This window comes from Leptosomus discolor, chromosome 2, assembly GCF_034619465.1.
Source record: "Leptosomus discolor isolate bLepDis1 chromosome 2, bLepDis1.hap2, whole genome shotgun sequence".
In the NCBI taxonomy this organism is placed as follows: Eukaryota; Metazoa; Chordata; class Aves; order Leptosomiformes; family Leptosomidae; genus Leptosomus; species Leptosomus discolor.
Genome location: NC_141392.1, coordinates 26,239,640 through 26,383,818, shown reverse-complemented (window position 1 = coordinate 26,383,818; position 144,179 = coordinate 26,239,640). Strand labels below are relative to the sequence as shown.

Sequence of the window (144,179 nt, the reverse complement as noted above, 5' to 3'; positions counted from 1 at the left end):
AGTACAGGACTGTGTTACACTTCAAACAATCCTACCCTTCCATTGGAAATAGGAGTGGTATTGTCATTTACCTAAAATTATCTCCTCAACTAGAATAGGAGAGAGAAGAGAGATAAAAGTAATGAAAGAAAAAATATTTTACAGATAAGGTATATTGCCATATAAAGATATATATAATTCATTGTTACTAATGCTACTTTCTCTATAGTCTATAAGCCTTGTCTAATAATAAAGCCCTAAGAATTGAACCTAAATAGAAAATGCTACATTAGGATGTTTAAACAGGAGTACTGATAAAACCAAAATAATTTCCATCCGAATGAGAGATGATAGGGCATCAGCTGGAGCGAGACTGCGTCCAGATCTCAGCTCAGCCCTTCAAGATGGGTCTGGACTAACTGGAGGGAGTCTGGAACTTGACCTCTGAGGTCAACAGGGGAAGAAACTGGGATTGCTTAGTAACAAAAGAAGATGGGCAGGGACTGTCAGGGACACAGTAACGTTCTTCAGATACATGAAAAGACAGACAGGAGTGAATAGACTCCTCTTTACGGACAATTCAGATAGGACAAGTGTTAATGGAATTCAATACTGGCAAGGGAGATTTAGGTCAATGGGTTGCCCAGGAAGACTGCAAAATTTTGTTGCAGGTGGTTTTTAAGAATGGCAATAATGTCACCAATTCATCATTAATGGCATAGCTATCCTGCCTTTGATAAAGGAAGATGGCATTTCAAGATCCTTTCCTGTCTTTTTTCTACAGAGCTTTATGCTCTAGAACCAACCACAAGCCCACAACTGTAGACTTAGTTTTATGCCTAAAAAGCCGATGAAACCCACTGAAATTTTAAACAAAGAACTCAAAAATATGCTGCATAATATGAATCTTTGATACAGTCTAAATAAAAATAGCATGCATATTTCAAGATCATATTTCATTTTAGTTCCCCTGAACAACAATGTACAATAATACTATCTGTGCAAAAATAACCTTAAAGAAAACTTCACACTGATGAGTCATCAGCTGTGCATAAATAATGCTTTTATTATATGCAACATTAGTACAGCCCATTATTTGTGAGGGCCCTGACTGAACCAACAGGCTCTGCAATCTCTTCTGCCCCCTACCCAGGGGTCTGGCTGGCCATACTCAAAGCCAGCTCTGACAAGGGGCCAGACTGCACCGGATTGTTCTAAACTGTGAGAGAGAGAGACTGAAGAAGACACGTTCTTACCTGCCTATATGCATCAGTAACATATATGTTATTTTCAACTTTAAAAAGGTCACAATGTTTATTTTTGAAAGGGAGAAAAAACTGTTTCATCAAAACCTACCATTCATTTAGAAAAAGAAAAAAAAAAAAAAGCTGACAAGAAAATGTATAGGAGATAGGAACTACAGCCTAAACGAGTGACAAGTGTAGGCCCTGTTAAAATGAGAAACAGCACTCCACATCTGCAACCCAGAAGCTTTGAAATCTCCAGCCATGAAGAGGATTTTCACCCTCTGTGATGAGTTCCACTGATGATCACGGATTTCTGTAATAATAACCCTGCCTTTCTAAAGGAAATCTTCATTCTCTGGGCCATAGTACTTCACCACCTGTGTGAAGCAAATAAGTTTTAGGACTTGTAGGAAGAGTTGTATGCTACTCCCTGCAGGCTTGGAACCAAACGATGGGATTTTCTTCCCAGAACCCGAGAATCTGCTATACTCCTTGCTCTTTTGAGCTGTTTATTCTGGAGCTCAGCCTGCATTTGCAAGGTCATGCCGGATATTATTCGTCACACTATGTTGCTTATGCGTGAAATCCTCATTTTGTGCAAAGCTCACAAATATATATTCATGTCATAGTATCTTAATGTCCAGGGATAGTTTGAGCATGCCAAAGTGAGGGTGGCTGCCACACATGCTCTGCATTGCTGTGGCAAAATAAGGCACAGCAGAAAGTTGTCAGTTTGAGATTGGAAATCTTATGGGAAGGTTAACATAGCTGCACTTCTGGAACTAGGTGGCTGGTAAAATAAGATCTTGCCTTCTGTGTCTGCAATTAGTTACATGTGAAGTAGACATGCCAAAATTGGAAGCTGTGTCCATTTTGTAACAGCAATTATTATTGTGAAGCCATTTTCAAGGTGGGATTATGGGCACTAAACCGCTGGGACTGCCTGTGCTGCCCATGCGTTAAATCCTCATTTTGTGCAGACTTAATGAAAAAGATAGTTTCTTGTAATATGTTCTGTTTTGTCAGTGGCTCCTACGCAGCAATATAGGGATGCTTTCTTTGTGCTTAATACATGCAGTGATAATTTTTCCACATGCTCTTTCTGTAAATGTTCCACCACAAAACATTCTGTTAAACTGGAATTAAGGTTGTAAATATGCATTAATAAGTTTGAGTAAATTCTGTGCTAATTGACTGCCCATACAACCTCACTGACATCGATGGAGAAAAAGCTACTTAACATTACAAGCTGGATTCTTATCCCAGAAATGCTACTTTATCTCCACATACAGGGTATGACAGAGAATCAAACCCTGTGCTGAAGTTTATAAGAAACACATGCTGGAGTATCAGGAATGCAAGATTCAACTCACACTTTACAAACATAAAGGCCAGGACTGGAAAAGCATTCGGCAGTGGCCTAAATCTGCTCTCATTGGAGTAAAAGGGGGTTTTACCACTGACATTAATGCCAGTAGAACTAAGCCAGTAATCAGCAGTTTTGGAAATCCTAACTGTTGTTATTCGAACTAAACAAAATAATTTGGGTTTCTTTTGTCGCCTCGGCTAACCTCTTTGTAAAGTCTTATCAGCCTTTCACCTACAGTTCCATCATAGAATGAACCACACATCACAGTGATCCCAAATTTACTTTCTGTTCCAGCCATATAAAACACACCCCACTGGCAAAATCTCTGCTAACTGCTTGAGGAATCAAAGTCAGTATTATTTTTCCTCTTAGCCTTAACAGATCTGTCAATTCTTGTAGCTGAACTTAAAATATTTCTTTTCTTTCAGTTATATAAGTTTTATTGTTAATGTATTAGGAGAGAGAACAGTATCAGAGAGTAATCAAATCAGACAATAGCTTACAGAAAATTAAGTAATAGTAATTAATAAAGATACCTTCCAACTAGTCTCTGAGTGATAGTACAAAAATTCACAATGGCGTTATGAAGCTTGCTTTACTCCTACCTGTAATTTACTCTGAGGTGTTACCGCAAAAGGTGCTTAGAAGTGAAAAATATCATTATTGGCATAAAAATGAGGTATCTTCTATTTATTTTGTGTATTAATTTAGGAGATTATATTATTACACAACTTTATACTGCAAGCACAAGGTCACACAGGATATGACTTGTCACACTGTGTTGCCTATGCATGAAATCCTCATTTTGTGCAGAGCTCCAAAATATATATTCATGTCAGAATATCTTACTGTCCAGCGACAGCCTGAGAGTTTCATTCTATTACATACTGGGGAAACAGATTCAGCATCATTTGAGAGGTCTCTTCTTCTTTCAATACCTGAATGAACTCTCATTAATCAAAAAACTACAAACACTCACTAAAAGGGAACTGGCCCCATTAATGCTCTCTTCAGTCTGAGATGAAATTATATCCATTCTGCCAGCATTTTTTTATCATTTCTGTGTGACTAGCCCAGTCAAACAGACAAAATAAGGCATTGATTTTCTAAAGTTCCTTACCAGAAAACACAACCTAACTTTACTAAATACAGTAAATGAAAGAAATTGTTCCTCGGGATGGAATTTCACTGGCACCTCTAGTGTTGCATTAACCGCACAGATCTCCAGACAACTCTGGAGATAACATGACCTTCTCCAAACTTCCAATCAGCCTGGTAAGCATACATTAAAAAGTCAAGCCTTGCTTACACTGAACATACCAATGCTTGTAGTTTGATAAGCACAAGCTCCTACCTAACTCTGTTAACAGCCTACCCATCAACTCCTCATTGTTTTGCCCAGCTTTAAATGTTTTTCTCCTCTAAACACATCCAATTGAAGAACCGGAAACAAAAACATCCTTTGAATATTAAGTCTCAGGGAAGCCTTTTTTTTTTTACCAGACACAAAATTGAGATTATTGTATAAGCAGTTTCAAGAGGGACAGCTTGCTCAACAAAATCCCTAAATCTAAGGAAATGTCAGTTTGCATTAAGAAAAGAAATATTACCTTGGTCTTCAAAAACACAGCAGAATGCAATAGCAGTTTAGAGATCAGAGCAGATAACCACTGTAGCCTCCAGACCAGAACAGCAGGTTTGACATGATACTCAAGTAAATAGCCAGAACAGAACAGCAATTAACAGTTAACAGGCCACTTAAATTAAGAGCTTTCCTTGAGAAAACACCCTCAGACCTTCAGAGACTCTAGGAACTGACAGTTCAAGCAGGAAGTAAAGTGGCAAAAAATCGAAGTGTATGGGGAATTTCCTCAACAGGCCTTTTATCCAGACTGTACAAACCCCGAAATGCCTGGCCTAGATGTAGATGTAGGGGAATGTAACTGCAGAGAGGAGGGAATAAAGAGAGGAAAGGAAACAAGAGATTTTGAGCACTGACCTTCTGAGCAACAAAAACATAATTTTCTGCACTGATGTCTTCAGAGCCAAGACTTTGCACGGTTTAACACTTATAGCTAACCTATGCTCTGTGCCTTTGTCATGCAACTTGCTGCCACAACACCTGGTAACTCAACAGCCACCAAGGGTCTGTAGACAAGACATGGATCTTGTGCATCAGCTATGGCTTACAGGCCACTCTGACACTCCCTCAGTGCACTGTGGGCTCCCACTGGCCCAGCCAAGAGACAATCACACTGGAGAATCAAACCTGCAGCCCTTGTACAAGCACACCCAGCACTGGCACTGATATGCATCTCCTCGTTTCTATTTTCGCCATTGTCGCAGAGCACCACCACCATGTTGGCAGAAACACGGGCTTCTCAACATCACAACAGTAAACAATTGTAAAACCCGCTGCCTTGGGAAGGGATAGGGATGATCATGAAAAGTAGATGTCTCCAACTCCCAGAGTCCCAACATCCTTTTTTGTTTTCAGTGCCTCATAACCCTACAATATCAAGCATTTTTCTTTCATTCATGAGTTTGACCTCCAGAAACTTTTTAAGTCAAGCAGTTCAAAATTGAAATAAAGATGTATCTTTTCTACCTCTCTTAATCTCACATAGCTCAATGCACTCTGAATTTGGGACATGTGATAACACAGTCCCAGAAATACATATAGGTTCAGCACTGTGTCAGAAAAAGCATGGAACCAGCCAACTGTCTTCCCCAGCCCCTATGTCCTACTACCACAGTAGTCATTTTGCCAGTCCTTCTGCTTCCAGCCTCTACCCTGACAAAATAGCCTGCAAAACCTTGGAAGCAATACGTGCATGTTGCCAGCTCCCCGACACTCTGATATGGGGATAAGTGCAGTGCAGCAGAACATGCAGTCCATGGGTTAGTACCACAAAAGCAGGGGGAAGCCGCTGCCTGTAAGCTAGATCCAGGAGGGCAGAGGTGCCAAATTAGTTTTACAGCTTTCTAGCACTGAGATGTGACTGGGACCAAGGGACTTTTTGATGGACGCATGGGAGCAACACTTGCAGTCTGCTTGAAAGGGTCATTTCCACATTTCACAGCAGTGGCCTATGGAGGGCCCAGTGTCAGGTCAGCAGTCTAGGGGCTGCTTGTTGGCAGAGGGAGGAACACAGGCGCCTTTCCGGATGTCTCCTAGAGCCCACGGTGGGGTGGGGGGGTGGGGGGAGCATCTGCAGTTCTGAGGAACAACAAGAGCAGCTAAACCCCTTACTTGGTTGAGGGAGCTTGGGGGTGAGAGGGTTTGGGGGGAAAAGAGTTTAGGAGTGAGGGTGTTTTGGTGCAAGGAAGATTAGGGGTGATGCTGTTTGGGGGTGCAGCTGTTTGGAAGCAAGGGCATTTGGGAGTGAGGGAGACTGGAACAAAAGCATTGGAGGCAAGGATGTTTGGGAGCAAGGGATTTTGGAGGCAAGCACCCTTGAAAGTGAGGGAGTTTGAGGCTGAGGGCACTTGGCAAAAGCATTCAGGGGTAAGAGCATTTGTAGGGCAAAAGCATTTGGGGAAGAGGGCATTTGGCGACAAGCGCATTTGGAAGCTAGAGCATTTGGGTGTGAGGGTGTTTTGGAAACAGGGTCTCAGTGCTGTTGCCAGCACCCGACCATCTCCTGTGGTCCCCATGCTCGCTCTGCGATGCGGCTCTCGGACACCGGGAGTAGGAGTCGCAACCAGTATCCCCCCCGCGCTTCCCCCCCCCCGCCCATTTCAGGGCCTCTCGCTCCCCAGGAGCGGAGCTACGCAAAGGGGCAGGGGCACCGGCAGACCCCCACGTCGCCAGGCCGGGCAGCTGCCGGCGCCCGGCGGGGCACCGCGGCAGCGGGCGGGCGGGGGGTGCGGCGGGGCCGGCCGCGGGGGCGGAGCCGCCAGTCAGCGCCAGGCGCCGTGACCCTGGGGCGGGGAGGCGGCACCGCGGCCGCGGGGACGGCGACAGGCTGCCCCTGCCCGGCGCGGAGAGGGGGGCGCGGCGAGCCCAGGGCACCGCGGCGGCGTGCACACCCGTTGTCTCGTTCCCCCGTCCCCGTCCCCCTCCCAAGCCCCGCGACACAGACAGAGACAGACACACACACACACACTGCACGGCACCGGGCGGGGGGAGTCGGCTCGGCCCCCGCCCCACCGCCCGCCCGGGGAGGGCTGGGGCGCGGGTCCGGCCGCCGCAAGCTCCGCACTTACCCGGGCTGCGGCGAGGTGTCGGCGGACGGGCTCCGGCAAGCCGCAACTGCGGGGGGCCGGAGGGGGCCGGTTGGGTTTGGGGGGGGGTTCCGTAATCCAACAGTCTTTGGGCTGCCAAATGTAAACACTCCGCCATGATTTCTTTGTTTAGATAATTGAACCTGCCTCCCTCTCCGTCGCCGACTCTCGCTCGCTTTTATTTATTTATTTCCCCCCCTCCCGTCATCATCATCATCATCATTATGGCTTGTGTGGGGTGTTGTTTTTTTTTTCTTTAAGGGTTGTTATTTAGTAGCTGCATTTAAAGACTGCTGGTTTTACAAATATTTATGTATCTATACATTTATGTTTAAATATACACGTGGAGGGGTGGCGATGGGAGGCATTAAGGAGAGGCAGTTGTTGCCGCTGGTTTGGGGGTTGCGCTTGTCCGCCTTGCTGCAACCGCGGCTGCCGCTGCCACTGCCGGGGGCCGGGGCTGCCGGGGGCCGGGGCTGCCGGGGCCGGGGGCGGCGCGGCCGGGGCAGCGCTGGCCGGCGGCAGGCAGGGCGGCCCGCCTCCCCACAGCACCGCGCTCGCCCGTGCTCTCCTGCAAAAGGCAGGGTTTTCCAAACCCATCACTTGCTCCAGAGGGAAGGTAGCAGCGTGCTGCGGGGGAGACAGATGGAAACTTCCAGATTTAAGTTTCTTGCTGCATTTCCTGAAAATTCAATCTCGACATGAAAGCAAGCTTGTTGTTGTTGTAGTTGTTGTTGTTGTTATTGTTGTTATTATTGTTATTATTATGCGGGAATTCCCCGTCAGAAAATAGTTAACAGTTTTGTTACAGGAAATTTACAGGAGGTGATAGCACGACTAGAAAATGTTTCATTTGCATTCCTACCTTGAAAGCAAGTTTCTCCATTTGGAAATATTAGAATATTTCCCATGTCAGTATGACCTGAAAAAGACTTCAGCGCATTTCATCAGTGTCTGTAAATCCCTTTTGATAGACCTGATCCCATCAGGTCACAACTTCCCAGGACTGTCATGGAAGTGCCCTGGGAGGATGCAGGAGGCTGAATTGTAGTGCCAAGCACGTCAGCCACCTGGCAAGGACATGGTGCCCCACATCTCCCACGGGGCATTCAAGGAGTTTTAGGGACCGCGTCACTCAGGAATTGTGTCAAAGAGTCTAGAAATCCCCCCGGCATGTATTTTGTTACTTTTTTATTAAGGAGGAGCACTGCCTCCCTCTCTCTCCTGACTACCATCATTTATTTCTAGGAGGTCTTCAAATGCTACAAAACGTAAAGCATCTCAAGAGTTATCTTTGCTGCTGTGTGGAAGAGCAATACCACAAAGACAATTTAAAAAAATCGTTATATAGAAAAATAAGGTGATTTACTTACACTGTTACACAGTGAAGATAAAATGCTTAGTGACAGCATGCCAATCATCAAACAGGTTCCCAATACATTTTCCCCTGAGGCTGTTAGTACAATAATGATTGCCATTCCTATAGCCAACTGCCTCTGCTTTGAAAACACACTGACGACTTGTGCATTGTACCTTAACTATTGTGTCTGCCTTCGGCAGAGGTCCTCATTCTGCAAAGGGATCACCAGTTTGGACCCCCAAACCTCCACTAAGTCCCACTAATCCCTTGTAAAGCCATTGTTAGTTTGTGGGATAAGGATCTCTGTGTACAGTGAGCATAGAGAAAAATAACGAAAAAGGAGTATACGTATATATTACACTGTCACAGACTCGTTCAGTCAATAAGAATACAGGGTTGTGTTACAAGTTACCATTTCAGAACTGTACAGTTATTTGTAAACTATTTTACAATAAAATACTGGGAAGTTGATTGGGTCATGGCCATTAGTCAATCAGGGCAGATGAATTGCCATGCAGGCCTTGGGAGTTGCTCTGAATAGCTTGGCAGCTCTCAGGCCACCCCTTACAGTTTGACATCACTCCTGTGTTTCATGCACCAAAACAAACACCATCACTTAGGTTTTCACAGTGACCCCAGCCCTGCTGTCCAAATTTTTTCGTATTCTTTTAAACAGAAGTTTGAGAATATTTCCTAGTTTCTGCTTTCTCCTCTTCCCTCTTACAGGTCATGCTATTTGCTTATGATTCTTTTTACTTCTTTGCCAGGACTTCATTGCAATCACCCCTTTGTGGAATTTATACTTGTGGCCATTTAAATTCATTTCAGGGTAGAATTTGGCATAAAAGTTTGCAACTTCTCAGTCAGATTTGAATTCTATATTTAATCTATACACAGCTCTTAGCCTTTTTTTTTTTTTTTTAAATGACAGTGAAGCTAGAAATAATTTTGTTGTGGTTCCAAATGGTGGCATAATGTTGTACTGATTTCAGATCTTGTCTTCATTCCACTAGCTTTTCAAAGGGACATGCCAGAGCATCAGAGACATGACTTCAGAAAGGTGTTGCTTTACAGTCCTTCAAAAATGAATTTTTTCAGCATAAAAATTTGTGAAAATTAGGTGTTGTGGATGCACAAGGATATTTTTACTGCATTCTTGGATATGGCTCACTGAAGAGTGAAATCAATTGTCATGTGGTCTTAAAGAGGGTAAAAGTCTTTGTCATGCTTTGAAAAATAAGTTTTGTACAAATTTGTTTATTTTGTGTTACTAATTTTTGTGAATATTCGGGTAGTGCTGTGTTGCCCTCCACAGCTAGAAAGAAGAGAGAATGACAAGCAGATTTTTATTAAACTAGATTACATCAGATAGCTTGAATTTCCTTTCTCTATTCATCAATTTAAAAAACAAATGCAGTACTTCATCTAACTTGAATTCCTTTGTATAAGTCCAGCTGAGTAATTGCTCAAGAAATGTTTCTACCAAGTCAAACTTTTGTTTGCTTCAGGATTTTTATTATTCAAATTTTTTACTACAGTGCCCAGCACAGTAGAATATGGCAGAGATACCGGTACTATTAAATAAATGTAACTAAGGTAATATTTTTTATCACAGCATATGCATATGTGGGAAAGTGGATCCTATGATAGATCCTATAGTCTTTCAGTAACTGCTGGTTACAGACAGTGTGTCACCAGTCAGATTTGCCATCATTTTCAACCTCTTGCTTCTCAGACATTAATTCACAGCTGTGGAAGTTACGGAAAATCATACCAGACCAGCATGATAGCATTTCCTCTCGGTTTACAGAGCCGTTAATGATTTATTTTATAATTAGCTATTGTATCACATTACCATGTAATGAGCAGAAGCACAGAGGACCCCGTAGTACTGTTGAAAAATGGAATAGATGGCAGTCCCTGTCTTGAGAGGAAAGAGCCCAAAATGCAGCAGATTCATGACTGAGCAAATACTGAGTGCGCCTCTTAGCTGTGCAGTCAGCAGTATGCATATTGCATGCTTTAGAAAAGGCTGGTAGATCTTAAGGAGGGGACTACTTACTGGCCCGAATGGGAATGTAAGTAAAGGGATGGGTTGTGACGTAAGGATCATAGCAGAAAGTGTGCAAAGACCTGTAATAATAAGATAATACTTGAGTATCTTTATGATCTACTGTATGTAGTATCTCATTCTGGAAATAAGCACAGTTAAAAGGCTATTTTGCAGACAAAGTTTGAAAGAATGTTGTAGCTTTTAAAACTACAGAGAGAAGTTCAAATAAAGGGAATATATACATTTTCCTCCATTCGTCTCATTTGAGGGTTAAATATGCTAAAGTAACTAGTTCCTCTGCAAAGCCATTTTCTATATTAGTTTACCTTCTCTGAGATTGCACTTGAAATATGTGTGTAGAAAAGCACAGTGATGTGTAGACTGGGAGTATTTTAATCAATGCAATATGACAATGTATCCCCCAGTCATAAAATGGTTGCAATGTAAGAGCTATGTAATAAGCTCTTGTACAAGGGAGCAGAAAAAAGAACTTAAAAGTGTGTTGCCTAAAAAGATAACATCCAGATCCTAAAATAAGGTTGAGATTAAATCTGTCAGTCTAAGAGCATGCATCTACTGGACCAAAATGAAAAGATCCAGGTGCTGAGTTTCTTTTTTTTGCAAGCAGATCTTTCCATTGTAAATGAGGGTAAAAGCAATTATGGAAGAAAATATGAAAAATAAAGTTTTCTTTGAGTGCTTTGCACTGACATAACAAATTGCTATTGCACAACAGTAATACAGCATTAATTATGTCACTATTTTTCTTTCGTGATAGATTATTGTTAGTAATTCATCACTGTAACATATTAATAGTGGTATTAGTTTTTAAACAGAACAATCATATTAGTAGTATACTTGTCATATCAGTGAAAATTAACAAAATGATGAAAAATTGCTCCAAAGGCTTTGGGGCTCTAACACTGCAAGGAAATCACTTTTTCCCAATCCAGCAGTTTTTCAATGACCATATATTTTCTTGCAAAGATAAAGAGACTGTTTTACAATGTTCTCTGTACAAAACCCAGGAGCCATTTCGAAATATTTATGCCATCCTTTTAATGCCAAACGTGTGTATTCTTTTATGATTCTAATATGTATGTTCTGCCTTTTAAAAGTCTGAGTGCTGTCATTCACAACCCCTGGCATGACGCTGTTTGAGGCCATTAACTCTTTTTGTTGAGGATTGTGAGCCTGTACTGTCCAGCATACTTCTAGAGTACAATACAACTGCCCTTCTAAAGGATTAAGCTACATCTTCAGAGGCACTCATCTGTGAACTTGTCTTACATGCCTTCAACCAGTCACTTGCATGAAGATTTTGTTGGGGGTTTTTTGTTTGTTTGGGAAGCAGATAGCTTCAGGCCTCTGTAAGCATGCTCCTCCCCACTTCTTCATCCTGTCCTCTTATATTTCCAGCATCTTTTTCTCTGGGATGGTATCTCTCGCTAATACAGAAAGATGATGTATGGATTTCCCTAAGATCTCTAACAACCTGAATCAGGTAACAGGGTTATAGAGTGGGATTTCCTGCTCACTCCCTCATGAACATCTGGTGCCTCAGAATCAAGAAAAGATAAAACATTGCCCAAACCCTGTGACTGCTGTTTGGAATTGGAGTCACTGGTTTTGCCTACTGCTTTGTGAAACTGGAAGGCAAATCTCCAACCTCTCATCTGTTTAAAAGCCAACGAAACACATTTTCCCCATTTATGCAACTATTTTGGGTTGTCTGTTTTATAATTTACAAATCTGTTTCTTTGGCTTAAATCTGCTAATTTAATGGAAGACATGAATAGCTTTAATTTGATTAACAACAGAATGTCACACTGGAAAAATAAGTATTTATTGCCAAGCAGTAGGCCACAATGAAATCAAGGGTCAAATTGGACATACTTTTTATTCAATAATCAGTTAAACCCAGTCAGTCAAATGCAAATGAAATGGTAAATTTATTGAGTTTTCAGAATGACCAAAAAGTAGGCTTTATATTCAAGGGTTGTCTCTGGGCAAGATTGCTTCCTTTGAATATGAGATTCACCAATGAAAGTACTTTGGGGGTTTAGAAGCACAATCAGAAGCAGAATTCCCAATATCTGTGTAACAATCCTCATTACTACCATAAGCTGAAACCATCCTAGGGAGTCAGACAGCTGAATGAGACAGCACCAACCACAAATGTGACCCACACATACAGTCGGGTTAATAACAATGACCTTACTGCAAGGATTAATTAATGCTTATAAAAAGCTTTTACTCTCTAAACTGCTATTGTGTGAGCCAGGCCACAGTGTCTCTGTGAGCAAAAGTATGTGCAGCTGTGACACCTAGACTGTGCTTTGCTGAAAAAAGTTCCTCAGGAAACATCCATACTGTTGTTGGGACCAGCTTTGTAATGACCCTGAAGTCCATATCCACTGACCATCTGCCCTGAAAGCCTCTTAGCTTCTCCCTCGGCAACAAGTCTGTCTAGAATTGGAAGTGCTGCTTGAGCTCCCAGATCTCAACTGGGCCTGCCCCTCTCCCCACCTTTCCCATTCATGTGTGTAGGTATGGCACAACTCACACACGGGGCCACAATGTCAGCCAGTGCCAGTCCCAGGACCCCATGCTCTGGAGTTTCTGTCTTTGGTACTCAGCTGCTTCTCTATATTTTTCTCAACATCAAACAAACCATGGGGAGAAGCTGGTGGCTTAGATGACCTCACCCTAGTATGTAAGCAACAACAGAGAAGTAAAGATGGTATTTTACTGTCCCTTTTCTGAAATTTAATGTTTCAAATAATTCTAAGTTTTTAAGGTGTTGTGAAAAAGACATCTGCAAGCAGCTGTAGCACTGCAAAATTAGAATCTCCCCAACAATGTTTATAAAGTTGTGCATGTATTGTGGCACTGATTTTAATACAAAACATTAGACTGACATCTGATCTACACATAACGTGCATTTGACTGACACAGGCGTTTATTATACATTGATGTGACATATGCCAAACATAACAACAGCTCTGACTGACAACACAGCGCAAAAGGACTTGTGTTATCCATGTTCGATCCAGAACGTTTCCATCCTTCCCTATTTACTGGTAATAATTGTGCTGTTCATATGAGAAGATATTTTTGGAGTAATACAGTGCTGCAAATTGGCCCAAGTGGCACTTAGGTCCGCAGCAGAAAGAGCAAGAGGTCTTTTTAGTCTCTAAGCATTTAGAAAAGATAACATAACTAGGGCTCCAGTGAATTGGAGTTGTCAAAATTCACACCTAAGAGAAAGGGGGTGTTGGGCCTGTTGCCAGGAAACAGCATCTGGTATCACATTTCTAAAAGGATGCATGCATATGAATGCAAGTGGGAGCTGCAGCATGATAAATCTATCACAGAAATTGCACCTCCTCATGTCTATGTTGTAGCACCCACCCATATGAACTTCCTTGCCCTAATTCTATGATTCCTTAACAATACTTTACTCAACAGCCAGAGATATGTAGGCAGTCATTTGCAGGACCAGCTACAGATTCATCTTCACGGTGTGGCCAGTGCTACAGACTATGTCCAGGGCCAGAAAGTAATCTTGACTGCTCTCCATAATATTAACAGCTTGCACAATATTTAACTTGCTCCCTGGCTCAGTTCCGAGGCCACGCTTCAACATGGTTTGAGGGATAGCCCATGGAAGGAGCCACTCCCACAAGGTTGTGTGGACATGACTGCACCAAGCTTGCCTCCCAGCATTCTTCACAGCCCTCCAGCACTGTCCCAGCAGCCTTTTAACCTCTACTATTTTCTATGCCCTGTTGGCATACTCCATGGTATTGCAACAAACCCTCACAGTGTTTTGTTTACTGTGATCAGACACATACACACAAGAATCCTGCTGTTGTATGGGCATGGCGACATCACACAAAGCTCAGAGGAGACCCAGGGTCAGGTGCTATGCACTGTGGTCATGGCCAGCTAATCCACCTTGCCCTTAGGGACAGAAAACCTATCTGTCCCTGCTTTATTCAGAGTGGATAGATACAGACCTAGAAGATGGAAGAGAATAGAAGGGAGTAACACCCACGATCCAGGGCATTGAAATATGTTGGTAGTGGAGATGAAAAATAGTTACTCGTAACTTTTCCAAGACTGAGTTTCTGGGTAGGACAGAAATCTCCAGAACATATTCTGGTAGAGCCAGACAAAATCTTTACTGGAAATTCCAGTTCCTGGGCAGGCATTCCACTCCTAGGGATGGTGTGAGCAGCCAACCAAGGACTGTGGGAACATCTGGTGTCCTGACAAAGTTCCCAGGACTGTTTTATGATGTGATGCTGTAATTGTAATAATTAATATTGAATGGACACTATATTACTGAGTTTTCATAACTATACATAACACACAAATAACTTGTCAACTTCACCAAATTATGAAACACACTTATTCAAGAAGTAAGAACTAAATAAATAACAGAATATTTTTCTGGGCACCCTTTCTACCAATGACATCAGCATGGTTTTCACAGACTTTATATGCATCCAGTACAGGCCCAGCTTCAGAGCTCTTTTTTAGACAGTATTTCTGTTCACTCTCGGTATGGGACATAATGCAGAAAATTGATACACGTACATATTTTTTGGTAACTCCCTGCAGAATTTTTCCTTGTTCTAAAGTTTAAGTGATTTTCCCAACCAGATTATACTTCTTTTAGCTATGCAAATTTGTAAAACTTAAACTACCTGACATCATCTAAACTGAGTCAGAAAAGGAGATTTAGGAACTGACAATGTAAAAGCCCTTTCCCGAAGAAAATAATTTATTTTTTTAAACACATTGTCTCCCTCACTTCCCCACTTGGGAGAATAGCTGTTGTATGGCAAAAGCAAGTCATGAAAAGTTTTAATTGTCCAGGTAGGTGTTAGTCCAGGGCAAAAGAGAGGAAAAGCTGGCTGAGGGTGATATACAATAAGTTAAAGTTCCCACAAATTATTTCTTGCTTTTTATTTTAAAGGCCTTTTATTTCAGATGACCTTTGGCATTATAACTCTTCTGTGGATAAGTAGTGAATTCATTTTATAGAATGTCATTCCTGTGTCTCTACATGACTGTTATATTCATTTTTAAGTAAGGCCTTGGCATACCATTTTGTTTTATTTATGGTCGTATTACTACTTTTAATTATATTAACCTTGTATATTTGTAATCTTTTAAACTATGTTTTGTAATAAAGCACCTGAGTACTCTTGGGCAGCAAGTTGTGTACAGGCACATTTTCTGAATAGAGAATTCATCATATATTATGAGTATTTACATCACATTTGAAGTTTATCAGATTATTAGGCTTTTTTATGGTCTTATTTATGCTAGTATTAACAGCAATAGTTCTTTCAAACTAAAGGATTTTTGAGTGGACAATCGTTGCTTTATGTTAGAATCTGTCAACAGCTGAATAGGACAGTATTGCACTCCAAGCTGGAAGGCATTGCTTTCTGTAGAGTCATCACTGCTAATATATAAATTTCATTATAGTTATTACCAGGCCAATGCTGGTCTTTTCTAGTTTTCTGCAATTAAAACAATCTCTGCCTTATGAATTGCAGTAGTATTGCCGTTGAAAGTGACAGAAAACTGCTGTAACTTAACAATTTCTTGAATATGGTGAACTGCATGCCATTCCTGTCACTTACATGACTGTTACAGAACAGTTGAGCAAGCAAAAAATAATTTGGGGCCACAAAGTCTAACAATAAATATGACTTAAATTTCTGCAGAGAAAAGCAAAATAACTTATGTAAATATTTTTGAAAAGAGAAGTTTTAGCTGAAAGTAAAAAGACAGCAAAAACATTTTTATGGTAAGATTTCAGTTCTTCCCTGCAGCAGTCTGCTAATCTCTTGACCAAGAAAAATCTAGTCTAGTCTAAATCTAAAGCATTCAAAGGGGCTACAGACTCTAATCAATTTTGGTTTAATTTTATAGTGTTCTCAAGCTAACTTTGCTATAAAGAAAAGGCAATATACATTAAGAGCATCCCTGTGGCTGTGTTCCTGGGGGCTTATTCTGTTCCACTGAAGTCACTTAAGAGCTTTTTGCCTGATTTCTGGACATACAAGTTTAAAATGGATTATACAGAATACTGCTAAATAATTTTTGCACTTTTAAACTACAAAAACAAAGTAATTTGTTTGCTTGGTACTGCTGTTTTAGGATTCAGTCCTGTAAGGACTGATTTATTTGAATGCTATTTTCTGTGTTGCTCATTACTTTCTAGGATCAACTGTCTTACTAGAAGATTCCTAACACTGATTTGAGCATGCACTTAATATAAAAACCTGAAAGTAAATTTTATCGTAGAATTTACCTCTTCAGTACAATGCATGGAGCTGTTGTCACATGCCAGTTAATTGTAATTCTTAAATGTTCTCTCTTTATTCTGCGTATTTACCCACAAGAAACTCCTGAAGATATAGATATCAAAGAACTCTTACCAGCTGAAGTTTTCAATTTTAAATATGCATTGCAAAATTATAGGTGTATTGCAATTATGAGAAATGTCCAATGTTTAGTTTACATAATACATTTAATAAAATATTTGGAAGTAATTAGTAAATGATACTTTTTTAATGTACTGCTTTCCTGCTAATTGTCAGCAATGATCCCTATCGCTTACTACTGAGAAGTAGGTCAACTAATTTTTAGTGCATATGAAAATTGCCATTAGAACTGGGAGCATATCAAGCAGTTATATGTTGTTATGGTGAGAAAATACATTTCCTTGTAGGTCTGCTAACTGTAAGCAATAGTGGAGTGTAGTTTACATATCTTATTCCACACATATGTTTTTATAGCCTGCTGTGATTTTTTTTTTGAATTGTACTTACACCAATATCAAGATCCTTTTAGTTAATTAGAATAATTCAAATTAATTATGAACATATTTTCTGTATGCCAGCCTTTCTTTTGCCTTACATGTCTATTGCTTTAAATTTTCTGAGATTCAATGTGGACAAGCCGTATTTCCAGGTCTTTCCTCTGTTGTGTGTTATTTGGACTGGTTTTGTCTGGCATGGTTATGGATGTCAGAAGCAATATGTACTCAGTCTGTTAGTCTGGCAGCTGCACAGAAGGCCACCATTTGAGAGCTGGTCTGTGCCAAGGTCAGTGGAGTTCAGGTGTGCTGCAGAGACAATGTATTCCCGTAGAATGGGGAGATAAGATTTATGATGACCTGTTCCATGGCCTGGTGAAGGTAACAGAAAGCTCCTACTGCAAATACCTGCACTCTGTAGGCTGATGTGTACAGTGAGAGTAGTGCCATCCTCAAAAGAGACTACTGTTTACCTGCTCTTCACCTAAAGCATTTCCAGCATCTAGATGTTTCAGAGAAATGGGGCAAAAGGTGTTTCTTGGAGAAGGTAAAAGCATTAGCATCCAGAGGGTACAGAAGACCTTCAAAGTCCAGGGGGAATTAGATGCTAGGAAGCAAGAATATCCCAAAGTGCATAAAGCTGTGTGCTAAATCTCACTGTCTCCCTCAGATCTTGTATCAGCACAACTAAAAGTATATAGGCATGCTAAGATTTTGTATCAATGTGGTGGTCATGAAAATGAGAGATTAACAACAGTGCAACATAGAATCATAAAATCATTCAGATTGGAAAAGACCTTTGAGATCATTGAGTCCAACCATCAACCCTACTCTCCCAAGTACACCCCTAAACCATATCTCCAAGTACCACATCTAAATGACCTTTAAACACGTTAAGGGATGGTGATCAACCAGCTCCCTGGGCAGCCTATTCCAAACGCCGACAACCCTTTCAGTGAAAAAATTTTCCCTTATGTCTAGCCTAAACCTACCCTGGTGCAGCTTGAGTCTGTTCTCTCTTGTTCTATCATTAATTACCTGTGAGAAGAGACCCGCACCTACCTCTCTACAATGTCCTCTCAGGTAGTTGTAGAGAGCAATAAGGTCTCCCCTCAGCCTCCTTTTCTTAAGACTAAATAGCCCCCCTTCCCTCAGCCACTTTTTGTAAGACTTATTCTCTACACCTTTCACCAGCTTTGTTGTCCTCAAATCAACATCATGTTCGAAGAGCTATTATTGTGCCATGTGTGGCTTCTCTAAAAATGTTAATAAGCTAGAGATGTGTGAAAACACTACAAAATAGAAAAACCTGATGGTGAGTGGATTGCAAGAGGCCACAAATAAACAGAAGCTTTACTATTGCAGTTACGTTGATTTGCTCTGGAAAAACAGTACATGTACAAGAAAATCAGCTCTCCAAAGAAACTTTCACATGTCAAAGAAAACTGCCTTTCAGATAATGTTTTGGGTACTCTGCTTGAACTGTCAGTACAAGTTTGCAATTGAAAACTTAAGCCTCTGGTTTACTTGTATAAACTTCTTCTTTTTTAAAGTTTGTCCAATGCTTAATGTAAGTTCAGGTCACTCTGAAAAATCAATGTGCTCTTATTTATTCAGATTAATTAATACTGAAAAAATGTGTATATAAAGACAAATTTTTTGAGGCTGTGTTGCACAAGAGAAATTTTAAGATCTTAAGACCTAGCGTCTTTCTCCTGCTAACCTGCAGGTTGTGGCTGCTTTGATTAAGCATCAGAGAGGGGGCATATATTAAGGAGTGCAAAATACTCTCTCAAGGTAAGAGAAAGCCTACAGCTTTGGCTTTTGCAGTCTGAAATGCAGAATATTATCTAAAGTCTCACACACAACTCCACAGCAAACTTCTGTCCCTTTGTAATGCTCAAAAGACCCCATTATATGGCTATGCTGCACAAAAAAATTGCATATTATGTGGAAATTCACTGTGGTTGTGATGCGTGTCCAAAGGGGGACTCATTAGGCAACCAGAGTTAATTTAATGTATAACTTCAGGTAGGGTTTAGCTTTTATGTTTTGTTCTTGGAAATTCTAGTTACTCTAACCCTTACGTCTTAGTCAGATACTTAATCAAACATAGTCTTATATCCAGTCACAGACTACATGTAGCATGCCAGAAGCACTGTCCTTTGGTTCGTACCGTCAAATAAATTCAGTCATTTGGAAAAGAGCATTCAGGAGGGTGGTAAACTTTCCGGATAGCGTAGAATCATTTAGGTTAGTCAGCAGTACAGAACACTGCAAAGATGTTCAATGAGACCTAATAAGCCTGCACAATGGCAGCCAAATTCAGCATTTTGACAAATATGAAAATACGTATTGGAAGGAACAGATTGAATTGCTCATGCATATTGCTGGGTTCTAAATTAACAGTAACAACATGGGAAAAAGACCTGGGGGTCACTGTGGGCAGCTCAATTAAACATCTGATCAATGAGCAGTGGAGGTTAAAAAAGCAAACAAAATGTGAAAATGTATAAAGAATGGGATGGAAAACATTGACAATACTGTAATTGTGCAATTATGCACATTGTTGGCACACTTTCCCTGAATACATTATTCATTTCTGGTCATGCCATCTTAAAATACATAGTGGAAATAGAAGAAGCTCGAAGTTAGGCAACAGAAGGGAAGAGAGACAAGGAGAAACTTCCACACTAAGAGAGATTTAAAAGATAAGAACTGTTCACTTGGAAGAGGAAATTAATAAGTGGGGACATGATAGAGAGATACAAAATAATTAATGGTATGGAGAAGGTCAATTGAGTGCTCCTATTTACTCTTCCCCATAATGTAAGAACAAAGTGACATCCATTAAATTGAAAAGAAACAAATTTAAAACTGATAAAAAGAAATACTTTTTTACACAATGCATAATTAGCCTGTTGAACTCACTGCAACAAGCTATCATTATGCCCAAGAGCTTAGTAGGATTCAAAAAGGATTATACACTTATTTGGATAATGAGAGCGCCCAGGGATACCTTAGATAGGATAAAAATGGTTGGGGGTGGAGATGTATGAACCCTCATGCTTCAGGGCATAAACCAATCATTTACTGTCTGGGATTAGGAAGAAACTTCCCCTACAAGCAAATTATTCAATAATTGTCCATTATGGGTTTTCTTGCAAATTCCACTGAAGCATCTGGTCCTGGCCACTTACTGTAGAGACAGGGCATTGGACCGCTGATGTGATCCACTATTTACATTTCCCAGATTGTCATGTGCATTTGCTGTGAGCCTAGGAAAGCCACCTCTGTACCAAAAGGGATAGTTCTGTCTGTTCTGTGACCTCCTTGCTGCACAGCAATTACTGAATATTTATTTATGTATTTATTTGTGAGACAGACAGAACAGGACAAAGTTTCATCTTTCAGAGAGGACAGATTTTTCCTTTTAAATGCGTGTATGGGTTGCACTGAACTGTCTAATGCTAATATGTGATAGTGTTTTATCTTTCAAAGTTTTCTAAAGCCTTTTGTGAGATTCACTGATAGTCAAAAGAGCATGTGATTCTACTAAAATACTATTAAATCTATTTTTTTTTATTTTGCTCCTTGTGATAGTCCACTTGACAGAATTTTCTCCTTTTTCCACTTTGTCCACAAGTGGGAAATACATCCTGACCCTGATACAAAGTCTTAAGGAAACAGTATTCCGCTCTTCTATTGTATTAGTCCTATAGAAATCTAGGTTAGATTCTCCAATAAAAGTACATCAATTTACCTCTCTGTCCTAGGTTACAGTGTAAAATGTGCCAAAAGGAAAAAAGTATTCTATTACCATCTTCAGGAGCTGTTGAGACCAGGTGGGGCGGTGCTCCCTGCCTCCGTCCTCTGAACTATCTTCTGTTACTGGGCACAACAATGCCTTATCGCCTGACCCATCGATAACTCGCTCCTGGACTATCTCCTGTTAATGGCCCATCAAGGAACTGCCTCACGACGCCCCATCCCATTGTGAGATGCTCCGCCCGGGGGGAAGGAGCCAAGCAGTCCATGCTAAATAAAAAAAATGAGATCTCGAACACCTTAGCAGCCTTCTTCCACTGGATTCCCAGAGGAGTTTTTCCCCCCACTGGAGTTCCAGAGGACAAGAGCTACCTACCTACCACTGGACCTTCGGAGGAAGACCAGACCCTTTTACCTGATCGCTGCTTCAACAGAACTACATCCATCGCTTCAGGAGGACTGCAGCCAGCATCTTATCGGACTGCTACTGCCACCCTAACAGGGTGTCAGGTTGTATTCCTGACTCTGTCAGTGTAAACCAGTGGGTTGTTTGTTTTTTTTTTTTTCCCCTGCCTTGTGTTATATATATATATATATATTAATAAATAACTGTTATTCCTATTCTCCATATCATTGCCTGAAGGCCCGTTAATTTCAAAATTATAATAATTTGGAGGGAAGGGGGTTGCATTTTCCATTTCAAGGGAGGCTCCCGCCTTCCTCAGCAGACACCTGTCTTTATAACCAAGACACTGTTCTGGAAAATCAGTGAGATATTCTAAGTTACTTGCTGGGGGTGCTATGACCATAGCAAAGTCAAGTAAAACCTGCCAATTTTTCCTACTGTGTAATATATTAAAAATTAGATGCCATTGAGATGCTTTTGCATTTATTTTCATTTTATTGTTTGTTCTCTGCCATCCATTCACCCTGTTTTTAATTCATCTACTGCATCTTATGATCAAGTTTTACTATTACTATCTAGTTTTACTATTTTACTATTACTATCTAGGGTTTTTTGCTATTACTTTTTTTTCTACTACTTCTATCTACTATTTTACTATTACTACATAGTTTTACTGTTATTTACTCTCAAGTTTTACTATACCATTTTACTAGATGAAATTCTGCAACAAAGAGAGTGTCAGATGAAAATATAATTTCTGCTTTAAATCAGGCAGAAGAGCATGCATATACATAATGCAGAACGGGTACAATTATTCTGGAATATCACTTTCATGCATTTGTGATCTACCAATCAATGTCTTCGCCTGGAACTCTCTTCTACACAGTTGTTTACCTATGGCTAGTGCTGGTAAGATCCAGTAGGGTCAAATAATCATCAAATGCAACCTGAAGTGCCTTTGTTTAGTATATTTAATTGTCAGGACACATGACTTCATGATTAGTTCTTACAGTACTGCGACCTGACAATGTTGAAAGCAAAAGATTAACAATGCTTAGAAGACAAACTGTTTGTGGAGAAAGGAGTCAACAGTGCAGAAAATAAAACAAGGTAGATTAACCTGAGGGAGTAAATTCTTAAACTCAATGTAAAAACAACTTTAAAACATGTAATTGTTTCAGTAAGCTATGTAAAAATCATCCTTAAACCACACAATTATAATACTGTTTTCCCGCACAAGACTATGCAAATGTATTTAAATCCAGTTTATGGAAAACAGACAGAATGACCACTTGTAATGGTGGAATAGCTTTTATGTTTCAAACCCAACAGAATGTTTAAAAGTTTGGTAAGCTTGCTTAGAGTTTTGAAAATTTGGAATAAGGTCTTCATACAAAAAAAATTGTTTTCCTCATACGTAGCTTCTTAGCCTGCAGTATGTATGTGTGTATTTTAATGATACATTTTCCTTAAATAATAATAGCAACCAATCCCATTTTGAAACTTTAGGAGCCCTTAGGAGATATATCCAGTGTTTATCAATCTACAAGTAGCAGATGCGATTTCAGATGTAATATAATGGAGAAAATGAATGATGAAGTTAAATGCAAGGATCAGCATTTGCAGAAAGCCTCATGAATAATGGCAACCAAGTTGGAAGTATAGTTTTAGAAAACTATATTTGGGGAGAACAGCTGGCCTGAGTTAAGAAGTTTGTAAGATTAATACTAGAAAGTGTAAGTCTTTAGTTTGAATTCAGCCCAAGTTAGAGGTGACCAAAAGGAATTACTATATAACAACTCTGTTAGTGGCCTAGATGAAGTGAGTTTTTTGGCTTTGGTCCAATTCCTATCACCCAAGTGTTCACACCACAGAAGTTACCATTCTGAGTGATACTGGTTAGCATCCTTGTTGGCCAGTCCCAAATAGCTACAGACTGACTGGGCACAGAGAATGAACAATGCTGTCAGCCCCATCTGGGGTTCCTCTGGGTCATGTTGGAAGCTCCATGGAAGGGAACGTAGCTGCCGCCTACACTCTGTCAATTTACAGATAAATGGAGGTCATCAGCCTCTAGGGATGCCAGTCAGCACCTTTTCTGAGTGTAGATGTCACATTTACAGCTGTGTTTCCTGGCTCCTAAAAGCTCTAAACTCTTGGAGGACTTCAAGTATTCATATGAGCGAAATATTGCAGAGATTAATACAGCCAATATGAAATAAGTAAATATTTCCTATATTTTTCTTTGAAAAAAGGCTTCATAACCACTGTTGAATGTCCTTTGTTGAAATTGCTGAAGCATTAGCCAATACAGTCCTCAAAGGGGTTTCTGTTGTAAAAGTCTTAGGTCTCTGCCTGTTATGGGGCACAAATGATGCTGGTATTGAGACGACTTTTACAGCAAGGATGCACTAAGTGAATGTCATTTCAGTGTAGTTTCAGAACTACAGTGTTTTTAACACTTCCACTTGGGAATTCATCCTTCAGATGAGTCCTCACATATGTTCAGGCCCTTCTTTAATGCGTACTTGCCACAGCCTAAGCTACTGATTTTGTTGGCGTTGGCATTGGCTAAGATTTTTCTTGAAAGACACTCTGCCCCCTATCACCACTCATGCAGCCCTGAGAGCTCTCTTGAGATAGCTGAGAATCAGGGTCATTGTCTGGTGGTGTTTCTTTGATTCTTTCCCAACAGCTTTCATATAAAATGAAAACGTACAATTAAATGTTTTAGAACAGATGTAGAAAGAGAATCACATATAAGGAACCTGAAAATGCACTGTACAAGACTATATTAAAAAAGTAGTCACATAAAGACTCATTGCTACAGCATATTTTCTTCATTATTTCTGCCTCATTGTATGTGAAACTATATTAGTATAATGAAGTGAGAACTAGTAGGGTATTGGAAATTATATTTCCTGCCTAGCAGTTGTAGAGAATTTAGCTCAAGGCAAGAGAAAATGCAGACTTTCTGCCCTGAAGAATAAACAAAAACCTGTTACAGAAATAAAAGTGTCAGTAAGAAATCAGGTGGTCTCTCCACATGCATCAGTGCATTTTCTAACATAGCTTTATATAGAACTGCTTAGGGTTTAGTTTGGTTTAGTTTGTCTTAGAAACACTCATGCTTCTTACATCAGGATATGTACTTACGTGTATTCTTCCTCTTCACAAAGAATGGTGACATCTGGGATGCTGAATAATCAAGCTGCCATTTATCAAGCTTGAACGTCAGAGGAATGGGGCACTGCAAAGCTCCCTGCTTCAAGACTTCAGGTCCCCTAGATCCCAATTAAGAAAAATATGGGGTTTTTTTCCTCTCTTTTCATCCCCCGTGCTTTATTTTCCTTATTCTATATGTAAGATATCCAATGTTTCAAAAATTGCTGTTTCTCTTCCTCTTCTCTCTTCTATATGTTCTCTTTGGTGTGCCTTTAGTCAGTCTTCAAAGAAGGAATTCTTCCTCCATGCAAACAGTAAATTCATCACAGTCTTGTCTGTTAGCTATTTTGCTTGCTTAAGTAGACGAAGAAAGCTTAGGCTATCAGGAAGAGGAGAATCCCAAAGCTACAGTTACCAACATTTGCATTTAGCAGAAGAAAGATATAAGTATCCAACCTTAAAGTTACCATCTTATGGTAACGGAACTAGATGTCAGTTATAGAGGTTTCTGGGTTTCCTGATGATTAAAGTATTCTAGTTTTACACAACACAATAGCCGATTTATTTTAAAGGACTTTATGATTGTTAGAAAGTAGAAATTCAAGCATTTTGGGATTTACATGGAGCTGCTGATTTGTGATTTAGTAATAAGGCAAAGTTTTTACATGAAGTAAATGGAACTCTTCAGAAAGATAGAGTATACAGTATAACAGAATATATGTGTGTACACATATTACACTTACATGGCACAAAACACAGCACCACAAACACCATAGCAGCCATTCACCTATATCATAACCAAGAGGAACCAAATTGCTAAATTACTGATAATTGCACAATTCTAGAAAATTACATACTAAGAAAAATGGAAGTTACAAAATAGCAGAGAAGCCAGTGTTGCTGGGATGAATCTTAGTGGACAGAAGTCCTGCTTCTACCAAAGACATCTCACGTTCTTTTTACATAAACTATTTTAAATGTATAGCATTGGTGTAAACTATGTACAGCAGACTTATTCACTTACTAGCTTTAGGTCAGAGAGTTATTGTATTTCAGCAGCTGGTGTTCAGAGATTTTGTAATTTATGAAGCTTATTAATTTACCAGGTATTTGTTTAACGTGTCATTTTTCCCTTTACCAGGCCTTAGTAATAAAACAAAAATGTCTTCTCAAAACAGTGGACCTTCACAGAACTTTCCACATTATTGTGCAAAAGTCCATAAAATTAGACAAAATCTATAAAAATAAAATTATTTTCAAAGGAAAAATAATGCTATTGCCCTGGGGAAAAACAAAAGAAGAAAAAAAAAAAGAAAAAAAAAGAGAAACATGAGTGGAAGACTGGTGAAAAAAAAAAAAAGAGCAGAAATTGTAAAAGATTGGATGACCTAATATGTTGTGTAAAACAGCAAGTAGTAACAATTAAGTACCTAGGCAGCATCTCATGAGAGTGAAGCACAGTATAAAGTTGCATTGCAATCTGCCTACTCGATCTTTTGGAATGAGTTGCTCCTGGTCTTATGCAAAAGGAATTGTAAAGGGCTGGTATTGAAATAGCCTTTGAGGGCAGTATACCTTAAAGGAGGCAGGAAGAGGTAATAGTTTCAGCAAGGAATCTGCATCTCATGCATTGGCCTTAGAGACAAGGCTGCTGCCCTCCTTAAAAAGGTGTGACTCCCTTTAGCTTAGCAAGCACAGTGCTTTTCAGTACAAGGGTACTGCTTACCACTTTCACCCCTCAAGGCAAAGCAGTTCTGCACCATTCCAGAGGACAGGGCTGCACCTCCCAGGAAGGATCTAACACTTCTGTTGTAGCCTGGTAAAGACGCATGATGCTGATCAGAACCTGAATGCTCTCTTTTAGCCTTCCTTCAGGTGAGAGCATTCTAATATTCTTAAACAAGCATTGCTTCCAAAAGCTGATTGTGAGCTTTGTCAAATGCGCTTACTTCCTACTAGATCTTGGGCTTGGGTAAGTCAAGGCAGTGTACTTATAAAGGCACAGAGACAGAAGTCCAGCCCTTTAATTTGAACGCACACAGTTATAAGTTAAGTATACAGTATTCAGAAGTCGGTAAGGCAAGTAGCCTATGTCAGAGGCTGTAGTGAGGTGACTTTATTCCGCTTCCAGGTGAAGTTATTATACTCCCAGTATAACCTGCAAAGAGATGTCCCTCCAGCAGCAGCGTTGAAGAGCTGCTCTATGAGATCAAGTGCAATCCTTTTGCTACAACCACATATACAAAAAAAAAACCCAAACCCAAGCAGAATAGGTGACATTGCTCAGACAGTAGAGGGATAAATACTGTAATTCAGTGCTGCTCTGAACTAACAGAGCCTCTTTGCCCCACCGTTCCTAGCAGCCCTACTTTACCCAAATGGAAGGGAACAGAAAATGCTTGCAGCTTAGAGATAGCTTCATTCTTTTTTTATCTCTGGCCCATGATGTCCACCCAAGCTGCTTTGTGAACCTAGACTCCTTCAAAATTGCCTGCTGATCTCTGGAAGTTCCCCCTTCTTTCCCAGCCCTCTCTGCTCTTTGAAAAGGGAGATCCAACAGTTGCTGGAACTGTATCTCCCCCTACTTGATTTTCTTACTGACAGTTATTTGCCCCCCCTTATTCCAACTCAGACTGCTACGGTAAGACAGGAAGGCTGACAAGAGCTCGCATTGCATGGAATTGAGAACTGCAATCACTGGAATGACTGTGGGCAACTCGAGATCAAAAAGGGGCTGTTCTTACAGCTGGTAACCACAAAGAATTAGGAGTGCTCCTGTATTGTTGCTTTTCCCCTGCCATTCCTTCTACTGAAGTAACACCAAGATACCCTCATCCAAAGACTTCCCGCTTATTGCTCCTTGAGGACATGCTTGTGCTATTAGAGAAAAGGAAAATGACCCTAATGAAGGCCAGGGTCCAGCCCTGTATGTCTAACTTCATTAATTCACATTAAAACAGTTGCATATCTTTCTTACCAACTATAATTTCTTTTCATTTCACCCTGTTACAAAGTTTCCTCTGTATTACAGCAAAACTCATAGTTACTTCACTGTTTGAATCTGTCACTTGCAGTTCCTTGGCAAATTTACAATATATGTTGTACCAAAATCACTTTGTTTTACCTTATAGCCCAAACTAAGTCACTTTTAGCAAAACTTCCCAGTACAAATACCAGCCTGCTCTATTTTTTAATTCTGTCCAAAGGAGAATACTACTTCAGCAGTTGTCACCAAACTCCATGCTTTGCATATATCTCAGAAAGCAAACTTATCCTAGGTGTCAGGTGATCAGTTTTGCTGGAAAAAGCAATTTAGCCTTCAGCTAACGGTTTCTTTTCTCTGAAGAGCTCTACTGTGAACTGTGTTTTCTTTCTGATAACTTTTCAAGTTGTTTTATATGACATTTCTATATTTTCTTCCTAAGACAATAATTCTATCTTTGTTTCAGGGATAAGGGCTGTAATATATTCTCATGTTTGCCACAGAGCAAGCACAGATTCATCTAAGATATGACAAGCATGCTTTCTTATCTACAAAAAGGGTCATCTGTTGTGCTTAAGAATGTAGTGCAAATGATTCTACCAGTATATTGCTAATGCTTAAATCTACATTTCTATGTAAAATTAATTTTCTCTTTTGTCTGTAGTTGCAACTTGGAATGCTTTCCTTATATGCACTATAAAATGTTAATAGCAAAATTTAGTGTGACTTTATGGCTGTGGTGTCATTTTTCTCAGCTTGATCAGCTCTTTCAAATGGCATCATTATGATCAAAGTTGTTTACAGTAATAAAGCAAGAATAGTTCCAATAAAATAGTAGGTGCCTTTACAGTTAAAGAGTAGCTGGCATTTAAGAACACAGCAGCTACTCATTCTGTGGGTACAGAATCATAGAAGTCCACAATATAATAGACTTAATGCATGTAATTACAAGATTGCCCCCCTCAGAATTTGAGGGCATTGTAAGAGACCACAGGAAATACATTATGAATCCAAAAGGGGGAAAAGTAGCAAAATTGCATTTATTGATGATACAAGGAGAAACAGCTATGCATTGAAGCTTTGAAGTCTTGAAAAGTGTGGATTATTCTAATGCAGCATCATTCTTCACCAGAAATTTGTCACCGGTTATTGACTTCTAAGAATAAAATAGCGACACTTTAAATTAAGGTACATTTATAAATATTTTACTAATGTTACATGATTAATAGAAATTACTTTAAAACTCAATTATTGTAGGTATGCTTTAACATGTGGGAACACATATGGATGATGTTTCAAAAGATGTTTAATAAATGATGTTCTAACTACCAGCTATAAACATTAATACTCTGGGACATATGAAATAATTTATAAACCATGGGTCTCTATAAAATCTTTAAAGAATCTTTGTAGAAGTAAGAAAATAACCAGGATAGTGATGTACACCTACTTTACCCCACATAAAGTGTAACGCTGAAGCCTGGGAAAGCAGGACTTGAGGAATGTGATGTGAATGAGGTCTCACAGGATCAATTGCTAATTGGGAATATCATGGCTACAGTAATATGTTAGTGAAATTCCAGGTCAGCAGTTGCAGTAAGATAATGAAGAAAATAGCAAAAATTTGTTCCATGGAAGGCTGAAAAAAGATCAATGGTTCTTTAGTGAAGCACTGCCCAGTACTTCAGAAAACATGGGATTAATGCTCACCTCTGCCACATACCACTGCTGTGACCTCAGGTGAATTACCTATACCTTGATTGTAGAATCCATGTGATACCTTCCCTATTCACAGCAGTTTTGAGCACTGACTTCAAGCAGATATAAGCACAAGCTTAAAAGATTGGCTAGAGCTATTTTTCTAAATCAAGACCTTCAACCCTAGGAATCAGTGTCCAGTCTGTAAAATGAGATTAATAATACTTTATCTTCTGCCTCTTTTATTTGTACAGTATGTCAAGGCCCTGTGTGTACCAACAGTTTCTGCAACCCTGTATCCAAAGTCAGCTTTGATATGGTGCAGCTGTGTAACCTTGCATCCAGCTGCTGGGAAAGCAGCTAAATTGTGAAAAAAAGCTGCAAGAAACCTCATAGAGGGCCTCTGCCCCTTGGCTTGTAAGCTGCATTTAAGCTTTGACCATCTTGCTTGGCCCTCCTCCAATTTGAAAGCTGCATTAGCACAATAATAATAAGTGATATTTGCTCAGTTAACAGGGATAACCAGCAAAGTTTGGATCAAGGTTAATAAGTGAAAACTCACTTCGAAGGTTCATACCCATCGGTAATAATTTATTAGCAAAGGTTTTACCTGGGACACTAACAAGTAAATCCCAGACTGATCATTGCTCTCCTACAATGAAATCTAGTAACAGTACTGATTCCATTTGAAGGCTGTACTTTAAGATTGCAGGTCCCTGACAGAGAACTGAGGATGTGATTGATTTACAAGACACCATTTTAACTGAGAACACTGTAAAATAATTCAAAACCAGTTTGGCATCTTGGAAGACAACCCTCCATTAAGAAACGTCAAGATTGTAGAGCACAGAAAGAGAAGCCCATGATATATTTTTTCAATGAATACCAGAAGTGGTGAGGATGCATACCTATAAAATTCCCGAACAATGTGTTGCAGCACATTGTATCCTTGGAAAGGCCAATCAAGTAGCACATTATACGGTACTTGTGAAATGTTGCAAGTCTTGGAATGAGGAACAGAAATTTGAAACAGGCATATAAATCTGAGTCATGCTGTTAGGGTTGAAGAATTTTCTTTTATCTGGATTGTCCTGCTGCTCTTATTTGATGTTGAAAGGTGTTTATAACTGTTAAACTGAGAATGAAAAATAGAAGCCAAGATAATGTGGTGCCACATTCACTCAGAAAGAAGGCTCATTGAGGGAATCAAAGTTATCTTTGACTCATGGGATAAGAATAGGAGACTTGTGCCTGGATAGGGCAGGTTCCTGTGTTTTCACAAGAAGAACAGACTTTCAAAAATGGTTGGCTCATGTTTTCTGTTGGTAAACTACATCCTTATTACATAATTGATTTTTTTAAATGTACAGGGCCACATTCTCCTCTTTTAATCTTGCAGAAGTTTAATGACTTTCCGTGCCTTTTAAAGCAATTTTAATCACTAGAGACTCATGTCTACAGGGTACGTAACACAGCGGTTGTAACACACAATGCCTAGACAAACATAGCATTATTTCTGCTTCATCCTTCCTATGCAAAGAGAGAATGAATTCAGTTCTGATTCTTTTAGATGCTTATTATCAGACAGATTTATACAAACGATCGTCTGTACACATGGTTGGCAGTCCCACTGAAATAAAGGGTGTCGCAATGCAGGAAGTTAAATATATGCATAAAGCTTTGTAAGATTCGGGTCATAATAACAAATGGACTCAGTCTCTGTGAATTCACTGCAGTGTTTTCTCATTTGCCCTCATCTCAAAATGACAGTGCATTTAGAGAGCTGCTTTTTAGAAACTCTTTCCAGTGTAATTTATTATACTTTAAATTGTTAAGACTGCAAACTATTTTAATTATCACTATTTTTTGTCTCTCCTCCATTTTTTTCCCAGTTCAACCTATCCAAAGCGTGAACATTGAGTAGTGTCCACTTTACAATCCACTAAGAGAAATTTTTTTGGCCCTAGGATACCCTAGGGCCTCTGAAATGGCATAAGATGAGTATGTTTGGATACTTAGTCTCAAGGTTGTAGACAGTTAATGTCCCAACTATGCATCATCTTATGGAGGAGATGTCTTATTCCTATCCAAAGCCTTACTGAAGTCAGTGAGGAAACTCACATTTAATTATTTTTTTTTTTAATTAGAAGAATTTTCTCCAGAGAAGAAAACATCCATTTCATCCAGTCTTTGCCTGAGAACATGTTTACATCTCTCTCCTCTCATTCAGCATTATTTGGAATAGTATTAGGGGAACATTAGTGCTGCAGGTGAATTAAATCCCTTTGACTTTCCCTCTAAAAAATCAGGTAAGCATTCTCCTTCTACACATTGTGCTGATGCCCTTCTGCATCAGTCTGAAATGTCAGCTTTCTGTCTCATTGCTAGCATCTGGCAGCCAAGTGCTTTCTCCCTTGTCACAGAACGTGCAGGATGAGTTGAAACATTATCCACCAACAGAGACAGTAAGTGCACAGAAGGGAACGTGTTGCTTACAGCAGCCCTTTACCTGTTTGTTGTTGTCACGCTCTGTGGCTATATTCTTTTTACCTTTGGTCCAGTGGACTTCCCAGTTGGGATGTGATGTAGTTACACAAAGCAATGAGAAACATACAGATCCAAGAGACAGTTTTCCTTCCCCTTTGCCCTACTGTGTTCTCTTCTTTTTTTTTAAACTTTTTTGGCTTGCACAAGGGTGGAGCAAAGGGGCATATCTGATTAATCCTTTTCAGACTGGAAGGCTTTGCAATTTTATTACAGGACGAAATTATTATGAACAGCTCAAGCTAGAAATACTCTTTGATACGGAGAAATGTATTTAAAAGTTTGCCTGCAATGCCTGGTAAGACCAGAGCTACAATATTTGAATAAGCCCTTTGAAGCTTGCAGTTGCCTGAGTTCATTGTCATCCAAAGCTATAGTCCAAGATGACTGGAGCTGCTCCAGGCTTTGCGAACTTATTACAAGCATAGGTGAGTTGCTATCATCAAATTGGAGTGTCCATTAAAACTTCAAAGGAGAAGCTTGATCTAAGTTTTCCTTGTCATAATGTGTAATACTTATTACAGAGAGATTTATTAAGCTTCTCTCATTTTATAAGTTGAATCTAGTGTAGGGTCGTGGAACATATTAAGGTTTTGACCAACAGCAAAGAGCTGAAATTTTCATATTTTGCTATTCATGACCTTGGGACTACCTAAAATGGCAGCCACCAATGCAATTGTGCCTAAGCACATCTGTACTTTCAGTCTAGTGATGTTTCAAGAGACAAAAAAGTCATGAGAAGATGAATGTTGAGTGGGTTTAGGAGGTATTTTAAAAGCCAGGCACTACACTAGGCCAGAAATGAGGGAATTGGCCATGTAAAATAGTCTTACACTTAGGTGATAATGCTATAAATTGAGAAAAAAAGACATATAATTTAGTAAATTAAGTTTGAGTGCTCTGTCCTATCCTGAACTAAGTGTGTGTCACTGCTGCACATTAAAGACCAGTACAGTGTGCCTGAAAAAATCACTGTTAAAACAGTGGGGTTTCGCACATACTTTAATATTGCATTCCTGTCTACTGTAAGTGAAATTACCAACTGGCACAGCACAGCTAATAATCTTACTTTTTCCTAACGGCACCGAGGAGAGCTACCATGTACATGAGAGAAGTGTTTATATTGCTTATGCTGGTGTAAATCTATAGTAGCTTCTGGAGACTGAGAAAGTTTGGAAGGGCCGCGTTTCCCAGCTGTTCATTTATTTTTTTGAGATTGGTTTTGCAGACTTGAGGCTTCATCTGGCTAAGGACAGCCCTGACATCACCTAGACTCTCTTGGTACAGTTAGTTCAGATCTAGTCAAAGGAGCCTAGAGCTCAGTTTGTTTCACCTTGAAGTAGACTCTAAAATAGTTCAGTCACTGTTTTTCTCTGTCGACCTAGAAGGGAGCTTTGTGTGCAGTGGGTACTTCATTGCAGATGTCTCATGATTGTGAGAAAAATATCTTCACTGGGTTTAGTTTTCAGAATTACCAGTACTCACTCACATTATTGTTTCTCAAGCATCTCAGACAAATGTGGAAATTTAAAAAAAATCTTAAATTGCTAGAAGCCCTGTAATACTGAAACCCAAATACATTGTTTAGTGGATGGTGTTGTTTTCAGGTATTGTATTAATACAACTAAAAGCAACATTTATCTTTCTTTCAGAGTTAACTGGAAAAAACAAAACAAAACAAAACAATTGGATTTTTTTCCTTCTTAGGTTCTTTATGGTACATAACAAAAACCCAATAACAAGGTTGTTTCTGTCTAAAAAACCCAAATAATTTGCAAGGGTTGCAAACCCTGCCAGGTTTATAGGACAACCACTCTATTTGTCTTGAGCTATTACATTCAGAACAGTTCTTATTTATGATAACAGGAGATCTTTCTTTCACTTCACATAACGTAGGATAATTCTTTTATAAACTAAGCTAAATTATCTTTAAGGGTATTACTGGCGTTATTTGGATTTACAATAATGTGACTATGAACAGAGTGTGAGCATGAATTTGTGTCTTATTCCATTTTTATATGCAGTTTTCGCAATTTTGTGTTTATATAATTTGCCACACTGGGAGGGCCAATGGTATGAATGGGGCAGGGAGCAGGGAAGTATTCGTTCCTCCTGGTATTTGACAGTAAACTGAGAACAATGTCCTAGTGAGGAGGTTAGTCTCCAAAAGCTTCCTGTATAATCCATGCAGAAAGGCTCCTCCAGAGAGTGTCTGAGAGCACCTGAAATAGGTTTCTGCTCTGAACTGCTCTGTGGAGGGTCCTTTCACTCTCTTCATAGATAGGGAGATTTCCTTCCCCCAATATACACTGGGTGCCTAAACTTACATGAAGGTGAAGAACCTCCCTGGAAAATCTCTTTTGTGCATAGATTTTTCTGCATGTACTACATGACTAGTGGGAGATGTTTTATTTGGAGGGGGGGTTAATCTGTCCTGCTGTACAAATGTATTTAAATCTTTTTGCAAAGAACAACCTTTTGCCTACTGGCCTAAAGAATTTATTTGTTTTCATGAGTTTGTCTCAACCTTCAAGTTATTGTAACAGTTTTGTGTATTTAATATACAGTGTGTGTTAATATCACAGACACTTTTATAACAGCATTATAACATACACCATTCCCTCCAGCTTTTTATGGATATCTACGCTTCTGCATTAAACTACTGTAGGTTGTGGAATTTACAGTAGAAATCAAGAATGAAGCCTGATGAAAAGCCTTTTAAATTGCGTTGTATACATCCACTGCATCCATCTTGCAAAAGGACTAAAATGAGGAGAACTCTTACGTGATAATTTCTAGCATCGTATCTTAGCAAGAGTACAGGATTACTATTCTGCTAGACAAACCACAAAGGAAAAAAGATTGTAGTACAGTAGGTAGGCTAACGGAATCTTTTTAAAGTCAAGTTTAATTATTTATGTTTTCTGCAGAAAATTAAAGCAAAATGGTAACTTTGCATTCTTAGATTAATAAAGGTCTATTTTAGATTCTGAAGCATTAAAATACAAGATATCCTATCTAGAAAAAAAAAAAATGCAGAAGAGACCCAGGAGAGATGGAGAAACAGATAGATACCTACCTCCCTACCTCTGCAAAAAATTGAGCTAATGAATGAAGAATTTTATAATTACAAAGCAGTCTGATTATTTATTGTACTCTGAAGATATATTCATTGTTAAATTGAGAATTTCTACATAATTTTTAATCTAAGCTTTACACAAGTGACGGAACTTCTTACTATATTACCAACCAAAAAGAAAAGACACAAAAAAGCTGTTCTTTTTACCTTAGAAGTGCTCTGAATTTCTACTGAAAAATATAATAGATGACACAAGTTATACTTCACATTATCAGTAAATACTACCATAACCTCATCATGAGGCAACCCAGGTTGTCATATCTAGTTACTATTTTCTTAGGAAATAAATGACTTCTGGTTATCATGGGCCGATGTGACATGACAGTGTAAAATCATATTCCAGTCTGTGGTGAGCAAGATGAAAACATATGTCACCACTCTACTAAACCTGTGAAAATCCCTTGGAATTTCTATTTATTAAACCTCATGTTCACCACACTGTACAGTATATGGCTGCTTCTGCTTACTGTTAATTGCTTCTGTGGATTCAATTTCAATAGCAATCAACCTTAAACAAACTGGTGAAAACTCTCCTTAAAGAAATACTATGAGCATTTTTCAAAAGTACTGGTATGCTGCCGAATTAACTCAAGAAGAGCGCTTTAGCAATCTTCATCGCCTGTTTGCAGTCTACTAATTCAACTAAATTTAGCTCACAATTAAAGTGCAGCTGACCCAGGCTAAAAGTACATTACCTACATTTAGGTTCTATTTACATAACAGTTCTTAACCTCTTTATCACTCTAGATCTCAATTTTTCTCTTGTTTATCTTACTACAGATTCACGGGAAATTATCATCCTGAAGAAATACTTCAAGGAAAATTAGGATTAAACAGTCTATATAAAATAAATAGAAGCAACCCCTGCAGAACTATCTTTGCAAAGCAAAGAGCAAACTGAAAAATTTAACTCCATGGTTTAAAATCTCTATGTTCACATCAATGTCCAGTCCCTCTTTGACTTTTGCCAAACTATCATCCCGTAGCAACAAGTTCCACATTATGTGAGAAGTACATCTTCTGCTTTAAATTTCACCGAGTGTTCTTATCATATGTGACAAGACCCTAACCATCCTTATCAAGACATTATTTTGTAGCTTTTTATCATATCTATGATGCAGCCTTTCTGTGAAGCTGGCAATGCCAATCGTTTCAGTCTTTCATCCTTAGCCTCTGTCATTCTTGCCAAATAGAACTGAGCTGCTTCTGATTTTGCAAAACTTCTATTTGCAGTTGGTGACCAGGATTGTACATGGTGTTTGAAATATGGGGGACAACTCATGTAATGGCATTAAAAAGTTTTTCACATTATTCTTCCTTCCTGTACCAAAACTTTCTGCTATAGCTGCATGCCAAGTGAAGGACTTTATTGCACTCTTGACAATGCTACCTAGGTCCTTTTCCTTTGATACGATTAATTTAGAACTCACTAAGGTGTAAAAATAGGAAAAAAAAATCCTTGTAAAGTACATTAATTTGCATATATCAACACTGAATTTAATCTGCCATCAGGTTGATAATTCACCTAACTTGTTTATTTTCTTCTGAAGTTTCTTATTACCCTCTCCAGACTTGATTAACCTGAATAATTGTGTCACCTGCAAATTTTATCACCTCAATGCTCATCCCTTTTTCCAGTTCATTAAAAAAATATATTAAACTATGCCACTCCTGCTGCAGAATAGCATGCACTTGGATGTCAAATTCTACTATGGTGAAAACAGAATTCATTTCGTCCTTCCTTTTATATCTCCTAGTTGGATTGACCCATGACAAAAACTAAGTGAAATCTTTTTTGACTGAAAGCTGCAGGAACTTCATTGGGCATGGAATTTCTATTTTGTCTCCAGCTCTATGACTACTTAATTTCTTTAAATTTTGTGAGGTTTTGAAAGGCTAGACTTAAATGATTAAGCAGTTTACGTTATCCACATTTTCATGACATATTCAATGAGTTCTGATAGATAAATTGGTATGTGAATGTCCTGTTGTACATAGAAAATCAGAAAAATAATCTTTCTTTGTCAGATCAGGTTCATTTAAAAGTAGTATTTATATTATACTAATTCTAGGATGCATTGTTCTGAGCACTTTGGCCATTTCAACATGTGTCTTTATTTAGAATATTTGTCTGAAGGGGTTAATTGAATTCCTTCAGCATGTGTGGCTTCTCATGTTAGTCATTTATGTTTGAGAGGACACTCAGCGCACTTAGAGCCTCTTTTAACCCTGCAAGGTTTCATTTTCAGAAGAAAACAAGCAACCTGTTTCTCCACCTGACATGTAATTGCTCCCTAGGACAGTCTGGCAAGCAAAATCATTACCAGTACTGCAAGGCTAAGTTTCTTGTTCCTGCAAAGAAGGATTTGCAGTTGTTAGTTCAAACATAAAAATTCTCTGTATTTCTAACTAGCAGATTTCCTCGGTTCTCTGTCCCTTGAGAGGAAGTTATCAGTTCAATGAAGGTCATACTACTACTCTGAAAGTAGTTCAGGGCTACCTGAACTTTCAGGGCTACCTGTCTTCCCCCTGAAAGATGAGACCCTGCTCTGCTGGTGTCCTCTGCCAGATGATGAAAGTGAAATTAATAGCAACATTGGAGCCTTCCACTATCTGAAACAAGAGGACTTTTTTGAAGTCAAATGACATTTTGGAAGGTGGAAAAGGGAATGGATAACAGAGGATAGAGGGAATTATTTAATCTACTTTCTGACCTCACTGAGATATCTTAGGAAAGTTTATTGAGTTTGCTAAAGATTTAGTAGAGAGAGGCGACTGTAAGCTATACAAGTTTCATTGATGCTTCCCTAAAATTGGAAAGTAATCCTCTAAGTTATATTAATATTTAACTCCACATCTTGATCCTCTCTAAATCCTTTAAAAGCAATCTATATTATTATTTTCCCAGGAACATAGGTTACAATGTATTATACACAGGATTAACATATCTGTCTAGTACTTATGTAATCTGCATGTAAGCCATGTTACAGAATTTTTTTCTGTGCATTAGATTTTCATAGCTTGTTGAACACCTGAGAGCTTAATATGCAGAATAGAAATAATTTTACACAAAGGAGTCCTTTTACAAGAAGGCGTCCCTACTTCTTTGCTGGATTGTCTGTTGTATACAAGATCACTGTTAGAATAACTGTAGTGAAAGGGTGGGACACATAATTTGTTTTGTTTCTACATTCCTTGGAAATTTATAGTGCATTGTACAAACAGTGTCAAGATACATAAGCTGAATTTTTTTGGTGATCTGATGACTTGAGGTCGTCTCTTCATATGAGAAGAGGCTCAGAGAACTGGGACTGCAGCCTGGAGAAGAGAAGGCTGATGGGGGGATCTTACCAATGTGCATAAATACCTGATCAGAGGGAATGAAGAATAAGGAGCCAGACTCTTCTCAGTAGTGCCCACTGACAGGACAAAAGATGACAGACACAAATTAAAAAGCATAAAATTCAGTCTGAACACAAGAAATCTTTTTACTGTGAGAATGGTCAAACATAAGAACAGGATGCCCACAGAAGTTGTGGAGTCCACTTGTGAGGATACTCAAAACTTGACTGGAAATAGTCGCGGGCAACCAGCTTGAGCTGATTCTGCTTGAGCCAGGGGCTTGGACTAGATGATCCAAGAGGTTCCTTCCAACCTAAACAATTCTATGTAACTGTATACAGAATATTTAATTATTATTATTTAAAATTATTTAATCTTAGCTACAACTACTAGTAGACAGTCTAAACACAGGAACTAATTAGCAAGTCAAACAGAATACAAAACTAGCCAAACCAAACAACAGATGAGAAGTTCAGTCTTTGGTGAAGCTTGGAATTTCCAGGCCACTTAACTACTTTTGACTCCTTTTAACTAACTTCTGAGATGCTTCGATACATTTACAAGATTTACACCTAGTGCCTCTTCTTTGTGCATAAATTTAGTCCAATTATACAGGTCCAGTAATGTCAGAGTTTCAAAACATCATCAAATCTATGCACCTCTCTCTCGTGAAGAAGTGACAGAAGTGAAAAATCCACCCTTTACTGATTCAGCCAGAAACAATTCAGTTCCTTGTCTCAGTGTAGTTAAGTCCCCAAGACATGATTTTATGGGTGAGAAGGTGAGAAATGCTTTAATAAAAACTAGTGCCTCATTATTTTTTTCCAGTAAATTCATAGAATAGAGTACTAATTAAATTATTAAACCCCTATGCTCTTTTGTAAAGACTACCTTTTCTCATAACACAAAGTATGAAAATGTTTCAACAATGATATTTAAAATGGTTTTGAGGGAATCTTTATCCCATTATTGCACATTAGGCATGTTTTATGATACGTTAGTGTTTGGACTATGAAGGACAGACTTCTCACTTCTTCCAAAGCAACATAAGGGATGTCTTGAAAACAGAACACAACAGAGACAAGAAATGTTTATAAGTTAGAGGAGAGTGTGCTACAAGAGCCAACTTAAATAAGAGGTATCAGATGTTTCTGATGATGAAAATCTTTGTGTAAGGTGAAATGGGCTATGTTCTGTTTCTTTTATTCCAAAGATTAGATGGATTTGAAAAACCTACCTGGCTCCTTGATGCAAGGAATCGCCACATGAGATAATCTCCAGCACATTACTATTGGCAAGCAGATCTTTCACCCTTTTTTCTCCATGCATTACAGAAAATATTAAATCAGTTTGGTGTCCATAAAAACTTTTGATCCTAGGAATAGCCTAGGGTACTATCATTATCTTCAGGAGAACCATTTGTAGATCTTCAGTAGGTAGCACTAATTTAATTTCTTTGCTAGAGAAAAAGTGGCTGATTTTCTAGATCAATATTTGATTGAATATGTTTGAAATGTCAGCAGATAAAGGCCCCTTTTTCTGGCCCAAAGAGTTTTTGAACCACAGAGGTATACTGTTCTAGCTCCCCTGGGATCTGACTGCAAGGAGGTCTCAAAGATCTGTTAGAAACCTTCCTGCTGTTCCTTGTGTTCTTCCAGCAAGACTTTCTAAAGGTTGAGATGAGAAGAAAGAAGATCAAGAACCAAAATGTCTTTATATCCATTTTTTAATCTTTCCTAGTGCTTCTCTTAACTAAAAATAATCGTTTATAACACCAGTTTACAAAAAAACTCCTGTAATAGGATCATGTGAAAGGAAGAAAAAAAAATCGTGAGGACCAGTCCTTCAGATTTGCTTTAAGAAGATGCTCCAACAACTTTTGTGAGCCATTGAAGGGCTTTTTCTCTTTCATGACACTAATTAAAGCAGAATATCAATGTATCATCATCTTGAAAGTGATCTACTAAAGAGATATGCTTAAAGCTGAAAAACCAGGGCAATGGACATACGTTTTAGAACTTCAGAAGAAAAGTTGCCCAGTTATGTTAGATAACTACAGAAAAACATAAAAGTGAAAAGATATTCTTAAACAACGATAAGAGATGATGTTGAAAAAAATAGCATGATGTGAGACCCTGCATCAATATATTCCATATAAATCCATGCCAAATACATGCACACAACAGACATCCCCTTCTCTCAACCCCATACAGAACAGTGCTCATGTTCATGCTGTTCAATTGGAGAGGTTTCTTTAAATCTTCAGGACCTAGACATACATTTCACAGAATGAGACAATGAAATATTGTGGAAAGAAACTTGTAAAACTGAGATAAAAAATGCATCTAAAGAGGAAACCATATTGCCTATCTTGACTACATGCATATCTTGATGTTACATCATTAACAGTATATATACTTCTGCCTAATAAGATCCATTAATCTTAACATTAAAAACTAATTTTGAGTAAGAGAAAATTGATGGCGATCTGCTTCATAATATTTTACTTACAGCTTTGATTTTATTTTTTAAAGTATGTTTAGCTTTAACAATGTACATGCACACTGTTTCAATATACAAACTAGAAATAAAACTCTATCAAAGACAGTGAAAGCATGTGGTACCCTATCAGTTCTGATGATAGTGGTTCTTACTCATCTGCTGCCAAGTCTGATACCAGTTTTCTGCTGTCCTTATAAATATTGTATTATTTGCATGGATTCAAAGTCCCCTGCTTTAAAAATGCCTTTTCAATTAGCCAGTATTTGAGCAACATAGTATACTACTTTAATTTATTTCACTGTGAAGTAAAACATATCCCTATAAGGCAAAAATGTGTAAGATACACCAGTAGCTGCTTTATATGTCATTTCAGTGACCCCGGGAAAGACTTTCAGTCTTTTTGTTTCTTTTAGAAGCAGCAAAAATGCACCACCAACATTTCTGTTAATTTCTTAGGAAATACGGGAGGGCGGGGGGGGGGGGGGGGGGGGGAAATCACTACCACTCTTTTATCTACCATGTAATTTAGAAAGATGTTTTAGTAACTCTAATGCCTTGTATGAAAATAGAATGTTCGTTGCTCATTACTTCTTAAAAAAAAAATTTAGCAGCTTTGCCACCCACTATTTTTGCACCATACCTAAATGACTAGATTATATCAAACACACCTCATCCAGTTGCTGTACCAGGTTCTACTAACCGAAACCATAAGCCTCCAGCAGCGAAGTCAGATACCAAATAGTCTCTGCATGGATCAAAGTAAGCCAAACAAAATCTATGTTTTGTACCTGCTTCAAATACGTTTGGGAAGCACTGTTAATGAAAAATGAGGTTGATGTACCTATTGCACACTTTTGGATTATTGTTCACTACCATCAATCTGAAACCTAATGAAACAGAGACCACCTACAGTGGAGGGATATTGTGTCCATCTGACAAACTGCATCCAATTTACTAACTGATGGGATGGCATAAGCTGCCACTGGTCATATGATTTTCAGCTTCTGATTGGTCATACATTAAGCATTAGTAATGGGGAGATGCCATTTCCACTATCATTCTCTGGCAAGAGTGAAAGTATTACATAGTACACTATAATTCTGTGATAATGATAGCATGCAATGTGCTGTTTTCTCCCCACTGCAGACACAAAAATTGTAGGAGACTTGGCTTCTCCAGACTGTCTTTATGGAATTAACAAAGAAATACGCTTGCTATGACATGTATCGAACCTTTTTAGTGGATTTCTGGGTAACTTTATGGGCACATGTGTTATGTATGTCACAACCAAACTCTGCAGGAAGAGAGAAAATAGTGCACACATCACACAATGGGTCTAAACAATGTGCAACCTAGGCTCCAACCTGCATAGTACAAAGAGGTTTTTTCAAAGAAAAATGCTGACTCTCTAAATAGAAGATGCTTTTGTTTCTGCACCTGTTTTGCTCAGTATCTTGTTAGGCTGCTTCTACTTCTACTATATGTCATACTAATAGGGAGAAACAAAACAGGGAGAAATTATGATGGATATTAGTTGATCCTCTTGTTATTGCTAGATGTGATTATTGCTTTTTCCTGCTTGGGCTCCCTCTGTGTACTCCTAACAGAGTGCAGCTTATTAAAAAGCTCTGCTGTTTAAGTTTTACTAGCATAATAACCACTTCTCTCTTTATGGTTGCTCTGAAGTCGACTCACTGGCCACCTGTCAGTTTGTGAAATAAATGTTTGGTTTTCCTAATGACTATTAAGGTTTTTCATGGATTTTTTCTTCCATCTTATCTCTCTGAACTTGTCCAGTGCTGTGTTCGTGCCTGTGATTTATGCTTAGCAGGTGTTTGTTTGCTATGGGTTTCTAAATGTTGGCTTCCTACTGTAAGAAAGGAATGGGAAGGTGGGAATGAGTTTATTGTATTCTGTATATTGTTCCGCAACTACAAAATGGATTTCCAGCTGATGCTCTATGTGCTGCTACGTATTAAGCTACAAAACCCTATCTATATCAGCAATATACCAACTAATGCAAGGGAATTCACAGTTAAGACTGAAGCTCCATTATTAACTCACTATGTTGTGCCTAGGTATTGCTGTACATATTGTTTTGATATATTCCAAGAACACTGCACTAGGTAAACAAAAGCAGGTGAGCTCACAATACAACTTCAGTCTTCTCTATGAGATTCTGTGCCTGACTGTTTTAACTATACCTTTTATATTCCTGGAATTTTATCTTTTGCTATTTCAGTTTTTCAACTTTAAAATGTTTTGTTGATACCTCCTTTTATTATTACATTCTCATCTTGTCATTCATGTTACCCAAGTAGTCACTGGGATGATCTGTAGTTGACTCTTACAGTTCTATAAAGTTTTAACTTTTTCCTGGTGATGTAATGGCACTAGTATGCCACAAAGGAGAAAGAAGATATAGTTCAGCTTTCTGGAAAAAATATGAACCAACCCAATACAAAATACTGCAAAAACCTGTAACTTAGTACTGTGGGCTGGCTTTGATTCACCTTAAATTCATGATTACAGAGGTTTAAATTAGCATTTCACTTGAAATTAGAGCCTACTATAAAGAATGAAATCTTAACAGCAAAACCAGTACACTTCATGGTGTTTGTAGGACTCTACTCGAAATTTACATTTAAACTAAAATAACCTTGTATCTATCCTTAGCAGGAATTTAGTTACTGGTCTTTATTCTTCAGCCATTTCGTGCGTTTGGGAAGTTGCAACACATACAGTTTTACTTATCATATAACTTTCCTTCATATCATTGAGATATACACTAGAGCTAAGATTGGCTGTCATTTGCCAACAAAAGGTTGTTATTTTTGTTCTTAAGCGTCTGCATGCTGTTTTGACAATAACTCTTCTGTTTCCTTGTCTCCTCTGCTTAAACTTCATAGCACATACTAGGTAATTTAGAAGATCTTCTGAAGACTGCTACTTACCAATATCTGTTAGCTCCATTTTGTAACTCTCATTTGAGGAAGATGTCATTTGATTTATTTCTTTATTTGGATTTTTACTACTCTATAATAAGAGTACCCAGTCAATGCTCTGGGTTCTACTGACAACCTTTTAAAAATACGCACGTAAATAAATAGAATTTCCAGCTGTCGCAAGATCCATCAGAGAGTCCAGCAACAAAACAGATACAACAAAAATAATTTGTCCCTATGAAGTGACTGATAGTTCCAATGACCTCATTGGAACAGAAGCTGTATATCGTTACCATAGTACCATAATGACACCACCAGTCCTTTCCACATGTATTCTTACGGGATAGGGAGAAAGAATGGGCTGAAGATGAGAAAACATATGATTTTATAAACTGAGGGAAGGCACCTTGTAACAGCTCTAAGAGGGATGCTTCTAATACCTGTAAGACAACTTAAGAGAAAGGAATCTGGATGTAAGAGATGCTGATTATATCACTTTAATCATTAGTCTTTGTGTGGCCCATCAATTTCTGTGGATTTTTCAATAATTTTATTTGTTTAAAAAGAACACAGCCAAGCTTATAACAGGCCTTGTTACCATTATAATACTAACACAAACTACCTGCCAAACGGAATCACATATACATGTGTGTTTTTGTAAAATCTGAATTCCGGTATTGCACCACAGTAGAATCCTATTTTTCCCACAAAGTCTGTAACAATGCTGTATAGCTCTTGAGAGAAGACTTTTTTATACAGTCTTTTGAATCATCTTCCTTTTAAAATGCTCCTAAGTGTGAAATTAGTGTGGTCCTTCAAAGTGCATGAGAATAACTGTCACTAATTGAACACAGTTTGGGGGCTAATTATGTAAAAATTTATATTAAAAGAATACTACAGGATTGATTGAGTTTTGCAGTTCATATTTAGCTTTCAAATTACTAGAGTTGAAAGGCTGTGGTAAGAAACAATAAAAATCCATTCAAAGCTGCTAAAGCAAATTTAGGTTTACTAGTCCTTTGAAAGACAAATGATCCAAGTGAGGTAATGTAGGGAGGACAGTAAAAATGTTCTTGACATTTACTGTGATTTAAAATATCAGGTATTTTAGGATGCCATATGTTGAACACATTTAATTTTTCCACTTAATTTCTGTTTAAATGGTTGGGATTTCTGTTTTGATTTGTCTTTAAAAAGGAGAAAACTCCTAATGTCATGGAAGAAATGCCTTCTTCAGGTGTATCAACTCCAGAATTTTGTTGGAGATCCATTGGAATCAATACCTGCTGAGATATGAGAGGAGCATTGCCTGTCATGATCTTGATCTATGCTTTTGAATGAGAGCAGGAAATTAGTTTTGGGGAGAATTTTTAACCACCACTTGTTCTAATTATATAGCATCAGAAATAAATGGGATTTTGCCAAAAGTAGAGCAAATGAACTTACCGCCGTTCCTCATGCTGGAAGGAATTTTGCAACCCAAAAAGCGGTTGAAGCACTGCCAAATTTTCCTGGAAGAAGAACTGTAAAGAAATAAGACAGAAGGGAGAGAAATCATGTATGCTGCTGCATGTCATAAGCCCAGAGGGTTTCAAGACCTATTGTATATTTCTTTGCAGCCAGAAATAGCTGGAAATTGCTGAACAATTAAGGAAATGAAAAAAAAAAAGTCAAATAAACATTGATCTACCTCAAAAAGTTATTGGTATAGAAACATTTCCTTTTTAAACTAATAGCATGGGAAGACCACTAAGTGATATTCTGAACATGCACACGACAGTGTAGAATGTTTTAGATGTGAATAGCCTACTCATGGAACATTCAAAAGACTGGACTGAAACAATTTATTTCAGTGTTTTTTTTAATTGAAGCTTATAAGCATTGTGACAAAGTTTATAACCTTTTCAGACTTGTATATTTTTCTATTAAAATGTCATTCCCTCTTTATCATAAAGTCATAGAACAGTTTGGGTTGGAAGGGACCTCTAAAGGCCACCTAGTCCAACCCCCCTGCAGTAAGCAGGGACATCTTTAGCCAGATCAGGTTGCTCAGAAAGCTGTCCAACCTGACCTTGAATGTTTCCAGGGATGGAGCTTCTACCACCTTTCTGGGCAACCTGTTCCAGGGTTTCACCACCCTCACAGTGAAGAACTTCTTCCTAATATCTAGTCTAAATCTGCCCTCTTTTACTTTGAAACCATTAACCCTTGTCCTGTCGCAACAGGCCCTGCTAAAAAGTCTAGAGAAGGTTTGTAAGAATGATCACTGATATTTTTCTCTTAATGAAAAATCATAACTCTATAAAAAAGTATTACAATAACATCATAAATAAATACAGGCTAACTAATTATAAAATAAATATTCTTGTAAAATATTGTAACAGGTTTGTGTGTGCGTGTCAAGGTTTTGGTAGCGGGGGGGGTTATAGGGGTGGCTTCTGTACAAAGCTGCTGGAAGTTTCCCCTATGTCAGATATAGCCAATGACAGCTGGCTTTAAAATGGACCCGCCGCTGGCCAAGGCTGAGCCAATCAGTGACAGTATTTTTCACCTCTGTGACAACGTATTTAAGAAAGGGAAAAATTTATTGCGCAGCGAGTGAGAGGAGTGAGAATATGTGAGAGAAACATTCTGCAGACACCAAGGTCAGTGAAGAAGGAGGGGGAGGAGATGCTCCAGGCACCAGAGCAGTGATTCCCCTGTGGCCTGTGGTGAAGACCATGGTGAGGCAGGCTGTCCCCCTGCAGCCCATGAGCGGTGGAGCAGATGACTGCCTACACCCTGTGGAGGACCCCATGCCACAGTACGTGGATACCTGAAGGAAGCTGTGAACCCATGGGAAGCCTGCACTGGAGCAGGCTCCTGGCAGGACCAGTGGAGAGAGAGAAGCCCACGCTGGAGCTGGTTTGCTGCTAGTGACCCCGTGAGGGGGGCTCACGCTGGAGCATTCGGTTCCTGAAGGACTGCACAGCATGAAGGAGACCCACGTTGGAGCAATTCATGAAGGACTGAACCCGTGGGGAGACTCATGCTGGAGAAGTCTTAGAGGACTTTCTCCCGTGAGTGGGACCCCACGTTGGAGCAGGGGAAACATGTAAGGAGTCCTCCCCCTGAGGAGGAAGGAGCGGCAGGAACAACGTGTGATGAACTGATCCTAACTCTCATTCCCTGTTTCCCCCTCTGTGCCGCTGGAGGGAAGGAGGGATAGAAATCAGGATCAAAGTTAAGCCCAGGAAAGAAGGGAGGGGTGGGGGGAAGGTGTTTTAAGATTTGGTTTTATTTCTCATTACTCCTCTCTCAGTTAATTGGTAGTAAATTATATTTTCCTGAAGTCAAATCTGTTTTGCCTGTGAAGGTAAATGTTGCGTAATCTCCCTGTCCTTATCTCAACCCCACAAGCCTGTCGTGGTTTTTTTTTTCCTCTCCCCTGTTCTCCAACTCCAACTAGGAGGGGGAGTGATAGAGTGGCTTTGGCAGGCACCTGGCCTCTGGCCAGAGTCAACCCACCACAAATATTTTTTAATATCATCAGATGAATTTCAGTTTCCATGTAATTGTTTGGAGGATGAATATCTTGCTGTAAATAGTTATCATTTTACAAGATTATTGTATCAAATAATTTGGATGTTACAAAACCAGTGAATATTTACATTGATAACAAAAATATTTCTAAATGAAACAGCAAGTTTTGGAAAAATAAGTGAAATGTATCCAAGTAAAAAAATCCCTTTCTCTCAATAAAGACAAAGTTCTAGGCTAAACAATTTAAAAAAAAAAAAATACACAGAGAAGAAAATAATCACACCAGGATGAAGAGATATGAGGAAAGACTGCATAATACCTGCAACCTCAGTGATCATAAATAAGGAATTAGCCTCTGATGAATCATAAGATTATCATTAAAGTCATTGCTTTAAGGAAAAAACTTTTTCTTCTGTTTTATTGTTAGTATAGAGGACACAGAATTTCTGCTTCCAAGGCTCTGCTGACAGCCACAATGTCATCGACTTAAGCTGCACTCAGTAGGTAGGCCTTTTAAAAAACAGTCATGGTATCTAGAGTCACAGCTCTCAAATTCACAGCTTTGGCTGGATAGTAGGTGTACCACGGAGCATCCATTCTGCAAAATTGGTTTACGTCCAGCAAAAATTTAATATTCGCAAAACCAAATTACATGCCTGGGCGTACACTCAGAGAGCAAAGTTTAGATGGTCACAAGGAAACGGAGTTAATTATTCTGTTTCTATACATACATTCAAAACCAGACCTTTCCATAACAGTTTGTGTCACCAGAAATAAAGGCAACATGCAGTAGTTTTGCAAGTTTTGTGAAACGTAATAGTGTTAAACATATGCAGAAGACTAACAGCCACCCAATGCTCAAATACTAAAGTATTAAATATGATTGACTAGTGAGCAATTAAAATGTTAAGGAGATGATGCCAAACTGTTGTTTCTACAGAGGAGACGCCACTGGCTAAAGTTATAAGTGGTGGAAGAGGAAACATGCTTAGATATAACAGCCAACTGCAAATGCACATGATCATACAAATTTGTCTACTGAAATGGATGTACAAGCTACAGTTAATGAATCTGATGAAGCTCTTAATGGATTGGGATGCATTAAATCTATAATATATCACATTGCTATAGGCCCCAGTGTGCTTTCTGAAGTAGATGTGCCACATAAAACCCAATTATCTCTTAGAGACAGAATACAAACTGAACTTCACCAGACGCCTCAATCACTTGGAGTTAATTCAGATACTACTGAGTGGGTTAATAGTATGGTCGCTGTACTAAAACAACAAAAAAAAGTTATGAGAAGTTCAGAGATAAGACAGACATGAATAAAGCAATCAACCTAAAGCAGTTCTCCAGAAGAGTAGGTGGAGAGGTCACATCTAGACTTCAAAATGCAAGAGAGCTTTTAGTTTGGGATGTCAGCCAAGGAGCCTAGCAAGTATAACTCTATAAAGAATTCGTTCCTTCAACTCTTTTCAGAAGAGGTTTGTAAGAATGAATATGTTTCACAATTCCACCAGCACCTGATTTTTAGAAGTACCTTGTCGCAGATTTTAAAGAGTGTGGACAGCATGGAATAAAGTAATTACTACTGACCTCCTGAGAAGTGAAGATCAGGTCCCAAATAAGAATGTTTCATTTCTATAAAGGAGAAAGTACATTACGCTGAACAGAAACACACTCCTTGTTCAGCCTGGAAGAATTTGGTTATGTAGAAGAAAATAGTGACAGAGAGCCAGACTTGACCCTGTAAAAATCAATTTAAATGTATGAATAGAATATCCCAGAACAAGGGGGTCTGGCATACATTCATGGGCTTGTCCCCGTATTTGAACATATTCATCCATACTTTCTCATCACTAAGTACTTCCTTCAAATGATACGTAATGACAGTAGGTTGAAGGACAGAAGAAAAGCCTTGGGAATACAGAAGACATTATTCCGCAAGTACCCGAATATCTTGAGATTAACCAAGGTCCACAAACTCAACTGCATTATGGACTATGTTAATATTTACTGACATGTGCTTCTAACCCTGCAAAACATAACAGAATGCTCATACTTCTTTTAGTTAAGAAACAGTCTCTTGTCTAATGCCTAAGAAATTTGGATTATTTAAAAATAAAAAAATTCCATATACAAATGATTGTTTTCATAAATCCTCCTGTCCTTGCTGAAGCTTTATTTGATACTAACATCTCTGTTTTGAAAAAGCAGGTGAATTATTTTACTTTGTCTATCTATCACTACTATTTTCAAACATGCTTAACTGAGATTTGAACGTTACATAGCTGGTAGGAATCTTCACTGCTGTGAATGTTGCCTTCCTTAGCTGCCTTAGAAATATGAGTCCAAGGTCAAGCTGAAAACAGATTTTCCTTAAAAATAATCCTTCCTTACGAACAGCTCACACGTATTATTGAATAGTACAAGATAACCAAAACATTATCCAGTTTCACCAGAAAAATCTTTCAAGCTTTCATTAGCTTCAAGGTCACGTAGTCTGAAGAAGGAAACTCCAAAGATCAGCCTCAAATCCTAGTCCTTCTATATGACTGTGCTCTTAGCACAGCCCCTCCCTATTTTCTTTGTGATCTTTCATGATTTAATTAGAAACATCTTTAAAAGGCGCTTTTTTTTTTTTTTTTTTACTGTAGTGGTATAACATCTGCATTTTCAGCAGTATCCTATTTAATCACATTGCGTTATAAAGTGAAGTTCTTGGTACTTAGTGTAATATCTTGTAGAACTCATATATTTGGTCTTTTAGCGTCCCTGACTCATCATCTTATATTCTTTCATCAACATTTTAATAGCCGCTCTTCAAAATGTAATTTGATGGATAATTCTTTAAACCTGTTTCAGTTTTGTTATTTCTTTAAGAAGATATGTCTCTGCACATGTTTGCTTTCTGTGGTTACTACACCTGAAACTAATTCCAAGCATTCAAACATACAGACTTCAACCCAGGGCCAGCATAAACTCAGAAGTTTGTAGAGCTGTGCTAGATTGTGTTGTGCAACATTTGAATTCCCAGGTAAGAAAACTTTGGCATTATCAAGAATTTCATTTTTAGCTTTAATTAAAACTTGTTTATTATAAATCTAACGTATGGTATGAAGTGTAGTTTGAGTTTATACACCTGAGTTCTGTTTTAATTCTGTGTTTAGTCACTGTGTGCTTTATTTGATCCAGTACTTGCTCTCTAGTTGGTCCTCTGTTCTAATGTAATTTAGCTCGTGACTCTGAAAATCAACTATCTGCAGCTATTTTGCAGCAGGATAACTGAGTAGAGCATTTATTTGCCTACTTTATTTTTTTCTTGTCAATTTGACAAAAATAAAACCCCACATAGTAATCTAAGATATCCATGAATTTCTGGGAATTTTGGATCTAAGCTTCCCTGAGGATAGCACCTACTTAAAACCATACCTGATCTGGGACAGCTCTGAAATAAATATTGACGTTAAATGTTTACTTAAATATTTTTCTGAATATCTCATCTTTAATATGGGGGATGAATAGTCATACTTATTTCAACTGGACTGTTTAACATAAGTAAGTTATCTATGATAGTATGTGTTCCTTCCTTTAGCAATTCACAAATAGTTATCGCAGAAACCGGGGACTAGGCTGACTGTGAAAGCCCAAAAGAGTTCCACTGCCATGTTTTTCCTTTGACAGATTTCTGCTAGTCTTTAAAGTCCTGGGAAACAGGGAAATTCAAACTACTATCTGGACTCTCTCAAAAATACCAATAAGGAGGAGAAAAAAAAAAAAAAAAAACCACAACAAAATAGAACTGACGTCGAATTATTGTCAAGATCCAACAGAACTGAACTGCATAAAGGTTAAAAAACCAAAACAAAACCAAAAAACCCCAAACCAACCAACCAAAACCCTTTAAGGTGTCTGCCATTGTTAAGGAAATTCCAGAAAGATAAATAACTTGAAAAAACAGAGGAAAGAAGACATAGATGCTAAGTATCTGATGGGAAGTCTTCACCTAAAACTTGAAAACATAGTTTAAGTTCTGGTTTGGAAAGTGACTATGGAAACTGATGCTTGCTTATTCAATAGCTGTGCACACTATGGAAGTCATATGTGCCCACTGGGGTTTTTAAACCATGTTCTGCAGAGTGCACAAGAATGAGACAGTATTTTCTTCCTATTTGTTTTTCTTTTTTTTTTAAAAAAAAAAAAAACACAAAAAAAAACTGTATGCAAATTTCTACTACATATTTAGTGATACATCAGAAAATTATGTTTCCATAGGAATAAGGGAATGTACTGAAAAAAAACCAAACCACCTAAACTTTGGCTACAGAGATTTACTTTGCTAAACTGCATTAGTTGTTACAGACAGACAGGCTCCTCTGGGGAGTTAAACAGAACAAAAGCCTAATGTTAAGTGCTTTGAATTGCTTTTGAAGGGTTGGATTCTTACTATACAGATACTGCTTGACAGTGCTAAAGCCAGTATATGTGCACAGCCCATAAAGAACAGCATGGAAGCACTGAAACTCTAGGGCAATAATTCTGTTCTCAGTCTGGATATTGAAAACAAGCAGTCTGCAGAAACGTAGCCTTTGCAGGTTCTGCATAGTGTACCTCCCCTTTGGAGAATTCCCCCAAACCTTGTAAAGTGAAACCCATCAAAATTTGTAATACTTCACCATGCACCCAGAAAGAAAGCTAACCTTATCCGTTACTTTGGATAAACAAAGTCTTTTTTGCATTTATGTATGCATACGTTGTATTGGGTGATCAGTCCTTATTTCCAGGCAGTGTTGCTGACGCCTTCATGTCTCAATATGCCCACCTCTTGCTTTCTGAAGCAAAATTTTTAAAGCACTTTGGTCTGTGACAGACCATTGGACTGAATATATGCTTTTGACCCACAAGTGATAATTATGAAGCCTTGTTTCAAAGGTGGAAGGACTCTGTATTTCAACTTACATTACTAGTTAATTCTTAAAAAAGTAATAATTGGAGCCATTGTCTGAACTCAATTTTATTATACATGACCAAATCTGGAATAAAGCTACTGCAGTCAGGTTAAAGTCAATGAACTTTATCAGATTTATATTGGCTCAAATGAGATCATAAATTGGTCCTGTAATTGGACCTTTAGTTTTAAATATAACATTTGCAATTTGCTGTTCTGTCCTGGGAACAGACAACTATCTTGACAGAGTTCTGAACCTATTAGAATTAGTTGGGAGAGGGTGACTACATGATGAACATCCAATTCTATGAAAGAGAGGTAAGTAAAACTAGAAACGCTGAGGTGCTGAATATGAAGCAGATTATCCTTAAACTTGCATCTGCATTAGCAGTGTTTATAGACCGGGAGGAGTGTTAACTTAAAGCAAAATAGGTGGTGAAGAGGGTGTGATGTCCATGTCACACATTTTTCTTTTTAAATTTAGAAAAGCTGTAGCTGGGATCAATTGACTGAATGCCCATTTGCAGCCTGAGTGCATTAGGTGCATTCCAGCACTTTCCACTTCAGTTTAATCCAGAAAGGAATTCAGTTCATGTACTCCAATATCACATCATGATGTGAATCAAAGCACAGAACATTGGGACAATCAGAAATTCACTTCAAGAGCACAATGCTGATCTGAACTAAAATGACACTAAAAAGAGAAGAACTCCCAGGTACAGAAAGGTATTTGTAGGCTTTGCTGAAGATTGTTTATACACTTAGTGGAAACTGTCTTACAAAAAGGCCCTGGATGAATCCTGTCTGCACTCTTTCCTGATGTGGGAAGATAGGGCAAGAAGGCCTGGGAATGAATTGCTTTTTAAACAATGAGATAAAATGATCCTGTCAAGATGAAGCTATGCTTGCTGCATTTTAGCCAGCTAAAACTAATCCTGTAATATAAGAATGGTATATAAGACATCTCTTAGGACTGAATTTTTCCTAAAAGAAACTATATGGAAAGGAACAAGGACTTACTGAGGTAACATTAACTCTTCATTAAGAGAAAACATCAATTGCACTAGGTACTTTTAGCCCAAACCAGCTCACCTGGCTAGGTTAAGGGCTGAAATACAGGCTTGCTCCCTTTTATATAACATCTTCCATTTTCAGTGCAGCTGAAAGCCCTGATGTCGTGATAGTCCCTTTACACCCTTTCCACAGCTCACCTTTGTGGGCCAACAAGGTGTCTTACAAGTCAGCGTGCAAAGAATCACATGTTACTTGACCACAGGTCATGTTCATGGAAGGTATAAACTGTGAGGAGTCCTTCAAACAGATAAGGCTTGATAGTCTAGTCCCTGTGTGAGCATCCTCACTATCTTGCTTATGCACCTTCAGCAGCCATCCCAGCTCTGGATTTCTGCTTCCAGAGCTTATCTGGGAAACACAGCATAATCTGCTGCAATTGCTTCATCAAATATTTAAATCAACCTGAGAGGCTTTGCTAGAAGCAGGAGGATCTACTGTGTTCCCTTACTCAGACCAATCAGCTGAAGAAGCACTTCTGGGCACAGAAGGAACAGTCAGGTCAACAGTGTCTTCAGCATCTTCAGCCAGTACAGCTATTCATGAAAGCACTATCTGTCCATGGCCTGACACTGGGGTACAAATCTGCAAGTTAACTGTACGCTGCAGGCACAGCCTAAATGTAATTAGCTCTTTTGTTTAAGAGTAAACTGACTCTAACCACTTCTTGGGCATGTGGTTCCTTCAAGACAAAAAGGCAAATAACTCAGTTAGATTTAGAAAAATGGCTTTAATGAACAGGAAAATGGCATTTAATCTTTTGGTGCATCCTGCATTTTATGAGTAAGTTCCATGGGAAACTGTGTAAATGGAACATAATTATTTTTAAAATAGAATCCTTTGTTATTAGCTACATAACTGTCATGTGTACATAAAGCACCCTGCTGTACAGACAAAAGACTGAAAAAGTTTCCTGGAGAGTTTCTGCTATTGAAAGAATAAAAATTGAAGCAGTGGGGTGAACTTTTGGTTCACAGATTCAAATACTGAATGTTAAACCTGGCTGAGAGAAAATCACTTTATTCTGATAACCGGATTACTTAGAACAAAAATAGAGAAAATTAAGAACTGAAGAGCAGAAAATTAAGGTGGAATGCAATTTAAAGAGTAAGTAGATGATGTAGGCTTTCATTTTCATCCCCCCCAGTGTCCAGCTAATTAAAATTACAATCAAAATGAAAGTCTAAACTTGTAAATATCTTTAGCTAATGATTTTGTCTTTTTAATCATCTTCACATTCAAAGACTTTATTTTATTCATTTAGAGCTTTACAATAAAATGAAATTGTTTTTCTCTAGTAAAATCCTTTTAATTTTTGTTATCTGTTTCTTTTTACATCATACATTATGTATTTTTTCTTTCTAATTTCTGCACAGTATTCTCTACTTTTATAGTCTGTGCTCCTCTTATGCATTTACTTATTACAGTTAACTTCATAACAGTTTTAAAGTGCTATAACGTAAACTTTTCCTTAGCATAAAATCACTAGAGTTGCAGCTACTGGCTTGAAAACTAATCTAGGCAAACACTAGCTTTCTTCCTAAGGTGCATGTGCAGATACAATGAATTTTTGAGCCACTGATCACATAACTTTAAATTTAGACAGAACAGTAAGTATTCATCATCTTTGTTTCTAAGACAAAGAATGGATTTGCCCCAATTTATTGACTGCTATCCATGAATAATGGCTGGGTTTTTTTTTTTTCTGTGAGTTTCGATGCAACTCTTTTAAGTGGTTCAAGAGTTAAAAGTAATCAAAGACATTCTTAATGTACTGGGCAGCAATGACCCGTCCTTCTGACCTTAGTGTTCTAAATATTAGTATTTGCTGTGAGAATACTTTGTACTCACCAACAATCTGGGAATACGGAGTACCTTTATCATTCAAAAATGCACACAAACTTGGATTCCCTTTTGTTTTACATGCTTATGCCACCACAAAATTTATAGAACATAGTTATTTTTGCTTCAAAATGTGTTTTTTATTATGGAAGTTTTCTAAACTGTGGTGAGGAAACCTTGAAAATGTAAGGGAAAATGATGCTCGGTGATATGGCTCTGTCTTAATGAATTCCCTCATTTTGGGTAACAAAGGCATTTTATTATATTTTGCTAGGCAATATTGACTACAATAGACACTAAGTCTGGAACTTAGCCAGTATTAACAATATACTTTAACACCAATCAAATACAACATTTATTTAAAAACCTAGTTCATTTCAGCTTCAGTGTTACTTGCATGATCCAGCTGCACTGTGAAATCTGAGGATTCTGAACTGGATCGTGGGAGTCAGACCAGATTCTGAGCTATGCTTGAGACATGGTTTTGTATTCCTGCAGTATTTAGAAAATCCCACAAAAAGGCAGTGTCAGCACCCAGGAGAAATGCCATAGGTTCAAAATACCCAGATTCAGTGGCTGGCTGATTAACAAAAATTCAGTGTGAACACATCTAAAGGTGCCCAGCCTTTAATTTTACAGAAAGGTGTTTCTCAAGTTTCACATCTGTAACAACTGTCATGGATGTTACAAGTCATGTGTGTACAGGAGATCCCATTCACGTGCAACACAGATCATGGGGGCATTTGCCACTTTTAACAGTTTTCAACCTACCTGGGAAGATTTATACTGTTAGTCATCACTCTGGTATCTGAATTACCTGCAGTTAAAACCTATTAGCAGCACAAAAGACCCTCAAAGCTATCATGAAGTGTCTGATGAATGTTTTGGGGGTTATAAAACTTATAGCTGGAGCAAGACAATATTTTCATTTGTTTGTTATCTTCACTTTGCTTTTCTTAGGAATTAACAGGAAAGAGGATGTTCACATTATACTTGTCTTGCAAGACAATGATCAGTTTCATATTTGGCATACATATACACATCTCCACTGAAATACTCTCACATTACACTTGTAAAACCAAGGCCAGATTTTGGCCCAGCATCTTTTGGAATCTCTAACAACATACATTCCCTTGTTCCGAAAGGCAACTTTCATCTGGCTGCTTGGAAGATCTCCAAGAGTTTGTGCTCTGAAAGGGATTAACTGCATACTCTTGTGCCTTTAGAATCAATATAACATATGGATTGGCCTTGTCTTCTTGAGTTGCCACCGACTGCAAAGGGAGTATTTGTACAATTCAGGAAGATGTAATTGGGCTTGAAGCCTCTGTGATTTTTATGTGCAGAAGTTAATTTATGGGAATGCATTAATGTTCATACATCAGTCATTTCACTGGGTCGTCTGCCAAAAAGAGTGCCAGGATTTTGCCTATATGTACAAAGATGAACATGAGCTTTGAGAGACCTCTAGACCTAAGACATTTTAAAATATCCAATGCTTACTTAATCATTTTATACTGTTAATAGATCAATTAGTGTTCTTGGTTTGGTACCAGCATGTTTCCTAATATTAGAGTTCTTAAACTCAGAACAATTGCATTCAAAATCATCAGAACGGACACGCTGCTTCAGATACTTTTGTTAACAGCTGCACTGCTGTTACTGAGGTATTATGATAGAGATGTCCAGAGTCTCCGGCTGAGTTTGTGGCTCAATGACAAAAAATGGTTTTAAAATAGCCAGAAATAGAGTTGTACTTTTTACGCAAATCACCAGAAGTATTTTGTAGAGAAAGTTTCTTGGGTAAAACAAAGGAAGGAATATACATGAAAACTGTGCCAGTAACAGGCCATGGCCTGGGAGGACAGTGGTAGAAGGGAAGCCTGGTGGTTCTCACGTGCAGGCTCTTCCAGTGTCTGATCTAACACTTCACTGTTTCCAAAAAGGGTGTTTTGGCTTGTGGATGTGCCCTCCTGATGCTTTATTCTTGTGTCACAGCTTCAGCAAGCCAGGCCAGCCTAAAGATAATTCGTCAAAAAAAAGTTAGTTTTTGGTCAGTGAACAAACTGGCCCAGTGTGCAGGGGATTGATTGGGAACCAGAGTTGGCATAAGATGAGAGAAGGGGCTGCAGGGCCGGGAACAGGGTGAAGGGAAGCGCACAACTGTCCTTCACAAGTGAGGCATTCAGCGGAAGCAGCAGTACAATAAAACCTCTTTCAGATGACAACCATGGCCTGCTGGTTTAGTCCCAGAAAACTCCATCTAGTCCCAATAGCTGTTTGTGTGTCTGAGCTGTGCTTTCAAACAGCGGAAAACTGAAGCTGAAGAGAAGGAAACTCCTTAATTAGCTGAGGACAAGGTTTAAGTGTTATTTTTTGTCTAGGACCTCAGTTAAGTTTCAGTGGTTTTCAGTATGTACACCTTTGTAGCTTTTAGGCATAAGCAAGTAAATTTACCTTTAGTCAAAAAACGTACAACTGCATAAAATTCGAAGTTTTCATTTGCTGCATTTAATTATGAGTCCTTTCATGTGCTTTTCCCTTTAAGAATTCAGTAGGGCTGGAATTCTTGAACCGTTGTCTATGGTGCATTTTATAGAGGCCCGTGAAGTTGTTCAGTGGTTTTAGGTCTGCTTAAAAGACAGCTAAAATACACTAAGTATTTCTCTAGCGTGGCTTTTCCTTATAAACAACTACTGCTTGTAACATAAGATTTTGTGATCACTAAGTAGATGAGGAATCGCCTCAGAAGAGAAGTGCTCTCTGAAATAGAGATGTTATGTATTAAAAAATAATCTAAACTATGAAAGTTTAAAACCACTTGATCGATGGCTTTGCACTCTTAGTAACATTGACCTTCAGTGCTTTGGAATACTATTGCAACTTTTCAATTTGCTATTATAAAATCCAGATTTCATAAACATTATTATCTTTCCATTACGATTACTTATTCCCTCTAAGGTCTATGATGCTTTTTCTGTAACATCTAAATGGAAATAGGATTAGGATGAGATTCTGTCACTCAGGGGATTTGTGGAAAAAGGTGGGGATATGCACAGAAAAGGTCATTTCTTAGGGGTGAAATGAATAAAATGACACTCAGTTATGAAGAAGGACAGCAATAACAGTATTTGCATGTTTTTAAATTGGTTGTTTTATGTTGTAGATACTAATGTTGGAGAACAATGCACTGATATTTTCTAGCCTTTCATAACATCCTTAAATAAAAAAATCAAGCTTCTAAGAAATCTATGTTATTTCAAGGAACTTTTTATTTTTTCTTTTTAGGTTATTGAGTGGTTTCATGTGAATTCTGTCTTCTGTGAAGGTACTTGCTCTCTGACTGTTCCTGGGATAATTTTACTGACAAGATCTAGGCTAGAAATTGTCACTTTCAAGTGTTTGTTCTGCATACTGTTTGTTTTGTCGTTCAAGTCTTTTTTTTTTTTTTTTTTTTTTTTTTATTACTTAACTGGTTGAATGTGATATTTGAATGGACAAATAATTAATAACAAGCTCCATTATGACTATTCTGGCAAACAATGACTGTAATTAAATTAGTAAAGGTAGCTTGTGGCCAAAAGATCAGATCAGGACTCCTTTGCCTTAAGAATACCTGTCAAACCTCTTTCTTGCTTTTATTTTGTTATTTTCCTGTTTTAAAAATGCTGAAATCTGTGTACCAGATCAAAGTCACATGATGTTTCAAGTAATTGCATTTTTATACAAAGTTTAAAAGTATGCAGTATATACAGTGTAAAATAATGATGAAAGTTTTCTGGGCCCTTGTACTAAAATGTTTTATGGTTCTGATATTACAGTATTTTTATTTAGATACATTACTCCATAACTGCGAGTGGTGAAAGTGACATGATGTCAGAGACTAAGATAAACATGGCCAAAAGAAGGAAAAAACCTGTCTTCAGTTCTGCATTTGATGCAATTAAGAAATATCTGTACCTGGTAAAGTACAGAGATACTTCACAATTAAATAAGGTAATTTCTAGTGTAATGCATACTGAGAGAAAATAGCTCAAGAGAAGAAATATTTTGATCAAAATGAAATTAATAGATAATATGAAGGATGCCATTTACTAGATTAACTAGAAGTACTCGATTAACTGCTTAAGGTGAGCCATGCTGGTATTGAAATGCACACGAACAGCTTTAGAGGAGCAAACTATGGGCAGAAGGTTAAATATAGTGGTATTTAAAACCTGTTTGTGCATATATTTAGAATATGTTTCTGGATTTGGCGACTGAGTCTTGCATTGCCCAAAGTTCTCAAGCAAAAAAAGGGTGACTAGAGCAACATTCTTGAAAAGAACTGAACTGCTAGAGCATGTTTTCCTCGGGTACACTGATAATTTGCTGGAAGTCTGGAAATCATCAGTGACACTTGCAAGGTGTAAAAAAAAATGCTGCTAACTAGCACTGGGGATATATTTTTATTAGCATGTATTAATGAAAATCTTACTATGATGAATTTAAATGGGAAATCTTGGGACACATCTCTCTATTGACTCTTCTTAGTGCATTGTACGCCTGATGCTTGGGCAAATCACTGGCACAGTTTGGACATAGGACAGAACTTTGACAGCATACAAAAAGAACGCAGAACACAGGAGACGTTAACATTCAGCTCAAATGAGCGAACAAGGCTTCAAGTTCATTCCCTCACATAGCAGCTATATTTCTAACAGCCACTACAACAATATAAAACCGCAAAGGGTTTGACCCCTTTTGACTCCTCTATTTCCACACAATCCCCCTATACAGGTCTCCCAAGCTAAGGGAACAAGATCTAGCTGCAGGTATAAACATTTTTATGGTTTTCGTTGCTTCTCTTTTCAATTCTCTTGTCCCGCAGGTACTGAGCCGCTGCCAGCAGAGACAGTGGTTCTCTGCCATAAAAACTTGCAGAAAACACTTGCAGCCACTTCCCAGTTCCCTGGCATGGAACGGACGACCTCCTGCTAGTGCTGCCTTTCCTGCATTTTGCTGAGCCTTCTGTACTTGTTTCCACAATGAGAAGTACTGGTTTAATGATATGAACAAGTCAACAGGTATTGGGACAAATAACCTCCTCTGTTACAGGAGATAACTGGAAAAGTTGAGAAGATTTAGCCACTTTAGTCATTCATACCATATCTAAATGTGAAGGCCTTGTCAACGGCCTATAAATATATGACCTTCTACAAACTTCAGTAATAAAGCATGCTAATCAGATTGTATTTGTTCCTAAGGGAAGCAGCCTCAGGGATTCTCAAGCTTCAGTTATTAGTTCTACAACATGCCTCTTGGGTGACTTCGGTAAGTCACCTATCCCTCTGTAAAACTGCCTTTTTTTTCTTTTTTTTTTTTTTCTTTCTTAAACATGTCTATTTAGGCAGAAATGGCCTCTTGCTGTGTTTCGCATGATGCTCAGCCTTAGTGACATGCAAGGTCTTAAGGCCTCATGAAACATACATAATAAACCCCAAAGTTGCGTTTAAGTCTCTCTCCTCAGGCTTTCCCAAACACAGTGACTGTCAGGTCCTAGTGGCAGCCCACCCAGCGAAGTGACAAAGGTTTTTACCCCAACACGTGCGTGAGAGGGCAGAAGAGCTTTTATCCCCCTAACTGTGCTGTGGCAGGAAACACTTTATGGTTCCTAGAAGAGCAACGCACGAATCGAGCCAGAAGTAACCCCTCGTCTTGCCTCGGGTGGCACTGCAATCTACTTGGTGCAGTCGGCAGTGTATTTAAGAGCCTCGCTCGACGGTTCTCCTCACTCCTGGGCACTTGTGCCCTCAAGACGCCCTAAAGCGTGAGGAAATGCCGGGGCTGGTCCGCAGCTGGGGCTGGCTCGGCTCCCGGGACGCCGCGTCCCCTGGAGCTTCCCGAAGCCGCAGCACCCGCCACACCTGCGCCCGCCCTCACAGCCGCGCTGCGCGCCCCTCCCTCCGTCCCTCCCCCTTGGGCGCGTGCGCCGGCAGGGGCGGGACCTCACCCAACGGCGCGACGGATTCGAACGGCCGTGCCGGGCGAGCGGGAAAGAAGGAGTGAGCGACGCGGCATGGCGGGCTCAGGGGCCCTGCTCCGCCAGTGCCCGCTGCTGCTGCCTCAGAACCGGGAGGGGACGGCCTACGAAGGTTTCGTCACGGCGCAGGTACTGGGGCCCGCACGCTGCTTGGCTGGCGGCCGTTAGCACTCGTCAGCCTTCCCCTCCCCCGCCCCCTCCGCCTTCCTCCAAGGCCTGCGTGAGGGAGAAGCGGTTCCCGCCTTGCCCCTTGCCGGGGCCGGCAGCTCCCCGACCGAGCGCGAGGCCGCCGGGTTCGTGAAGCAGGAAACGCCGAGGGGTGGGGAGCGGCTGCGGAGAGGCGGCCGCGTTGCCATCCCGCGGGTTTGCACGGTTCGTGCGCATGGAATTGCTCCTCTTCTGGCGATACGGTCTGGCGGGGGTGGCTTGTGGACTGGGTTTGTTTTGCTGGCAAGTTTGGGAGGGGCAGATTCAGTGTGCCTATACTCTCGGCCTAGGGTAAAGGTTGAAGCAAGTGACTGACTGTGGGTGTTTTCCTTTCACTTGCTGTGTTTGTGAGGTGTCAGCGTAAGTAGCTCCGTCACCTCTCTGAGGATCTGGTAAATTGCAGTGCAGGGAGAAGAGCAGCACTGCAGACAGGTTGAGAGTGGGTGCTCTTAAGCCAACTTTGCCATCAGAGGCACTATGCAGTGACGCTACAGCCATGGCTGATTAGAATACCACACGTGTGTGCATACGGACCACAGAAACTGTTCTTAACAATGTATATTCATTTAGAAATAGTGTGAGATTTTCTTCCTATAAAAACAAGACAAAAGACATGGGCTGTGTCACCCTGCGTTTTTGAAAATGTAGTTTGGCAGTCAAAATTCAGGACAGTTTTTGGTGACTGTCCTATTCAACTTTGACAAGACATTTGCAAGCATGTGTTTACGTTTGCGTTAATCTAACAACTGCAGCTTTTGAAATGCTCTGTATGCTAGAATGCATCCTGGAGTCTATGGGAAGGTTAAGATGTGAGTGAGCATCTGTTCTCAGATGTGATTTTTAATTAGGGCTAAGGCCATAGTGTAGCAAGGTCTGAAGTTATGTGCTTAAGTTAAGCATGCAGTAAACATCAACTCTGGAGTAGTTTGGAAGGAACTGATGTGCCAATGGGCTATATTCAGCTCTTAAACATGTGTCTTGTTTTTCCTTGTGAGCATCACAGAAACACTGAGGTTAAAAGGAACCTCTGGAGACCCTCTGGCAGGGTCAGCTGGAGCAGGTTACTCAAGATCACGTCCAGTCAGGTTTTGAATATCTCCAGGCCTAGAGACTGTGCAACCTCGGTTCCAATGTTTGACCACCCTCACTGTACTGAATTTTTTTCATTGCATTTAGGTGAAATTTCCTGTATTTCAACTTGTATCCCATCCCTCTCATCCTGTAAGTGTGTGTCACTTGGAGTCTGGCTATACCTTCCTTAGTCTTCCTCCACTGGGTATTTGTACACACTGGAAAGATTGCCCCGAGCCTTCTTTTCTCCAGGCTAACCAGTCCAGGCTCCCTCAATCTCCTCTTATGAGAGATGCTTCAAGGTCTTAATCGCCTTCATAGCTCTTCACTGGACTAACTCCAGTATGTCCGTGCCTTTCTTATACTGAGGACTCAGCACTCCAGATGTGCCTCACCAGTGCTGACCTCTGGGGAAGGATCACCACCCTCTTATCTGTTGGAAACGCTCTGCCTAATCCAGCACACGAGGCTGTTTGGCCTTCTTTGGTGCAAGGGTGCGTTGCTGGCTCAGTGGCTCAGGGTCAACTTCATGTCCACGAGGACCGCCAGGTCCTTTGCTGCAGAGTTGCTCTCTAGCTGGTCAGCCACCAGCGTGTGCTGGTGTACAGTTTGGATCCTCTCCTGGTGCAAGACTTTGCGCTTTACTTTCCTAAATTCATGAGGTACTTGTCAGCCGATTTCCTCAGCCTGTTGAGGCCCCTCTGAATGGTGGCACAATCACAGAGTCTTTCAACCGCTTTTCCCCGTTTTATGTCCTTTGCCAACTTGCTGGGTGAGTGTGCATTCTGTCCCATCATCCAGGTCATTAATGAAGGTCAGTGTCGGGCCCCGGACCAGTGCTCGGTGTGCACCGTTAGTTAGGGGCCTCCCACTAAACTTTGTCTTGCTGCTCACAACCCTTCGAGCCCAGCAGTTTGCAGGTTTTCAGTCCACCTCACTATCAGCTTCTCTAGTTCATCCTTCTTCAGTTTGCCTATAAGGATGTTATGGGAAACAGTATTAAAAGCCTTTCTGAAATTGAGATAAAGCATCCAATGTATCAGTTGCCTAATCACAAGAGGAAATCGGGTTTTGTTCTTAGCTTCCTGCTGAAGAAATCTCAGAATTTGTGGGCATAATTCAAGGTATGCTGAGCTGGAACTGAATCTGGAATAAAAGTTTTGAGATTAGTTAACTGCCCTCTTTGCTTCAGGGAGGAGTTAAAACTACTTGCAAACCTTCTTTATTTCAGTTTTATTTTGATCATTCCGTAAGAAAGTAGGAGGAGGATCACAAATGGGGACAATTACTGAAAACAGTAGTTTAGAACTGCCCCATATGGATTGCACAAACAGGAAAAAAATTACATTCGTGTACTTGGGACTGTTTTTGTTTACGGTTTGTAAAACTTTGCTGAAATGTGTTGTGGATCAGTGCCCAAGTTCCTTTTTAGTGTAGTACTTTTATGATGAGAGTCTGTTTTGACTTTTACTTGAGTTGAAGACAGACTTTCATGTACTTCGGTATGACTTGGATTAAATTATGTTTCTTGGGTTTATCCAGCTTTGGATAATGTTTATTTTTCTTCTAAAAGGTGTTATTTTTTGCTTTATGAAGTGTGATGCAATGAAGAAGTTTTACTGACTACTTTTAGAGGCCAAGAGTATTTCAACTTCAGAATTAAAATCGTTATTTCAACCTGTCACTCATGATGCTTTTTTTCCTAAATAAAGCAATTCTGAATAATATTCCTGGAAGTCAGATAAGACAAACTTTCTTTCTTAGTAGCTGACCTTGTGGGGAATACTTCTCACAAGTGTCTAATATTTTTCTTTGCTGACCTTCCTATTATCCAAATGTTTATTTTCAAGGGTAGAGACTTCCATATCAGGATACTGTTACCAATGGATTTTCAGCTGAAAAATGCAAGGTAAGGTAGTTTTATGAAAGCAATTTGTAAGTGTATGTAACAAAAGTTTATTTTGATAAAAGCAATGATAGATATGCATATGAATTACGCTTTTTTGTTTTCCCCAATATCAGTGTTGGTAATTAATTCTTACTGGTTTCAACTTAACCTTCCAACAGAATTGTACAGTGTCAGTGTTAATAAACACTGACAATAAACATTGCCTGTATCAAAATACTTTGTTAATTAACTTTGAAACCTGTTGTAATTAATTGGTTGTGCTTATATATAAATCAATGTACTTGGAAAAAGTGTTCATTTAAATCCAGTTATTTATATGTCACCATTTGGGAAACAGAGAATTCAGTGTAAAGATGTTAATTTAAGCAATTATATACTTGATGGTTAGCATAGCTTTTTTAAGATTCCTTTTCTCTTTCCTGTTAATATGTATTAATTTGTGTTACACAAATTTTATTTAAAAGCTCTGCTCTTATTACTGTGAGCACTTATCATAGTAATATGTAGGGGGGGCGTGTGTATTGTGTGTATGCACAGGCGCATAGATTAGTCCCTAACATTATGTTCCATACTTCTGCCTCGACCAGCCTGCTGTGAACAGATGTGGCATTCGATAGCTTTATTACATTCTAGGTCAGGTACTTAAAGTCACATTATAGGTAATGTTGACATTTTCAGGATATTGTTTTAAAATATTGGTGTATTTTATGAAGTCATATTAGCTTGCAAGAATTATGTTGTTGTTTTCGGCAAAGAACAGGCTTTTGTAGGTAAATGCTTAATTTTTAATGGGATTTGGGATAGTGACATTTCAAAGTTTTAAGTAACTTTGAATATGAAACTCAAAGAAATTTTGAAGTATTGTTTACTTCCTTTGTTTTATTTTAAGAAAAACTTTTATGTTGTTGTGTAACAGACTTTCTGATCTCTTCTAAAAATCATCTACTATACATTTAAAATTTATACAAAATACTATTTGTCTAGGATAGAGTGCAGCTGGCACCTCAAGAAGATACTGCATGGATATCGGCCTATTTTAAAGCAGGTATACAACCTTTAAAACCATTTCTGTTGAAGCTATACTTAGAATAGTTCTGAAAAGCTTATACTTAACACGCCTATTCTGAAAGCGTTAAAGGACTCTTCTTTCATTGTATAGCCAAGATTTATTTAGAGATGCTTGAGGATTTGCAGGTCAGTCTAAAAAGAGATGGGTCAAATTTAGTAAATGTTTATTTTTATTCAGGCTAGAACAGTTTTTAATAAATGGCTGCTGACATTTTACTGGATTTTTTTCTTTACATTCTCAGTTAGAAACAGATTTTGTTTTTCCGTTTTTTACAGATTTAGTTTTTTACAAACTGTTCATAATGCAAAGGCAATTCACATTGATTATTGATGTATCTAGCTTATTCTGTATTGTAGACAGTCAAGGAATCTAAGTTAAACCTCCCTATCCAGAAGAAGCTGGAGCAAGGATACAACAGCCCTGTGGTCGTGAAGAATATTTTGTTTCTAAGAAGACATCTTTGCCACATGTGCTAGTTGAGACACTGTATCTCACGGACTGTGCACTCCCTTGTAGAACAAGGGTTGTGAGTTTAGAGTAACCAAAGATACAGAGCTGAGGAAAGGGAAGTGTAAACGTGTACTGCCTCTGATGGTAGCCAGGGATCCTCAATCACATACAGCGTCTAAAGGCAGATGGGCCTGGAGAGATTCTAAAGAAAACGTAACCAACTAAGAAACAATTTTGAGTGATTCTAAAGCTTCTGTTCTCATTGGTGAATACCAAAGTCTTCATAAATACATAAAGTGTAAAGTCTTCATAAGCTATATAAATGTGTAATGTGACACCTTTGTGATGTGATGAAGGCGATGGTTAATTTTTAGTAAAGTTTCCTGTACTCTGGAAGATTTGTTCCATAATTGAAATATTTAACATGTGATAGGTGATTGGGGTTTTTTGTTAGTTGATTTGACAGTACTAGAAAAATAGACTGAAATTGTTTACCACAAAAAGTTACGAGTTGAAGAAAACGAACTGATACTGTGTTCCCTCCAGAGGCTGCACAGCTGTCCAGATCTTGTTAGCTTTTTGGTGGAGCTGAAAACTATTTTGGTAAGTGACAGAATATATATGTGGGAGATGGGATGTTCTTACAGCTTTGGTTTTTGCTTTTGTTTTTTTGCAGTTTACTTGATCAATAGGTAGAATAATGTTTTGGTTTGGTTTTTAAGAGGAGGTGATTTTGTACATATGCTGTTCATGTAATATTTGTATAAATATCCTTTAGGATTTTAAGTGACTACTCTTTGGAGATTGAAGTGTTATAGAAAAATTAAAATCCCGGCAAGGAATCTCGGTATAGAGCCATCTTCTTCACAATGATTTTCTTGAAATTCCTGATATTGTCCAGATGGTAAAGAAAGCATATAATCATACAAATGGTTATACAGTCAGTGGATTGCTGAAGGTGCTTTCACCTGTGTGACACTTGACCAAGAAATGCAGAAAGCTTTTTTTTAATATACTTCAGAGGCTGCTGTTTATTTTTATTTTTTTTAAAAGTATTTCTAATTGGGATTGAAGAGTAGCAAAGTCTGTGTTAAAACATGAAACTGACAATTTATTGTTTGTTAGTAAAACATTATTCTGTGAGCATTCTTGGCAAAGAATACTTGTGTACAACCTACTTAACTTGGAAATAAAACACAGTAAGTATTCTCCAAAACAACAACAAACATACCCTTCTGGTATTACACTGCTGCTCTATGCTGGGAATGCCTTTCCTCAGTTCAGTCCCTGCCAAACTGGATTACACTAAACCAGGCAAAGGTGCTTGGAAAAGGACTGAATAAGAATGTCTGCCTGTGACTATTTTGGAATATTTCACAATAGTTATTCCAATCTATTTGTCTGGATACACAAGCACTCAAAAAATGAGAATGCAATGAAAGTCTAATCCATTCCAAATGGTAAAATAGCAATCCTCAGTGCAGACAGTAAAAACAACAGAAGACACTGTGGGAGAACTGGGCAGAAACAATTGTTATACTGGTTTATTATTAATTACATTCAATATTTCTTTTATGTAAATGTATTTTATATTAAATTAATAATTTTATTATAAATTTCATTAATCTAGTTATTTGTGCTTTTAAAAAATGTTAAGTACTCTTTTAAAGGACAAGTAGCACAATCTGAATGTGGAATACATGGTTTGGTTTTGTTTTTCTCTGTAACATGGTATTGCCTTTTTGATAAAAATTTCTTTTTGAGGCATTATGACATATTTGTGGAGTGTCTGTACCAAAAGTTACTCTCTGGGATCCTATGATGTTAAAACTGAGAAACTGTTGGGTTTTTTTTTAAATTTTTTTGATTGCTATATAAAGTTGTATAAAGCTACTTAAAACTAATATGGGGGATTTCATATATGTGTTGTCTTTTGTGGCTCTGGAGCCCAGGAGACAGCTGTGCGCTTAATAGAACCTTCTTTTGAAATGTTCTTTCAGTCAAGATGCTTGACTTCAAATTTATTAGCTGAAAAAGAGGCACATTTGATATTTGCATCTGAAGACTATGTTGTCAACATCTGTGGGTTTTTTAAATTGCAGATGTTTTCATTACCAGTATCTGAAGTAATTTACCAAACAGCTTCTTTGTCTGCTTTTGCTGGAGGCTATAACAAAACAAATGCAGTGTACAGTTAATTTTACATAAGCTTAATATTTTTGAATGAATTGCAAAAATCACATGACTAAATAGATGTAAAAATATTGAAATCTCTCTTAATGTTCTTTTAAACAGGAAATTGCTTTAAAGAATACACAAGACCTGCATATACCACGTCCACCAGAATACTACTCCCATCTTGTCAGAGATCTAGAAATATTGGGTTGGCATAAGTATGTTTATTTTATTTCTTAACAGACATTATCTTTAGAATATCTGTTCTCCCTTTGTATTTGTGAATTCAACATATCAAGTGTACTTGTTCTGTTAATTTATCCTGCTCAGAAACTGATTTTGCTTTAAAAACTCTGCTGCTTTGCTTTTAATTTAAAAAAAGCCCAACAAACCTGTATTAACTGAAACTATATTATCGGTCTCACCTGAGCTGAAAGGTGAGATGCTACTGCTAAGAAATCACTTCTTCTTTGACTTATAAACTATTGGCATAGTAAACATATTTAATACAACTTTAATAATTCTCCTTTTTCTTCCTTCTTTTCCCTACTTTGTACAGCTTTTTTTGACAATTCTCCTATGCTATGGTTGATCACTGTGTACCTTTATGCTTTTGTAAGAACAGTTCATGCATTTTTTTTTTTTTTTAGAATTAGACTAATTATTTTTAAAGAACAGTTCTACCTTGCTTTCCATAACACAAGGATCTCCTTAGATAAAGGAATAACTTAGTTAATCCACAACAAGGTAAATTTACACACACGCAAAAAAGTGAGCGGAGGGGAGAATTTGGAAAGCTGTAAATCCAGAACTTCGACAGCCAGCTCTTTCAGCTCTTTGTGACACGCATAGAGATAATTTTTTTTTTTTTTTTTTTTTTTGTTACCCAGATGGGCTCAGAGATGAGGGCTATTGAAAAGCATTCCTTAGTCTCCAAAAACTGTGCAAACCATGTTTGGGGAAGCAGGGGGGATTTCCAAGTGGGGAAAAATGTTGGTTACTACACAGGGAGAGTAGAAACCGTGTCACCTGAGGATGGAAGCTCAGTGCACCCAAGAACATGTTTTTTGTGTATATGCTGTACTATAAATTGAGTATCTGTGGAACAAGAAGTGACAGTTCAGGTATTCTTCTGGGGAAAGGAGAACTAGAAATGAGTCTTTTCACCCCAGCTAAAATAGTTCGTTTAATACCATGGGAAAGAATGTCAAATTAGGAAAGGATATTTGACTGTGGTGAGGAAACTCTTAGCTGCCTCTGGGTGCCTTCTCATTAGGGTCTTGAATGGGTACAAACAGATAAATTATTCACAGTCCCATATACTCTCAGATGGGCTTATAGAACAAATTTATTTTTGTCCTCCTACAGAGGAAAACAGGGTGGTTCTCCTCACACCTCCTATAGAAACCTGAAGGAACACACAGTTGTGATCAAGTACTTAAGGTCCATGTGGAAATTTTTCAGAAATCTGCAAAGCTTCTTGTTTTGCAGACTTTTACTTGAAAGTCTTGCCGTCACATGTGCCACCACTGGCAAGTTCTCTGATACAGAGTCTTTTACTCTTCCAGCAGAGATCCCAGAATGTAGTGCTTTCTGCCCTTCCCCTTAGAACCTTCAGGAGACCTCTACGGGGCCGAAGAAGGTAGTTGATCCTGTGTAGGGAGGCATTAAGGAAATGTATTTGAAGGTTGTCTTTTTTAATAATATGCAATTAATCTCACAGTGCCTTCTTTCAAGGGCTTAAGAGGAATGATTCTGTAGGATGTTGAAGAATTTTAAATGAGAAGCTACTTTTTAGTTTCAGAAAATGAAAGTTGGGGAAAAAAAAAAAAGTCTGCATTTGCAGTTTTCCACAAGACAAATCTTTTACCTTAGTCTTGCATGGTAAGTTAACTTTAACAGGTGTTTATTTTGCTAAATGAAATAAAGAAGCCTTGGGTTTAAGAATAGTTTTGAGTTTTCTCACCTGATTTGTATATAAATAAATAACATGTGATTAACATTAAGTAGGAATTTGCTTTGAAGGCTCACTTTTAAAGATTTAAAACATCCTTGTTAAATCAGCTGAAGTTTTTTCAGTGATTTCCATTATGAAGTATATAGTTGTGCCAGCTGATGCCATACTTTATTCAAATTTCTCTGACTCAAGTCTGAGAATATTAGTTAAAATTTCCTGAATACTTGGAAAATAAATTTTAGTATGCCTGCTCTCCCAAAAAAGGAAAAAAAAACCCAAACCCAAAACCTCCAAAAAGTCCATGCTGGCAAAACACACTGACATACAATAAATACACTTTACAGATATAAATATCTAAAATGTATTATATGACTATATTTATAATTGGATATTTTAATATAGTATATAGCTAAATATACTAAAATACACTTTGAAAATACAATTTAGTAACCTATCTCAAAACTGGTATTTCTTCTGACTTTCTGTGCATACAAAGCATCCAGTGGTCTGTTATTAAAAAGCACATCAGTGTTTTATCAGAGAGCATGCTTCTAGGGCAGAATTTGACCTGGTTTCTAGGCAAAGATGGTCTTTGTGTAGACACACAACTTACGCTGTGCTTTTGTCCAGTGTAGTCATGTAATTCAGTAAACATACACCTCTTGATTGACTTCTGTTACGGATAAAGTCTCTATTTGGTTGGGAAAGTCAATCATTAATCAAAGGGCTAGGCTGTACATAGAGGATCATATCTAGTTTACTATGAGTTGGAAGGAAAATAACCTAGAGAGGCGATTTGAAGGAGAATCAGGGCAATAGGCTATGGTGCCTGTAGCTCTTAAGTGAGTTAAGAAGCTCTTGGGTATGGCACAAGTTTAGTGTGTTCTAATGGCTTTCATCTGAGGAATAAGTGAAGTTTCTCAGAAACACATTAAAGACATTATCTGCAGTGAGCTTACACCTCTTTCCTCCTAAACCACCGGAAGTATGAGCAGTAGTGAAGGTTGCAAATGGGCAGGCTGCTGTAATTAGATATAATCACTTTCTCTATGATACAGGGAACTTGATTCTTTGCCCTAATTTAGGTTTGGGGAAGGGTGACTATGCTTTCATATTCAAATACTTGTACACAAAAGTCACAGTTCAGGTTATAAAATTGTACCGAATTTCCAACGCTAAATGCTGGCCTAACAGCGGAGGAGTTCAAAAGAGGATACTTCCTTCACTTTAAGAACATGGAAGAGTACCAGCGCAAACCTAATCAGCTGAGATGGGAGAGAGTACACAGTAGTAATATTAAGCTATAGGAAAGGCTCTCCTGATACTATCTCAGAATCTCACTAGTTGATTCAATGACAGTGTCTTGGGAAGGTAAATCATTGTCTGTAAAACACTTGTTAGGACTCTTATCACCCTCATGTGGATTCATAAAGTTTGCCAGTATCGCTTAAGTTCACGGTGTGAGTCATGATCCCACTTGTCTCAAGTCTCAATGCATTTCTGCTTAATACTTTCTATGAAAAAACTTGGCAATTCTCTTTTCCTCTTGCCTTCTCCATTTCCAAGGGAATCCTGCCTTATGTGCTCTCAATCATTTGTTTGTTATGCTGAATTACAGTACTTCAGAGATTCAACTGAGGCTTTCTGTCTTTATGGCCATTCCTTTTTTTTTTTTTCTGTGTGAGGTAATGATGGAGCCTACCGAGGCATAAAGGTTTATAGAACTGAAATATCACTTAGGTAAACAATTCCTTATTTGACTATACAAGCATCTGAAGAGGTTCATGCAACTTTTACAGCGTTGGGCAGCTTTCTGCAGTCCTATGGAACTGACCCTTTCATCTTTTCTTATCTAAAGAATGGTAGAGTCATGTTATAGAACAGGTATCCACAAAGCTACTGAGTTCCTTTTTTCTCTCCTAAATGGGAAAACTAATCCTCCTTCATAGTCTGGAAGCAGTTTACTGGCTTTACATTCTGTTAAGAAGAAGGAAGACTAGTTATGAATTCTCATTCTGGGCATTCTTCAAGCCTGCATGCCCCTTGTCTGAGGAGGTTGTTTATTCCTTGGTGTTCCTGTTTGTGAAAAAGTGTGAAAGGGAAGAGAACATTTTACTAGAAAACCTCTAAGTACGCGGTTTGTAATGAATAATACTTAAAAGGTATTGAGTTGCTTAGCTTGAATAGTTGCCTTCCACTAGCAGCTAGTTGTTGAAGTTAAAATTAAATAAAAGTCATAAGAATTTCCAGATTGGTCTGGATTGTAGTAGTGGTGATCTACATTTTTTTAGGTTTTTTTCTGTATCTCCAAGCTCGGTGCAAATCACACTTAGAGTAGTTTTAAAAACTACTTTAAATATGAATTCTAAAACTAAAAATATGTTAATAATTGAATAATGGACAGAACTTGAAAACCATTTTATGATGAGTCACTCTCTCTATAGATATAGTTAAACAGGTAGCCATAATGATGCTCTTATCACCTTCTCCAAATACTTAGGCTTTTTTTAAGTTTGTCTAATTTACACTGTCAAGAAAACTGAATGTGAAGGTTCCTTACAAATATGATTGAACATAATCATATTGTCACTGTATTTTTTAATGTAATCGTGTGCATTCGTGGATAATTTAAATATATTAATAGGTGCACACATGTATAACAATTATTCTAAAGGCTGTCAAGCTGTAAACTAGTTGTAAAAGTACTGAACTCTTAAGGATTTTAGAAATAAATCTTAAGATCTGTATGTCCATTGCTAGCTAAGAACTAAAAAAAAATTTTTAATCTTGTTCCCTCCCACCCAATGTAGAGTAAGGAACTGCAAAAATATTTGATTTTAAACTAAAATAATCCATACCTTTCTGGCACCTAAAGAGTGAAGTGATCCAAACAAGGTGACTGTCAGAACACATAATTTTAAATCCTGAACACCTTGACAGCAGCCCTTTAACTTTTCTGTTCCCTTTTGCTATCTAACTGCACAGTGCATTGATGCAGACACCTGTTGTGCTTTGCTTTGAACACTGCAATATTTTATTGCGGTAACCATTCTGTGCCTTAGCTGCTGATTTAGGATTTCCTCGCTCCAGGCAAGCGTAGATAGAGAGGTGGGATATAAGTAGTTTCTTATCTTTATAAAACTTTGTGATATAATTTTGAAGAAAAGTTGGAACAAAGCGGAAGTGATTGTTTTCCAGTTCGAGGAAGAATGCTCTGATTGTTTCTAAATAAATCAAGTTTAATTGACTATACTTGAATTACACTTTTATCAAGACTTGTATTTATTTCTCCTGTTGTGGTGAAAAGGATTGTCAAAATACTCTCAGGAATCTGTAGGACTGTTTAATATTGCATTAAAGTTAACCATATGAAATAATGTATTTCTTTCCCTACTTATTGCCACTACTGCTTTTTCCGTCTGTATTATTTCAGTTTCCTCATTGAGGCTATGTCATTTATGCAGATAATTTTCTTCTTCTCGCTTCCTTCCTAGGTATGTGCATGCCCTTTGGTGTATGTCCACTTTTTCTTGTACAGGCTTCTACAAGTCCACTGCCAGTTTCACTTGAAAGAGAACCATTTTTCCCAGCATGCTGGCTTGTGTGACTGGGCTAGTATGTAATGTTTTGGTTTCTTTTTTAAAAAAAAAAAGTTAGTTAGGCCAGCAAGCAGATGTTTTCCTTGAACTCTCATTGGTCTTTCCAACAGTCTGGATGATAAGTTCTACAACAATCTTGGGCTGCTTTTTATCTTTACACAAGAATGACATAGTAAAAATGCCAAATTATCCACACGCCCGGTTCACTAGTAAGTATAGGGAGAAGTTTGAACCTTTTTGGCAGTTGTTGAAGCTACTCAGCAGAATATAGTCACAGGGAGCAGCGTATTTTACAATTGTATTCATCTTCATTGTTGTGGGTAGAACAAATCAGTGACATCTTAAGCAAAGAGTCAGTGATTATGTCAGAAGTTTTAAAATGTATTAACATTTAAGATGTACTTGCTACTTGCTTGGGTGCGTGTATACTGTGTAAAACTGTCATGAAACAGAGGCAAATCATCATAAATAACTCATTTTGTACCTGTTTGGGTACTATGTTCTGCAGAAAATCAATTTCAGAATATGAACCAATATCCACTGAATTTTCCACAATAATAGTATTGATGATAAAAGAGATCTTCATTGAAGAGAAAAGCGAATCGAGAGCATAAAACTCTCATACAGTAAGAAACTGCAGAAATGGATCAAAGATTTGACAGGAAGTTTAATGTGTACATAAGTAGAGGCTGACAGGAACATGCTGTGTGTGTCAAAGGTTCCAGTGATGGAAAACTGAAACACAGTGCTCACTGACCACAGCATGAGCCTTGACACATGTTGTAAATAACCCAAAGATATATGACTGCATTAAGCAGTGGACTGGTGTATTAACAGCAGTAAATCTAGAACAGCAGAAATGGTTGGCATAGAGTATTTCCTCTGATTAACAATTGTAACAGGCTAATAAGAGCATTGCAGACGTTTCAAACTGTACTTCTCAAAATGCTGTTAGAGTTTTCTTTTCTCTTTCAGAGTCGCCTATGTGGATACTGGTCTTGCAACAATCAAGCTAAAAGCTGAAGACTCTTGTGGTCGACAGCATCTCATTGCTCTGAAGCTAAATGCAAAGGTGAATTTGTGGGAGAAAATATTTTAAGGCTTCCTTGAAATAAATGGATTTTTCTTAATTCATAAGGATTTTAGAGAGTTGGTTTGTTAGTAAGTCTGTTCTGCAAGATAATGGTGGGAGTTTTTTTGAGAAATTTTTTTATAGTTTTCGGACTTTAACTATATATAAAATTGATACTGCGTTATGGTTATCTGTAAGAATCTTTTCATAGGAAACTGTGCATCACATGAAAAACATTTTATGATATTGCTATTATTTTACTGGATTACAGACAAAGCTATCTGGGAGACTTTCATTCATTATCACTCCATCCAGAGACTATGCATATAATAAGAATGAGAGGATGTTGGGTTCCTTCTTTAGCAAGTCTTGCTGTTAAAGCTATAGATAGAAAGATTTATGAAAAACTGACTACAGAATGGAGTTCCTTATGTTAAAAAAAATATTTCGTTTTAGTCTAGATAATGGCTGATTTTGACAGTGTTTTCAAAGTGAATCCACAGTGTGTGTGGAAGCAGAAAAATTTTAATTCTTCCTGGTACTTAAAACTGAATGCAAATTGCAAAGTTTCTTCATAGAATTTCTTGTTTCAAGGCATAATTCTCTCATCAGAAACTGAGTATCCAGCTGGATGGTGACAATTGTATGGCAATGGCTGTTGTGTTCAGAAAATCAGTCTAAGGTAAAAAGTAGATCCAAAAGTGTCTAAATACTGTTGTTTGGGGCTGTCCTTGGTCCATCATCTGCAGTAATAATCTTGAAAGGATGAGGAGTTGGCACAATATTGTAAGATTAAAATTCACCTTCACAGACGTCCTATATTCCTTTAAATACCAGGAGTTTTTTAGTTTTGCATAAGACGAACTAATTTTACCTTAGAGGGGGAAAAGAGGCCTGTGGAAAAAGGACTGTTTGGGAACTGAGGTTGCTAAAGCGTATTTTTTTTTTTTTTAAATAGAGTAAAACTATCCTACATGCACAGAGTAATGAATGCATAATTAATTTGCACATTAGTCCATTATTAATTGGAAAAAATATATCGGGAAGTATAATTATGGTCTATTTAACATGCGAGGAGAGTAACTAGACTGTGTTGTCATTTTTATAAGGGAGCTGCTGTCTCATGCCTAGTATGGCACTAGAAGTTAAGTGCAGCTTGTTGCCCCAAAGTTTTTTGTTGATTTTATGGTGGCTGAAGTATTTTAACTATTTTGGAAGTATAAAACTGCAGAAAATAAATACAGTGCAATACCCATGTTTACCAAGCAGCTGCCGTGGTCAAACACTGCTACACTTATACATTGGCTGATTCTGTTCAGCCCTAGCTGTCACTGTATGGTAAGGGGAATTGAGAGTACTGTTTTCTGTTCTTGTAAAAAACTTGTGTATTTTCTCTGAAGTTGAGACTCCGAACAGCAGAAGAAAGCACTGTCTAACAACTAAGGATATAGTGTAATAAAGAGACTAGATTATCCAGCTTGTCTATTGTAACAAGTAATCATCAATTTTTATGTATCATTTTTTTTCCCAAGTGATTGTTATGATGAAGGATCAATTTCTTGTCCTTTTTAAATGATGTCTGGCATTTGAAGTTGCCACAAGAGAAAATTTATGTGAAACGTGGGTTTGGTGACATGGAGATTTGATTTTCATTCATATACATACCAAATACATTTGAAAAGACTTTGAAGTATTTTTTTGAAGGGATTTCTTTTAATAACCTGCTTTGATAAAAGTATGCTTATTTTTGTTATGCTGTTTCTTTGATTAAGGTTAGTACGTAAACTAAACCTCTCTTCCCCAGCATATATTGCTGGCTCTTGTTGGCATTCGGGCAGATGGGTTTGTTCAGGCTTATCCTCATGCGTGCCATGCAGTGGAATGAGTTGATGAACCTGCCAACAGTGTTTTCAGGAAGGAACTCTTCAATAAGTGACTTCGGAAATTCTTTTTTGTAAGGTTATCATGTGTATCGAGATAATCCCCTAAATATTCCTTTGCTGTCATTCCTAGTGGTTCGGATGTGTTTTGAGAACCTTTCCTTAATGCATTGTCAAATGTTTCCACCTGTTATCCTTGGCTTAACGTGCTTTGTGTTAGGAACTGTCCTTTCAAAACTCTTGCTCTCTAGAAACTGCATATGTAACGTGTCTAGGAAAGTTGGGGCCATCAGTTTAAACCTGGAAGAACTGAGAGTGGTCATACCATAGTAGGGTATGTTAGCCAGATCATGTGCTACTCAATTTTGACTTTCGTAAATGAGGATATGTTGTTTAATGCTCAGATTACGTTTTGTGAAATAGTTTTCTGCTTTATTTGGTTGAAAAAGCCTGGTCCAAAAATCTTTATCCATTCACCATTTAAATAAATGACTAGACAATTTTTCTGAGAACAAAGCATGCATCTTTGCAAGTATAAAACCAAATAGAGTGGGTTTTATAGATCAGATTTCATTTTGTGTTGCGTGAGAAGTGGGTTTGGTGCTTGCCATTTCAGATCGCAAGAATTCAAATAGGCCATTGCAAGAATTTGCATGCCGTGTAGTAATCAAGGTGCTTTGGTAATTATCTGAATGATTTGGCAAGGTTTATGAAAATACTTTTCCTAGATAAAGTTAGCTGCATGCTCAAAAATACAATATAAATATTTTATCTAATAATTGCTTATGTTGTTCTAAAGAATAATAAGATGATTTCTGACATACGTTTGAACATACATGTAAAAACATATGATGTCATTGATATGCTCTGGTATAGTATTTTAAAATTCTGTCTCCTGGGGAATCATTCACCTTATTCTATGTAGGATTTCAAGGTCTAAAAACACTATGTACATACGTACAGCATCATTGTTGCATAGTTCTGGCAATTATCTGGTTCACACCACATTGTGTGCTTAAAGAAAATTTGACTAAAAATGCAGGGACAAAGTGCTGTGGGTTTTTTGGGTTGGATTTTTTTTTTTCAGTAATGTGAAGTTAGTAGAATCTGTTCTCAAGCATTTGTTCAAATGCACCCTGCAAAAGGCTGCATAAAATGAATTTACTTACCAAGAAAGTAAGCAGCTGGGTGGCTGGGATTTAAATGAGGTAGTCCTAAAACCAACCCTACGGAAAAATTGTTCTGACTTAGTTTGTTCTAGGCATACTTTTATACATTGAAAACAAGTTTATTTCTATGCAAGCCTTGAAGTATTTCATGAAAAATAATACCTGCAATACAAACCAGTAGCACTACAATGCCTACAATACAAGAACACTAACACTACAGTAAAAGAATCTGGAACAGCTTTTGTGGCTCTGCATTTCGAAGTTGTAACCACCTCCTGTCCAAATTAGCTGTTTCGCTGCACTTGCTCTGTCACTGTTACATGTCTGCCGCCAGTTTGATGAAGTGATAAAGCAGAAGATACTCAAGTTGTAGCACTTGTCTTCAGAAAGTAGGTACCCAGCAGAAGCCTCAAATGAAGGGAAATTAAAAAGCAAGTTTAAACAAATTTCTGTGAAATCCATTAGAATATTATTAACATCAAAGCAATGAAGAATGGATGCTCTAGGGAAGCGATGTCTCTTTTTTTGCTCTTTGCCACAGAGAACAATTTGAAACTAATTACTGTAGAACTACGTTTTATATAAAATAAAGACACATTTAAAACATTCTGATAAATTGATTGCCAGGTGTCTGATAACTAAGGACAGTGTCTATGTCTAGAGGTTTGCTTTGGATGGAGAATGGTTAGGGGAAGCAGCACAGCTGAGCTTCGCCTCTGTCTTAACTCTCTTTAATTCTGTGAGGAAGCTGGCACTTTTTTCGTATGTCTTCCCAAATAAGACTCTCTGTAACATTTTCTTGTGTTGGCAGTTGGTGCAATACTAATACAATTTCTATAAAACTGCTGTGTACATCACTGGTAGAATTTGAAAGGTTGCATAGGACTAAAGGAAGCAACTTCTCAGGTGAATATTTTGGATAGGTGCTCTTAGAAAGGACACAGTGTATTTGTAATTAGATGTTTCTTTCCTTTCCTACTTTATTTTTCAGAAAATAAGTTTTTTTTTCCACAGATTTCATTTTGGATGCTGAACAGCAATAGAATTTACTAGTGTAATGAATAGTCAGTGGTTATTTTTGGAGTTATCAAATCTTTTATAGCTTCAGTTTGCTTAACATGGATGTTTTTCCTTTTCCTCATTGCTACCTTTTATATTGGGATGGAGAGCAGGAGTTATTTTAATTTTGGGTGTATGTTCATTCAACTCTTTGTAAATAGTTAAGTACTTGCTCTGATTACTTTCAATTTCAAAATAAAATGTCAATCAGAGCAAATATTCTGGTTTAAATGGAAATTAGTTCTTGACTCATGAAAGGGTTGTTTGGGTTGTTTTTTTTTTTTTTAACTTTCCTATCCAGTACAGGTAATTGAGGAGAATTTTTTTAAAAATATTTGATGATTTTTGTCTTAGGTTCTTTTTTAAGGTGTCTTTGTGAACACTGAATGCAGAAAACTGTAATTGTCCTGCCTTTACTGAAAACTGATATATAAAAACTGTTTATATGTAGATTTCTTCTTTAAATGATAATTAACATTCATAACTATTTCTCAAAATGCTTTACATACTGTTTCCTCTAAGAGCCAAGTTCTCAAGATGCTTGAAGTGCTCATATTTAGTAATCAAATTTGGCAGCTGAGTATCAGTGTGACTTTAAATCACTGAAAAAGAAAACAACCCCAAAAACCCACAAACCCAAAACAAAACAATAAAAACAAAAAAGAAAAACTATATTTTCTTTCCCTCCTTCAGTATCCAACAGAGCCACCGGATTGTCTTGTGGATTTTCCTGTTCAGTTTGCTATTTCTTGGATGCCACAGGTAAACTGCTGTACTAAGCATTTTTTTTAAATAACTGAGATACATATGCAATATGTAGGTGGTAATGAGGGGTTGGGCTTCTTATTTTTAACTCCAGCTTTTTTCCCGAGTGCATTTTACTTTGTACACATGCTTATGTAAATGTAATAATACTGCACTTCATATTCCTTGGGACAGTGTTTTAAATATTTTCCTTGATATATAGATATACCTTGCATGTTGTATGCTTTGCACTCATACTGGCTGATCTGTTCCTGAGCTGTTCATACGGCTGAAATACCTTTAGGAATGACATTAGGAAGATATATGCACGAGAAACAGTTGTCTTATAGAAAAGAAGCACCCGCTAAAGTTGACAGACACTAAAAAAAAGGTGGTGCCCCAGTCTATTATCCTATATAGTCTTCATAACATAATGAAACTTTTTCAGATGCAATCAAAAGAACAACAGGAAAGTACTTAATAGAATTCTGATTTCATAGCTTAACTAATATTGTTAATATAAAGAGCCAAGAGCCATTGTCTTTGTTTAATCTCGCATTATTTCATGTATCTTTTTTCCTTAATAGAGCATGTGTACTTGATTAAATGGATTTAAATTGACCACTTAGATGTAAGTTAATTTGAATTATCTCTAGGAAATAGTTGATGTTTAATTTCATTTAATTCAGGAAAATAGATTTTACGTAAATGATTGCATTTCATAATTCTAACTCTCGCGAGGATTTCTACCCATCAATAAAGCCTGTCTTTATGGTACTACATTTACATAGGGAACATGGCTGAAAGGTTGCATCAGAATGAGTTTAAGGTGAGCATATAATTTTTACTGCGAAGCTCAAGGTTCTGTGTGTTACCTCAGATCCTCTAATAGGAGAGCTGGAGGAAATAACTGCAAGAATGGACCCTTGCAAATGAAAAATATATTTCGTTTCGCATGTAATTTTAGGTTTTGATTCTCTGGTTTGGAACAACTTAAACAGATATTGTTTTTCCCTTAAATTATGCTGGATTCCATATAGTACAGGCAGGATTTCAAGTACTACTTCTAACCTCAAATTTTGTACGCTCTTTTAATAGTATTTTATTAATTTTACAGCCTGGCAATTTATGTTGCCTCAAATTAACAACATTTCAAACATCCTTGGCAGTCATTGCTTCTCTGTGTTTACTGTTAGTAATGTTAAAGCTACTAGCTGGACTTAGGTTTTAATAAAATGTTCTTGAAAAACACAATATGAAGCAGCCTTCTTTGCCAAGTTAAAGGTGGGAGCAAATATATTAATATTGACACTACAGCCAAGTAAAAATCTGAAGTTAAAAATATGACATTCTAATGCTTGAGACCTTAAAATCTCTTCACAGTTAGAATTACCTGTGGACTGTTTGAAAACATGAACAATAGATGTTTGTATGTAACTGAAGACCCTGCTTTGAGATCCTGAGGTGCTAATTCTGGCTGCAGAGAGCCTGCTGTAATACCGAACCGAACACGAGCAACCTGTGCACTGTGCTGGTAGAAATGCTTTAGCTGTACGGTCTTTTTTGAAAATTGACCTTCTCTGTGTGGGTGAGATGAACCTAACACTTCCGGAACAAACGTGTGTAGTAATTGTGGAAATGGTGTTTATTTTCAAAATGCATGGAAATTGCCGTGAGCAGTCTTCACACCCTGGTAAAATAAGGGTTAAGCTTAGATAATGCTGAAACACCAATGGTGGCAGAATTTAGCAGGTCCTCAAATGCTGGAAAATTTTGGTTCCTAAAAGGGAAAAAGAACACGCTATGCCTATTTTCTACTGAAATAATCGGAAGTTTTGATACTGATAGGTCTTAAATTTTAATATTTGTTGGTCTTTAATGTAAAAATTGACAAAGCTTAACTAAAATTATGCAATTCCACTATTAGAATATAAACTCCTGTGAAGGAAAGTATAAATAGATTACAGGTAACTGATTTTTTTTTTTTTTTGGTTTCCCCTACCCCCCACCCTTGATGTGTGCTGTTGCCTATTACAGGTTCTTTTCAGTGCTCATGGACTTTAAACTTGAGGGGTTATTGGGTGGCTGTTTTTTTCCCTTTTTTTTTTGTTTTTCCTCCGTATAATAATAGACGTGGCTTTATGGCATCCATATTAAAAATGGGTAATTTTCCTTATGGTCCCTGTCTTCCTGCTGGGTTGATAATGTTTTGATGTATTTTTCTTTTGCTCTGATGAGAGGTCTGCTGCTGCTGCTCTGACATATTCATTTGGATGAATAATTATAACTTGCACAATGTCAAGCTGAAGATGGTAGGGTTTTGTGCGTCATGACAAGCCTAGTAGCCAGTGCAGGTGTCTCACAGCATGATCAGCAACAGCCAGTGTATTCTGGCACAGAGGAGACATTTTAGAGTAGTAAGAAATCAGCACCAAGGGCAATGCCGCTGCTGCTGCTACTGTTGTAAGTGCCAAATAAATGCAGAGTGCTTCTCAATGACAACTGCAAGAACATCTACTTATTTCAGTTATGTTCTTTTTCTAAATAACCAGATAAATGTGCTGTCTCCTCATTTTAGTACACACCATAAGCATGGTTCTGCAGTTTCAGTGCATCTACATTCTGCTGCCCTCCTATCAGGGTATTGTTTCCGTACTGACCACTGCCCACCTGGTTGGCTACATGAAGGTCATGAGAGTGGAAATTAATGACTAATGAGGTTACACAGCCAGCAATGAAACAGTAATACACCATTCAGAAGGTATAGTGGTATGAATGAGGTTATTCTTTAGTTATATTGATGAAAACACAGTAAAATGTGTCATAATTGAGCTTTTTCTTAGCAAAGGAGCTTCACAGACGCCAGCTTTATATGCATCTATAAATATAAAAAATAGAGATGGTTGACGAGACGCTTTATAAAGATTTCAGAGTGTTGTGTCTCAGTTTGATTTGTGCCAAGGAAGGGGAAAATTGTTAAACTACAGTTTGTGAGAAATAAACAGTCCAAGCAAATCTGAAGAATCATAAATTATTTAGGTGATACAGGTGATCCGTTTTCCAGCCAACAACTGTTTGCTTTATTAAACTGTATTTTATCTATGAATTCATAAAGGCACAACAAGTAACAGCACCTATATTTGAGGCTACTTTACCTTTCCCATTAGGAGGCTTTGCAGTTGTTTTAATTTTGGATTAGCAAATCTGGTATTAGGAAGAATTTTAGCCAAAAAAAAAAATCTCAGAATAAAGATCGTGTTTTAATCTTTTTTAAAAAATGCATTTTAATGAATTTTGTTGTATTTACCTTAATTAGAACATTCTTACTGCCATTTGATTAGTATTTAGTTCATCCAGGATTTGGAGCAGGTATTTGAAATTTGACAGAATAGCCATATAGGCATGTAGCACTTCTTAGAAGTTACTGAAAGGCTTCATGGATTCTATGGCAGGCACAGACTTGAGAATTTCTCTTTATTCTTCCCAGCCTCTGTGGCTCTAGAAATAACAACCAAGAGTAGAGTGACTTTTTTTTCACTCCTTGTTCCTTTAATTGAAGGAAACCGTGTATGAGCAATAGGGATAAACTTGGGAAAGTGTTTGAATTGGAGTAAAGTAAGAAAAGAAGGACAGAATTGGCATGAGGAGCTACCAGTGCTGAGATGGAGCTGAGAGTGCAGAGGATCGAAATGGAAACAAAGATGTTGCAGAACTACACAAGACCCTTCCCTGGTAGAAGAGGTGTGTGTTCCCTGCGGAAAGAGACAGGTCCAGCACAGCTGATTTTCACTGACCAAAGCAAGTGGTTTATCTCCTACCCCTTGTTGAACTGAATGGAGGATACATGTAGTCTGATTGCCCAAAGGTCAAAGTTTTCTAAAACTTTTTAAAAGTTTTAGAAAAAGTTTTACTTTTTTTAAACTTGAAAGTTTTTTTCTTGGGTCAGTTTTCTAAAACTGCTGGGGAATCATCAAAGTTGATACGTTTACATGTCTGTTTTCTTGTGAAGTAACCAGTTTAACCCAGTCTCTACAAACATCTGTTTTCAGAAGTTAAGATCACGGACCTCCAGATTAACATGAAATGGTTGTTCAGTCTCATTATATGTCAGGGTTTTGCCTCATAGAGCCTTGAATAACTAGGACTTTGAAGCTGAATATATGCTTTGTTGAGAGAGAAAACTGCTGAGCATCTCCTACAGTGCCTTTTCACAAGTCGTCACTAATCTTTTGTTTTCTGCGCTCACAACTTGAAATTTGAAAAATCAGTAGAAGTGTTGAGTGTTTAAAGCTACGACTATGGTTACGGGAGGTGATGGTCTAATAAAAGCAGTCCTCTTAAAGCCAGGTGAAGGGATCTCAAGCGAACTATGCCAAACTAGCATTTTCTCAGTCTCTTATTTTTCTGTATGAAAACTCGCTGAGGCCATCTAATCTGAAAATGCATTTTGGTGATGAGCTTGGTAATGTTTTTGGGCTGCTCGGTTGCTGCAATGGTCATTATAGAGAGCTGAAGAGAACAGGATCATTAAATCGTATCACTGTCACAAACTTACCAAGCGCCCACTTGAAAGTAATGAGATGTTCTGGGACTGCAAGGCGCACTCAGGAGCTGAGTGCTGTGACGGAGAGGGGGCCAGCTCCAGCTACTGATCTGGTAGGAGTTTACATTTGATGGGTCCTTCAGCCAGCCCTAGCTCTAGGCATCTTGTACAGCTACTGCAGGGTAAATAGTAGTAGTTAATAATTGCATCTCCTCTTGTGCTGCTTTGCTAGTCTAAACCAGTAAAACTCTTTTGATTTTGTCTAATGGTGGGCTCTCCATTCCTCATCTCAGAAACATCTTTGTCCTGGTGGTGGTTGGTCTACTTGAGAAGGTCTGGTCACAGCCAGGCGCAGTGTTTCAGCTCAGACCACGCCCTCACTGGTGCCTCTCCACTGCCCTTAATTAATAACGCCCGGCCAGCCTAGGGAGCAGGGAGCACGGCTGTGGGGGGATTGCTTTCCAGCCAGTGCAGGGGATGTCAGCAACCCCACAGCAGGGGGGGGAGGGGACAAAAAAGTAGCGTGGGATCAAGTTCGGAAAGACTGTGACAACCACCTGCACAAAAAACTGCGTTAAGTCAGGGTGGTTATTCCAGCACCGGCAGCTCTGCGAGCTGGGCGTGTGGGCAGCCAATGGCAGCATCCTTGGCAGTCAGAAACAAGGTTTATTCTGTACGTTAAAAATACCTGCGTTTTGTTTTAAGTCATTGCGAAAGATTAAACGGCCGCACTGTTCTTTGTTTTTAAATGGATGTTTTGCCTGCTGAGCATGGAAACCTAATGGATACAGGGGATGGAGTAACCAGCTGGGCTTTGCTCACGCTTTTTGGAGTCAGGGCAGCAGTGACAATATCATGAATTAGGGTTTTTTCCAAAGAATATGTGACGTATTTCATACAGATTCTAATGCATTTGTACAAAGGTGACCAAGACACGAGTGAGTGCTGTTTGACACTATTAACAGCTATCTTGGTGTAGTGTAGACCAAAAATAAAAAAGCATGGTAACGACAGCCACCTTCTCTAAAAGTGTTGGGCAATGACCAAAAATTACTTGGTTAATCAAATAAAAAAGGCAGTTTTCATGGTTTGCATGACAAGCATGGGATGTATTTAAATAGCTATAGGTGCCTTCATGTATATAGCAGGAGACAGCTGGCAACATCAATGAAACATGCAAATAAGATCAAATGAACAGTGCATTTAAAAAAAAAAAAAAAGATTTAACTACCTTTTTAAGGAACATCATTGAAAAATTACAATTAGTATTAAAATTAATTGGATTTTAAAACTTATCTGTGGGTTATAATCCCTTGATGTTTCTTTTTTCTAGTGAAACCCTTTGAATTCCCGGAAGATAAAGATAAAAATGATTATTAGAGGATTTATCTGTATGTGATATAGAAAAATGTAAAAAATCAAAATGGAAAGCAACTGTTGCAAGTACCAGAAAATTATGCTATTAATTTAAGTGTCATCAGAGCACAAAAGATCACATTTCAGGACTGTGTGAAAATTATTAAAATACTGGAAATAATAGTACTTAAGATGAAGATATTATACTCTAAGATGTGGTTAAGTGACTGACACTATTATATCACTTCAGGTATTATAAAAGTAACAAAATGCTTTTAAAGATAATAAGCGTTACATTTTGAGATTGGCAGTATTCACACTTTTCTGCTTAAGTGCTTTTCTACTTTAATATAATTTAATAACAGTGGGGAAAAAGTGTAGCATTTTATTTCTAAGCTACACCGTTTCTTTCTAAACTATGTATGCATAAAATATAAAAACTTACAACAATCAGATTTCTTCATCTGAGAATGTTCATATAATTTGCTTCTTTTTTGACCAGGTGAGATAGGGAGACCATAATTACTAAAGATTGAAGGGAACTGTTCCATTTATATTTTGTGTTCTTTATAGAAAAATAGTTCTTTAAGAACTGAACATATAATTTGCTTTTTTTTTGACCCCAAGAACTTGTTCCCAGGCCAAAAGATATATGAAATCTTGTTATCTTTTTTGTGGTTTTTGTTTTTATTTTTAAACATACTTTACCATCTCTTTACCCAAATTGAAGAAGTCTCATCAGTTCTCTCCTATCCTTCCTGCTGTTTACTCAAGGATTTCCTTGTTCAGTTGTGTTCTGTGTAAATGAATTCAAAACACACTTTGGTGCTCCCAAACAATTCTTCTTTTTCGACTCTGAATTTCTCACTACCAACCAATTTGAGAAAACAAGTTATCCAGGAAGAGTTTGTCTCCCAACGCTCCCCCCACCCTGTGTGACCCTTTACTGCTGCCTTTGTCTAGTCTCTTGACACCTTCACTTTTTCCTGGCACAAGTCCATCTCCCACCAGGAAGCCGCATTCTGACGGCTCCTCGTTCTCCTGGTCTGGTCGGACACCTCCCAGTTGCCCCACTGGCTCATGCCCATATGGGGCGTTACTCCAAACGGGACTCGCCTCTCTCCTCCTTCTCATTCTTCATCTCCCTTCGGCTCCCTAAATTCATGTTTTGCACCCTCCAGGCACCTGTGTTGGGAAGGGTGTTAACTTGGCTGCCAAGTGTTTTCTCTACGCGAAGAAGTCTTTCCCTGAAGAAATCGTTAACTTTTGTGCTCAGTGATGATTTAAACGCTCTTTTGCATTGCTGTTCTGTATATTGTCCTGTATAATGAAAGACTTTTCTGATTCTATCTAATCCACTCTCAAATACTGAAATCCCTTGAGTGTAATCCTCTGATTATCAGGTGGTTTCTCCTTCTCTTACCATATTTACATGGCTTGAAATGTAATGTTAAGTATCTGGTTTTATACTGCTTAATTTTGAGATAATTATGACATCGTTAGGCTATATTTCGTAGTCTTCAAAAAATAAATAAGCTGCTTTAGTTATGTGGATATTTCTGTGTATTTATAGTTGGTACCACTGCTGTGTTGCTCAGCTGAATTAGAGACAAAATATCAGTGTTACAAGTTTAATAGCAAATAAAGATGATATTTGCTTTAATTTCACAGTAGTTTGTTACAAGTTACAATGCAAATTAATAGTTGTTACCAGCTTTCAGAAAAGTTTTCTGAAAAGGAGCATAAAACACTATCAAACCCAGGTACGATGTAGGTATATCACAACGTGTAGGAACTACCAGGATTAGAGAACTTGTACTCGGGATCCAGCTGTTCTTCACTTGGTGTTTCGATGAAAAACACTGTGAGGTTCAACGTTTTATGCTGCCCTGACACACTTGGATGCATACTGGGTTTTATTGCTTTTAAATTACCTAGTTTGTTGTTTCAATAGTCTGTGTGGCTGTGGGTAGAAACGATAGACCATTTGTTTAAATTTCTTTTCTTAGAACTCCTTAATAGACGTTTATAATCAGTTCCTGGCAGCACTAGAATCGCTGAAAGAGTTCTGGGATGCCATGGATGAAATCGATGAGAAGACATGGGTGCTTGAGCCCGAAAATCCCACACGGAGTGCTACGAGAAGAAGAATTGCAATAGGTACAGTACGAGAAGATTTGGAGGAATACAGTGGATTTGAGAAGTAATACTCAGGGTGCTCTTTCGCTTTGTTTATCTGATCAGATGGTGCTTGTACTTAAGGCCAGCAAGACACAACTCTCTTATTTTACATATTAAAAAAATTAACCTTCCACAGAATACTGAACCTGTTTAGGAAATTAATTACAATTTTATGGTATTGCATAAAATGAAAGTTTCTGCAGGAAAAATACTGTCTATTTGGAAATGATGAACAAGTTACTGTCAAAAACTGAGGACTTCCGTGATAACTACAGAAAAATCAGTAGTTGTAAAAAATCAGCTTAGATGAAGCCATTATCTCATTCACGGATTCCAGATTTTTGTAACAGATCATTACTTTAGAGTCATCCTGTCCCGAAGGAGTAAAAGGAATGTTAGAAAGAAGTCAAAAGGGAGAAAAGGGGGTTAAAAGAGGCAGGTGGAAAGGACAAAGAAATAAGAGAAGAGAGGGAATTAGAGGCTTACAGTGTTAACCATCTGAAAAAATACCTTAATTCACATGCTGATGTATGGCATTTTAAGGTCTTTATATATACATATATATGTAGGATGAGGAGTCTTGTAATTGCAAAGGAGAAACTTGCCACTGTCAGAGGTTAGAAATAGGGGGGAAACGTTACCTTTGAAAGAGTTGTGATTTTTAGCTTAAATCCAGAATACCAATAGCACATTGTAGAAATCTGAGAACGTACAATGGACCAAAGTAGACCTAAATTGCCCCCAAAACCTGCGGAAAGGCTGATTGCCTGCAGAGTGAGGAAGGAAAGGAGCTAGTGGGGTGCTAAGTCTGCTTCTGCTTTGGGGGTGGACGGAGGGACAGAGAAAGTTCCGCAACTGTCTAAAATGACATGGGTCGGACCACAACTTGTGTTTGTGTGTGTGCAATCAGGGTGGCTTTATCTTGGTGCTGCTGTACTTTGACACAGACCAATGAAAAGGAAAGAAAAGCCTCAAAAAGCACCTCACATCAGATCAGTGGGGGCAGAACGAGGCTTTGAGCCCTGTGTTGTTGGTCACAGACAACCTTCAGTTATGACTAAACTTTGATTTCATTCATTCCAATTTCTTCAAGGAGGACAAGCCTAACGTACCTCTTAATTACAAAAAATGGTGGGTTTCACCTGTTTTTATTTAGAAGACAGTTTGCTCTGAGGTTTTTAACCTGGCTCCAGAATGTTTTTGAGCTGCTTGCCCTTTATGAATAGCAGCCCTTATGAGGATGATGGGGTATCTTGTAAAAGAAAAATATTTGCTATTACAAAAATATGCCATTGTTCACTCAGTCCAGGAGCATGCTGTGGAGGGGAATGACTTTTGGTGCTTAATAAATACTGTCTTTTTGACTATAAAAGATAATGAGGAATTAATAACAATCACCTCTCTACCTTTAATATTTCACTAAGATTTCAAACAGATTATGTCATCTAGCTTGAGTCTGATTATTCAGAAATAAGTCTAAGTGTTAAGGTTAAGACTAGTATAAAGAAATGCAAGACTGGCTGGGTTTTTTAAATCGGTTGCTATTTTTAATTACATTCCATTAAAGTTTAAATATTTAATATATACGGATACCTACTAACTTTATTATTTATTGTAATGAAAACCAGCCTGAATTAACCAATTTAGAACTGCTTTTTAAAAAAAAAAGTTAACGTTTCTGTTTTCAAATACTTGTCTGCAAAGCAAAGCTTCCCCCTGTGACTGACTCACCTTCTCATTATAGGAAACAATGTCTCGGTGAACATAGAGGTAGATCCGCGGCATCCAAACATGCTCCCCGAGTGTTATTTTCTTGGAGCAGATCACGGTGAGGCAGCAGACGTGCACACATGCACTCCCCCACGCCCCTTTCTCTTCTAGAATCTGGTCTCTGGTGAGCAGACACTGGTGTGAGCCATGTCAGACTCCTGGGGTAAGCTTTAATTCAGCTGAGCACACGTGTAGGGGAGTTTTACGCAGTAGCTGCTGGTGGTTTAGCGGCCAAAATCCACAGCGTGCTGGTTTGCTCCCTGACACTTTTTTTCCAGTGCTTTCCTAGCACGGTTTAGAGGGAACCCTGTGTCCTCCAGATGCTTGGCCAATCGTGTTTGTATCTTAATATTATTCTTTTTAAATTAAAGATTTACTCTCTATGTCCTAATAGCATTTGGAAATATTTTAAGTCTCTTACTTAGTGTCCCACAGCTTTTTACCAACTTTTAAGGTAACTATGATATTTTAAGTATTAGTTTTTAGTTTTGGGACTTCATTATGCTAAGAGCAGTCATTGACTTAGGTACCTTAATCAAAAAAACCCAACCCGTGCCTTTCCCTTCAGTGCTACAATGACAGAGGTTAAACGGGGCGGGGGAGGGAGCGAAAGGGATCCTGAAGATGATGTAATTATTCATGTATATTGTTTGCAGTGGTTAACCCTTTGAGAATTAAGCTGAACAACAACATGCACTTATGGTAAGCACCTTTACTAATACAGGTTTGAAATGGAAATGGTATTTGCCATTCCTGGCGTTGACTTTTTTTCCTCCTTCTTTCCCACCTGCAGGGATCCAGAAGTTGGTTTGTTACAAAACTTGAAAGACCTCTTAGAAACTGATTTTCCATCATGTGCTGTGCTAGAAAAAAATGTAAGTTGCTTTTTGTTAATCATTAGTCGTTATTTCTGAATAAGTAAAATTTAAATGGTCACTTTATAACTGCCAGCAAAAATAAAAGCCTTGGAAGAGAGGTAATTGGATTAATATATTGTCATAAGGACTTCTGAACTTCAAGCAACAATTGTCAGAGCTTGTTAACCTTTGATTAGAGTGCACACTTTCCTGTGGCCTTCGTAGCAGTAAGGTGATTAATAACAGGCTTCACTATTAAGAAGGAAAGAGGAAGTTCCAGAGTGGCTAATGAGATGCAGAAAACCCAAACATTCTGTTATGGATGTTGATGACTTAAGTCCTAATTAGGTAGAGCTGCTTAGAGGGGACAAGAGGCCATCCAAATACTGGTGCATTTCAAACAAACTTGAATTAATTCTTGACAATGCTGTAACAGTGGATTACTAGCTTTGCTTTCGCTTGTGAAATTTTTAAATTACTGTCTGACTGAGGTCTTGTGTCTAATGTCCAAATGTAATGACAAATCTGTGTTTGATCAAAAAGAAACAGTGGGGCCCAGGAGTATGGAAACGCTTGTAAAACCAGACGTAACTCAGTGAGAGGATAAAATAGTACCTAGTAAAGTCTGGTACTTCTAGCACCTAATCTCACTCTTTATGCCATAAAGGGACAGACACATTATTGAAGGCAAAAGTTTTTAGTAATTCTAAGTAACGAAAAACGCCAAAGAAAAGACAAATAGATGAACATGTTTTCTGCATTACCAGCCCTATTTCTGCCTTTCAGTCGTACTGTGAGCTAACACAGGTTGTGTTTGAAGGATTTTGCTAAGGACTGTGGAATCTGCTATGCCTATCGACTCGATGGCGCTGCTCCCGATCAAGTGTGTGATGATCCCCGATGCGGACAACCTTTTCACCAGGCTTGCCTGTATGAGGTAATGTAATTAATCGGACAAACTGCTCACTAACTCACAGATTCTAGAAAATAAGTCAAGTCCTTTCAGGAGTGCTACAACAGTCACTGTGCTTCCTCTTGTCTTCTAACCCACTATTCACACACAAGCTCTGTGGAAGGGAACCTGCCTCACTTCGTGCTTATACAGCCTCTGACGCAATAGGCACTGTGTCAGCTCTTGATCAAATGAACTCTGTTTGGAAAAAACCCTGTAATAGATTGTTCTTAAATTGATATGAAAACAATGTGAATTTTAATCCACTTACTTGTGTTGCAGTGGCTACAGGGTCTTCCTTCTAGCAGACAGAGTTTTAATGTCATCTTTGGTGAATGTCCATACTGTAATAAGGTAAGAAAATCCAGTGAAAATGAGCAATTGAACTAAATGGCGTGTGGCAGCTTAGACAAAGGAAAAAACTGTAGCAAAGTCACTTGTAAAACAGAATACATGGCTACTATCTTCCCTTTACACATTGGAATAAAGAGAGGAAAACTTGAAATTCCCCTGCATTCAGTGCAGGTTTTCTGAAACCGTATAAAGGCAGCTACACACATTACCAATCAGCACACTAGTGTCAGAGGAATTAAATATCACACCCCATTGTTTTTCATGGCACTTTAATGTTGCTGTAGCAAAGGTTCAGTTTAAAAAGAAAAAAGAGAATCCCAACATTTGTAACGCAAAACAGACTTGTACAAATCGTTCAGTGCATTTGGGGCTATTGAGTGCAGATATGGAAAGTTTAAGAGAACTTGCCTGGGACAGCTAAATATTGACAGTACTATTTAAAAAAAATCTTTTTCAAGCCACTGACACTGAAATCCTCAACGAAGAAACTCTGAGAAAATACTGCGTGATGGGAACACCGCTGCACTTACACTGAAGATGTTGAAACAGCGACATCAAAGAAAATACAAGGAAAGTACTATTAGTAGCAGAAGTACAAGTACAGCTATGCTGTAAGGGTATGTTTCATCAGTAAATGCAAGCCTAAATATAAGAGATATGGAAGGATTGGTGATGTCAGAGCCAGTTTCTTGCAGTGATGCTGGATGAGCTGTAGTTAAGGATTGAGCATGTCTCTCTTTGGATTCCGAGAATACTGCTGGGGGGTCAAATGGTGGTAAGTCTCGTGCAGTGTCTTTCTGTAGGAAAAAAAAAAGTAATAATATTGAATAAGTGGGCGTGAATCTGAAAAACACAGATCTCAAAGATGACACCAAGGTATTTAAGTTACCCTAGAGAAAGCAATACATTCCTACAAAGCCTTAACTCTGGAATTTGCAGGTGTAAGTGTATAACATTAGGTATGAGTAGTCACTTTCTAAAGAAGTGTAAGTCTATATTTATTACTGAAGTCAACAGCTGAAATTCTGTATCTTTAACTTGTTTCCAAAAAATGTATTAAGTCTTTACAGTGTTTCTGCTAATAAAGTTTTAGCCTGGACACCCTAGACGTTACTCTGAAGTTTGATTTGCCATTTTAATTTGTGTAAGTTTTTGCATTTCCTAGTGAAGCTAAAGTTCTCATTTATCACAGACAGCATCAACATGCTAGTAATGTGGGGTTTGTTTTAGTTGGATAGGGTGGTGGTTGGGGTTGGTTTAGGTCCCCGGAAGCAGTGTCAGCCTTAGCTTACCTTTTAGATCTCCATCTCTGAAAGGAACCTCCAAACACTATGGTTCTGTTTCTCACATATCCAAGACCTGACCATATTTTCCACTGTCCCTTAGAAAAATTTTCAGCTTTGGTTTTCTTTCCTTGATCCTGTTCACAATGTTACTTTTAACAATACACCCCACTTAATTTCAACCCTAGCAATACAGTTTTCTTGGTGAAAATTCAAAACCTAAATTGCATTTCTCCAATAGAAATTTCCTGTCTTCCTGGTTTTTTCCTCTTTCAAGGTAGTGACATTGTTTCTTTTCTTTTAATTAAATATAGGCCCTATCTGATAGATACTATTATGTCCAACATAAAGGCAGCTCGGAGTTTTTTATCTTATGCTTTTTGTTGTTTCCATATTATTTTCTAGATGCTACTTCTCTTTCCCAGTTTGAGGCTGTCCTGTCTCTCACAAGCATCCTCCCCTTCTTGTCCTACTCCTCTCGCTCAGGTGTTCCCCTTTCACCATAGAAATGTTTCTCTGTTTAATTTATACCTAAACTGTACCTGCCTTCCAGCAGCAGCAAACAAAGCAGACCCACTGATTCCTTCGTTGTCGCAGCTCTGTGATGTTTTTCTAAACATACTTCCCCAAAAGATAAACCAGGGAGAAAGATCTTTCCTTCCATGTTCTGTGTTCAGACCATTCGCTGCACTGTCTGTCAGTGGCAACAGGGTGGCCATCCCATCTCGGTGTCCCAGTTAAGTGCAGGCACCTCACTCTAACTGCTCCGGGTAGTCGCCTATCTGACGTATTTGGAATCGCTCTCTGGAGAATGCCTGACAGCCTCTCGGCACTCTTCCTGCATGAACCGTTGTTTCTTTTTCCTCTTTGTCCCTGAAGAATCCTCCTGAATTTTCATAACCTCAGTACTCTTAAGATTTGCTACGTAGCTTTCCTTTACCAATCACCTAAATTATGTGGGAAGTCTGCAAAATTAAACTAAGACAGTCCTGCCATTTTTTCCTTCTCCAGTTTCTCACTTGAACATCTTAAATGTTGTCTGACCTCCATTTTAACTCTTCCCTATTATGCACAATATTCAGTGAGTACCACAGAATGATTCTACATAGATGCAGCATTGTTAATTGTATTGGAACAGCAGCTTTTTCTTTAGAAAACTATTATCAAAACACAAAAATAATCTAAATATTAGACCAGTGATTTGTCCCTTTTCTGTAAAAATGTACTTTTCCTTCCACAAAAAGAAGGGAAACAACAAATCCCCAAGTTACTATCTGTCAAGATCTACAATCCATACTGTGTGCTTCTGTTCAAATAAGCAGGAGAAGTTACACCAGCTCTCTTTTTCCTATGTCATCTTAGAAACCTAAATGTGGCTCTTTCCATATTTACTTTTTTATGAGGTCTAAAGTAGCTTTTATACAAAATAAAAGGAGGGAGGAGATTTGTGGGAGAGATGTGCTACCTTTTTTTCTTCTATCTATTTTTCAAATTCTACATTTCAGGACTAGGACGTAGCACTGGTTTATCTTCATATTACCAAGTTGTATTTGTTACTTTGAGTCACTATTGTGTCAGGACTCAAGAGACTTTTCAGAATCCTCTACCTTACGATCAGCCAAAACATCGCCAAAAGTCGTTCTGCTCACCACTTTACTGCCTGATGCTCTCAGGTACAGCTGTGTTTTTTCTGCTTCACTCTCCTAGCTTGTACCGGAGTCTCCAGGCAGTGATCAGCAGACTGCTTGAAGCAAAGAATTGGGGATTAATAATAAAGCTATCTTTCAAGTTGCATTTTTGTGCTTATTAGAAATTGTCCTTGTTTAACAAGTTATTTTTCTATATGAAAGAAAAACAGGGTAGAATCTGTTAAAATATACTTAAACTCCAAAGAAAAGGAGCACAGTGTGATAACTAAGATGTACTTTATCCTGTGTTATTTTTACTAAAACCTTGATTAATTTTTTCATCATTTTTTTCACGTACAGTTGAAGAGTAAGACTGAATACATCCATTCAACCCTTCTATGCCATAAATTACCAATAATATTTGAGGTGAGTTAGTTAACAACTAAAATCCTCAGATTAAAAAGCCAGAATTTAGGAACTTAAAGAGTGCTATGAAGTTTTCCACTGTGCAGAAGAGGAAACTACGGTGATGTAAGTTCCTACCAAGCAAACAACAGGGTCCGCACAGGGAGACTGTCATTTCCCAACCCTGTTATCTGCCCACTGGTGCAGTACTTGGCACAGTAACTACAGAAAAAACTGGAGCGGTAGTTCGCAAACAGCATGACCATGCAACTACACCCATCTATTTCGCACCCACTTAGTGTACGCTTTGTTTGAGGTGGTGTGAGGTTGGTTTTAACCTCTTATTTTTAGAAAAGCTGATCTTGCTTTTGCAGGGTGCCATGACTGTTCTAAGGTAACACCAAAACCTCACCTTTTGTGGGTGCTCAGGCTGCTGAATTGTAGTGTGAAATTTAATTGGCTTCTCTTCAGCCTGGAATTGCCGGCACGCTGCCCGAGCACGAGGTCTGTTCAGGCAGTTAGAGTCTTCCTCTTTCACCTTCTTTTGCTTCTGTTGCACTGGTTTCGGTGAAGGCTTCGGTAAGTGAACCTGCTAATGTACAGACAGTAATTCTGTGTGCTGGAAAGAATTCAGTAATGTTCAGAATTATCACAGGTACTATTCTGATACTGGGACCTGTCAGGTTTGAGGCAGGTAAGGGTAGTGCCCTGTTTGCACTTTTTCCCTGGGCTTACAAGAAACTCGCGAGTTTCATGTTTGGAATAATAGAAGCCACTAAGCATATGCCAACGTCTGGAGTTAGTGACATAGTGCCTGGCTTCTTCCAAGCACTTTTCTTCCTTGCCTGCCCCAAAAGGTGGACGCTGAGGCAGCAGAGCAGGCATGCTCCCAGGAGATGCCATGCGTTTCTGCAGTGCCCACATCCTCACCTGCTGAGGCTCTGCTTGGGGAAGCATCCTGTTTAATTTACTTGGCTTTTCTTCACCCTGGAGTTGTTTGCCTGTTGCTCCAGTACAGGCTTTGCTTTGACGGGCATATTCTTCACCTTCCAGCTTTTTTTGCTTCTGCTGAACTGGTTTCGGTATAGGCTTTGGTAAGCGAACCTGTTGATGTACAGTGAACAATTTTGTATAGTGAAGAAAGTATTTGAAAAAGAAAAACATTCCATCTTCGGTACCAAGAACATCTAATGAGAGTAAGCTTTTATCTTTCTCAAAATAATTGTTTTCAGCATTTTAATTATCAATAAGTATCTTCCTCAAAACAGTACAAAGTTAGAGCCATGCTGCATTTGGGAAGCATGCTATAAAATAAACCTTGGTTATACATTGCAAAACATTCACTAATAACCTTTATTGGGAATGATGCCAGTAAGTCGCCGTTTGTTTCACTGACAAGCGGAGCAGAATGCATTTCACACCGCTGGACTGAGTCAAGCAGAAGTCTCTAAGGTAAAATAATCACTGCATCTTCTGACTGGGGTAATCTAAGAGTTAAGGCTTATATTCTTTTGCAGTCTTCTAAAATGTAAATGGGGAATACATGGTGAATAGTTGCATGAGTTAATGCAAGTTTTTCCCAGTGCTGCTCTAAGCACTAAGTATCGAACGATGTCTGGTTTTGGCTTTTGTAACTTGGAAGACAAATGCAGCCAAAACACAGGCTGTATGCCGCATGCCTTTGGTACTTCTGGCACACTAATAACTCTGTAACTGTACTGTTTGCATATGGTCCTCTATGCAGCAGCTGTATCTGAATGTAGCAGCTAAAAAAGAAATAATGGGCTGCTTTTTTACACTGCAAATTAAATACATACAGGAGATAGAAACTGCACAAACTAAATACCATTGAAAGCGCCAGTAGGCACTTCATATGTTGCTAGTCCAAAGCACCTTTTAAGAACATAATCCATAGTTCCGCTCTGTGCAAATTATTAATGTACCTCTTCTGAACAACTAGAGCTGGTTTCAGTCTGACTCAGGACCTGACACTGCAGATAGCCCAGAGCAATGGAGTTGCATAGGTGAGGCTTAGTGCCACACTGGCCCGACGTGGTTCTCCCTGCATCACGGCACCATGCAAGAATCACTAACCCTGTTGGCAGCTGACTCCGGTACCTTCTCGATGTACGAGTAGCTTAAATGACTACAGGACTTCCAGCACTCGTGAAAATATTTATTTCATGCCTAAAACCTCCTGTATTCTGTACTGATAAAAATTACAGGTTGGTAGTGATGTAATTATTTTGTACTATGAAATCTACAAAATCCACCAAGTAGTTGGCTGGCCTTACCACATTTCATTTGGCCCTAACACTAGCACTGTCACTGTCGGTGACAAAGCTGAAAATATTTATTCAGTGCCAAAAACTGTGATAAACAAATTTGAGAATTAACACAATTAGTATTTATCACCTATGTTTTGTGTGCAATTGAAGCAAAGAACCAGGATGTAGCCGCTGTTCCACTTCTTGTTGATTCATGTACTATACAGGGAGCTGCATCTTAAAATTCACATTCCTCTTCACATCACCTTCAAGGGGCTAGTGTTACAAGATCCCCTTATTGGTACTTACAGGTGTTTACTGGTCTTCAGAATGGAATTAACCCAAAATCCTGTCTTTCCTGTGTACCAAACTGGTACAGGGGAATCAGACAGGTCACCTGGAGTCAGATTCTGCTCGTAAGCAAGAAGTGAGGAGACTGGATTGTTTGTAGTGGCTCCCACTATTCTTAGGTTGCCTCTTTAATGGGAGAAGTGTTTGGTGAATAAAAGGAGAGGTGGAAAGGGAATACAGAGATGAAAAGAGACAGACCGAGGATAACTACAGACAGTACTGTGAAGAGATGCAGTGGGAAGTGCCTGCCTGTCATCGAACACTTTGTCAGGGCTGTAGCACCAAAGTGCACCAGGCCTTGAATATCCTCCACAGCCAATAACCACAGATTGAAAAACTGCATTTTCTGAAAACAGCCGTAAGTTTAGAGAAAGTCCAGTTATCTGCTCTCTCGGCTTGTATTTACGTACTCCTGAAGTCCTTTGAATCACCCTAGAAATTTCCTTTCTGCAGCTGTTTTGCAGTGAATGTTACAGGAAACTTGTACATGTAAGCAGCAGAACTGGCTGAAGAAACATACTCAGGCAAAAAGCAAGTGATTGGTGGGGCAGTCCTAGCATTCTCACTGCTCGAAGAAGCAAGACACTCACCATTAAAAATTTCTCTGAAAAAGTGATGACAGGTGCCAAGATTTAGAAATATGCAGACATACTCTCTCTCTCTGATCTTGTTCTTGGCCATCAAAACCAATTCTGCTTAGTCCTACAGCACGAGTGGTGATAACTGACACTCCTCATTCACGGACTTTTTCAGTGGGGTGGTGCACTTGCAAACAGCAAGTGCTACAGCAGCTTTTACAGCCTGGAAGGTCAGGATCATCTCTTATGCCAGCATACTGTCAAGTCTTAGGTCAGGCAAGAAGAAGAAAATAGATTTACTATTCAGTATCTGACTCTTAAGAAACTGAAGACTCTTGTGAACCAGAGATCCAATAGGATCAGCTGGAGATCAGTTCACAGCTATCTGATATTTCAATTCAGTTCAGAAAACAGTACAAACTTTTGATAAGCTTTTTTTTAATTAGTGAGGACAAAGTGGTCACCACCATAGCAAGAGAAACCCTGTCACTGAAATAGCATTCGGTTTTGTTAAAAGACAAAAAAGTGATATAACCAGAAGTCAATAAAATTGCTAAAATAAGTATCTGCAATCACCAAGATCAAAACCCAGTGCCTTTTTATTAAACATGAACTTTTGTTCTGCCTTCCATAATACGTAAATAGTGCTGACAATTGGTTTGTAAGGCACTTGCTACAATAAAATGTAATTGTATCATGAGAGAAAGGTGACAATCAGGAGATCATGAAAAAATTACATATTCTCACTGGTGGTTAATTAGCCATGCAAAACCCCCTCAAACAGATATTCTCTTCTATTAGGAATGATTACTATGCAGGCCTACAGATGTCAATACCACAGTCATTCAAATACTTCTTTCCCTACTAATTGAAGGTTGTAAAGCTCTGGTGCCAAGGTTTTGCTTCCAAAGAGCTAATTTATGACTAGAAGGATATTTTATGTCTTCAGTTGCAGCAGCTACAAAACTCAGCAAATCAGAACCATCTGTGCACTGATACTTGAATCACCATTCATCTAGCAGCCTATCAGTCACATTAGTTTGCATCCTGCATTCTTGGCTCACGTACACTTGTGATGGTCCAAAGTTCACCAGAAATATTAAAAATGAATGGTACCCTGACCCCGCCTTATTGCACACACATCAGAGAGAGAAACAGGGCTTTTGCATATGGGGAGTTTTGAGGCAGGGGTACGATGGGACTGACATTTCACAGCAAGTCCAGTAAGACTGCTAATTACCTCAATCCCCACATATTAAAACATGGTTTTATTAACTACAGTTTCCGACTTAAAAGGTACGAAAGGAAAATATAACGCAATAGCTGTCAGTTTTGAAATTCTGTGTTAGTGCATCACATAGCACTGCATACCAATAACAGAGTTAAATCCCAGAATCATACCTCCTCCACATTAGCAGCTGCAGGAGTATAAAGGCAAATGACAAAGAACAGTCTGAAAGCGAGAAAATGAATTAGCTTTCGCTAATAAAGGTAACTTTGCTTTTAATCTGGAATGAAGGAAAAACCTGGCATTCAGGCTTGTCTTCAAGATGTTAATGAAAAAAAGTCGTCGACTTCCCCATTATCCTGAAAGTAAGTCGCACTACACAGACCTACTGCTTTGAAGCGAGAGCCTGTAGGTCAAAAGGACTCATGACAGTTCTTCCTCCTTAAGGGCTGGCATCCCACTTTTTAGCAAAGCCAGGGGAAACAGGAATTAACAAACACGGTGTATTTAAGGCAAAAGAACTGCTGTGTCAGTCTCATTTTGAGATCTTAAACTATTTCCTCTTCTACAAAAGGCAACAAGGAGATGTCAGAAAGAATCCCAGAATCGTCTTACTTACTTTTGACACTTTAGCAGCACTGTGATTTCGCATGCATGCTGCGGCAGAAAATTCCAGAGGGCCATCGTAGCGAGTTGTTCCGCTTGACTCCAGTCCATCCAGCAGGATTTTCTTGAACATTTGATACTTTGGCTTCTCATCATAAGCCAAGCCATAAACACATGCCAAAAACTTGGCTATTTCACCTGTGGAGCATATTTTAACGCAACTTTCACTTGGTGTGGACCTAGAACTTCAGAATGAATTTAATTCCAAAATGGATGCAAATCCTACACTGCCAAACCAAATGACACAATTTCAGCCGAAGACTCACTCAAAACACAGAACTGACAATATCTTGTCTTTTTGAGATGAGAAAAGAAAGAGATAGACTTGGATAAACAAGCTAACCCTTAAGTGCTATGTCTTGTTATGCACATGCACTAATTCATGTAGTACCAAAAGCTGTCCAAGTATAAAAATTCATCAAAATACTTTCATCAACAAATATTGATAGTTCCATGTAAAACAGAAGTATTTTCTATTTGATAGATCATAAGACCCCTTTAAATATTAACTACTCTCAACAACATTATTTTAATCTGCATAGATATTATACTTCAAGTGCTTTGGAAAAAAAAACAACTTTTTTTTGTTTGTTTTTTACTTCTAATACTTGGACAAATATGGTTTGGAGATTACATCCTAACCCGATCTAACAGCAGCGTAATTTTGCTATCATTATCGAGTGGTTCTAGAAACAGGGAAACCACTGAATGGACAGAAATAATGCTATCAGGAAAAACATATGGGGGGGATCAAACTTTTCTTTCAGTTGGAGACTCAAGTGTATCCTAAAACCAAAGCACTCCACCAGGTATTAGCATTTGGTAAAATCCCAGAAGTAAAGATTTAAGTATGTATACACGTCATGAATGTATTTTATGTAATACATGACGCATTCCAATAATTCCACTGCAGAAATGCTATGAAAATAAGTGAATAAATCAAAAATAGAAACTGAACTTTGAAGGAAGTTTGGCGTTCTCCCTGGGTATTTCAGTGAAGGAAGAAACATAGGACAAGGCAAACCTTCCATTCATTTGCTTTTTCAAACTTTGATTACTAAGCAATAAACCTTTTGTAAACAGTTGCTTACTATTTCCACACTAACAGCTACTTCTGTTTCTAAGATAGCCACTGCTTCCGAACACCTTGGATTCCATGTGGCTACGATCCCTTATGTCACTCTATGGCACACATCGCAGGTGAGACTGATCAAGATTTTTGTACTACCACACACCGGGGTTGAAAATTTAGCCATCAATGTTTATTTCGCCTACTTAGTACTTGTTTATGGGATAATGCAAGAAAGCAGCAGAAAGAGCATTCCTGCAGAAAAAGCATTAAGCATCCCGAGTATCAGTAAGCATCAAGAATCATTTATTGCAGTGATCAGCATTTGACAGCATGCAGAAATTCACCTTCTCCCCTTGCAGTAAACAAACCTTTGAGCTAAAAATGCTTAAAAGATAATAAGCTTCTACATGGAGGGACTGATCCAGTTCCACCAAAGTCAGAAATATAAGTTCAGTTAAACTGCACCCTGAACTAATGAGCGTGACATATGATCTAACAATGAGTATTCTGTAACTACTGTGTTATCAGCTGAATACAGCTATTGCAGGCTGAATTCTTCTGTTCAACGGGTATGTGCAAGAGTGGTTCACACCGCCGTGATTTCAAGGGGTTGATTCCAGGATGACTTCTGTTTGCACATGATAGTTTGCCCTAAGACCAGAGCCCGATAACACTGCATGGACTCAGGCCCAGTGAAGGCATCTACCTTACAGTGCAAAACTTAGCAATTGCATTTGAGATTTTAAAATGAAGACTTTGCTAAATTTGTGTTATTTTTACTTATCTTCTGCTTGCCCCAAATAGAGGAAGACATTTCAGTATTTTTTGTAACAGGCTAAAGAGCTTTATGGTACACAGTGCACACTTACTGCAGCTGCTTCCAGAAGAATCCCATTCCATCACTGAATCTGGGAGCTCATCCATAAGTCTGAAACAACATAGAGTGCAACAATTTAATGTGGTTTTGGAGCAGGTGATTCTTCATTTGGGATTTAGGAAGACAGCAAGTCTCAATTCCAAAGGGAAGGGACCTCCAGGATAGCTAATGATTCACAGTACTCATTTTAAACCCAAATCTCCTCTTACCAGCTCTATTTTTAACTCTTTGGTGACTGCTGATTTCACCAAGACAGCACTTAAACATTTTTTCTTTGCAGTTGTTTTAAGCTTTGTAAGAGAAAAAGAAAAATCCTTTGACCTGAAATGGCTTGTCCTGATTTCAGCTTAATGATTAATATTTGTATTTCAGAATTTAAGAAGCAGTTCTGGCCTGCCTACTAGTCATTTAGCATTGGGTTCTTTCTGCCACATAGCTCGCAGGCAGATGGGTGATGGCTATCAAAATTACAAGCAGGCAAAGGGAGAGAGGCTAAACAACCTGAGTCCCATGCACTTCATAAACAGAAGGGCAGGGCCACAGATGTACTTTCTATCTATCCAGAAACAGCACAGGGCACTGAAGCTCAGAATCAATCATATCCTAAAAAGGGATGAAGTAACACCAGCTCTCATCTTTGTGCAGGCATGAACCAGGATGATCTCCTGGCACCGGCAGGAACCTGCAGCTGCACAAGCCCCCTTGCCCCGAGTAAGTGAAATCTGCTAGTTCCGTTTAGCTGTTCATACTGTTAAAGGATCCCTTTTTCTGTTTTCAAAGGAGCCATAAAGCTCCACTGATAAGTAAGAGGATGTTCTCAAATGCATAAAGGTGGAGTACACAGGCTAATAATTTTCAATTCAGTAATCTGTTGTTTAGTATCAGAAATAGGGGTTTCAATTTTGGGGAAATGAAACATTTAAACATAAACATTTTCCTGTAATCTAGCTTAAATTCCAACTCAAATGGAGCCTCTCCTCCAATTATGGCATGGCATGAACATTTCTAAACTCAAACACACCAGGATCCTCAAATATCACCTTACCAATGCCCAAAGCTTTGGCACAGTTGCCTCATTGCCCCAGCGTTACTGGGAGGAAAGACCAAGAATTTGTAGTGAAGGGATGACAGGATGAGACAACCAGTCAGAGCTGCAGGTCCTGCTCTGGCTCCTGCCTTTCAGCTGCACCCCTCCTCCCAGGCCCAGCCGCTTCCTTGCCATCACACAGGCTCCAGCAGAGGACTGGCACCCTCAGAAGCGATTCAACTTCATGTACTTATTAACTTACAAGCAACTGGATCCGCACCTATATCCAGATACCTATTTCTGGCCTTTGAAAACCATATAGGCACTGAAAATTAAGACAAATAAAAGGGGGATGACCTGGACAAGTTACCCAATACCAAGAATGTAATTCATGAGACTAACAGGATATTTCTGATAAACGGAATCTGTATCATTTTCCGTGCATTTCCTCAAAGCATCCTGAAAATGCTAGCAATCTAAGGGTTAACCGCAAGGGAAGAATTAGTGAAGAAGTTTGATTGATTAAATTGATTTAACATTGAATTGTGTAAGTGTTACCTTGCAGGGGGTTATGTAATGATCAGAACTTCTAAAGGAGAAATATTAAACATACGATGTCAACATTTACAGATGCAATCTGTATTATCCACAGTCTGCAGGCTAACCTTTTTCTCTGTTGAGAGCTGATGCCACACTGAATTTGAAGATTGATTTCTGTGGATCAGCTATCCCTATTGTGTACCTCTGTTGTGACTTGCCCTACTTAAAAGTTTGCTGCCTTCTCCAATTGTGATGTTACATTTATGGGTAACTACTCTTCTGTACAGCCTTCTACAGGCTACACTGTACCACATGCAATTAACGCTCTCAAGTCCCAACTGTGAGAGCACGGAAAGAAAACACTAATACACTCTGTTGCTTTAGTAAGCTCTAAATGAGTCATGCTGGGAGAAAGGAAAGATTTTAATCAAGTTCCTTAGCATTTTGGTATTTAATTGTTTCTAATGGCAGTAGGCTTATATAACATTCAAAACCTACATAAAACCATCTGAAAAATAGTATCATGTAGAAAGTGAAACAAATTGAATGCACATGTGGAAAACCTTCCAAGAGATGTTTGTGCTATGGTCTCTACAAAGCACCCATGAAGTTTAATGCAAACACACAACGACCTTCTGTATGTGCAATAAGGCCTACACTAATTCACAAATGTTTTCTTTAAAAAAAAAAGTGTTAAAAAAATACAAGCAGACAAAATGACTGTGTACTGTGCATTTGAATTTATCATCTCTACAACAGCACACACATAACATGAGGAAGAGGGCACACATACACATAGAGTTCACACTTCTAACTGCTTCTAACATTTCTTTTAATTAAGGAAAATTATTTTAGCTTTCTCATAAGGTGCTATCCTACAGCACATAAAGGTGTCTTTTTCAGACCTGTTTTGTTAAGTGATGAGGACACTGCAGGGTTCTAGGGTGATATGTGTGTGCACACGTGTACATGTGTGTGGTGGTGTATTTTTACTTTGTTTTCGCAGTCTGGACAGCTACAGGGTCCTTCAGGTTCTGTTCCCAGGGTAGCTTCCCACACAACCATTGCAGCATGCAGTAGCCAAGGATTTCAAGGTCACCTCGTCTGGATGGGGCTAAAATGTGGGGAGGGAGGAGGGAAGAGAAAAAAAATAAAAGATGAAGAACCTCTTCTTAGGAAATAGAAAAGACTTTGATTGAACTAGTGTTGCTGAAATATGAAGAAGCCAAACAGGCAAAGTGTTTTGTTTATTCAGCTGTATTAGACCTAAAACTCCCCAGCATTTGGCCACAGTCCACAGACAGGCAGTGACTTGTTGCTGTTGTAGTAAGGGTCAGTTTCCTCACCTCCTCCAACTCCATCCTTCCTCAGTCTGGCCTGTCACATGGACTTGATCCCCATGGCCTCTGACATGATCCAGACAGCCCATAACCAAGTACCAACACTTTCTCAAAGAGCCAAGCAGTAAAACAAAGAAATAAATGTCTGCTGCTAAATTGCTAACACATGTTCCAGGAAGTCCACGGGGTCCACATTGGTCATGCAGGGACCCTGTGAGTGCAGACTAAACACTGATGGCCTTTCCTGTTCTCCTACAGTGCTATTCGAACTTGGAAGATATGACAAAACTGCCATCTAGTGTACGTTTACACAGCAAAGCTGTCTGCTTACAAGTACCATAAACTGTTTAGTGTCGTAGCACAGGCTACAATACACTTGCTGTTCAGCAAGTCCTGTGCAAACTTACCACTACTGCTTCCACAAAAGGAAGTAATTTCAGGAACAACTTACTCTCACTCTGCACACGCCAAACAGAGACACTAACTACAGAATATAAGTACAGAAGATATAATTCAATTAAAAATTAACTCCATCCTCAAACATGTTCTATGCAGAGAAACAGGTAACTGACACTAATCTATAGATTGACTTTTCCAAAAGGAGGGGGAAAAAAAAAAAAAGGCAATACTAATAGAACTGCTATTACTTGCTGCTATTCAGAGGAAACGGAACTCAAAAAACTGAACAGGCAGGATTGCTGCAATATTTCTTTGTACACATTTGACTTGCAGCCTATAGTTTGCAAGTCAAGACCACATGGAATCTGCAAAACCAGAAACTGTTAATCGTGGTTAAAGACAGGCAGATGTAGAAGTTAAATTTAAGCCTTTCCAAAATGAATTTGCAATTCCCAGGAAGGAAAGAAGATTTCAGATTTGTTTGGTACTTTTTGTCTAGTGTAAAGACTAGTAGTTGAGCATAGTGCTGTTAATCCAACTGTAAACAGATATCATATTTTACGGGCCTTCATTAAATAAATTCCAGAAAGTCACTCAGCAAATTTATCTTTTAATTTAAGAAGTCATCTGCTAAAAGCTACGGTGCCAACACATCATAACTGTTTCTTGTTACTGTACACACATTATTGTAAAAGCAGAAGATTAGTTCTTATACACTCTCTATCTTAACTGCTATTAGACTACGGGATTATTAAAGGCCCTTCAATCTAACAGAACTACACTATCCCTTGGGTGTCATTTATTTTCTGCACTAGATTCAGCAGCGTCCTAATGCAAGACTTGGCTCTCATATTAAAATAAAAACACAATCTCTACCACTTGCTGTTCTGTAGTGATTTCTCCAGCCATAAATCTCCTGTTAACTGTGGAACAATTCCATTCATACACATGTGTTCACACCTCCTTTTTCCATTATGGCAATTCCAGATTATAACCATATAAGCCAGCATTTTTGATTGCAGATCCCATCATTTTCACACAATGCTTTTCTGGCACCTGTTTGGGTAAGATGGGCCACAGAAAGCAGCCTTTCAAGAAAAATTGTCAAAATTACAAAGGACCACTATTTTCCTCTGAGGGATTAATTGATATGAATCAGTAAATAACGCTAAGTCAATTAGATTTCAGAAGCTCACCTAAGACAACTCGCTTTCTAACGAACCAGACCCCAGAGAGTAAAGTTTACTCCACAATTAAGTTTGGCCATGACTCGTTACCTTCTCACTCTCATGCAGATCTTCCAGTCCTGACTAACACTAGGGCAAAGCCATCACAAACAGGGAGATGTGTGCCAGGAAGATTTTACTCTAATACCTTCCTAAAGCCACAGTAGTCAGCTAGGGGAAAAAAAGGTACACGTAACTAAGCCATACATCACTAAAAAACAAAAGGGGAAATGTTTTACAGAGGGATGGTAAACTCCCGTATCACTTTATCTCCCAGGTCACTGCAAGTGTTACAACATAAAGACATTGACATGTGTTTTTCATAGAACTACATGAAAACATCAATGTTTGATTACTTGACTGTACCAGCTTATTCTTTCTCTCTGCTCTTTTGTCACCTCAGTATTAGAGATGCTAACTTCCTCAATTTTTTAAATCATTTAGATCCCTATTTAAAAAGTATTCAACTAACTAATTGTTAATGCATTAGTATTACCTATGAACAATGGAATAATTAGATTTTTCACCTCAAATAAAGCACTAATACCTAAATTTCAACTATATGTTTATTTGCAAAAATAATTCTGCTAATACAATTGAAGATTACAATAATTCTTGATAAACTGAGAAAAGTCAATCTGGTTTCATTCTAAATGTGATAGCCATGCAAAAATAAAACCACTCAGCTTGATAACTTGCCACTGTTACAAGAGTATACATTCAAAATAGTACTTATTTAAATCAAATTCTCTTACTTCTCAACAAGACTAAAAACTTGTTGGGTTTTTTGTTCTTTCTTTTTAATAGATATTTGATTTCTGCTTTTCTATTAACCAGGAATTTTATTATTATTATTTTAGTCTCATACGAAATACTATTTAATGGGAACATGTTGGCACTATTTTATTTCACAATATTTTTATAGTTTATTTTTTTTTATTTGAAGATTTAAGGCCTGATTCTGTCCTTACTCCTGCCAAGATAAATCAGGAACAACTCCACTGAAGTTAATGAATTAACAACCACATCAATGAAATCAGAGTCAGGTCATAACAAGTTTTATATACACCACAAACACATCTACTCAACATGCAGGCACAGGGTTCAACGATAACTCAGAATAACATAACTGAAGCAATTCACCCTGAGAAGAAAATATATTACGTATCTCTATATACTGGATTTGGCAGCTATCTAAGCCCTAATTTATATTCAGATTACTATTTCAAAATAGATCATAAATGATATCACACCAGCCACAATATGCTCTCAAAACTACACTGTTCCCAAGAACTCATCCGAAATCCATGTAAAAATGGGAGTTTTCCTCTGCAACCCTTATTAAGCTAACTTTCTCCAGCCTTTTGTAAAGATCTAGGAGGCTAGCGAGTGACAGATGAAATGTTCTTCTATTATTTTTAATTAGCACTGTTACATTATAATTTCGCCATTAGTGTTTCTTTAGATTGGAAGCTTTTCATAAAAAGGATCATTTTAGTTGCTCATATTGCATCTACATGCAGTGGAATCTCCAATTCTCACTGGCATTACAGCACATAAATTCACACGAATTCACAAACAAATATACCATAGCTATTAATCCAAAAGCCCATAAAGGAAAGAAGTGTTAACATGACCATGGAGAAATATGTTAAAAATGTATCATCACAATGTTTTAATAAATGAACCAAAAGTGATATAACTACTTAACTCAAGGTTGAGATGATAAAAAAAAAAATCACACAAATACAAAAAATCAGTGCCCATATTAGGGGCAGGAGAAAGGAAAAGACAAAAAAAGCTAATAATGAAGTATTGCTCCCCCAAGGTACTGGTCAGACTGAGGAGTTCACTGCAGCAGGACAGTGACTAACTGAATAGAGTGGGTGGCTACAGGGAAAAGTTTAGTTAATTATAGTTAAATTTATGATAAATTTTAATGCTTGGAGGCCACTCTGTACAGAGTTACCCAGTCTCAGGCAGAGCAACTGCCAGCAGGGGCTAGGACCAATCTCTCCTCCCCTTGTGTTCTGCATCGCTAGTGTTGTGCGTTGCTGAAGTGCTCACTGACAATAACCACCACCATGGAATGCTGGAAAGAAATATCCAGTGCAAACATGGTGTCACCACAACAGGACTACAACTCTTCCAGAGAACTCAGCCTGGGCCACGGCAATGACTTCTCCTGTGCCAGCTGCAATCTCTCCCTTAGGCTCGGATCCTATGCGATACACTCAACTGGTCGTATAGCTGACTGGCACCAAACATACTGCAGAGCTGGCAGGAATTCCTGCAGTTGTTCACAGTGAGGATACAACTGCGACTCCTCAGCCCTGACCTCACCTTGGGCAGTCACAGGGGTGCTGTGCTGACAATATCGGCCTCGCAGTCCTGAGGGCTCATGTCCTCTCAAAGGCAGCAACAAAGCCGGTGACCAGCCCACACATCAGCACTGTCCTGTCAGTCACAGTAGCTGGACAATGCAGTTCTAGCACAGTAGCTGGACAATTCGCTTCAAGACCCACAAAAGCAGCCACACTACCGCCGCTGTCCTGCTGCGGCCAAGCTCACAAGCACACCGTGAGCCAGCAGGTCATGCAGGCCAGAAGTTCCCAAAACGTGATCCTCAAACCTCTTCAAAATAGCAGAGCTGTCTTGGACAATCACAACAGCCTAATGTGCAGATGTGTGGACAGCAACCTCCAAACAAGCAGTTACATGTATCCACTGACCAGCAGGATCTAACTCCAGAGCCTCCTCATTTTCACACTTGCTCCACTGCATCCATAATAGAAGACTGCAGCCAGCAGCAGGATTCTCCTCTAAACATGGACAGAGTGTGAACAATCACCAGGACTGGTGGAATGGGATGTGCTGAAAGGAAAAGGGCTGGGGTCCTGCCTTGGTGGGGAGAAGTTTATGTAGCAGGAAGGTTGGAAGATGCAAGGGAATATCACCACAAGATCTGGGTGGGAGACAAAATGGTAGTAGCAAGAGGTACAGGTACCTGGTCAGAAGTAAAATGTTCCAAGTTTGCAGTAAGGAGAATGTGTGGCAGGAGAGGGAGGACAGGAAGTTTTACTCTTCTTTCACAACTCTGTGGCAGAAAACAGATCACAATAGTAAGGGGCTGACAAGCGGGGGCTAACAAGCAGCCTGTGAGATCCACTAACTTTTTGAATTCCTGGTGTACACAAATAGAGCCAAAATTAAACAGCCAATTCCTAGCCACATCCATCAGTTGCACAAGAAAGTTGCGGTGCTCATCATCTTATTTTTGCTGCTCCTGGACATTCTTGGCAGGACAGAATGAGCTTACAGAGCTGGTTATAGGAACCTATTCAATCTTCTCGTTGCCAAAGCCTGACTGTTCTTTCGCTTACAGTGACCTCCTGCTCCCTCTTCTGCTGGGCACACATTTCTAATCCAACAGTCAGAAACTAAAACATCTTTTTATTTATTTCACACTGCAAAGTTCCACCCATTTTTTGCCAGACCAGTTATATTTTCCTTTTATTTTTAGGATTTACAGTTTGTCCTGCACACAGTCTTTGGGAAAAACGTATCAAACTGCAGCAAATCAATAATTCATTTGACCAACAAAAAAAATCCAGCAGGCTCCCTCTGAATCCTAACTATACACAGACAGATGCCAAATAAACCTCTTGATCCAGAGCCATTTAGAGCTCTGTTCTCTGGAAGCCATGCAGGCTCAGAAAGTATGTGTTTCTAGGCACAGGTGTTTATATTCTTGCACATCCTTTCTCACAAAATGAACCCTGTATATATTCTAGTCAACCCCTGCATGTAAAAGAAAAGGAAAAATGGACCAGCATCGAGCTATGTTTTTAACATCAAACAGCAACAGTTCTGCCAGATCAGTGGGGAAATTAAGAACAAGAACTGCAGAGCTTTCACTACAATCAGCCTGATGCCTGCATTGCGCTGTACATACACAGTGTACAAGCATTCGGACAGCCCTCAAGGAGCGCGTGTTGCAATAACCCAATGTGAGGGGCACAAAGAACTGGCTAAAATATGGCATCAAACATAGCTGCAACTGCCTTCCCCAACACAGGAGATGAAAATAAACAAACACACTTTTGCTCAATGAAACCAGCTCAGATAGAACATATTGACCAGCTACAAAAAAGTGACAACCACTGGGCCTAATTGAGGCAAACATCATCAGATATTCTACCTACCCTTAAACTTGTCAAAAGTCACCACTACTGTCTTAAGCAGCTTTTACTATTCCAGATGTAGATGTAAGTTCCGCAAGGATTTCGGCAGGCCCTTACCCAATGCGAGAGATGGCAAGACTGCTAATAGCTACTGTGAAATAATGTTAAAAGGAAGAGGAGAGTCATCTTGAAATCTATGGCAAACACAAATACATGCTGGAGGGAATTCAACGTAGACAGCTCATACTCTTATGTTCATCAATGATAGCAAATTAAAACTGGTCTTACGCACTCAATGCACAAGACTGGAGTATTTTAAAAAAAACTCAATATGTTAAGCACTGTCTATCTCCAGAGAAATTAGGTATTGACTGCATGCCTCAGTGAATAGAAAATCTACAAAAATCCATAGGAGGCATTGATCCAAATATTACTTTTTAACACTAACTATGTAACAATTTTTTAAATGTACACTGGGTGCAGATATAATTCTCTTTAATTATCAATCAACAAACAAAAATGTAATACTGTTTATACAGTATGGTCTTTAAAAATGAATACAATGAATACACTCAAATACTATGCTAAAACTAACAACACAGTTGTGCCAGATAAAATTTGCATCAAAATAAAAAGGTTTTGAATCAAAAAACCACCACGTGCTTGTTGCAGTGAGATCCAGCAACCAAATACAGGAATGCTGATGGTGTGGGTCAGATCCTGTGGCAAAGCCCAACTTGGGCCTTGACTTGGTTCAAAGTGAACTCTAGACATAGACAGGGGACGTAACTGAGGTTGCAATGAATACTTCCAAGCACCCAACAAGTCTGTAAGTCACTAAGCAGCACCACGGCAAAGAAGAGCCAACCTGTGGGGCCCATGCACGCTGGGCGGAACAGAGGTGAGCCGTGCAAAATTAAGGACAAAACCAGCGCGAAGGGCAGAGACATAAGGCAGGGCAGCTGCTCTCAGCCTTTCCAAGCTCAGGGAAATTCCTCTTCAGGTCCAGCACAAAGTCAAAGCCACCAGCACCATCAGTGTACACTGGCACACACTGAAGTAACTTGTATGAAGGAAGTCATTTGCCATCAGCTGCCACAGGAACAGCACATCCAACTCAGCCCTTACTAGGGGCTGTCAGAAGAACACAGACTAATTCTACCACCCAAAAGTGTTACCATGCTGTGGCCACAGGTAGGAAACTTACTGGATCTCAGTGGACTGCATAACCTCTATACCTGATGAACTCCACAGAGAGCTTGGGGAATAAACAGGCATGCAGCTGGGTTAAACTCTCAGTTCAACGAGGGAAACACCAGTGTTGATTTAAATTAGTGGGAAGTGGTTGCATTTGATTGGTTTTATGCAAGGAGATCATCAGCTTCAAGCATTGCCAAGAGGCACTTTTGAAAGCAACAAATTTGTAATTTTATTTTAAGTTTCAGCATGTACCTTAAATCGTTGCATATATTCAGGTAGCTACTTCATGAGCAAATCAAAATGTTCTTATTTGTCTAGCTCAAGTTTGAGATATTTATGTTGCTATGTACATTCAGGAAATGCTTGCTGGAAAGGATCTCGTTTACATAAAATAACACTTAAAAATTACAACTATATTCCAAGAGCACTGAAATAAAAACACTCCACTGAAAAACTTACGGGTAACACCAGAATGAAGGCTGTCTATGCAGCTTCAATTTGCCAACAGTGAAGCATTCTTTAAATGCTTCTCAGAAGAGCGCCCCACCTCACTTGGTACATGAGACTGTGCTGAGACTCAATCACGAGTTAGGAGTACAGGAGACTGTTGAGCAAAGCAGCCCTTTGCCCCAGCTGTTGGAAGTCTTTTAGTATCCTGAAACACCTCTGCAACTCTGAACCTCACAAGAGATGAGATGAGATGAGATGAGACGAGGGAAGCCAGTCGCTGTGTTCTGCCATCCAGACCTGTGCTATCTCCCACAGAAGTTGCTGTAGATGCACATTTTCCCTGGGATGTTGTGAGACCTGCTGCAAATGGGAAACTCTGGTAATTTGTCCTTAAAATGGATTCAGGCTGTTACAGTGTCAGAGCTGAGGCCTTCAATGTGAATAGGTTGGATTCTCTGAAACATAACCAGATACCGTGTCATGTTCTGCAGGCTTTTCCAGCAGGAGCATCAGAAATATCTGCAGACCTTCTGTTTGCAGCTATTAACGAGACAAAAATTTCAAGTGTAAGATGGGGGTAAGCTCCCTCAGGCTATCTTTTTGAATATTATGTTTTCTGGAGACCTCTGCTTTTCACCAATTCCATCATGGCCTCAGCTACTTGAAAGGGTAATCTAACCCACAGATTGCAAAAGATGACAACTTAACTTACACTTGCATGTGCACACCTTTTGCCACCCAAGCCTGTACAATTTCCCTACTCTTTCAAATAAAAGGAATTATCTGTCCTGTAATCACATATCCATCAACAACAGACACCTGTCCACTAGACAAACTAGCTGCTGTAACTATTCAACTCCCAAATACTCCAGCTTCCACCTATTCCTCAAACAGCATCCACATCAAATACTAGTATACAGCCACATTGCTCACACTACCAGGAAAAATAGACAGAGTCAGATCTCCAGAAAATGTACTGTATGCTTGGGAGGGCTAGAAGAGCCTCAAACAGATGCCCTCTTCACTACAAAATATTTTTTAGCAGGTGAAATTGTGCAATTGTCTTAGCAGCAAATACTTGACAGTCTTATTTCATTTTTCCTAATGACCAGAGTTAAACGATTGCAGGTTTTAACAGCACTTGCAAATTATCGAGACCCTCTACATTACATGGTCAATGGTCCTTTTAATAGAAAAAGCAATAATATACAGTTGTTTGTGCCAACTAAAACTTGTTAGAAAGTATTAGTTTAAGGTAACACTTCAGCAGCTATTAACAAGCACAAATTTCTACAGTTACCACTTGTGACACTATGATCCTAGCAAAGCTGGCAGCAGAAAACCATTCCCTTTGTTTTAGAAGATCTTGGGGGTTCGGTGGGGGTGGGGGGAATAGGGGAAAGAAAAGTTAACAAAAACACTGTTTCGTAGCAAAAGTCGAAGTTTTTCAATAATCACCATTTTTTTCACTAGCATAACATTAGAATTGACTTTTTGTCTTGCTGACATAGCAACTAAGAAAGTTGTGTTGCATTGACCATATTGATTGTGAGCAATGCAGCCATCAGTGGGACTTTGCACCATATATTTTCGATATTGACCTCCCGTTCCCTTTTCCATGGCTCTATGGGTCTGCTATTGGATTTGGACTGCAGTGTAATAAACAGCTAAGGTTTAATTAATGGTAAATGAATACAAGACATAGGTTATGACTTTAACTAATTAGGGAATTGTTGAATTAAGTCTGCCTTGGAATGCAAGGCAGTACAATCAATATCCAATAAAAGGACTATGTATGTAATTTACCTGCAAATGTGTTTCCAATACCATCAAAGTGAGTTTAAATAAGTAAGATATATGAAAGGCTACTGGAAAAAGATTTCAAAAAGTTAACACTTTATGACTTCAAAAAAGGTTTTTCTCCTTGCAGAAGGAATGTCATCTTGAAATATCCTCTCATAACACAGATGGTGACACTCAGACACAGCTCTCCCTGAAGGACAGTGCAGACTCCAAACATTTTTCCTTGACAGTGCAACATTAGCAAACACTGCTTCTGCCTCTACAGAGTATAGCAAACACAAACCAATACTCCCAACACGAACCAATTAAGTTTAATGGCAAGCTCTTCTTAGGGCGTCTTGGTCCGCCTTCCAGTACCATATGTGCAGCAGCCCTTCCGTTTTAATCGTGCTGCCCTCCTCCCCCCACCAGCCCTGGAGAAGCGTTCCCAGGTACAGGAAGAGGTCACCACACAAGGGTCTGATCAACCCTGAGCAATCCCCAAGACTACTTCTATTGTATACATCAGCTCACACAGCCTGATTACTCATTCTGTAATCACTCCTCTGAAATAAAAAAAAGAAACCTACCTACTCCCTTGTGGGCATCTATGCTGGTAAACTCTATTGTCCCATTATGGCCCTTCCTAGGATTTTCCTGATACTGTTTGTGGTTCCCATTGGGACAATATCTGTAGGAAAGTCCATAATCTGCAAGATAAACCTGGAAGACATGAACAGACAAATGAATAATGCTTTTGTCCTTTGAAAGTATAACCTTTATAATTAAGTCTTAAGAAACTGATAGGTTAAGGACAGCCTTAGATCTAAATTTTATTAAACCAAATGGTGCCTCAAGATAAAATATGTACAACTGGGGGCTATAACAGCTGCCCTCCCCATTTAAATCCTTCCACTACTATACTCTTATCTTATTTCAGAGTCGAGCAGAATTTCAGTCTTTTTATTTTGTTCCTAAGCTCTGTCCTCTCCAGGTGGGCATCTAGACATCATAAATTGCAATATGCCTTTTATGTATCCTCATGTTGCTTATGGGACCCCTTCCCCTTCTTACTTAAACAGGCACATACACACCCCTGTTCAAATTTTCCATCAGCTGATACCGTACAATTTCATAACAGCAGTGCAACTTCAAAGCCAGAGGAAGCGAGAGGCAGCAGCTTCCCCCAGCTGGACTGGACACAAGAGTCCAGTGCTAACAGCGACCGTCACCACAGGGCTGCTGGGCATGAGCCCAACTGTAGTCTCATCTTTTCAAATGTCACTGTCAGTACCTTCAAACTGGAAATGACTATTTAAACGTAAAGTCTATGGTAAAACAAAGCAAAACAAACTAGCACACACCCCACCCCACCCCAGCCCAGAATGCAATCTTAGTAAATTACTCCTGAATTTATAATAGATTTTAAAAAGGCACAGAGCCAGACTTCACTCTAAGCTACTCTGAAGCAAATCCATGGAGCTATTATCACAGTGAGACAAAAAAAATTGCCCCCCCCCCGTGTATACCGCAGCAAGCTCATGCATTCTGCCACACTTACCTTTCCACCCTGGCACAGGTGATTTTTTTTTTTGTTTTCCCCAAGATGCTTCGCTATAGCTACCTAAATAACCAGAGGGAGGAAGCCCCACAGTTCTGAATGACATATCTGGGAGATGCACTTGCATAATCTTGGGACTTAACTGCAAAAGTATTAACTGGCTCTAAACTTGGTCTTGCTCACTTTTATGGTATTTGAAGCTGAAAACAGAACAGCTCAGGAGAGCTGAATTTTACTGTCTGGTCTTCTGCTGCCTGTCAAGACAAACCTAAACATGCCATCTGGCTCCTATGCCTCTATTTCTCTGTAGGCATACTGCATGCAGTGCTGCATCCATGTCAATTCTGCCACTCACACAATTTAGATTAAGGGCACGAGTCCACTCTATAAAGTTCACATTAACATGTTCTACCCTCCAACAGCAGTGGATTTAATACATGGACATGGTCAATTACTGCAGCGCAGCTGACAAGCAGTAACTTGTTGAAAGCAGCTGGAATTTAATCACAGTCTGTCCACCCGACAGTATCCCATCGGTTATTTTTGCACTCTGCCATTTTCACACTCCCACCTGGCATTTGCCCCTTACATTGACCAGTTCTCACATTAGGTAATTGCTTTTTTTATAAATGTCTGAGTATGGTACTTTCACTTAAAAATAAATAAATAAAAATGGTACAGACTGCTACGGTATTGCCAATGGAACAGATCACTGGGGCAAAAGCTAAATCATCTGAAGGCATACAGAGATCATTTCTATTAAGTCATATTATATTATAAAGAAAACCATTTTCTTATTTGAACCTTAGTTTTGTTTCCTCTTTATCTAAAAAATAGTTTATCCTATAAAAGTCTAAAATAAACTCTTCTGGCACTCATTTGTTATTTCATTATGTCACTCTTGGTAGAGAAAACAAATAAACAAACAAAACCTCAAGAAAACTTAACACATTACTTTGTAGCACATTCTGTTGAACTACTGATTCCTGTTTGTGCTCCAGGCGGCTTCAAATCCTGGGATGGCTGGTCTCTTGGTTTTACTGTTTCTGCTGCAGGATCTGTGCTTATTTGGAGCGTGTAAGCTGGGATGCAGAACTCACTTCCTGCAGGGTGATGGCTTTTAAGATTACTGATGATGTTTTTCACCTGACAGACCATACAAACGGGGATACAAGACTAAAGACTGTAGGCACGTTTAGAAAATCTGGTACAAGGCATGAATTTTGTTGGGTTGACCGATTTATTTGCTCCTGCATCTGTTCTCCAGCGTATTCCTGATGCTCTGGTACCAGTCCTAATTGAGCCCACAGTCAGTGTGAGAGAACTAATTTAAACTACCCTAACATCAAGTTTTGTGAGTCTTCTGCATCCTTTGTGGGCTGGGAAGGAAAGAGTAGGCTAGAGGGTGTATTCTTCCCAGGCTAAGTGGCACCTTTTGAATGCTGCTTGACTATAGATTTCTGATATGTACAGTTGACCAAATATAATAAGATGAAATACAGAGTGGATTTCAACCTTTAGAAATTCAGGCTATGACTTGTATTGAAATGAGATTTTTAACTGTTAGAAAAGCATCTCTGCCAGCTCTCTGGTTCTGTCTGGGCTGGGAACACTAGCTTATGTGACAGACATTCCCATATGGCAGCCCAGCCCTGGTGGTCTTTCAAACTATCTTAACAACAGGGCATCTAGAAAGTAGCCACAAATATTTGCTAGTCAAACTTGAACTACGTAAAAAGTTACCAGTTATCTTACAGACAAATCACAGTAACTATGTAGTCTTAACCCATTTTTAAGCAACACATTTGCTTAAAATACCTTCCAGAGTAGTATCAACAGGGCAGTTTTAAATTTATTCTGAAAAACCCCTCTAAAAGTGAGAAGTAGCTTTAGCTTATCCTGCCTTGATTGATAGCGGCAAGACCAAGAAACCAAGAAGCCATCACTTCGTAAAGCCACTCACATGCAATTGCAACAACATCTATGATTGCACCACAGTTTGCTCCAGAAGTTGGCCATGACTGTCATTGTTCAGCTTACTTCTAGCTGAGCCATTTATCACTCCCACAACTTTCACATGGGATTTTTCCCACAAGCACACAACCGACAGTAGCCTCTCGAGGTAAAGCGTCTTGGCCACCAACAAAAATCAATCCCCTTCAGCTTGTACAAAACCAGCAATGCACTGTTACAACCTTGCCACAACCGTTATCAGAATGACTACATTATTTTAAATTACCACTAATTTAATTTCATCAATTCTCGTTATAACTCTTTCATCATTAAAAAGATATATAGTTCTTTTTAGCTAGTTGTCACTTTCTGATAATGTAACACAGCACACCCTTCCAAATTTGCTCAGAACATGGTGGGTAGCGGTAGTTAATGAAGTAGTAGGTTGTTGCTGGTTTTTAAAGATATACGGAGGGAGAAAAGAAGATGACTGTTAAAGAATATCGAGAAAAAAATAAGCCAGTGTTAGTAAGTGTTTCAATACCGTAAGTATTTTACTTCTGCATGCCTTTTTTAGGAACAACAAACAAGTAAGAACAAAAAGAGAACAAAAAGAGAACAAAAAGAGAACAAAACACATGTAAGATAAACAAGACACCTGAAACCACAAATGGCAACACGGATGATGAAGCTGCAACAGTCACATAAGCCTAGAAGAGCTAGATTTAGCTGAGATACACTGTATGATCCTTCCCACACTCTTACTTATTTTAACTCTTGTTTTTGTTCAAGTTTCTCGTTCTTTACACATCCCAGTCAGCAGTAGACTCTGCAGTGCTTAGCACGGCCTGTTACTAATGGATTTTTTCACAGATTTGGAGCCAGATTTCTAAAGTCTTCACACTTCACAAACATGAATGTGCCCATCTTACTCAAGCGAACAGCATCACCGGCACAAGTAATTATTTACGCGCACAAGCAACCAGCAGTCCTCTTGTCATTTCTGTGCATGGCTCTCTCTCAGTGCTTTCCACCTGAAGCACTAACTACCTGCTAAACATATAAAATTTTTACAACTTATATATGTTATGATATAACTGCACTGATCTGGGAAGTCATAAGCCTGGCACTTTGGATTCTCATGTTATTCTCTTTATCTTGAAGTACACATAGCAAGAGATTTTTTTGCTGAAAGGATAACAATACAGTGATTTTCTTTGTACATTTTCTTTCCAGCAGTTCCATTATCAGGCTTATGTAATGTGCTGTAAATAATTAAGTAGATACGTACTAATAAAGAGGCAGATCGGTTGCTAATGGCCATAGCACTGCCAACTTCAGTTGGACACTACACTACAAAAAAACTAAACGTAGACTGAAGTCCATCTTGGGACAGGAAGTCTGAAGAATAGTGTTTGGGACTGAAGTAGCATCTTTCACAAAACAGAAGCCAAGGAAGGAGGAAAGCAGGTTAAAAAAGGAGAGAGGGGAAGAAATCTTCTGTGACTTGTCAGTGGCAAGTCCCAAAGCAGGAATCCATTGAACTCCAAGATATATGGGCCACTACTACAAAAAGAAATTAAATCAGTGTAAACAGTTCTATCCAAATGCAGCACTAGGACAGATGAAAGAATTAAGGCCATCTGATTGTGAAGCTACATCTCAGATCAGGGGCGTATCAGCATCCATGAGTTAAAACTCAACTGTTTCCGTATGGCATCTCTGCATACTGTATCCTTCCTAAAAACACATGAAGGAGAACAGAAAAGATTTTTTTCTCAATTCATCTGCTCTTTAGCAAATCTGCCATACTGGACTAAAGATCAGGAATCACAATGATTCATCTCACAATGCAAAACAACTTAAAGTTGGAATTGTTTTCACGCATGCATTTCCCATATGATCAATGCATGAGCTCTGTACCTTCTATGCTGGTCCACTGAGAGCTGGTCTTAAAAGTTAACACTTTGAAACATCTTTGCATTCTTCTTTTTCCTTTTAGGTTAGGGCTATCTATGATAATCAAGTCTGAGAGTTTCATTTTGTAACTATCTTGTCCAAGAACTGCTTAAAATCAAAATCAGAACTAAGCTGCAAATGCAATTAAAATTTACAGCTTAAAAATCCAAATAGGCAACTCCTGGCACAGACTTGAGTCTGCAACACTGCAGCATGTCTGCCCATATACTCCACAGGGGAAGAAATGAAAATATAAGGTAATTGTTTTGAAGAGGCACTCTTCCAAACCCTATTTCATTTAAGAACTCTGATGTTAAACTCTTGCCCGGTGAACATTTGTCCTTTTTAATAGTATCACAATTTAAATTAGTTTAATGGATTTGAATGTCTCTTTTAGAGTCTATATCAATAATGCTTATTCTGTTTTATCATACAAAGAGTTACTAGTATGCATCAAATTAACTTGCCACAATACTGAGACACTGCTTCACTACTTCTGTAATTTACAGGTTTGATCACTTCAAGCTTTCTCTCAGGCCTCTCCAAGATTCATGGGCTGTGTACTTCCCTCAGTACATCACTCCTGTTCTGTCAGTCATTGTGCTGGGTCCATGTTCAGAAACATATTGACTGGAGAATTGATCTTTTGACCTGTAACTCACTGAATGGCCTCGCTCCCTTCTATTGAATAGATCTGCAGCAAGCTGCTCTTTGAGGTCAGTTGATTCTGATCTTCTAACCATTTCTAAACATCATTTGGAGGTCACAGAGTGACAGGACCTTTACTTTATTTGTTCCTCTGCCTTGCCACAGAAGGTAGGGGATAGCAGCATGGATTTCACACATTCTTTCAAAAAGGGGACTATGATATTTATTGGCTGTGGTGTAAATTTGCCAGGTTGATTTACAGAAGAGAGAGGAGCAGCAGAAAGTCTAACGTAGAAAAATGATCTTTTTTGGAACCGTAGGAAGTCAGTGACAAATTCGCACACAAGAGTATACATGAACAGCCACTAAAAGACAAAAAAATGCTAAGTTGAGTACAAAGGTACACACGCTTTTTTGAACAGATATTTATGTCTCTTCACCAAAATAGAATACAGAAATACACATTGAATACATATATATATTATTTTTAAGAGATTAGTTTCTTTTAAAAACAAGTTTCTAGAATTAAAGAATACTTCCAATGTATATTCTCTTAAAATCCTAGACATTAAAGAGCAAGAACCCACTAGCATAAAATTCTTAACAAAAATTCATCACAGAAATTGTTAGGTCAGACAGCTTTATTATGCCAAGTCCCACTGGAGCTACAGGTCTCTCAGCTTGTATTCTCCAGTTTGAGTTTGCCACTGGCTAGGTGCTCTCACTCCCTATTTATGAGATTAGTTTGACCACTTCACCTCCCAGTTCCGTTGTTTTAAATAAACAAGACCAAGACCATCTAGCTATCCACCATTTTAGCAGAGAGAGAAGGTTGGACAAAACACTTCACAGGCATTTGGTAGTAATAACAGTGTCTGAGGTTTTACCTGAAGTGTCTAAGGTTAGTACAAGATCGTCAAATTAAAACACAGCATCTCGGACAACAGTTGAGAGGATACAAGACAGGATATTCCATATTGTTGTCATATTTAGTCAGTGGTAATGCTCCACAGAGCTTCCCAAAATACTGTTCTGGTAAATATATAATACATTCAGCTCACCAGCACGTTATAAAGACAGCCTGACTTGTAGAAAAGGCTGTCACAACATCATAAAGTCGTACACAGGAACTGGACACATTTGGAATAGGAAGAAGGAACTTTTATGGCAAAATTACATGCAACTTAATGGCACATACAAATAGCCAAGACATGATAAATGGCAAATCATCTGTACAAGGACATAAATACAGTTTTGAATACCTGAATCTGTGTGAGAATATTGTCTAGTACTGCTTTTAACCCAGGTAAAGAACATTTATTGAAGTATGGGAGCAGACAGCAGAGTCAATAATTTCAGGGGAAGGATATTCAATTAGTGGCATATGTAGATCCTCCAATTTGAAAGTTTCAGCGGTAGCGTTGGTGAGATTATTCCTTCTTTTCATGCCCCACAAGCCACATGCTTCAAGATATTGTGCAAGCTGTGTCTGGAAAACATTTTTTACTTGACCAGAAAGAGTCCCATTAAGCCATCTGCCCTCCTGTGTAAGCTAAATATAGTACACTTTACCTAAAATATATTTAGAAATAATCATTACTGTCTACAGGGCTGTAGACTGATATGGTATAGTTATCGTGGCTTCAGTGGAATGGGCAGACCTGTGTCCACTTGCAGAACTTCTGGAGCTCAGGATCAGGAAATTTACCTGAGTAATACCTGAATGCTCTATGTTTTCTTAAGCATGCAGAAATCAAGGTTTAATTCATACCTTACAAATGCGAGCAAATATTAGAAATTCTCTTCCGTTAGCTCTTCTGAATTAGAATGTGAACTTTTTAGGATGTTTTATAGAATAATTTCAGTGGAAAAGAACATTTACTGAAACAAAATTCTACACAAAACCTCTCAGCAGTAACACATACACTTTGTATGTTTTGAGGTAGGAGCTACTTAAACTGGAATATCTATTGATTTCTTTTATTTAATAAATATAACTTAAGTTATATTTCCACCTAAAATCTCTGTTCAGTAACTCACAAGTACCTTATTTTCAGACTGTCAATGAATTTACTACTCATGAAAACACAATCTTCAGGTAGACAACATGAGAAACAAATCATAAAATCACCCCACAATCTGGCTAATTCAAAAGCAGCTGATGAAAGTCAGCTACATGTCTTAAAATTTTATGATTACTGTAAATGAGTACTTCCAAAATGATTTCCATGTAAAAAACACCAGCATATCTTGCTGTCATAAAAACACACAACAGCCAAGGCCAAAAAAAAAAAAAAAAAAAAAAAGGTGCCATTTCAGTTATATTAGCAGGTTTGGGTAGCAGATCATTTTGCCTCTGAATAGCCTCCTTCTTTGCATGCAGCAGGCTGGTAAACACCATAAACTGAGATTATGTACTGGCTGCTACCACTGTCTAAAACCACAGTTGTTTTAAACGGCCATGATAGTTTCCAAACTATGCGTTTTAGAAATTTGACTCAACCATTTAACTCAAAACTTGTAAAAAAGTAGATATAGTTCAACGGTTCAACCTCCAATGGCAGTGAGCTGTTTCTTCATCACTGCAGCAGAAAAACAAAAATTGAAAGAAAAGGAAAGTACTGCTTACAGCTAATTACATTTAAACGAAGTTAGAGATGTCCTTTTCTCTTTTTCATAAGACTTATTAGCATGGAAACACAATTCATGACAATATTAGAACGTCAGAACTTCCCAGGAATGAAAATACAATGGGCCACATCCTTAAACTCTACTAATATACTTAAACTGGGATAACCTAGAGCAGCAATTAGGTCCTCTAACTTACACTCCTGATTAGTTTACCCATCCATATCAGTACCCCAGTCAGCAGAGCACAAAGGTAAGAAGGCAGTTTTACCCCACTTCTTTCTCAGACATTAAGCTCCACAGATCCACTCTCAGAGCTATTGTGAGAGGATGTGAATGTTCATGTACAAACTTCTTTTAATATGTGAATTGTTAATGCAGAATATACATAACTTAAAACCGTTAAACAGTTATAAACACATTAGAGTAACAGTGTAGAAAAGTAAACATGCTTACCTCATGTGGATTGGTGTAGCCCAAAAGTAGATTTGCTGCTTTAATGTCACCATGAACATACTCATTTTCATGTATATATTCCAAAGTATCCAGCTAGGAAAGGATTTAGAACAGAAGAGAAAACATCATCAACTTCTCCACTCTGCCCCTAACCCTACCACTGAATATTTCTCACACAGTGAAACCAAGGGATACACAGACTAACTGACAAATCTGTTTTGAGTTGGAGCACAAGGACTACCCACTCTGTCCACAGGGTCTATTCCACCAGGCACACAGCCAATGGCAAATCACAAACAAGCCACATTTTGCCATGAGGTATCCCTGTGCAACCACCTATGAGTACTAGCTTCTAAGGTCACAAAGCAAGAATGAAACTAGTACTTTATAAACACTGGAGGAAATGTTGACAACACCAAGCTCTTAAAAAGAACATATTCCATCAGCCCAGAAGGTTTATGATGTATTTGATCCTGCCAGTTATTATATGACCTGCATTTCATGTCACCACCCCCCTGCATCATCACTCTCCTTCAGCTCCTTACTGAGGTACAATAGCTCTAATTGTTATTAAAAAACACATTTGCACTTGGCAACTCATACAAAGGACAACCTAATCCCAGCTTTTGGAGAGTACAAAGCATGTTACAAGTTTGTCAATTATGTGACTACGAAAGCTCTTAATTTCTTTTTTTAATTATTATTATTATTATTTAGGTTAAAAGGAAACTTTAGAGGTGGCCAGTCTAAACCCTCTGCTTCAAGAAGGACTAATGTAAGTTAGATCAAGTTGTACAAGAGATTGAATAGTCAAGTTTTACAAGTCCCCAAGAATGGATGTTTCACAGCCTCTGGGAAGCACTAAGTTCCAGTGCTAAGACACTCTGCAAAAACTTTTCCTTTATACTCAGAGTTCCTTTTCCTGCAACTTATGACCGTTGCCCCTACTCCATTTGCTGTGCATCTCTGCTCAGTAATAGCCATCTTTCACAACACAAATGATATTACAAAGGAGCACCTACACAATCTTTCGTTAGTATGTGCCAGTCTACACACATCTGAAAACAAAACTGCTATTTGCAGACTAGCCTAATCCTGGCCTGTACAATCAGTGTGTTCAGCAAACACTGAAAATTTTGCATTCAGACATGCAATTGTGAACTTTGACAAATATGGATGTCTAATACAATACCCTTCAGACACTGGAAAAAAAAAAAAATCAATACATGTTAAAGCATATGAGAATAGGCTTACACTCCTCAGTCTAGACACACATTTTGAAGTGTATGGTGTATTAGAAAAAATTTTGGTTTGAGCCCACCAACTTCCAGTCTGCAGGGAGTTTTCATTTTCTACTTAATACCCATTTTAGTTTTTTTTAAAAAAAGATGAAAAGTAAGAAAATACAGAGCAGTTATATGTTTAATTCTAAACTCAAGAGCTACCTAAAGGAACTATATTAGAAAGATAATTTTCTAGTTGAACTCAGCAACTTTGAAACACAGCAATTTCCTCCTCTCTGTACATACCATTCGTGCCCCAAGTTGCAGAACAGTCTCCTTCTTAAATCTGCTTCCACAATCTTCAAAGATTCTTTGAAGGTCTTCCCCCAGTCTCTCCATCACCATGAATCTATAGCTACCAGGAAATGTATAAAAGGGAGGAATCCTTTAAGACAAGACTGCAAGTTTGTGTCAGACTGAAAGGACTTATCTCCATTTTGTTGAAAATGGATCTTCACTCAATTTGAGGCTTAATTACAATTCATCTTATTACCTTTTTCCCTTGTACTCAGCCAAGCCTGATCCCCAAAACACTGGAATCCCTAAACATCTTATTTTTTTGAAATTCATCCATTTTCTTACTGAAATAATAATAAAAAGATAACATTGAGTTAAAGGTAGCAAGAAAATTTCAGGTTTGGTGTGAGGTTTTTTGTTGGTTTTGTTTTAGCTATCAAGCCAAGACTTTGAATGAAACAAATGAGACTTATTTGGCCACTCAATTTTGGCCAGCACACAGTTCAGACCATAACAGAACACCGAGTTCTCCACATTGCGCAAAACAAGAAGCGGCTTTTTGTTCTAGCAATGTGGTACTCTGTTCCCTTAGAAGACGGGGAAGCAATTATCAATAGCTGAAGAAACAATTCCTTTAGAAGCTCTACTTCATTCAATACAGAATGCTTCAAGCTACTAAAAGTGCTTATGTCTACCAGCAATCTAAGTCATCTAAAGTCTTTAGGACAGTTCCTATGAATAAATCACATCCATGCTTAAGTGTCTGCAGAATCAAGTGCCTGGAGTACTACTAAATCCTGCGATGATTACACACTTTTAGCTCTGCACATGGAAATAGTTACTAGCAGAAATACCGTCATCAATTAGTCCATGTAGTACCTCTGTTCCAAGGCTGGCCTCTCTCTGGAGTCCATTCATTGTTGTGCACTCTGAAGTGTGCACATAATAAATTTGGCACCCTTCTGATCAGAAAGGACAAGGATCACACCCAAGTAAAGAAACCTATAGCCATCTAAAATTATTATAGCACAAACTTGGGTTAATTAGGTGTATATGAAATGAATTTGCTATCAAGCTCTAAAGCAACAGCTCCTATTAGAGTCAGTTAAACCCAAACTGCTCCTTTTATCTACCTGAATCAGAACAGATATACTACTTACTATGCTCTTGTTTTGCAGCCCTTTGGTAAAATTTCAGTTCAGAAAATAAGGGGCCATTTTCAAGGTATTCCTATTGAGAAATAAACAAAGTATCATAAAACGCATTAGAAAGACAACAGTTTCTAAAGAAAAGCATATGAGAAATTTGAAGAGGATGAACCCTCTCTTTTTTTGTCCACATCCCATATATCATGGCATCTTAAACATAATTTTAGTAAGTAGATAAAAAGAAAAGCTGTTTGGCAACACATTTTCATAAACAACACGTTCTTTCAAGAATTATTTAAGACATTATTTTCAGAAATACTGTAGATCAGGTTTGTTTAAGTTCATAGTCAGATTTTCCTTACTAAACTGTTGAGGGCAGTAATCAAGTCAAGGAAATACTGTGTGTTATGGAAATGCTAAATATATCCCCAAGCAGAAAAAGTATGTCAAGATACTAAAAATTAGGGAAAAAAACAAAAGCCACAAGCATGCACCACAGACACAATGCTGAAAGTAAGAATACATAATTAAGAGAAAGAACTGAATAGAAGTTAACAATTCAGAAATGAGATCTACACCTTACCACTTTAATTACATGCACTGCATCATCTTCTACAGGAACATGAGTTTGAGGGGATGCTGCAAAATGAGAAAGAGATTGGGATCAAGCTATATGCAACAAAACATAATTGCAAAGACCAAACTAACATTGCATAAGGTGGCCAAAAAAATACATGACACAGATACCAAATATTTTGTCTGAATTCCTGCTTTTAAAGGTCAGAGTTTTGCCACATTCAAAGAACAACAAAATGAAAACAACACAGAAGCACAGAAGTTCTAATCAACAAGTACAGAAGCAATTTCAACCCACATTTTCAGAAGTCTCCCTTGATGCTAATTAAGGATTAAGCAGGATGTCCCCATTGCACGTTTGCACCACAATGATGAATTCCATTATAACAGACTATGTTTAAGTCATTCCAGTCAATCGGATAACCTCTATATTTGGTTGCTGTCAATCCACTGTCGTGACAAAGACACCACTTAAAAGTTATGACCTACATTATGTCTCTAGACAGGATTGTCTGCTTTCCTGTATTACAAATTAATTTGGCCCCAGAACCTTGATTTCTATTCTGACATTATTTAGACACTGGTCTAAGTTAGTGATAGCACAGCCATCACCTGTCTAAAGGCAAGATGAGGGATTGTGCCTCTTAGTGCAAGTAGAGATTTCAAAACAATAATTGACCACATGTGCCAATTACAGCCCAGGAGACAGAACCTCTCTGCACAGACAATGCAATCCTATTTTCCTCTGACCCTGACAGAACTATCAGTTCTCTCTGATACTACTGAAGCTACACAGAGCTACACTGGGATTAAAATTTAATGAGACTAAATCACCTTTTAGAATCATCACTGAAAAAAAATAAAAAGTTCCAGTTCCTAGGAAATAAGTGTCCCTTTCAAACTTCTTATAATGATCAAATACCAACAACAGTCCAGGTGTGAAACACTTCAGCTATCAGCACACACAAAAATAGACTACTTTTATCCACATAATAAAAATCAACTAAACTTGGATATAATCAAACCATCCAAGCTTAAATTTTTGATGGTCAGGGTATAAAAACATTTTTACAATGAACAGAATCCTTCAGCTGCCATCTTCCTTCAATACTGTTCAGCATCTGGGTTGAATCTGGCAGCATACACACCCCAAACACCCACAGGGTCCCCACTGCCTTCCGCTTGACAGTTCCCCATGTGAACGCTTCTGTGCTAGTAACACATTAAGATAAAATTAACATATCCTAAAACAGTAGCTCTGGAAGGTGCGAGCTATCCATAGACTCAAACAAGTAGCAGTCACATTCAGAATGCAGTGTAAAACTATCATACAACCAGAAAGCAAATTTTGGTAGACTTCGTTCTTACCACACTATTGTACTGAACTGGGAATTAAGGCACAGGTGCTTAAGACTATCTTTCTCTGCCACATGTAGACTATGTGTTAATAGATGAAGACATTAGTTTAAAGGAACACATCCCATGTGTTTTCATTGTACTCAACAACATCACATTACCCAAACAGAATTAGATGTGCTCCCTTACTGACACAGATCAGAAAAGGACCTGTGTATAAGAAAATGTACTTTAATACCAAGTTACTTGACAGAGGTTTAATAGATATAGAGAAGTATCAAATTTAAATGTATTTGAAAGAGTCTGATCTAACTTCCCTACAGACATCTTGACATTTTATAAAGAAAGGCCTCAGTCATGGTAATCTGGAACAGACAGTAACAGCTGTCAGGGTAATGAAGGAAAGCAACTAATGGGAGGTAGTCCAGTGAAAGGTCCTAACCCCCATGGTTCTTACATTATGCTGGTGTGGATGCTTTTTGGAACAAACACTGAAAGAACATCCTGAAGAAAAATAAAACCAAAACTAACTGGCAATCATTACAACGTTAAAAGGGAGAAGAGTCAGACAAAGCTGAACAAGATACAGGAACAGATGCTCCACAAAACAAGTACCATGACATTTAAATCTACAAAATGAGAAATGGTATTCTTGTTTTTACTGCACATACATGAAACAAAGCATAACATTCACAACGAGTAACACACTAAACTTACACAGATAATGTCTAGACAATTAATCTCGCACATACATGTAAGCAGAAGTTGCATGCATACCTTTTGTTCCATCATTTTCAATTAACCATTCATATATCAGGCAGCAATACTTTAGCCGCAGCTCAGAAACAAGACAGACTGGTTTTTGTCCATAAATAAACATAAACGGTTTTTAAAAAATTGTCTCATTACTATGTATAGTTACTTAACAGACTGGAAAGGCTCCCAAGGTTTAACAAACAGTCTGATTACATACCTCATAGACCACCACCACATACTCTCCTGCGAGTTTAGCTCATAGTTAATTACTGTATACTCGTAATTAGCCATGTGCTAGCCTCGTTCTGTGTGGTAGCACATGGCTATTTATAATATTACAATCAGTTAAATGCTAGACTGCAGGACAGTAAGCAGAAACCCGGCAGGAGAGCAATGCTGATAGGCAGGAGGTCTCCGATGGCATATAAGAACATACATAGAGTACCAGGAGCTCTATACGGCGAGATTATGTCTGCAAAGGATATCTTAAAATAGCATAACAAAAGCGAGAGTTCCCAGTTTACGGTTTATGTTGCTTTTATCAACTAGAGAAGCTAGTTGATAAAACTAAACTAGTTTTGGTAGAAAATTGTGCTAAACTGTTTTGCAGATAACTGCAAACATTTTGGGGGAGGGGTGTTGATATATGCACACAATCAAAACCATTGTCTGCATAACTGTTAACTGGGAACACTGGCGCAAGATGAAGCTGTGTTAGGAGACTGTGGCTGTTTCTATCTCATGCCAGGTCTCACAAAACATTTGCAAAGGGCAAAGGGCACAGCTCTATTTTCCCTTCCTCCCCTTGCAGCTACGATGTCAGTCAAAAGCAAACAAATTTAAAATCCACCAAAATAAAGCAGTTCTCTAAGATTCACATTCTTTGCCATAATTTCCAACTGTTGTGCCTACACAACACAGCAGATAACTTACCTCAAAATAACCCATGTCCAGAATTCCCTAGTTCCACCCAGGCAGGGCAGTTATAGTCTTATCACCCACTTTAATCGTGAATTTCATCCGTTTTGTTGCTAAGTGCCACAACCTTAATTAATGTAGCTTTCTAAATGTTAATAAGACATGGTAAAAAAAGGGTGTTTCTGGATGAACTGCGATTTCCTCCAACCACACAGCACAATTGCACACAGTCTGACAAAGAAACGTGCCAATTCTATTTGCCAGTTCAAATGTGCTTGTTGTAGTTTAAGCAGTTAATTTGTGGCAGTCACATTTGGAATATAGTGAAATATTTTCAATGGCTCTCACAGAACCAGTTTTGTTGACAAAGTTTACACAGTGGAAAAGAAAACAGCGTTGATTTGGCAGTTTGGAAAAACATCCCTGCTCCTGTCCACAGCTGGTGTCTTTGCCACTGCTGGATATTTTGAGGATATATTTGTTTGGGCAATGAATAAAATTATTTTCAGAAGTTCTCAGCTTGCTAATATTTTATTTTTACTTTTTGTTTCATTGGTTAACTAATCCTGAAGAGCGACATTGTCACCTTAGTTTTTTGCAGAAATAAAAACTAACCTCAAAAGTACCACTCTTCAAACTTACAGGCTACAATAAAAAAAGCTGGAAAAATTCTGAGCCCATTTAAGTCAAGCTAAGAGCTGTTAAATTCAATGGCTAACAAAAGGGGGAGAGTGTTGCTCAGAGAATCTAACAATAAAAAAAAACCCAAACAACAAATTGCAGGAATACAGTTACTGAAAACAAAATGTACAAATAAACAGAAAGTAGCATCTACCATTTAACACACAACTTCAAATATTTCCTACATATGGAGGGTTCTAAGGCAAATATTTAAAGGTGAACAAAACTCATTGCTTTCCCCCCGACCTTTGCAATATCCAATATTTCCCAAGAACTGAAACATCCAGAGCTCGAAGGCTGTTTACAGTCCATTTTTAACGCAGCCTAAGGTAGACCTGCTTCTCTGCTCATATTGTTACTTTAAAGATGCATCATCATTTCCTGGACAGACTCTTTTCTGAGTCGTGTTTATGAACAGGTTTTTTTCCTAGATTATTCTTCTAGGTAGCTTTATGAATGTAGAGTTTGTTATACAAATTACATACACATAGCCCCCTGTACCATGCTTGCGAAACCATCTTCCACAAGATGTAACTAAACTAGTTTTGGTAGAAAATTGTGCTAAACTGTTTTGCAGATAACTGCAAATGCCTCAGAGTTAAGAACATTTGGTACTGGTAGGAAAATTCACTTCATTTCTTACTCATCTTTCTATGAGACCTTAATCTTGATTGACTAGAGCCAAAGTTTTGTATTCCACAGCAACAGAAGCCACTATTTGACTTTCAAAGTTCATTACTCTAAGCTGGAACAGGTATGACACATCCTTTACCCCAGGCAGAAAAAGCTATGCCTGGTCTGCTCTTACAGCACTCTCAGGTGGGAGTCCAGGCCTCTAATATTTAAAACTTGATGCAAAACTGTTTTCTGGCAAGATTCTGCTCCAGCCCATCTGCTAGTCTGACACGGTGCCCACTCAGAAGATACTACGCCAGTTTCAGTAGGGTACAGGTGCCAGAGACAGCTGAAGGGAGTGCCCTCCATAAGGCAACAGGTACCCTACCTTTCATCCAAAGCTCTTCCTGTTCCATATAACACTGCTCAGCAATACATCCCCCACTGAAAAATAAAAAATAATAATAATTAAAAAAAATCAAACCTGCTCTCTTGACTTTCTGGTTTTACTTAGCATGCCAGGGTCTCAGTCCCTGACCAGAACTCTCGCAAGGTAGACTAATGAAGAGCCCAACAACAGCTCCCAAATCACAGGTCCATACATATGGGAAAAAAAAAAACAAACAAAAAACACCCCAAAACACCAAATCAACACATTATGTAGCAGAACACTAAAGTGTAACAGTAGTGACAGCTGCAGGCTTTGCAACAGGCTTTAGATAACTGTGTAAAAACAAGATATGCTTTCAAAGTTAAGACTTCTAGCCTACAGAGGACCGAAAAAAGAAGAAAGAGGAAAGATTCAAGAGGAAGCAGTCAGCAACAAGAACTAGTTGAGGTAAGGAGTATTTCCTCTTTAATAGATGGTGCAGGCTGATCCTGTGGTCAGCCCTAAGTAACCACTGAGTAGCAAAATCAGGCTAAATTTGTCATTTAGTTTGCCTACAGACAGGGTGAAAAATTAGGTAATCTGCTTCCTATATCCATATTTATACAGTTTAGTATTAATGACTAGAATAATAGTCAAGACTCTTTCCTGAAGTGGTGTTTGCCTGCCAATGAATTTATTTTTAAACCAAGGTTCACACCTGCAAGAACAACGAGACCTTTGCTGAAATGCATTTTAACATCTGAAACTTAGGAAAAATCCATCCCTAACCAGACAGCTACCCGCGAGTGCTATTAATTACAGGGTTTTGCTATTAATATTCTTCTTTCCATTGAGTTTATAAAAATCACGCTGAATTTATATCTTTCAGTATCCTTTTTACAGCATTTTTAATTCATTTGCGGCACTATAGCAAACACTTTCAATGAAGTTAATTAAGCAACTGTTGAAGTACTTCATTTCTCTAGAACCAGTTGCTAAAGCCAGCTTCCTAATGCAAACCAAGGAATGAACAGTATGACAATGACAGAATGTCCTTCCATCAATGCTTCTCTTCCCTGACACATGTACACCCCTGCTCACAGCTAAACAAATTATCCATAGAAATTACTCCTTCTGAAACAGAAACATCCCTTCTTTCACACCTCATCCCGACTCCCAGAACACTAGGCCTCAGAATATCAACGGCAGAGTGTACTATGGTCCAAGCTTAAAAGCAGAAATGGCCACAACCACACCTCTTCCCTATCTCCACCAGCAGCAGAGCTCCCTCTCTTAATTAAAAAGCAATATTCACTCATTTAATCACTGTTTACTGGTCAAGCAAATATTCTTTGCCTCTTCTCAGAAAATGGGCAGGGGTAAAGAAAAAGGAGAAGGATAGTGTGCTGGCTATACTGATGCCATATCTCCAAGCAGGGCAGAATTATCACCAATTATAACTTTATCAATGTGTACTTCCCTGAGCTTCCCATATTGTAACCACACACAAAAATAACAGCCAAAGAGCAACACATAAACACCTGCTGCAAAGCCAGCTACAAAATAAGGTTTCAAAACTCTTAGTTTTCACCCATCACTTAGAAAGTTCCACTACAACATACAGGTCTAATACAATTAAAACACATTTACAATGTAATAAGTCCTATTGTAAGAGACACTACAACAAACATGTATATAAATACACATCTATATATAAAATAAATATTTTACAGAACTATCAGTTTCCATGAGTAAGAAGCCTGCAAGTAGACAGTGCTGTGTACAGCAGATTTCACTGTGACAGCAGAATCTTAACAAAACATTGTGTGACCTTTCTGCATTTAAATTTTCAGTCCAAATTGTGCATTAATAGAGTGCTTGCGGCAGGACTAGCAAATGATTTATATAAAGACTGATGTTAATTACTGACTGTGATCAGGAAGATAAATGAGAGAACGGAAGGCTCTCAGTAGCACCCTCCTTAACTCTCACTTAATTTTCCAATATACTGCCACTGTTCTCCACAGGACTACAAACTAGCCATGAGACCACCAATATTGTCACATTCTTCCCCAGTTGCTCTCCATTCTGCTCCCCCTCACCAATGGGTTAAAAGTTCTGTCTGAGGCACCCAACAGCAATCAGCACCAGCAACAAAAATAAAACAAAATTTCTAACATACAACAGTACAGTTAATTCCAGTGTACGATCCATTGCTCTTGCTACAACAAAAGCAATGCTTGAAAGAACATCTCTAGATGGCTTCTACTGCTTCTGGAAGCAGAGGAAGCTCTCCTCTTCAGAAGCACTGGGAGGAATCAGTATTTGTAAGCTTTCTGCTGCTGGGTTTGCTCTGGTCAAGATAAAAAAAAAAAAAAAAATAATCAAAGGGAATCCAAGGGAAGAAACAAGTCAACAAAGAAACAGACAAGATGGCACAAACAGAAAAGAGAAAGAATAATTAGAAAAACAGGGAAACCATTTGTGAGGCAGGACAGAACTTGTAGACAATGATAACTTCCACGTACATAATTGGAAGTTTAGAAGCCCTGCACCTGAAGAGACTATTTGCATCCTAGGGCTCAGGGTCAGTAAATGGCTTTGAGCTTTGATTCGGTAACAGAACTTTCCACGGAATGCATCCCTTATAAATATATTGTGCAGAGATACTGTAAAATTTCTCAAGAACATTGTTATAGATTAATGGAGTATGGAGTACCCTTAATGGGAAATTAAGCTATAACAACGCACATCAAAATCTTTACACTACTACTGTAAAAATACTTATTAAAAGATATAGCCAGCAAAGTTAACCTTTACTTTTATAAAAGGGCTGTGCTGTTCATACCTGGCAGGCAGTTGAATCTCCCTGCACTCCTGTCTGGCCCACCTCTCTACAGCTCTTTCTGGGTGAGCATCTCACTGAAAGTTTAGTGGTCCTCTCACATCTCACTGTATACACACCACAAACTAGTCTGAATGGCACAGAGGAAGAAGGTGCCTCTCAGCACCAAATGTCCATACCTTGCTCTCAAAGGTCTGTCATCTGCTTCGCTCCCACTGTCTCTCAGACACCTGAACTCTTTTGTAGGATCAGCCCAAAAAAAAGCTACTGAATGGTATATTTTACATAATACAAACATGTATCAGAGATAAAGAGGTGGACTAAACAAGAAAGCTTCGGTCAATGTCAGTACTTGAGGATAAATCTTGCCCATTCCCTCTTTTAATTTTAGGATGAGCTACAAGGAGAACTAAGCCTTCAGTTCAGTGCTACATGTAACATTCACTACACCTTCCAAAAGAAGAGATTAAACAAACACAAATACCATTATAAAAGTGGCAGCTGTATTTCTTCGCCCATGTCACTTGCGAAAAAACACAGAATAGTAATACTAAGGGTCCCAGATTGTATTCTCATTCTCAACTAATCCACTGACTGCTTTCCTCCTCACTTCAGTGGGACCCAGACTGCAATAAACACCCCAATATATGAAATCACCTCAGTGGTCTGTGTGATCAGGCAGAAAACTAATCAAACCTGCATGAAACTGACTGAATCCCCCGTGCTAGACCACTCACAATGTCCGGTATGATCTGACTGCAACAGCAAACAACAAAGCTATATTCTGAATGATTCAGAAACACATTTTTTGTCTTACACATGGGAAACTACACCCACTACAAGCTTGCTTTCTGCACAGCATCCCCAGTTCCCTCAGTCCCTCCTCTCCATGGGAGCCCTCTGCACGTTTCTGTCTGTCTTTCTTTTATCCAGTCTTTCTTTTAACTTCTCAGCTCATGCTAAGGTCCATTTTTTTATGGTAACATCTCATATATGCTTTATGCACAGCATCTCTCCCATGTAACCAACTAATGTTTCAAAGAAGGCCATAAGAAGCTATCAGATATATCAAAAGGAAAAAGAATGTAAATATTCTAAAAGTGCACTAGCCTTTGACTCCTCTGCAACCTCAGTTAGCTGTAACCCCTGTCATCCCTACTGGTTCAGTCTGCAAAGCAGTTAGGTATGTGTGAACTGTACCAATTCCAAAGGAAACTAAACCAGAAACTCCACTACAGGAACCTATCAGATGCATACCAACAACTAACAGCAACATAAGGATTCGAAACAGTTCCTTCAGACAGCCTCAAATTATGCACTTGGCGAGGAACTTCAGTGCAGCAGACCACACCAAACCTAGTCCAAAATAAAACAAACCCTCGACTTAAATAAACGGTAGATGCAGGGCCATACCCACCAACTGTTGTCATTTATTCATTCACTTCTGTTACATCAAACTACTTTTGAACATACATACAGCCTCGGTTTTCTCCAGGTTTTTCAGTGACCGCGTTTACTTTGTGGAAAAGCAGCAGCAGTGGCATTTAGGTTGTTAGTGAAATACTTTTGCTTCATTTACACAGGCATTCAGTGGAATGAAGTGACAGCTTACACCTTTTTCCCCCTATAAAGTTTCTTCACTCAAACCTGAAGTCTAGATGCAACTTAAGTCCAGATGCACAAGTAAAATTGTTCACTCTCCTGTAGTTCACAGCCACATGCTAATAGCTGGAAGAACAGTACAACTGGGCAACCACTTTAGAGAAGCAACATCTGACCACATACAGGACTATCACACCATGAAATAAAATACAAGCCTTCAGTTGCCACTCACTTCTTTGTGATTAACCATAATGGACATGAGGAGGGAAAAATGAGAGGAAGAACACTTCAGTGCAATATAAAATGTTCCCGAACAGCTGAAAGCAGATGAGCACCATGAGACAGCCAGACAGATGTAATGAAGATCTCAGTAAACCCGTCACTAAGAAACCAGTGGCACACAAGTGCCACATTCATGTCTGCAAATATGAAAAGAGCAAACATGCTAACCCTTCTATAGAAAACGCACACTTTTTCTCTCTACAGTAGGTGTCTGATGGTACAATTTGACACTGATGGACAACTCGTTCACCTGCATGAAACCACACTGAATTTAGCACAGCGCTGCATATTTGGAAGGAGTTACTAATGACAAAAGAATTGAGAAAGCACATGACACGATGCCTGTTCTAATGAAAACTTGTCTCATTATACAAATCTGGAAGTCACACTAAGTGGAAAGCTCATGCTGCATAACAGTGTATTAACAGATTATTTTCTGACAAAGCACTCAATATGAAGGAAACACCATTAAGAGATCACCTGAAAAAAAACAAGAGTGGGAAACAATCAAAACTGTATTTTCCATGGCAGAAAGGAAAATCTTAAAAAAAAGAAGATATAGCTGGTTTATGCATAAAAGGAAATCAATTTATGGATAGGAGTGACATGCTTATCAAATACTCCAGAGAGTTTACATACTTAAAAAGATCGTGTTTGGCTCCAGAGATGATGTACTAAACTGCTTCTAGATAATTCTTTACTGCTGACTTAATATAAGCTCAATTCAGTCCTTAATAGTCACTGTGGACTAGCTTGCCTGCGTATGTTTCCCTGCAAAAAAAACCCAAGCCTTGAAAACAGGATTTGCTCTTTCACAGAGACCAGCCATCATAACATACATTCTATCCTCTCCAGTGACCCAGAATGCTTTACAAACTGCCTTTCAGAACAATTCAATCCCTATAAAACACAGAGTGAAATGCGGCAGCTTCTTCTGAAGAAAACACAAAAACATATCTAGGCTAGAGCAAATGAAGGACAGCATTTCCACCTCTGGTGAAAAGTTTTAATTCAGAGGCAATACCCAGCTAACTATTGTTACTGTTAACGTTTCTTGGATGAAAACTGATTTATTCTTGGCCAGAAGATAACAGTTCCAATAACTGGAAACCCAAAGAGCGCTCCAGAGCATAAGACTGGCGTAAGTCCAAAGCAGTGGTTAATGAAAGCGTTGCCATTACTTTGAAGAGCATCACCTAGCAGTGCTCTCTGGTAGTCTTTGACAGCAGCAGCTTACCTACCCCGCCCAAGATCCACAGCAAAGTGCACTAGGAGCCAGCAAACTAAGCTGGAGAGCCCACGGTGATGCTGCACCATCAGCAACACTTCTGAACAAGGATTCCTAACAGGACGCTGCAAGCGTCAGAAAACCGCACTTCAACACAGCCAACCACCAGCACATAAACAACAGTAACTTTCAAACCCATTCTGTCTTATTCATGTCAAAAAGCTACAAAGAAATTTACACGTCACCCTCTTAATTATCAGCAGCATTTTACCTAAATAGATCAAGCCAAATCCTCCCTGGCCGATTTGACTGCCCAGCCTCCAGACTTTTCCTTCAGTGTCTTTCAGGATCATGTCTCTTGGGAGAGGAACTGGCAGCTTGACTCTACCGCGATCCTTAGGCGGCATCGCACCTTGAGAGGGTGGGAAATGAAAGAAAAAGTTGACTTTTGTCAGAAGAAACAATATCCCTCGATGTCGTTTGCTCAACAAGCACCGAGCAGGGCTCCGCAGCCTCCCTCGGTGATCCCCCCAGGGCGGCGGCGGGCTCTCACCCACCCCAGAGCTAAAAGGCCTTTCAGTTGAGCGGCTCACCCGCAGCGGCCTCCAATCCAACAGCCGACGGGACGGTGGCAGTAAGCGGCCCGCGCTCGGCCGCACCGCCCGCTTCCCCCACACCCACCTCCGCACGTCCCCCGCGGCCTCCCCCCGGCGCCGGCCGCAAACTTCACAGCCAGGAACTTCCCGCAGGCCGGGCCTAGGTGACGAGCGCCCCTCCGCAGCAGGAAGAGGAGGCAGCGGCGGCCGGCTGCCGCCTTCCCGCGGGAAACCCCGGGGCGGGGAGAGGGCCGGGCCAGTCCCGGCCGGGACGCGGGCTCTGCCCGCCCTGCCCGTCCGCCGGCGAGGCGGGACTCCCTCAGCCGCCCCGCTCCTCTCAGCGAGGCGGGGCCCGGCGCGCGGGGTTTCCCGCTTCCCGCGCAGCGCTGCCCCCTCAGGCGCCGGCATTTCGCTCCAGGGGGAGGCGGAGGAGCCCGACGGCGGCCCCGAGCCCGCCCGCGCCCTAGGCGCTTCGGCACTGCCGCTTTGTGAGCTGCTCTTCGCCAGTGAGGAATTTACTACTTTCCCCCCCCGCCCCCCCAAAGTGGCGGATATAGAAGTGGCGGATCAGGCTCCTACCTGCTTGAGGTAAACAAAAAGAAATCTTAGCTTACAGGGGTTTCTGGGTGCAGGAAGGATTTAAGGAGATGTCATGAAGTCACAGAGCTGTCATGGTGCCACCCTTCAGTCAGGCCACTTCATTTTTACCTCGGGGTATCCGAGGCATAGGTCAAGGATCAATTCTACGCACAGAAACACAGACGCTTACCCGAAACCAGCATGCAACACCACCTGCATTCACCCCGGGTGAGATGACAGAGGGTCACGCTGCTTGGGAGTGTTGGGAGCCATCAGCAACCCCACAGCACAGTGGGAAGAGGCCGTGGCCACCTCACAGGCTGGCCAGCCATTGCTCCAGGCAGGGACAGAGGACAGATGCAGGTGACCCTGGAGTAGATCAGCCCCATCACCACCATCAGCATGCAAGTTGGTAATAAAGGATACCATGAGCTCTGTGGATTTTACTCCCCAAGCTCACAGGCCATACCTCTGATCACAAGCCACCATCTTGCGCAAGCTTTATTAACAGGGTCCACCCACCCCGCCAGCACAGTACAGCTAGGTTGAGCTCACTGGGGACCACCACATATTCCAAGCAGTGACTACAAGTCATTTAAAAAAAAAAAAGTTCAAGAATAATCAAAATCCAGAACATCTCCAGCAACAACATAATTTGCAAGTGAAATTAAAAGTAGTAACAGATTATGAGTGGAAAGTATATATTGCCGTTAGCAGAGTAGGCCTTAACGTAACAACCCTTTCTGCTTCATCAGTCTTTCAGTCTTTGTGTTTTTACCATTACTGAAAGGATCACCTAAAGAATTACCGGTAGAAAGCTCAGCCGTAAAGCACACAAATTCAAGGTTGCCATAAAGCATTTCACAGCGTTTCTCCCCTTTGCAACAGCTGTCAAAACAGACTATAAGAGTGGCGTTGGGGTTTTGTTTGTTGTTTTGGTCTTTTTTTTAAAAAAAAAAAAAAAAAGGAAAAAAGAAAAGAAAAAAGAAAAAACCACAGATGCCCAGAGCTGCATCAAAGAAACCATTACCACTCACTGGAGAGAGCTATCACCTTTATTCATGGAGACTGTTTGGGCAATGCTCTCAGGATGTCTGTCACTCGGGATGAGAGCCACTACTCTGCCATGGGTGAAGGTTCTTTTCAGAAGAAAATTGTCTTCAAATAGTTGTCTGGGAATCAGAGAACCGGCCTCTGCTTAAGGAGAAAGGTTTTTTGCTCAACTGTTGAAAAGAGGTATTCATATAATTAAACTGAAATGAAAGCATGTATTAGAGGACTTACTGCTTCTGAGCTATCTTTCCCTAACCACAAGAGTACAACATCAGGATAAGAAAGTGAAACAAGTCAGATGAGGTTTGCATCTGACTTCTAGACATTTAGGAATCAACAGTGATAGCATTAGATTGCTGGCAGATACCTACATTTTTGTATAGTTTAAAGCTTTTTTTTTTTTTTTTGGTAGAACAAGGAGAAAACCCCCTAAATTAAAAGACTCAAAATTTGTAGAAATTGTGTAGAGAAAAAAACAGATTGAGTATGAATGAATAAAAGGCTACATGATCCTAAAGAAGCAAAACTGATTAGATATTCCTATTCTTATTTTATTATTAAGTACACAAGAACTGGAGTTATTTCCCTTTTGTTCCCACAAAACCATTCTAACATCAGGAAGTTAGCAGACTACGTTGATTTAATGAAAGGTTTGGGTTCAACTATTCAAAAATACAAGTGGGTTTGAGCTTATTGAGCACTTTTTATTCATGAGCAAGGATAAGATCACAAAAGGAAAACAAGTTCATGCAGTTCCGAGGATTAATGAAGTCATCGGAAAAGGCTATTTTTTTAAAAAAAGTCGTTATAAGCTAATAGCAAAACTGAAAGTAGAAATAGATCCACAAAGGTCTATCTCATTGTTAACCAATACAGTAGCACATCTAATCTGTTACTGTTTTTGAAAACTTAAGTCAGGCTCTGTAACATCCATTTGACTCGTACAACACAGACACCTACATAGGTAGCTGAGGTTTAAGGTCTTCAGTTTTTAAATGAAAGTTTCTTTGTACTAATAAAAGAAAAGAAATTGCAAGTTTACAGTTTTAACTCTGTCCAAATACAAGAGTATCTGAAGCCTTAGCCATGTTTAATAGCCTACAGCTCTCACAACTTGCACAGTTTAACATTGTTATGTAGCGTAAAAAGGTTTAAGATATATACCCCACAAGTCACAAAAAATAGTTGTGGGTTTGTTTGGGTTTTGGGATTGGTTTTTTTTGAGAGAGAGAATTGACAAAGATTTTAAAGCTTTTATCATTCATTACAAGAGTTAAAAAGCCCTCAAAGACAAATGCACAGGAATGTAATAGGGAATAATATTATCACTCACTCAAACAAACAAACTACCAAAAAGATAAGTCTCCTACACATACCAGGCTACTCCTGAAGAATGAATTTGTTTGTCACTTAAATGCAGATCTTTACAACAAACAACTACAACTAGCAGGCCCACAAAAAATGTATGCAAATGCCACCAGCAAATTTTTCATATAATTCTCTTCTAGACAATGCAAAACAAAAAATTAACACAGACATTTTGAAAAATCAAAAAAGATCAAAGACTTTACCTGAGAAAAGCCCTAATTAGGTTAGAACCTAATACTAGGGCCTTTCACCCCATAAACAGCACATCCCTGTGTTTTGGGGGCAGGACTAAGGAAGCCTCTTTTCCTGTTGGGCCAAACTGGAATCAGGGCTTTTTTTTTTTTTTTTTTGCTGTTTATCATCAGCCAGTTAGCAACCCTCCCAAGAAATATGAGCTTTATTTAGTCAGGTTAAAGTCTCCATCACCTCTTCACAGTTACTTCAAATTATCAGTTTGGTGATGTGATGTAGGGGGGATGAATGGCCAAACCAATTATAGATATGAGGGTGGATTTTTTTGTTTGTTGTCTGTTTTTTTTTGGTTGGTTTTTTTTTTTTTTTTTTTCGGGAAAGCCTAAGTATGATGGAAGCAATTTCCCTTCAAGGTGATATAGCCACCGTTACTGCCAAATTCAGGAATTCTTCTCATGAAGAATCTATCCCTCATACAGCTCAGGTGGGCATTTTCTCATTCCTCAGAATTATATATTAGAAGTGGTGGAAGAGACACTGTTCGGATGTTTGTTTTAGTGCTTCTGGTATCTCCAGGGTTTTAGTCATTTGTTTTGCTTGCTATATGCTTACTGATGCATTACACAATGCATGAAGAATATGAGCTTCTCTGCAGAGCTAATACAGGTATGGCTACTGTTGTGTTACTGGAAAAGAGAATGGTGGTGCTATACTTCTTAGTTTATTCTGTGATCACCACTAATACCCTGGTCTGGCTCTTCTGCAAGGTAAATACAGTGATCTAGTTTTGGGGCGAAGATATGTTCATAGATCATTTTATATAGTGGATTAAATTTATGTACCAAAGTAACTTTTGTTTCTGCTATCTATATATTTAGGTATCTGATGCTATTTAATATCTGGCCTTTTGGATTTGTAGGTGCCCAAGAGGCACTTTGAAAGTTGGAAGTAAGCCTGTAAAGTACAAACTTTGGAGGTTTTATCCTGATCTGTGTCTCTGAAGCAGCACCCTACTCCTGATTCTCTTTCCAGAATAAGTTCTAGAGGGTGACAAAAAGCTATGCTGTGTTATTTTGGGTTGCAGTTTAAAAGCATGGTGAGATTCTCAGGGAGTGAGTACTTTCTGTAAGTGTTTAATAATACAGCAAACTGTTCTTATTTCTGTCCTGAGGCTATATTTGTTCCTGTCTTTGTTTTAGACCACTGTACATTAAACGTTCAGTTTATTTTCCATTTATTTCAATACTTTTTTTCTTCTCCTTGCTCATGTCTAAGCTTGAGTATAAAAGATTTTGGTCAATTATATGAACTCTTGCAGTATCACATACACAAAGCCCCTTAAATTTGCTACAGTAGGTGAGCAACTTGTAGCTTCTCTCACTGTTGCATTGTGATGCTTTTGTGGTATTTAACACTGGCATTTTAGGACTTCCACATTTAATTCCCCTCCTCCACTCCAGATCTCCTTGTTGCTTAAAATACCATGGCTAAATTTACACTAGAGATGTAACATCTCTCTATTAAGACCATTGACAACAAGGCATCAGGTTTCAGACTGCTTCCCAGTTTCTGCTGAGAAATCTATTTGTGTTCGTGCATCTGTGTGGAGTCCTGTGCGCTTGCTGTGCTTATTCAGTTGTCACTGTGCTTGCTGCCAGTTTCTTAGAACTTTTAAAGTAATTACTTTTTGCAGTATCAAGGGATCTCCAACATCCAGGGGGCATGTTGCTCAACTCAGTCATTGTCTAGGTGCATTGACAGCCATTTTAAAGACTCTTGACTCTATTTTGTGTGACTGGCCCCATGATTGAGATCACGTAATTACAATAATTAGGAAGCTCACCTCAGGATATTATCACAGCAACCCACCCAAACCTAAGTCCATATGGTTTGTAATAGCTAATGAGTCAGTTAATGTGCTATGTCCAGGAGTAATGGACACTCAATATGGATGGCATAAAGACATAATTTACAAGTTCCTGACTGATTAAGGTTTTTCACGTAGACAGTTCTTGTATATTGCATCTCACAATAAGTTCAAAGTATTAAAGGCTTTTAGGTGTTAAACAGAGCAGAAGAAAACAGCTGAGACTTTTCAAAGGCAGGCAAGAAATTAGTTCTTTCTTTAAAGAAAATGCAAAAGATTGGAGATTTTAGAACTTTAGTCTTAAATATAATACTGCAAATAAATTATTTGAAAAGCTCTATTAAAGTACAGGAGATGACAATGGCAATAGGTGATACATGCTTTAATGCCAAGTGGCCTGAATGAATTAATGACTCCCACACTTCTAAAGGGGCCACTTTAGCCTCTTGTCTACCCAGCCTCCCTTCAACACAAACCTTGCTACTGAAACCATGGAAATGTCCAAGTTCTACATCCTGACCTAAGCAGAATAGGGGATTAATACAATAAAGTCAAACCTTCTGGCGGCAAAAGCACCAAAAGCCCTGAAAGATGGAAGAACTGATGTCTGGGTTTTGAATGAGCTACAGAATCTGACTGTCCAGTCAGGGTCAGAAGTCCTCTCACCAGGTCTGTTTCTGCTCTTGCATCATTTTAATGGCTGTTGGGATGAGATGTTGCTCCCAGTTTCTATCACTATAACTGAAAAGGCAGTCAGACCCTAGGTGTGTTCCTTATGCCTTGTATGTCAGAGGTTTTATTGCTTATACCTTTAGAAAGTAATTATTTATGAGCACTGAGGAAAAAGTGTTTTCTTAACTATGTTTGTTTACTTTCAGAAATGTGCAAAGAGATAATGTAAGTTCATTGTTGTTGTAGGAATGGATTGTATTTGCAGGGAGAGCAGAATGTCTAGTGGCTAGAGTGGAAAAGGGGATCAGGAATGATTTTCCTTATGGGAGTAATTCCGGGTATCCTAATCTTGGCTCTGCTACTGACTGACCTTATAGGAATAATTTCGTATCTGTTTCATTTTATCCATCTGAAGCAGTCCAGGTGACTTATTTTGAGGCACTGAGATTCTCGGGTGAGAGTTACTGTGTGTGCATAATTACCATGGCTATTATAAATAATAATAATGGCGTAAAAATAAAGATACACTGGGCCAACAAACCAGAGGAAGTTTGCTAAGCTTCCATGGTGTTTATTACTTGGACATTAGGTCTTTTGCAAGGATATCTAGGAATGGAAATGAAGAAATTGCAGGAATATTAGCAGTAGCACACCAGTGTTCTTGGTCTACAGGAAGCAGTGATTTTTTTTTCCTATACAGCAGTGTGTGTGGAAAAGTTTACAGAAACAAAAAGGAATTTGGCAAAATACTCGGGCAGAAGGTGCATATCATCATTTAAGTCTTTCCATTTCTGAGATTATCCACATAAAGTTGTTTGAGAAGGGAAACTCATCTGTCATAGCATTCATTATTCACATATCAATGCTACTTTTTATTTATAAACTTAATTATGA

General features: G+C 38.7%; 2 protein-coding genes across 3 annotated transcripts; one reads left to right on the top strand and one right to left on the bottom strand.

The window, feature by feature from the left end:
- Positions 1-61,015: 61,015 nt before the first annotated feature.
- Positions 61,016-91,847, top strand: FANCL (FA complementation group L). Its single transcript, XM_086460798.1, has 14 exons — positions 61,016-61,108; positions 64,108-64,166; positions 65,151-65,211; positions 66,232-66,288; positions 67,981-68,078; positions 74,392-74,488; positions 79,290-79,358; positions 87,249-87,399; positions 89,165-89,248; positions 89,847-89,892; positions 89,984-90,065; positions 90,868-90,984; positions 91,282-91,353; positions 91,812-91,847. Exons 1-14 carry the CDS (start codon positions 61,016-61,018, stop codon positions 91,845-91,847), a joined length of 1,122 nt encoding a protein of 373 aa, XP_086316924.1.
- Positions 91,848-91,907: 60 nt separating this feature from the next.
- VRK2 (VRK serine/threonine kinase 2) lies at positions 91,908-137,365 on the bottom strand. 2 transcript variants are annotated; one of them, XM_086460797.1, is made up of 13 exons: positions 137,230-137,365; positions 126,313-126,368; positions 125,742-125,811; positions 124,838-124,925; positions 124,591-124,699; positions 123,062-123,154; positions 114,447-114,579; positions 104,269-104,389; positions 101,701-101,759; positions 99,713-99,897; positions 95,600-95,779; positions 95,082-95,258; positions 91,908-92,150 (listed from the first exon to the last, which is right to left on the bottom strand). In XM_086460797.1, the coding sequence occupies exons 1-13, from the start codon at positions 137,363-137,365 to the stop codon at positions 91,908-91,910; spliced, it is 1,650 nt and encodes a 549-aa protein (XP_086316923.1). The 2 variants fall into 2 exon arrangements, with proteins under 2 accessions (XP_086316923.1, XP_009944392.2); XM_009946090.2 differs by having other exon boundaries at positions 95,600-95,773.
- Positions 137,366-144,179: the final 6,814 nt, after the last annotated feature.

Bases quoted from the DNA above. Each gene is read 5' to 3' on its own strand.
- FANCL (XM_086460798.1), top strand. From the start codon at position 61,016: ATGGCGGGCTCAGGGGCCCTGCTCCGCCAGTGCCCGCTGCTGCTGCCT. The intron at 64,167-65,150 runs GTAAGGTAGTTT...CTATTTGTCTAG, and splicing joins TTTCAGCTGAAAAATGCAAG to GATAGAGTGCAGCTGGCACC. The intron at 91,354-91,811 runs GTAAGAAAATCC...ATCTTTTTCAAG, and splicing joins AATGTCCATACTGTAATAAG to CCACTGACACTGAAATCCTC.
- VRK2 (XM_086460797.1), bottom strand. From the start codon at position 137,365: ATGCCGCCTAAGGATCGCGGTAGAGTCAAGCTGCCAGTTCCTCTCCCA. The intron at 101,760-104,268 runs GTAAAAATACAC...ATGTTGTTTCAG, and splicing joins GTCCAGACTGCGAAAACAAA to ACTTATGGATGAGCTCCCAG. The intron at 99,898-101,700 runs GTAAGTGTGCAC...TATGCTCCACAG, and splicing joins TTCTTCTGGAAGCAGCTGCA to GTGAAATAGCCAAGTTTTTG.